Genomic DNA, 124,228 nt, shown 5'->3' with positions numbered 1-124,228 from the left:
TCCTCGGGGACTACCATTCAGTGTGTAGTTCTGGTCTTGCTATAGCATAGTCCTTGGGGACTACCATTTAATGTGAGGTGCTGGTCTTGCTATAGCATAGTCCTTGGGGACTACCATTCAGTGTGTAGTTCTGGTCTTGCTATAGCATAGTCCTTGGGGACTACCATTCAGTGTGTAGTTCTGGTCTTGCTATAGCATAGTCTTTGGGGACTACCATTCAGTGTGTAGTTCTGGTCTTGCTATAGCATAGTCCTTGGGGACTACCATTTAATGTGTAGTGCTGGTCTTGCGACTTTGGGCTAATAAATATTCCAGATAATTGACAGATTATTTACTGGAATAATGAATTGATCAGATGTATTTGATTCATCTGGTTATACTGTTCACATGAATCTGAATGGGGCACCATTAAGGGTTGCCTATAGAGAGACTTTTGAATGAACTCTATCAGTAGTTATCATTCATCGTTACAGTGTTAATCCTATCAACAATATAATCATTTTTACCATGTTCTCATTCTGAACAGTCGTCGAGTGTCTGGAACCTCAAGAACCCAATAGCTTGTAAAGTAACACAATGCCACAAATAATTCATTTAAGGTTTTATTTACTAGACTAAATCAGTTGGAAAATGAGGTAGTTAAAGATACAATATAAAAGCAGGGTATAAGGAGATACAACACAGTTATTGAGGTGAGAATCTCCACAGGTCGATATGAATGAACTTCCATACTCAAGTCAGGCAGTACAACAGAATATTCACAGGATTTTTGAGAATGACTTGATCTTAGTAATTGAAAGAGACAATGTGAAAGGGGTTCACCAACACATTCTTTCACAACCGTGACCTTATAGAGAGCTTCACCAACCAGGAATAGACAATGAACTAGGCAATCAGTTAGCATCCGAATGTGGACAATGCCGGGACAGTATTGATCATGGGCTCGTAAATTTGACCAGCCGTCTTACAATTACTCAATAACTTCCAATATGTCACACACAACGCCAGTTTCAGAGGAGTTTAAGAATGCAATAGGTCCTGTACTTGAATGCCGATGTTGCCTGACCAAGTGGATTCCTCGAGGATGTGATGGAGAAATAAAAGGTCCATTGTCCTCTTCTCTTGACAGTAGTGATATGAGGCCAACAGGCCAAAAATAGCTCACAGCCAAAGGAGTGAGTCCCACTTCTCTCTCTCGCGCAGTCCTCCGTCCTCAGTTCCGGAAGGTAAAGTCTACTAGAGTTGTTTTCATTGTTTCTCTGATCCAGGTCGGGATGTATTGTGATGTCAGTCCGTTGGTCTTGAATGAGAAACAGTGCGTTTCGCAGGATGCCCTCGGGGATGATTGCTTCCGTCTGAGTAGGATACTTTTTCATCGATCAGTATTTGGTTTCCAAGGAGATGGGATCATTCGTCCAATGGGCGTGGCTGCACCTCGCAGAAACCTGGTCTTGTCGTCTGTTAGTAAGTCCTATAATTTATAGGGGTACTCACAGAGTGCTTATGATAGGCATCATGGGACCGCCCTGTGTATTCTAAGGATTCAGCATATCCCTGTTCTCTGTGCCCATAGCATGTTCCTACTGCACAAAACACAGTTCACCAATCTCTAGGATAACTGCATTATTCATGATGGTGGGAGTATTGATAGGGGAGTTCTAGATGCAACATGCCATTGATTACTATGACAAAATGATAAGCATTGTCATGTATTTATTATACCACAGAGCCTGGCCCAGTTGCAACTTCTACTGGCAGATCAAAAATAATATGTTTTATTGTCACATACACCGGATAGGTGCAATGAATGTCTTGTTTTACAGGGTCAACCATAGGAGTAAGGCACCCCTGGACTAAATTAAGTTTAAGTGCCTTGCTCAAGGGCACATCGACAGAGTTTTCACCTTGGGTATTCGAACCAGAGACCTTTCAGTTACTGATGCAACGCACTAACTGCTAGGCTACCTGCCGCCTTCATGGAGGCTGATCAGTCCCTTCACGTTCGTCATTTTTGTCTTCTACTTCGATGACACAGTCCCTAAGGTATCCTGAATTTGTAATATTCCCTCTAAACATAATAAGCAGTTAAACTACAGAGTCTTGAGATGTAGAAACTGATTGAAAATACAATAAGAAATTGATGTCACAATCAACAATACCAGATTACATTCACAGGCTATGTTAGATACACAAGTCAGTGCATTGCTCCAGTTCATGTTGATAGACTAGCTCATACTGAGACTTTCTTTGTAGGAAAACTGTAACATATTAATGATTTTTATTGTGTGTCCCTTTTGGGAAATTTGTCTTGCAAATTTGGAGTTGAAGCCATATCCAGACTGGATCTACAGTGATCTACAGTCAGTGGCGTAGAGAGGAGCAGGCAGGAGGCAGTCGCAGGTTTAGAACTACTGAATTTATTTAAGGACCATAGATCAAAGTGGGACAAAACCCAAACGCTGTTGTGCTCAAAATCTATCTTCATTATCAAAAAGGCACAGGGCGAACCCAAAGTACTCAGGAAATAGTAGGAGAAATTCCTCTCAGGAAAACAAGTAACATTTACAATGACCCACAAAGACAAATGGCAGAGGGTGTATATATACAGTGACAGAGTGGGGATTGGAACCAGGTGTGTGTAATGATGACGAGACAAGTCCAGGGTTGATGAGTGAAGGATGTTTGCCAGCAGTAGGTTTGGCAGAAGCTAGAAGGCCAGCTACGCTGAATGCCTGAGCTGGACAGAAGGGGGAGCCAAAGCGTAGGCTGGTGTGACGACCCCGGAGACACTGTGTGCGTTGGTCAGGACGACGCCTGTGGTAGTCTCGAATGAGAGAACGATCCAGGACGTAATGTGCCGAACCCAGCACCGATCTTCGGGACCGTACCCCTCCCAGTCGACCAGGTACTGGAGAAGCCCTCCAACAGGCTGCGGATGGAGTATGCCGGGGCCCCCTCAACGTGCAAGGGAGGGGAGGTGCGTCGTGGGGTCCAGCACTAGCCAAGGGCCCAGCTGCTACCAGCCTGAGGAGAGATACATGAAATGAGGGTGAGATACGGTAATTGATGGGGAGTAGTACTCTGTACGTCACCTCATTGACTCTCCTCAGGACTTTGAATTTGCCCACAAACCCATGGACTCAGCTTTCGGCAGGGCAGGTGGAGGAGCAGGTCCTTCGTAGAAAGCCAGACCCTGTCACCGGGATGAAAGACCAGGGCCCCACTGCCAGAGGACGACACGCTGGAGACGAGTGTGCGCGGAGTTCCATTCCTCCTCGGCACGCCGGAACCAATTGTCCACCGCAGGAGCCTTGATCTGACTTCAGCGCCAGGGTGCCTGGGCCGGGTGATAGCCTAGAACACACTGAAAGGGTGTGAGGTTAGTGGAAGAGTGACGGAGGGAAGGTACCTACCCAGTTCCTGATTTACCCTTTCCACCTTCCCATTTGATTGGGGATGGTACCCAGAGGTGAGGCTGACCGTTTTGCCCATCTTAATCTTTTCTTTTTATTGGCCAGTCTGAAATATGGCTTTTTTGTTGCAACTCTGCCTCTTTGTTTCTGGCCATTTTGAGCCTGTAATCGAATTCACAAATGCCGATCGCACAACCACAATCGGCTCGCGCAAACAGACGGATGGAATTCTATCTAACCAAAATAAAACAATGCACCAAAATCAAACTCAACATCCACTGACTGCTCAATCGGAGTCCCTCAAGGATCAATTTGTATGTCCTGAAATCAAAATACTGATATATGCTGACGGCATGGTCTTCTATGTCTATGCCAAGACAAAGCAAAAGGCTGCTCGTAAACTTACAGCAGCAATGGATAAAATAGCTGACTGGTTGGACCACTCATGTCTAACATTAAACATAACGAAAACTGTCCGCATGTATTTCTCCATCAGGAACAGTGAGACCCATCAGCCTGACGTAACTGAGGTAATTCTTTCACTCTTTTTCACTCTTTCTTTCTTTCTCTCTCTCGGAGGACCTGAGCACTAGGACCATGCCTCAGGGCTACCTGGCCTGATGACTCCTTGCTGTCCCCAGTCCACCTGGTCGTGCTGCTGCTCCAGTTTCAACTGTTCTGCCTGCGGCTATAGAATCCTGAGCTGTTCACCGGACGTGCTACCTGTCCCAGACCTGCTGTTTTCAACTCTCTAGAGACTGCAGGAGCGGTAGAGATACTCTGAATGATCGGCTATGAAAAGCCAACTGATATTTACTCCTGAGGTGTTAACCTGTTGCACCCTCGACAACCACTGTGATTACTATTACTTTACTTCATCTATGAACATTCGAACATCTTGGCCATGTTCTGTTATAATCTCCACCCGGCACAGCCAGAAGAGGACTGGCCACCCCTCATAGCCTGGTTCCTCTCTAGGTTTCTTCCTAGGTTTTGGCCTTTCTAGGGAGTTTCTAGTTTTTCCTAGCCACTGTGCTTCTACACCTGCATTGCTTGCTGTTTGGGGTTTTAGGCTGGGTTTCTGTACAGCACTTTTTGACATCAGCTGATGACATCAGGGCATTATAAATACATTTGATTTTGATTTAACTGTAAAGGGGTGGAGGATCAAGGAGATGTCACATTTGAAATAGGAATAATTATTGACTGAGCTTTCCTTCAAAAACCTAATAAAACAAATATATGGAACACCAAAATGAAACAATGTGAATTTCAAATTTATCAGAAACCAAATGTCAACAGATGCTGCTAAACTGTACACGCACTTAATTATTTTATCCCATCTCTTGTCCTGTTTTACAACCTGGTCACAAGCTAGTATCACAGCAATGAAACCACTTCAAAAGCTCTATAATTTAACTCTGAAAGTACTGGACAAAAAATCATATACCTATCACCACTGCAATAACATTAAGAAATACAACCTACTGAGCTTTGGCAGCTTCTTATGCCTTGCCAACACTTCTCTGCTGTTTAAGGTCACTCATGACCTATTACAAGGACAATATCAGGAGCTTCAACCAGAGGGGACTGCTCAACTCGGTTTAGGTCCACAAAATGTATCCAGATATCTTTTTCAGTCAGAGCGTCTAGATTATGGAACAACCTGCCAACCAGTGTGAGAGAGTGCAGTACCTTTGCTAGCTTCAAGGCAAAGAAGTGGCTGAAGGCCAGTCGTGTGAACATAAAGACATTCCAACTCTTAAGATGTCACAACTGTAGGACCAAGGGACATTTAAACTCTGACGTAAAATTAGCAATCTATTGTCTACTGTATATTTTGATTATTATATATATATGGATTATTATATATATACAGTACCAGTCAAACGTTTGGACAAACCTACTCATTCAAGTGATTTTTTCCCTCTTTTTTTCCTTTTTTCTTTCTACATTGTAGAATAATAGTGAAGACATCACAACTATGAAATAGCACATATAGTAAGCATGTAGTAAGCAAAAGGGTGTTAAACAAATCAAAATATATTTATATTTGAGATTCTTCAAAAGTAGCCACTTTTGCCTTGATGACAGCTTTGCTCACTCTTGGCATTCTCTCAACCAGCTTCATGAGGTAGTCACCTGGAATGCATTTCAATTAACTGGTGTGCCTTGTTAAAAGTTCATTTGTGGAATTTATTTCCTTCTTAATGAGTTTGAGCCAATCAGTTGTGTTGTGACAAGGTAGGGGTGGAATACAGAAGATAGCCCTTTTTGGGTGTCTATTTGAAGAATCTCAAATATAAAATATATTTTGATTTGATTAACACTTCTTTGGTTACTACATGATTCCATATGTGTTATTTCATAGTTTTGATGTCTTCACTATTATTCTACTATGTAGAAAATAGTAAAAATAAAGAAAAACCCTTGAATGAGTAGGTATGTCCAAACCTTTGAATGGTACAGTACATATTTTAAACACCTAGCAAGTCCAACCCAGTTTACTATGGATGGAAATTAAGCTAAGCCGAGGCTAGTATTTGTCAGACCGGGCTAGTAGAAAATGTGCCAAACTGGCACACTGGCGAGTGACATTTAGGACCTGGTATAGTAGAATTTTATGTCTACTAGCCCGGCTGACCAGTACCAAAAATATTAAAATTCCATCCAATCACAGTTTGTTGTGGTAATTGTGTGTCTTCTACTGTACAGAGGGTAGTGCGTACAGCCCAGCTATCTAGCTAAATCTGGTGAGATTTTTATTTTATTTTTTATTTTTTACCTTTATTTAACCACGCAAGTCAGTTAAGAACACATTCTTATTTTCAATGACAGCCTGGGAACAGTGGGTTAACTGCCTGTTCAGGGGCAGAACGACAGATTTGTACCTTGTCAGCTCGGGGGCTTGAACTCGCAACCTTCCGGTTACTAGTCCAACGCTCTAACCACTAGGCTACGCTGCCGCCCCTTAATGACATGTTGTACATGGTCCCTGACAAAAAATAAATATATATATATTATATAACATTACTAGTGTTTTTCTGATTAAAAGTCAAGTCTGCTTTCAAAGATGCTTTCCTGATCCCTTATCTCATTGGTGTTTGAGGGCCTTCCCCTGCTGCATTTGGAGCTGGCGATTGGACAGAGGTTCCACATGGGAAGCATTGGAGTTTGGAACCCAATCTAGGAGGAGTAGATGGGCTGGTTTGGCATCAAGGAAATCCAGATCTTAAATAGTTACATGTGTAATAATTCCATGTGTCCTGTTACTGTCTAACAATTTGGAAATGTGATTGTTTGTTGGAAATATCTGTGTACAGTTTTATAGGTTTCAGGGATGCTAAATTATTATATAAAAAAAAAAACTTTATTTAACTGGGCAAGTCAGTTAAGAACAAATTCTTATTTTCAATAACGGCCTAGGAACAGTGGGTTAACTGCCTGTTCAGGGGCAGATGGGAATTTGAAATTGCAAACTTTCGGTTACTAGTCCAACGCTCTAACCACTAGGCTAACCTGTCGCCCCAAATAAATTAATAAGCAATCTTCCAAACAAGATTTCTGGAAAACCTGGGAATTTTCTAAATTTACTGGAATTTTACAACCCTAGTTAGTTATACAGTTGTTTTTACCTCCTTTTTCTGCCCAATTTCGTGACATCCAATTGTGATCCAAATAAGATCTTGTCTCATTGCTGCAACTACCCAACAGGCTCGGGAGAGGTGAAAGTTGAGTCATGCTCCCTCTGAAACATGACCCACCAAACCACTCTTAATGCCCGCCTGCTTAACCCAGAAGCCAGATGCAGAAATGTGTCGGAGGACAGCCTCTGTCTCTCGCTCTCTCTCTCTCTTGCTTCTCCTTCATTTGTGAAGATATTACTTTGTTGAAAACTGTTCAAGTATTGTCTTTCTCTCTCTTTGAGTCAACTACTCACCACATTTTATGCACTGTATTGCTAGCTAGCTGTAGCTTATGCTTCCAGTACTAGATTCATTCTCTGATCCTTTGATTGGGTGGACAACATGTCAGTTCATGCTTCAAGAGCAGTTTGGAGGATGTCCTCCGGAAGTTGTCATAATTACAGTGTAAGTCTATGGAAGGGGAGAGAACCAAGAGCCTCCTAGGTTTTGTATTGAAGTAAATGTACCCAGAAGAGGACGGAAGCTAGCTGTCCTCCGACTACACAATGGTGCTACCCTACAGAGTATTGTTGAGGCTACTGTAGACCATTGCAAAACAGTGTCTTTTAATCAATTATTTGGTGACGTGAATACGGTCCTCCCCTTCCTCCTCTGAGGAACCTCCACTGGGTATATTAAACTTGTGCTATTGATCCTACTTAAACTGTGTCAAGGGGTCATCTCTTGCGCAATTCAATATGGGGGAATGTAAGTTTAGATTAAAGCAACAATCTGGAGTTTTACTGAGGAAGATGGTCCTCCCCTTCCTCCTCTGAGGAGCCTTCTCTGCTTTAGACATACCCTTCAAGCTCCTTCAGACTCCAAAACAATCTACCGAATGTTCTCAGCTTTTCTAATATCTGGTGTCCTAGCTGATCGTGGCCTAGCTGGTCTAGTGGTAATGCCGGTGTCAGCATAGGTTTCAATTCTGGCCTTTACTTCTGATGCTGCTGATGGTCTTCCTGGCTTACGTGGTTGTCCAGGCTGAAACTCAACCCACTTACGCTGCATGGAACCCTGACTATGTAAGAGACATTTTGTTGCATGTTGATGCATGTTGTAATATTGCATCACTGCAGGCTGAAGTAGGACAAGATACAGATAACAATACATTATGATATTACTTAATGTTTAATCCAGTCATTTTACATCCAATAAACATGATCAATGCAAACTTCACATATTTTTAGATGAACTGGGTAAAGAAACATCCTCTCCTTTCAATAGGTCCACTTCACCATGGCTGAGTTGCAGCCCTATCCCGCTGGGTGTCTGCTGTGTGATGCTGTCTGCTCTCCCCTGTGTCTCCATCCCTCTAGTGGCCCTCTACAGATTCACCCTCTTCCTGAAGAAACGTGTCATGGACAGAGGCAATCATAACCCCCTTTTAGAATGACACTTAAGTTCGGAGACATCTAGAACAATGAAGAAGAAGAATACTTAATCCATATCAGGCAGAAGTGTGTCTTCTGCAGTACCCAACTCCTCTGATACACACACACTCACACACACACACACACACACACACACACACACACACACACACACACACACACACACACACACACACACACACACACACACACACACACACACACACACACACACACACACACACACACACACACACACATATTCCCAACAGGGTACTTGGTGGTCAATTCAGGGTCATCATTTTGACCTGCACTCTACAGTAAAACAACACTCACTATCTGTCACGCCTTGGTCATTGTATTTTGTGTTTTCGTTATATATGTGGTCAGGCCAGGGTGTGACAGGGGTTTATGTTATTGTTTTTCGTATTGGGGTTTGTAGCATTTGGGATCGCGGCTGAATAGGGGTGTGTCTAGTTAGGCTTGGCTGCCTGAGGCGATTCTCAATCAGAGTCAGGTGATTCTCGTTGCCTCTGATTGGGAACCGTATTTAGGTAGCCTGAGTTTCACTTTGTATCTTGTGGGTGATTGTTCCTGTCTTTGTGTAGAGTGCACCAGATAGGCTGTAATAAGTTTCACGTTCCGTTTGTTGTTTTGTCTTTATAGTTATTTCATGTATCGTTTCGTTTTCTTCATTAAAGTAACATGAGTAACCACCACGCTGCATTTCGGTCCGACTCTCTTTCAACCACAGACGAACGCCGTTACACTATCATAATCTTTCTGTGGAATTATTTATCCCTTTCAGTTTTTAATTACCTTCTCGCTTTTAAAACATAATTACTCATTGCTACATGGTCAGAAGGCCAATGATATTGATCAAATTGATAGGTTCATTTTAAGGAAATAAAACGTATTTAATTGTTATGATTCAACAGTGTTAGATCGCTATTTTTTACTCCCACAGCTTCCTGCTTTTTGCATGGCATGTGTGGCTTGTTATTGGTGAGACTGATGCAAGAGGACCAGTAGGCAGCCAAGTTCATCACTGCACAATTATATCCATGTGGAAAGACAGAGGCCGACTGTATCTACTGTAAATAAAGACACAGAATACGGAAAGCTTCTTACATCCTCTGTTTGATGTGCCAATATTTGTTATAATGAAGATGTGTAATGTGTAATGATCATGCTGTTTTATCAGATTATTGATATGTCACACCTGTCCGGTGGATGGATTATTTTGGTAAAGGAGAAATGCTCACAAAGAGGGATGTAAACACATTTGTGCACAACATTTGAAAGAAATACGATTTTTGGGAGTATGGAACATTTCCGGGATCTTGTAACGGTATTCCTGTGGTGAAGTAGAGGTGGACCAAAATGCAGCGTGGTTTCTTTGATTCATGTTTAATAACAAAAGATAAACACGAACACTACAAAACAATAATACGTGGAAAACCAAAAACAGCCCTATCTGGTGCAAAACACAGAGACAGGAACAATCACCCGCAAACACACAGTGAAACCCAGGCTACCTAAGTATTGTTCCCAATCAGAGACAATGACTAACACCTGCCTCTGATTGAGAACCATATCAGGCCAGACATAGAAATAGACAAACAAGACATCCAACATAGAATGCCCACTCAGATCACACCCTGACCAACCAAAACATAGAAACATACAAAGCAAACTATGGTCAGGGTGTGACAGATCTTTTATTTTAGCTAATGAAACATGGGATAAAGACTTTTACATTTCCTGTTTATATTGTTGTTCCGTATAACTTACATACTGTAAAGGACTTTTGTGTTATTTGTTATGGTTTCATGTTATCACTGGTCTAGTTTTGTCAGAACTCAATTGGTCTCTTGTGTGCGCGTGTGCGTCTGTGTGTGGGTTTTTGTCTGTGTGTGCATGTGTCATACGAGTGACACGGTTATCCTTTCTGTGGTGCGAGGGGACAGAGATATTGTCCCCTCATTGTCACGTGCTTTGGAATACTCTGGCTGCTTTTGTTGTCCCTCGTTCTGCTTTTCTGGCACTTTCATACAATGGTGCATTTTTACACACTGATTCTATCAAGCCTTTTATACTACTATAGCTTGAATTCCAGCTCTCCGGAAAGAGGAGCATCTCCATGTAGGATACATGGCAAAAGACACCTCATCAAGGAGCACCAGCAAGGATTCACTCTAACATCAGAGCCAAGGTGATGTTGGGATTGTTTGAGAAATGTCTTGAGATGTGTCAAGATTTTTTTTTTTTACATGTAGGATTGGAAATGTTGGCTTGGTTTTGCTCTGCAGTTAGTGCACATTGAAGCAGCACATCGATGCACAGTGCTAGAAATGCTCAAATGTATTTGTTTTCAGGGCTTTAAATTGTGTTTAAAATGTGTGTTTAAAATGTGTGTTCCTGTCTTCCTGAGGTAGAGTATGTTATTGCCAGATTTGAGGTAAACAGAATGTGTACCCTGCTGCAGATGATTTGACCTGATGACCTATGGGAGCCATCTTATATGTAGGCCTCAGAATCTGAACTGCAAGTCATGTTCAATAACACTGAAATACTATTTGAAATCATTTCAGACGAGCAAAGCGTAAACAACTTGAGAACAACATTTGCGGTGTGATGTACTTTCTGGTTGACAATATTTTGTCTGAGATACGTTTATCTGAGATGGTCTCTGAGATATAAAGGATAAGGTACAAGATGTGAAGACTGGTGGCACTAAGATAATTAACATGAGGGTTTATGAATCAGAATCCATCCGGTGTCTGTCACTGAACATAATCTGATCTGGTCAAATGCAACCAGATAACAGATGAACATGTTAGACATGGTTGAGTCTTAATAAGATGCCCTTTAACTTCATGTCAACAAACATTTCTTAAATCTGTCATTTAAATGTTGATGTGATGTTAAAAGGAATTGAACTTCTAAAGCAGGGGTGTCAAACTCATTCCATGGAGAGCCTAGAGTCTGCAGATTTTTGGTTTTCCTTTCAAGTAAGACCTAGACAACCAGATGAGGGGAGTTCCTTACTAATTAGTGACCTTAATTCCTCAATCAAGTACAAGGGAGGAGTGAAAACCTGCAGACACTCGGCCCTCCATGGAATGAGTTTGACACGTGTTCTAAAGAATATGTTCAATGAGTTTCGGGTTTTCTATTGCTAGTGAATGCCCTTAGGACTCTGAAATGCACCCACATACCTTTATGAAACAGACTATTGACTTGAGTAGACCCATTAATACTACTAGATCTATTGAGTTGAGTAGACCCATTAATACTACTAGATCTATTGAGTTGAGTAGACCCATTCTTAATAATACTAGTTCTATTGAGTTGTAGTAGACCCATTCTTAATACTACTAGTTCTATTGAGTTGAGTAGACCCATTCTTAATACTACTAGTTCTATTGAGTTGAGTAGACCCATTCTTAATAGTTCTATTGAGTTAGTTCTATACTAGTTCTATTGAGTTGAGACCCATTCTTAATACTACTAGTTCTATTGAGTTGAGTAGACCCATTCTTAATACTACTAGTTCTATTGAGTTGAGTAGACCCATTCTTAATACTACTAGTTCTATTGAGTTGAGTAGACCCATTCTTAATACTACTAGTTCTATTGAGTTGAGTAGACCCATTCTTAATACTACTAGTTCTATTGAGTTGAGTAGACCCATTCTTAATACTACTAGTTCTATTGAGTTGAGTTGAGTAGACCCATTCTTAATACTATTAGTTCTATTGAGTTGAGTAGACCCATTCTTAATACTACTAGTTCTATTGAGTTGAGTAGACCCATTCTTAATACTACTAGTTCTATTGAGTTGAGTAGACCCATTCTTAATACTACTAGTTCTATTGAGTTGAGTTGTTCTAGTAGACCCATTCTTAATACTACTAGTTCTATTGAGTTGAGTAGACCCATTCTTACTAGTTCTATTGAGTTGAGTAGACCCATTCTTAATACTACTAGTTCTATTGAGTTGAGTAGACCCATTCTTAATACTACTAGTTCTATTGAGTTGAGTAGACCCATTCTTAATACTACTAGTTCTATTGAGTTGAGTAGACCCATTCTTACTACTAGTTCTATTGAGTTGAGTAGACCCATTCTTAATTCTATTGAGTTGACTAATACTACTAGTTCTATTGAGTTGAGTAGACCCATTCTTAATACTACTAGTTCTATTGAGTTGAGTAGACCCATTCTTAATACTACTAGTTCTATTGAGTTGAGTAGACCCATTCTTAATACTACTAGTTCTATTGAGTTGAGTAGACCCATTCTAGTAATACTACTAGTTCTATTGAGTTGAGTAGACCCATTCTTAATACTACTAGTTCTATTGAGTTGAGTAGACCCATTCTTAATACTACTAGTTCTATTGAGTTGAGTAGACCCATTCTTAATACTACTAGTTCTATTGAGTTGAGTAGACCCATTCTTAATACTACTAGTTCTATTGAGTTGAGTAGACCCATTCTTAATACTACTAGTTCTATTGAGTTGAGTAGACCCATTCGTAATACTATTAGTTCTATTGAGTTGATCAGACCCATTCTTAATACTACTAGTTCTATTGAGTTGAGTTTCTTAATACTACTAGTTCTATTGAGTTTAGTACCCATTCTTAATACTACTAGTTCTATTGAGTTGAGTAGACCCATTCTTAATACTACTAGTTCTATTGAGTTGAGTAGACCCATTCTTAATACTACTAGTTCTATTGAGTTGAGTAGACCCATTCTTAATACTACTAGTTCTATTGAGTTGAGTAGACCCATTCTTAATACTACTAGTTCTATTGAGTTGAGTAGACCCATTCTTAATACTACTTCTATTGAGTATTGAGTTGAGTAGACCCATTCTTAATACTACTAGTTCTATTGAGTTGAGTAGACCCATTCTTAATACTTGAGTTGATAGACTTCTTAATACTACTAGTTATATTGAGTTGAGTAGACCCATTCTTAATACTACTAGTTCTATTGAGTTGAGTAGACCCATTCTTAATACTACTAGTTCTATTGAGTTGAGTAGACCCATTCTTAATACTACTAGTTCTATTGAGTTGAGTAGACCCATTCTTAATACTACTAGTTATATTGAGTTGAGTAGACCCATAGTTCTATTGAGTTGAGTAGACCCATTCTTAATACTACTAGTTCTATTGAGTTGAGTAGACCCATTCTTAATACTACTAGTTCTATTGAGTTGAGTAGACCCATTCTTAATACTACTAGTTCTATTGAGTTGAGTAGACCCATTCTTAATACTACTAGTTCTATTGAGTTGAGTAGACCCATTCTTAATACTACTAGTTCTATTGATTGTTGAGTAGACCCATTCTTAATACTACTAGTTCTATTGAGTTGAGTAGACCCATTCTTAATACTACTAGTTCTATTGAGTTGAGTAGACCCATTCTTAATACTACTAGTTCTATTGAGTTGAGTAGACCCATTCTTAATACTACTAGTTATATTGAGTTGAGTATACCCATTAATACTACTAGTTCTATTGAGTTGAGTAGACCCATTCTTAATACTACTAGTTCTATTGAGTTGAGTAGACCCATTCTTAATACTACTAGTTCTATTGAGTTGAGTAGACCCATTAATACTACTAGTTCTATTGAGTTGAGTAGACCCATTCTTAATAATACTAGTTCTATTGAGTTGAGTAGACCCATTCTTAATACTACTAGTTATATTGAGTTGAGTAGACCCATTAATACTACTAGTTCTATTGAGTTGAGTAGACCCATTCTTACAACTAGTTCTAGTTGAGTAGACCCATTCTTAATACTACTAGTTCTATTGAGTTGAGTAGACCCATTCTTAATACTACTAGTTCTATTGAGTTGAGTAGACCCATTCTTAATACTACTAGTTCTATTGAGTTTAGTAGACCCATTCTTAATACTACTAGTTCTATTGAGTTGAGTAGACCCATTCTTAATACTACTAGTTCTATTGAGTTGAGTAGACCCATTCTTAATACTACTAGTTCTATTGAGTTTAGTAGACCCATTCTTAATACTACTAGTTCTATTGAGTTGAGTAGACCCATTCTTAATACTACTAGTTCTATTGAGTTGAGTAGACCCATTCTTAATACTACTAGTTCTATTGAGTTGAGTAGACCCATTCTTAATACTACTAGTTATATTGAGTTGAGTATACCCATTAATACTACTAGTTCTATTGAGTTGAGTAGACCCATTCTTAATACTACTAGTTCTATTGAGTTGAGTAGACCCATTCTTAATAACTAGTTATATTGAGTTGAGTAGACCCATTCTTAATACTACTAGTTCTATTGAGTTGAGTAGACCCATTCTTAATACTACTAGTTCTATTGAGTTGAGTAGACCCATTCTTAATACTACTAGTTCTATTGAGTTGAGTAGACCCATTCTTAATACTACTAGTTCTATTGAGTTGAGTAGACCCATTCTTAATACTACTAGTTCTATTGAGTTGAGTAGACCCATTCTTAATACTACTAGTTATATTGAGTTGAGTAGACCCATTCTTAATAATACTAGTTCTATTGAGTTGAGTAGACCCATTCTTAATACTACTAGTTATATTGAGTTGAGTAGACCCATTAATACTACTAGTTCTATTGAGTTGAGTAGACCCATTAATACTACTAGTTCTATTGAGTTGAGTAGACCCATTCTTAATACTACTAGTTCTATTGAGTTGAGTAGACCCATTCTTAATACTACTAGTTCTATTGAGTTGAGTAGACCCATTCTTAATAATACTAGTTCTATTGAGTTGAGTAGACCCATTCTTAATACTACTAGTTCTATTGAGTTGAGTAGACCCATTCTTAATACTACTAGTTATATTGAGTTGAGTAGACCCATTCTTAATACTACTAGTTCTATTGAGTTGAGTAGACCCATTCTTAATACTACTAGTTCTATTGAGTTGAGTAGACCCATTCTTAATACTACTAGTTCTATTGAGTTGAGTAGACCCATTCTTAATACTACTAGTTCTATTGAGTTGAGTAGACCCATTCTTAATACTACTAGTTCTATTGAGTTGAGTAGACCCATTCTTAATACTACTAGTTCTATTGAGTTGAGTAGACCCATTCTTAATACTACTAGTTCTATTGAGTTGAGTAGACCCATTCTTAATACTACTAGTTCTATTGAGTTGAGTAGACCCATTCTTAACCAGAAGGGGGTTATGGTACCCATTTGGGAACGAACCCTCCCACGTTCAGCTGGAACGTGGCGCAATGGAACGCACAAATATTCTTAGAAATATTTAACCTCCACACATTAACAAGTCCAATAGCTCAAATGAAAGATAAACACCTTGTTCATCTACCCAGCAAGTCAGATTTCTAAAATGTTTTACGGCGAAAACATAGCACATATTTATGTCAAACCACCACCAAAGACACAGCTAATTTGAATAGCCAAGTTGAACAAAATATGCAATCAACAAACGCAGGATTAAAAGAAAAATAATTCACTAACCTTTTGAAAATCTTCATCAGATGACAGTAATATAACATGTTACACAGTACATTTATGTTTTTTTCAATAATATGCCATTTATATCCATAAATCTCTGTTTACAATGACGCCATGTTCAGAAAATGCTACTCAAATGTCCGGAGAAATTATGATAGCTCCGACAGATAACGTCAGATAACAAGCAATACACATCATAAACTTTAACTAAATATACATGTTCTACACATAGATAGAAAGATACACTTCTTCTTAATACAACCGCTGTGTTACATTTATTTTGAACGTTACAGAATTCGTTCACTAGGCTATAATATGAGACGGCGCTCAGAAATTAGCATTACGTCTCCTCTATCTTGGAGTCCACAGAAACCCAAATTTACCATAAATATTCCCTTACCTTTGATGTTCTTCCATCAGAAGACCTGGAAGGAGTTATACTTACCAAAAACATCGTTTAGTTTTGAAGTCTGTGTCTAGATTATCAAACGCAACAAATTCCGGTCGAAATGCAGCCAAAATTCTAGTGGATGCGCACCAAAACTTCAAAATTACATATTATATGTCGACTAAACTGGTCAAACTAAGTGCAGAATCAAGCTTTAGCATGTTATAAACATGGAAAACAATCCTTAGCACGAACAGAAACACAGACATCGTTTGGTCAATCCTGGAAGAAAGAGAGCTCTGGAGCCGACGCGCGCATGAAAGTACTTGTTTTTTCGCGTGACCCGAAGGTTTCAGCCCGCCAAAAGTCTCGTGGGCATGCGATAATACTACTAGTTCTATTGAGTTGAGTAGACCCATTCTTAATACTACTAGTTTATTGAGTTGAGTAGACCCATTCTTAATAATACTAGTTACAGTCGGAAGTTTACATACACTTAGGTTGGAGTCATTAAAAGTTGTTTTCAACCACTCCACACATTTCTTATTAACAAACTATAATTTGCATGACAAGTAATTTTTCCAACAATTGTTTACAGACAGATTCTTTCACTTATAATTCACTGTATCACAATTCCAGTGGGTCAGAAGTTTACATACACCAAGTTGACTGTGCCTTTAAACAGCTTGGAAAATTCTAGAAAATTATGTCATGGCTTTAGAAGCTTCTGATAGGCTAATTGACATCATTTGAGTCAATTGGAGGTGTACCTGTGGATGTATTTCAAGGCCTACCTTCAAACTCAGTGCTTCTTTGCCTGACAACATGGTTAAATCAAAAGAAATCAGCCAATACCTCAGAAAAAAATTGTAGACCTTCACAAGTCTGGTTCATCCTTGGGAGAAATGTCCAAATGTCTGAAGGTACCACATTCACCTGTACAAACAATAGTTAGCAAGTATATTACACACCATGGGACCACGCAGCCGTCATACCGCTCAGGAAGGAGACGCGTTCTGTCTCCTAGAGATGAACGTACTTTGGTGCGAAAATCAATCCCAGAACAACAGCAAAGGACCTTGTGAAGACGCTGGAGGAAACAAGTTCAAAAGTATCTATATCCACAGTAAAACGAGTCCTATATTAACAACCTGAAAGGCAGCTCAGCAAGGAAGAAGCCACTGCTCCAAAACTACCATAAAAAAAAGCCAGACTACGGTTTGCAACTGCACATGGGGACAAAGATCATACTTTTTGGAGAATTGTCCTCTGGTCTGATGAAACAAAAATAGAACTGTTTGGCCATAATGACCATCGTTATATTTGGAGGAAAAAGAGGGATGCTTGCAAGCCGAAGAATACCATCCCAACCGTGAAGCACGGGGGTGGCAGTATCATGTTGTGGGGTTGCTTTACTGCAGGAGGGACTGGTGCACTTCACAAAATACATGGCATCACGAGGGAGGAAAATTATGTGGACATGTTGAAGCAACATCTCAAGACCCAAGACAGTCAGGAAGTTAAAGCTTGGTCGCAAATGGGTCTCCCAAATGGACAATGACCTCAAGCATACTTCCAAAGTTGTGGCAAAATGGCTTAAGGACAACAAAGTCAAGGTATTGGAGTGGTCATCACGAAGTCCTGACCTCAATCCTATAGAAATGTGTGGGCAGAACTGAAAAAGCATGTGCAAGCAAGGAGGCCGACAAACCTGACTCAGTTACACCAGCTCTGTCAGGAGGAATGGACCAACATTCACCCAACTTATTGTGGGAAGTTTGTGGAAGGCTACCCGAAACGTTTGATCCAAGTTAAACCTTTATAAGGCAATGCTACCAAATACTAATTGAGTGTATGTAAACTGGGAATGTGATGAAAGAAATAAAAGCTGAAATAAATCTCTACTATTATTCTGACATTTCACATTCTTAAAATAAAGTGGTGATCCTAAATGACCTAAGGAAGGGAATTTTCACTAGGATTAAATGTCAGGAATTGTGAAAGACTGTTTAAATGTATTTGTATGTAAACTTAAACTGTAAATGTAAACTTTCGACTTCAACTGTATGTTCAAGTTCAGTTGAGTTGAGCAGGCCCATTCTTAACTCTACTAGTTCCATTAAGTTGACAAGACCCTTCTGGATTCTTGTACAGTAGTTGTATGACCTCTGACCCCTTACTGGTGACCTGGTTTGGACTCTGTACAGGCAATGTCCCTGCGAGCAGACGCAGCCCAGTGTGGAGGGGTGGTGGTGGAGCTTGAGTCTGATGACATCAGGGAGGCTCGGGCCAGGAAGGCCAGGAGTACATCAGGTCAGCTTGTCTATTGCGGGAGTGGAGAGAGAGAGATGACCATGAGTTTACCCTGACCTCATGACCTGACAATACAACTACACAGCTATTACTTAATGATGATGTAACAACACGTTGTGATTGTCGGAACCACAGTGTTACATTTATATAGGTATTAGAGCAATTCAATATAAAGTGCTAGGTGTAAGAGCAACTTAATGTAAAGTGCTAGATGTATGAGCAACTTAATGTAAAGTGTTAGGTGTATGAGCAACTTAATGTAAAGTGTTAGGTGTTAGAGTAACTTAATGTAAAGTGTTCGGTGTTAAAGTAACTTAATGTAAAGTGTTAGGTGTTAGAGTAACTTAATGTAAAGTGTTAGGTGTATGAGCCACTAAACGTAAAGTGTTAGGTGTTAGAGTAACTTAATGTAAAGTTTTAGGTGTACGAGCTACTTAATGTAAAGTGTTAGTTGTTAGAGTAACTTAATGTAAAGTGTTAGGTGTACGAGCTACTTAATGTAAAGTGTTAGGTGTACGAGCTTAATGTAAAGTGTTAGGTGTAGTAACTTAATGCTACTTAATGTAAAGTGTTAGGTGTTAGAGTAACTTAATGTAAAGTGTTAGGTGTTAAGAGTAACTTAATGTAAAGTGTTAGGTGTTAATGAAAGTAACTTAATGTAAAGTGTTAGGTGTAATGTGTTAAGTATAAGAGCAACTTAATGAGCTACTTAATGTAAAGTGTTAGGTGTTAGAGTAACTTAATGTAAAGTGTTAGGTGTACGAGCTACTTAATGTAAAGTGTTAGGTGTACGATCTACTTAATGTAAAGTGTTAGGTGTTAGAGTAACTTAATGTAAAGTGTTAGGTGTTAGAGTAACTTAATGTATAGTGTTAGGTGTTAGAGTAACTTAATGTAAAGTGTTAGGTATAAGAGCTACTTAATGTAAAGTGTTAGGTATAAGAGCTACTTAATGTAAAGGGTTAGGTATAAGAGCTACTTAATGTAAAGTGTTAGGTATAAGAGCTACTTAATGTAATGTGTTAAGTATAAGAGCAACTTAATGTAACGTGTTACAGTAGGTGTAAGATAACTTAATGTAAAGTGTTAGGCATAAGAGCTACTTAATGTAAAGTGTTAGGTGTATGAGCTACTTAATGTAAAGTGTTAGGTATAAGAGCTACTTAATGTAAAGTGTTAGGTGTACGAGCTACTTAATGTAAAGTGTTAGGTGTTAGAGTAACTTAATGTAAAGTGTTAGGTATAAGAGCTACTTAATGTAAAGTGTTAGGTATAAGAGCTACTTAATGTAAAGTTTTAGGTGTACGATCTACTTAATGTAAAATTTTAGGTATAAGAGCAACTTAATGTAGTGTTTAGTTGTAAGAGCTGCTTAATGTAAAGTGCTAGGCATAAGAGCTACTTAATGTAACGTGTTAAGTATAAGAGCAACTTAATGTAACGTGTTAGGCATAAGAGCTACTTAATGTAAAGTTTAGGTGTATGATCTACTTAATGTAAAATGTTAGGTATAAGAGCTACTTCATGTAAAGTGTTAGGTGTTAGAGTAACTTAATGTAAAGTGTTAGGTATAAGTGTTAGGTGCTTTTGTTTTCTGATCAGAACACATCCTGGTCCTAAATATGTTCAAACATACTCTGATGCCCAGTGCTTAATGTTTTCCAGCTATAGATGCAGAATGTGTCCTGTAGACTCATAATGATGTTATCTCTGGTTATTGTTCATGTTACTGTGTGTCTCTGCTGAACATACTCACCAGGGTCAGCCCTCATCTACCTCAGGGGCCCTAAATTCCTGATCTACGTCAGTGGGGCACTGTCCATGTGGGTAAGAAGCCTTTTCATGTAACAACAATGGGTAAGGGAGCTACAAAGCCATACCGGCTGGACACTATAAGGTTTATGTCATCAACCTGGTAGTGTCTTGCAAATCAATGAAAGATGGACATACTTTACATTTCTCTTTATGCCCTTTACCCCTAGAAAGAGTAAAGAGCTAAAAGCCAAAAGCTGAAAACGTTCTTCTCCGTCATGATGACTATTTGTCTTTCTAATAGGGTGACCGTATGTGGCACTTTGCCATTTCGGTATTCCTGATCGAGCTGTATGGACGTAACCTGCTGCTGACCGCAATATTCGGCTTGGTGGTGGCGGGGTCAGTGCTGCTGTTAGGGGCGTTGATTGGGGACTGGGTTGACCGCAACCCCAGGAACAAAGGTTAGACCGACAATAATTTATATTTACAGCTATAGGGACTGACATCTAGTCCCAAATGGCACCCTAAAGGTACTGCAATATAATAGGGAATAGGATGCTATTTGGGACACAGTCCTAATTGCCTGCCTCTCTGCCTCACATGGGCACTCTGCAGTTCAAACAGTAACAAAGTTGCATCCTACCACTATTTTGGTAAATTGCTGAGGGATTTGGCTGGATAAATGTAACCACTCACAACTTCATAGATAGAGCTATGGATGCAAGTACTGACCATCCATGAGACGAACACTATAATTTTATTAATGTTTTTAAGCTATACAGAGTTAGTTTACAATTACAAAGTAAAACAAGTCTATATTTGGGGATCTAATGGGGTACAACAGATGATCTAAGCTCATGAGTCATTTATAAGTCATATTATTTTAGAATCAATGGCTATATATCATTACTTTAAAAGTCCAAAAATGAATGTACTATGGCAACTGCAGAATGCCCCTTTAAGACCAATGATACATTTCTGGTTCTGTAGAAGTCTTTATGGTTCTCTGAAATGCATTGTCCCAGAATAGAGTCTTAGTTTCTTCTCCCTCCTTGGTTTTAGTGGCGCATGCATCCTTGTTGGTTCAGAACATTTCAGTGACGGTGTGCAGCATTGTGCTGATGTTGGTCTTCTTATATAAACAGTGGATTGAGAGCATTTGGGGTGGCTGGTTAACTGTGAGTATATTTTTCATTTTCTCTCCCATACTGTCTAAACTCTCACGATGTGAACCAACAGTATGTTTTGGAATATGGATTGAAATAGTATTTGTATTCTTTCAAAGACTTTATCTGCACTTGATTGAGTTTGCCTGGTGCAATGGAACCAATGGAAAAGTCCTAAAATGACAAACCCCACCCATCCAGTGCTCCAGGCATGCTCAATCAAACACTCAATGTATTTGAAAGAAAATGAATACTATTTAAACCCAGGTCTGTTGAGAATCAGGCTAGATATATTATTGCAAACTGCTGTTTCACCTGCACTGTTCTGTGTCCATGTTGTTGCTGCTGCTGTTCTGAGCCTCCTGCTGCTCTGTGCTGTCATGCGTAGTAACGTGTTGCATCACAAAACTTACACAAGGTGGTTTGTTATACGGTGGTGATCGTCCTGGCAGATGTGGCTAACCTAGCAAGCACAGCGCTGACCATCGCCATCCAGAGGGACTGGATTGTGGTTATCACTGGATACAACCGGGGGCACCTCGCCGGTGAGACTGGCAGACCTGCCACACGCTATTACATCACCAGGGATTGTTTCTGTTTCAGCTGCTGAACTGGCTGCTGGTTAAAGCGCTTCAAGGTTATCAGACACTCTATGTATTTAGTTTATCGAGGATGTATCACATGCATTACAATAGAGGCAGTTTGATAATGTAGCCATTAGTAAAGCTGGTAACACAGATACCATATCACCACAACCAAACTAAACCCTGTACCTTTTGGTTGATTCTCATCTGAAGGGATGAATGCTACCATGCGGCGCATCGATCAGGTGACCAACATCCTGGCACCGCTGGCGGTGGGACAGGTCATGACCCTGGCCTCCAACGTGATCGGCTGCGGTTTCATCCTGGGCTGGAACCTGGTGTCCCTCATCGTGGAGTTTATCTTCCTGTCCCGGGTCTACCGCATTGTCCCTGCGCTGTCTGTCAAACCACCTGCGCCCGAGGACGGCCAGGCCTCCCTGGAGAGACCAGCAGTGAGGACGGAGGGACTGGTGGAGAGGAGGGGGTCACAAGGTCAGTGTCCTGTTGTCCTGGTCACTGTGTGACTACTTCAGTAGTTGAGTTGGTAAAGTAAAGTATAGTGGATCTTCCAACCTGTTTCATCCAACTTTACAGTGAAGCATAGATTTACTTTACAGTAAAATTGAATGAAATCGGCTGTTTCAAGCTACAATTGTCAGTAGAGTATTGTTAGTAGCATGACTGATGCTTGTCCTCTCAATAGATCATTGTTAGTAGCTTGACTGATGCTTGTCCTCTCAATAGATCATTGTTAGTAGCTTGACTGATGCTTGTCCTCTCAGGAGATCATTGTTAGTAGCTTGACTTATGCTTGTCCTCTCCCTCTCAGTAGAGCAGAGTGAGGTGGTGACATCAGCCCCGGGCCTCAGTGATGACGACATGAGCCTGAACCTCAAGGAGATCACCAACCTGCCTCTGTGTTTTGGACGCTTCCGCTGGCTGCTGAGCACCTGTAAGGACGGCTGGAGGGCCTACTACCGCCAGGATGTCTTCCTGGCTGGGATGGGCCTGGCCTTCCTCTACACAACTGTCCTGGGCTTCGACTGCATCACCACGGGCTACGCCTACACCCAGGGCATCAGTGGCTCCCTGCTCAGTCTGCTGATGGGGGTCTCGGCTATAACAGGCCTCATGGGCACCATCATGTTCACCAAGCTGAGGAAGGCCTACGGTTTAGTCAACACAGGCATCATCTCCAGCTGTCTCCATCTTTGCTGTCTGCTGCTGTGTGTGTGTTCTGTGTTCGCCCCCGGCAGCCCCATGGACCTCCGCCTGCTCAGGCCCTTCCTGGACGCCAACGCCAACTCAACGTTGTCGGCGGCCGGGGGGATGGTGGAGGGCCAGAGGCAGAAACACACCTACCCGATGCGGGGTGGCATTAATCAGCCGCTGCTGCCCGACCGCTCGTCCATCCACTGGACCAACAACACGGTGCTGTTTGAGAATATGCCATCAGGCATGGAGCCAGACTCCTACATTTCTATAATCCTGCTGTTCTTGGGGGTCATCACAGCACGCATCGGTGAGTAAGAGGGACGAGCAGACCCAGGCCCTTCACAATTGGATTGAGTTGCTGATCCACAGCTTAACAGTAACAACTGTATTATGCATGTTTCTAACATAGGCTGTGGGTATTCAGTTCTTTTGAGACTCAACAGTAAATTAGTTCAAATAGTGTTGGAAGATAATCATTTTTGCATTATACCGGAATATTTTTACCAGTTTTGATGACAGAGTGTGGGGGTCTATCTATATAGACTATAGTATAGTGGTCTATCTATATAGACTATAGTTTTTATTTATTTATATTTCACCTTTATTTAACCAGGTAGGCTAGTTGAGAACAAGTTCTCATTTGCAACTGCGACCTGGCCAAGATAAAGCGTAGATATTCGACACATAGAACAACACAGAGTTACACATGGAATAAACAAAACATACAGTCAATAATACAGTAGAATTTTTTTTAACAAAAAGTCTATATACAGTGAGTGCAAATAAGGTAAGTTAAGGAAATAAATAGGCCATGGTGGCGAAGTAATTACAATATAGCAATTAAACACTGGAATGGTAGATCGGCAGAAGATGAATGTGCAGGTAGAGATACTGGGGTGCAAAGGAGCAAAATAAATAAATAAATAAATACCAGTATGGGGATGAGGTAGGTAGATAGATGGGCTGTTTACAGATAGGCTAAGTACAGGTGCAGTGATCTGTAAACTGCTCTGACAGCTGGTGCTTAAAGCGAGAGATTATTGCAATTCGTTCCAGTATAGTATAGTATAGTGGTCAATCTATATAGACCATAGTCTAGTAGTCTATCTGTATAGACTATAGTATAGTTGTCAATCTGTATAGATCATAGTGTAGTAGTCTATCTGTATAGACCATAGTGTAGTAGTCTATCTGTATAGACCAAAGCAACCACTGACCATTGTCTGTGTATCCTGTGTGTTCCAGGTCTGTGGTCCTTTGACCTGACCGTGACCCAGTTGCTTCAGGAGAACATCTGTGAGTCAGAACGTGGTGTGGTCAACGGGGTCCAGAGCTCCATGAACTACTTGATGGACCTTCTCCACTTCATCATGGTCATCTCTGCTCCACAGCCCCAACACTTTGGCATCCTGGTCATCATCTCTGTACTGTTCATCACCACAGGACACACAATGTACTTCCTATACGCACGCAAAGCCAAGAGGAAACCTGCTGGATGCCTGGACACGTAGGGAGGCCGTGCGGCTTTCCGCGACAAAGCATGTGCCCAAAGACTCCACTCTGCCTGCGCCTGCCTGTGAAATGAATGTCTCTTCTCTCTTGTTCCCTCTGCGCTCTCATTGCTAGGCAACAATACAATACCGTAACACTCCTTCCCCACCATCCAGCCATTCATTCATTACAGCACAACACAGCAAGTGTCTGTCGTGTCCTCTCCAACCTGGTTGCTATCTCCCTGCATGGTCAGGTGTAGTACGGCCAAGTGCTAAGGTACAGTAACAAACTAGAACTCAGGTTAACTAAAGTAAGATCCACCTTTTCCCTTCTGTACATAGGTTGAGGTGGTCGCAACAGATGCGGTGTTGGTTCCCTGCCGTGGTAGGTTCTCCCACCTTAGTGTTGGTCCCCTACCGTGGTAGGTTCTCCCACCTTAGTGTTGGTCCCCTACCGTGGTAGGTTCTCCCACCTTAGTGTTGGTTCCCTGCCGTGGTAGGTTCTCCCACCTTAGTGTTGGTCCCATACCGTGGTAGGTTCTCCCACCTTAGTGTTGGTCCCCTACCGTGGTAGGTTCTCCCACCTTAGTGTTGGTTCCCTGCCGTGGTAGGTTCTCCCACCTTAGTGTTGCTCCCCTACCGTGGTAGGTTCTCCCACCTTAGTGTTGGTCCCCTACCGTGGTAGGTTCTCCCACCTTAGTGTTGGTCCCCTACCGTGGTAGGTTCTCCCACCTTAGTGTTGGTCCCCTACCGTGGTAGGTTCTCCCACCTTAGTGTTGGTCCCCTACCGTGGTAGGTTCTCCCACCTTAGTGTTGGTCCCCTACCGTGGTAGGTTCTCCCACCTCAGGAAAAGGGCACAGAGGGCAGGCTGAGGCAGCAGCAGCAGAACACACCTTTCCAGCAATTTTGGATTACTGCAAGAGCTTCATTATGGCAGTCTGTTGACCTACCCAGAGTTTGGATGGGAATTGGATGGATGGATTGATGTATTTTTCTAACCCTCACACAGTAAAGAACTGGGCATGGTGAAGCAGGTGACAGTAAGAAAAAGAAGAAGAAACGAGACTGAACAACTTTAACAAGGCAAACATGTTACTGCTCCGTCCACTTGGAAATCCAGGAAGTCCAAAAGGAAAACTAAAGGGAAGTTGGTGTCAGATTGTGAGATACTGAACATTATAAAGGAGACCCCCTTGATGGACAGAAGAGGAAGGCTGTAGTGTCATCTTCTCCTGGTCTGTTTCTCTGTGGATGAATCAGGCAGACATGTGCCTAGCTTTCAAATCAATCACTAAGACGCATTTCAGTGCCTATTGATTAACACATTATATCATTAAAAAAAAGATATAATTTAAACCGGATCGCAGGAACATATCATCAGAGCATAAAGATAGTAAGAAAAAACAAACATGCATTGAAATCAGAGGAAACCAAAATGACCATAATTGCTTGTGTACTTAGATAACTGAAAATAGCTTCCAAATTGTAAATGCTTTTCCTTCACATAGAAACAGAGTGATATTAATGCAGTTTGACAAATTTATAGCAAACAGATTTTGACTTCCTCTTTCATTTTGTGACCTGTTTTGAGATCAGTGTTTAGTAGATTGATAGGTCTATATGATTCTGGATTAAGGCAGTGTTGTATTACACTAGAACACCTCCTTGTTGTTCTCATGAACTAAAACCTTACCTCAGTACAGTACAAGAAAACCGTGTTTGAAAAACTGACTTGGACATGTCTCTCAGCTATGTACGGCCATCTCCTTTCTGTACAGTGGTAATCCAATCAAAGTTGATCTCGTTGCCATGCAAACAGCACCACATTACAATTTATTTGTTTTTCTATCATATTTTCCTGTGACGTATTGTTCACTTACATCTATAATTTGTTGTCCTTTTCTGTTTCAGACTGTTATTTATGATGACAATAAACACGGATTAAGATGTCTTTGTATTTTGACTTGAAATGTTTTGTTACCAACATTTCCCTCTATTCACCAAAGCTCATTACAAACTTGGATGTCTAAAAGTCATAGTTATGATGAGTCCAGGTTTTCAGTCACGAGTTCCGTAAATTTCCAATAATTCTGAGAGCACATGAATGCAGCGTCATAAACGACAGTCAGTATACAGTTCATGTACTGCACTACGTTTCATCCAGGAAGAGGCTCCAAAACGCCCCTCACTGCCAAGCACCGAACAGGTCTGCCTCTGACCCTACCCAGTCCCAGTTAATCCCCTCCATAAATAAAGAAGAATAGGCTGCCTCATGGCTCTAACAATATTAATAAAGGCACCATTTCAACCTTCCTGAGTTAATGTTCTAGTTGGATCCTTTCCCAGATCATAGGCTGCCTCATGACTCTAACAATATTAATACTGCCTGTCCCTTGTGGATCTTGTGCATATTTAATGGCGACATTTCCCAGATCTTGGCTCCCATACTGGCATAAGGCATTAGAGATTCTGCTGACGGGATCTTACTGAGCATTTTGACCGCTGGAGAGAAGACAGGATGTTCAGAAATAGAACCACAGGTGAAGCCCCATCCCCAATTAATCAGGAAGTAGGAAGTAGGCCTAGTACCACCGCCTAGTGCCATCTCTCACTCTATATCACAGAGCAAGAGAGAGAGAGAGAGAGAGGAGAGAGAGAGAGAGAGATGAAGAGCAAAAATAGAGAGAGATGAAGAGGGAGAGATAGAAAGATAGACAGAGAGAGAGGGGGAGAGAGAGGAAGAGGAAAGAGGAAGAACAGAAGGAGATCAGGCTGTGGCAATTATCTCAACACTCTTTTTTTGTAATATAATTGCCTGAGGCAAATTCACCTGCAATGACTCTCATGGCCAGCAGAGGTCAATGTCACTCTGGGATGTCAAGTACAAAAAATCTCAAAGTAAAGCTGTCAATTGGGATTGCTTCAGGCAGTGTGCAATATACAATATACCCAATTTAATGCTGGAGTGGATCCTCAAAGGTGCTAAACTCTCAGGGGCTGTCACGAGCTGTCAGAGGTGATTATTCTGGTCAGGGATGGATTTATCTTCGGGACACAGACTTACGAGGCCTTGCATGTGGACTATCCAATAGCCTATGTTCTGTTCAGTTTGAGAAGGAGAGTGTGAAGACCATGAGGAGAACCGGAGGTCAACTTTGATAGCTTGCCACTACTATAAATGTTTTGATTAAAAACAATATGTTTCTTACCCATGATGTATTTATCAGAGTTATTGATATCAAAATAAGACAGATTGAGAGGGTATGAGAGGGTATGAGAGGTTATGAGAGGGTATGAGAGGTTATGAGAGGGTATGAGAGGGTATGAGAAGGTGTGAGAGGTTATGAGAGGGTGTGAGAGGGTATGAGAGGGTATGAGAAGGTATGAGAGGGTATGAGAGGGTATGAGAGGGTATGAGAAGGTGTGAGAGGTTATGAGAGGGTGTGAGAGGGTATGAGAGGGTATGAGAAGGTGTGAGAGGGTGTGAGAGGGTACGAGAGGGTATGAGAGGGTATGAGAAGGTGTGAGAGGGTATGAGAGGGTGTGAGAGGGTATGAGAGGGTATGAGAAGGTATGAGAGGGTATGAGAGGGTATGCTATAGGCCTACGTTTTTTTAAAGAAAATGGCAAAATGCACACGCCTCCCCTTTTTTATCTTACGGATACGATTATATAAAGTGATCTATAAGAGCACTTTGATCCGTAATGCTTTATGATAGAAATATGCACGTGACTCCAATGCATTTGGGGACGTCATTGTTTACTTTCTTTGACATTCAGAGGCCGAGCTACAACCTTCTATAACCGAGGAGACAAACAATGGACTTTGCTTTGGAAGTAATCTAATTCTGTTACAATCCTTTTTTTTAGTTATTCACTTTCTGTATGTAAAATAGAAGATGTTTAAACCCAGACAGCTTTTAGAGAAACACTTGGGACCTTCTCTCATTGTGTTAAACCACAGAAGAAGAGTAGCCAGCAGTTAAAGCTTACATTTTTCTGCGTCGGTAGGTTCTACTCTGCCTGGGGTGGAAAGGTAAGCCTAACTTTTGAAAGTACCATGTTCAGATTCCTAATGACTTATCAGATGTAATTATTTGCAAACAGGAACAGTTTCATTGCAAACAAGACACACTGATTTGGCATTGGAGAAATATGACAAGATGAACACACTCTGTCCATTCTTGGCCTGTAATTTGGGTAATGTGTGTGGGCAATCTTCTGGCCCGCAGCCTGGGCACTATCAAAATTCCTGGGCTGCCATGTAATGCTTCCTGGACGAAGAGCAGTTTGTAAAACTGCATATCTAAGACTGGCCTGTCCAAGAAGGGAGGGTAAATGGTGAACATGTTCTCTGCTATCCACTTTATGTTTGGTTTATTATTTTGGATATAGACAAGGGCATCTTGTTTCAAGCGTTCGGGAGGGTTTAGGTCAAATACATTTTTGCTGAAGGGAGGGCCAATCCACTTTCATTTCAGAGAGATCTGACTTTCTCCATGTAACACTTATTCTAAATAACTTCCTTGGAGGAGCATTGAGCTGTTTCAAACCCAGGAGAGACACAACTTTATAGCCAAGTGAACACAGCAGGGTTAGATGATGGTCTTAGACCAATGATGTACTGTAACCAGTGAACACAGCAGGGTTAGATTACGGTCTTAGACCAGTGATGTACTGTAACCAGGGAACACAGCAGGGTTAGATTATGGTCTTAGACCAGTGATGTACTGTAACCAGAGAACACAGCAGGGTTAGATTACGGTCTTAGACCAGTGATGTTCTGTAACCAGGGAACACAGCAGGGTTAGATTACGGTCTTAGACCAGTGATGTACTGTAACCAGGGAACACAGCAGGGTTAGATTACGGTATTAGACCAGTGATGTACTGTAACCAGAGAACACAGCAGGGTTAGATTACGGTCTTAGACCAGTGATGTACTGTAACCAGGGAACTTGAAACTGCACTTGCACACTAGCACTGTTGTACTTTGTGTAGTTTATTTAATGATCTCGAGGATTATGTGCTCCTGATGGTTTCGGTTTCTCTCTCTCTCTCTCCCCTGCCATAGAAACTGTGTCAGTATCAGTATATGAAGTCAGTGGGGACGTTCCAAATGGCACCCTATTCCTTATATAGTAGTGCACTTTATAGGGAATTGGGTGCCGTTTGGGATGCACAGATTGCTGTCCTTGGTGCTTTGTCTCAGGGAGGAAACCTTCACCAGGAGGGATAAGGAAGGGAAGGTGAAGAGAATGGATAAGGAAGTCAGTTTGGTTTTAGATTCCTTTCCCTCTGAGTGACTTCACCAGTCCTGACTAGCCTGCACCCACGTCACATGATCACACTGACATGTCTCCACCTGTTCTATGCTTTTCTGTTTTTAAATCATGAATTATAAACAATCATTTTAAATCATAAATTAGTACTTTCTGGAATCTGGTGTTGGCTCAATATTCATGTCAGAGTACAGCAAGTGTCAGGATAAGTTCAAAGTGGTAAGCTACTGTACAGACAGACAGACTGTAATGCCTTTCGTTCCCGACCCCCAAGTTGGGATGTGCTGCAGAGGGTGAGGACATTCTCTCTCTGTGTCTCCAAATGGCACCCCAGTATAAACGCAATACAACGACTAAACACATGGACCTATGGTCAAAACAAGTGCACTACATAGGGAATAGGGTGCCATTAGATATGTAGTGTCTGTCTCTTTAGATTGTGTTTGTCTCCAGACAGGCCTAAGGAGAAGCTCCACAGGGAGGGAGAGTGTGTCCAGGGAGATACTTCACATGAAGGTCCTGGAGAGACTCAATCCACAGTGAAAAGAGGCGTGCTAGGATGTATGTTCTGTAGCCTGTCACTTTCTGAGCCTGTTTCTACTGTTGAAGTCTTTAAAGATATTCTCCGCTACTTATTTATACTTTTTAGCCAGTAGTTCTGAAAGTAGTGCCCACGAGACAAAAGTCATCGCTGAAAATGGTGTACTACGTCACAAATGTGCAGATATGTGCAGGATGTCATTGTTTCCTCTCTCACTGTGCATCTTGCTAACTGTCACTTAAATGCAGAGGGGCTGGAGCTCAATGGCTGAAACTCAAATTGCTAGGAGGCTGGCTCACATGTGGGTACATGTAGCTAATTGACATGTAGCTAATTGACATGTAGCTAATTGAGCTTAAAACATTAATTTTGCTCATAAATGATGCATGTATGAGCTACAAATTGACACAACCAGCCCAAAGCGGGAGGTTAAAAAAAGACTTACTAGTCGCAACAGCATGTCTTTAATAACTGAAATGTCATTATTCACTGGAGGAAAGATAGAGTCTCACATTCACTCCAATACTAAGTGTTGAGGAATGGCTTGGCGTATCTAGACTCATGCCATTACAGGGATAAACACTTTATGTAAGAATGCTTGGTATGTCATTTTAGGAACATGTATCCAAGATGGATGTTTTACACCCAAAAATGTTCACACAGAAATCTATTTGAACTCCCTAATCTGATGTTGATTCAATCATCCTCACTGCCATTTTAACACACAGTTATGGTATAGACTAAATATACAAAACATTATGAACACCTGCTCTTTCCATGACACAGACTGACCAGGTGAATCCAGGTGAAAGCCATGATCCCTTATTGATGTCACTTGTTAAATCCACTTCAGTCAGTGTAGATGAAGGGGAGGAGACGCGTTAAAGAAGGATTTGTAAGCCTTGAGACAATTGAGATATGGATTGTGTACTGTATGTGTGCCATTCAGAGGGTGAATGGACAAGACTAAATATATAAGTGCCTTTGAACGGGGTATGGTAGCACAGTAGGTGCCAGGTGCACTTGGTTTGTGTCAAGATCTGCAACGCTGCTGGGTTTTTCCACACTCAACAGTTTCCCGTGTGTATCAAGAATCGTCCACCACCCAAAGGACATTCAGCCAACTTGACCCAAATGTAGGAAGCAATGGAGTCAACATGGGCCAGCATCCCCGTGGAACGCTTTCGACACCTTGTAGAGTCCATGCCCCGATGAATTGAGGCTGTTCCGAGGGCACAACTCAATATTAGGAAGGTGTTTTGTTTTGTCCACTAAGTGTACTTTTGGTACATGATTAAGTCAGCACATGGTCTACCACATCTAAGACATATAAGTTAGACTGTGTTAATTAAGAGGGTAGTAATGACATCCTTGTGGCTCTATAGTTAGACTGTGTTAATTAAGAGGGTAGTAATGATATCCTTGTGTCTCTATAGTTAGACTGTGTTAATTAAGAGGGTAGTAATGATATCCTTGTGTCTCTATAGTTAGACTGTGTTAATTAAGAGGGTAGTAATGATATCCTTGTGGCTCTATAGTTAGACTGTGTTAATTAAGAGGGTAGTAATGATATCCTTGTGGCTCTATAGTTAGACGGTGTTACTTAATTAAGAGGTAGTAAATATCCTTGTGGCCCTATAGTTAGACTGGTCAAAATGAGTGCACTACGTAGGGAATAGGGTGCCATTTGAGACAAAGGGCTCTGCATTTGCATGAATACCTGGGGGATATGGCATAGTATTTTCCTCTCCTCCACTGAGTCTGCTCACAGACTACTCCTCCTCCTCCTCCACTGAGTCTGCTCACAGACTACTCCTCCTCCTCCTCCACTGAGTCTGCTCACAGACTACTCCTCCTCATCCTCCACTGAGTCTGCTCACAGACTACTCCTCCTCCTCCTCCACTGAGTCTGCTCACAGACTACCTACAACATTGTAGAACATTGTTCTACTGAGGAAACACTTGATGAGCAAAGTGTTTCCTCAGACAAACTATTGGGTGGGTAGTGTTTCCTCAGACAAACTATTGGGTGGGTAGTGTTTCCTCAGACAAACTATGGGGTGGGTAGTGTTTCCTCAGACAAACTATTGGGTGGGTAGGTGTTTCCTCAGACAAACTATGGGGTGGGTAGTGTTTCCTCAGACAAACTCTGCTCCTCAGACAAACTATGGGTAGTGTTTCCTCAGACAAACTATTGGGTGGGTAGGTGTTTCCTCAGACAAACTATGGGGTGGGTAGTGTTTCCTCAGACAAACTATCGGGTGGGTAGTGTTTCCTCAGACAAACTATTGGGTGGGTAGTGTTTCCTCAGACAAACTATCGGGTGGGTAGTGTTTCCTCAGACAAACTATTGGGTGGGTAGTGTTTCCTCAGACAAACTATTGGGTGGGTAGTGTTTCCTCAGACAAACTATTGGGTGGGTAGTGTTTCCTCAGACAAACTATCGGGTGGGTAGTGTTTCCTCAGACAAACTATTGGGTGGGTAGTGTTTCCTCAGACAAACTATCGGGTGGGTAGTGTTTCCTCAGACAAACTATTGGGTGGGTAGTGTTTCCTCAGACAAACTATCGGGTGGGTAGTGTTTCCTCAGACAAACTATTGGGTGGGTAGTGTTTCCTCAGACAAACTATTGGGTGGGTAGTGTTTCCTCAGACAAACTATTGGGTGGGTAGTGTTTCCTCAGACAAACTATTGGGTGGGTAGTGTTTCCTCAGACAAACTATTGGGTGGGTAGTGTTTCCTCAGACAAACTATTGGGTGGGTAGTGTTTCCTCAGAAAAACTATTGGGTGGGTAGTGTTTCCTCAGACAAACTATTGGGTGGGTAGTGTTTCCTCAGACAAACTATTGGGTGGGTGGTGTTTCCAATAGCACTCGATCTTGCCAAGAGACTCAGAGAGCCCTTAACAGTTTAATTCACATAAACCCACTTGTTTATCTCACAAATAATATGAATTACGTAATAACATAACGCCTTGTCAAAACTGTGGTAAACACACCCTACTTGACTCATAGTGAGACCAGTACACTTAGCATGCATCAGATGTTATCCTCTGCCTTAGTAATGTTGTCATTTTATGGGATTTTAGTAATTTATCTGCTTATGACAATAGCCATTTGTTACTCTCAGCAACCGGCGATGCAGCCAACCTGACACACGTTCACCTTTGGCATAAAGGGCCACAACAGCAAACCAATACCTATGGGGATATAGGAGTTAATGACAGGTGTCTGCTGCTTGAGGATACCTAAACACCCCCATTCCCCTTCCATTCCCCTTGGATACTCTGGCCTGACTGAGGTGACAGCGTATCTGACTTCCCATCTGGAGGAAAATGATGTATCGGATGCATTTGTATTCATTGTGCAGCTGACGTTCCTCCTCAGCCCATAACCGCTGAGGGACAGCCCTTCTAAAGACTAGCTGATCTGTCTGGTTAAGAAGGACACTTTAAACCAAGGCTCTAGTGATGAAGTCTTTGTTTTGTTCCTCCAGTAAAAAGCAGTTAGATGAATGTTTCAAGTTTTTATTTGTCACATGCACCAGTTCAGTGAAATGCTTAACTTGCAAGTCCTGCAGTATTCAATATCAACATAGTATAACTAACAAAACATATACAGTATAAACATTTTAAAAAACACTAGAAATTAGAGAAGAGATGAATGTGCTGTGTAGTCTATCTATGCGTCCCAAATGGCACCCTACTCCAACCCTGATCAAAAGTGTGGTTGCCTTAAGTACTTTACCTGATTCGCTCAGACCCATTACGTTGCTGTTAGCAGAGCTAGGGTGTTTTTTAAAAGTTGTTTGTCATGGTTGAGTTGGTGTCAAGCTTTTAACTGAGTGATCAACATTGTGCTAATATAATATATACCCACCCAACCCTGATCAAAAGTAGTGCACTATATAGGGAATAGGGTACAATTTGAGACGCAATCTATAAATGTAGTAGACATGGTCAGTTATGGATTCTCAAAGAGAAGGATGGGAGGACACCTGCCAATTCCTCGTGGCTTTGGAAGAACAAAAAGGAACATATCCTCATGGAACTCAACTGAAGCTCACATGGTTGAGGATGCAGGGAGGATACCCCTTCCGATACTGGAGACCAGAGAAGAGAAGAGGGGTATTTCTCATTTAGCTTTTGTGTGCATCAGCAGTTTTTTTCCTGTACAGTTGAAGGGCTTTGCTAAGACTCAGTCAACTATCACAGTACAGTTGAAGGGCTTTGCTAAGACTCAGTCACTATCACAGTACAGTTGAAGGGCTTTTCTAAGACTCAGTCAACTATCACAGTATAGTTGAAGGGCTTTGCTAAGACTCAGTCAACTATCACAGTACAGTTGAAGGGCTTTGCTAAGACTCAGTCAACTATCACAGTACAGTTGAAGGGCTTTGCTAAGACTCAGTCAACTATCACAGTACAGTTGAAGGGCTTTGCTAAGACTCAGTCACTATCACAGTACAGTTGAAGGGCTTTGCTAAGACTCAGTCAACTATCACAGTACAGTTGAAGGGTTTTGCTAAGACTCAGTCAACTATCACAGTACAGTTGAAGGGCTTTGCTAAGACTCAGTCAACTATCACAGTACAGTTGAAGGGCTTTGCTAAGACTCAGTCAACTATCACAGTACAGTTGAAGGGTTTTGCTAAGACTCAGTCAACTATCACAGTACAGTTGAAGGGCTTTGCTAAGACTCAGTCAACTATCACAGTACAGTTGAAGGGTTTTGCTAAGACTCAGTCAACTATCACAGTACAGTTGAAGGGCTTTGCTAAGACTCAGTCAACTATCACAGTACAGTTGAAGGGCTTTGCTAAGACTCAGTCAACTATCACAGTACAGTTGAAGGGCTTTGCTAAGACTCAGTCAACTATCACAGTACAGTTGAAGGGCTTTGCTAAGACTCAGTCAAGCAGCACATTGCTGACAGGGTATAAATATATATATTAGAGCGATAGATAAAGCGTTCATACTGAGAATGAATGTCCTTGTGCAGGTGCATTTATACGGAGACTTGATTACACACAGGTGGATTGTATTTATCATCATTAGTCATTTAGGTCAACATTGGATCATTCAGAGATCCTCACTGAACGTCTGGAGAGAGTTTGCTGCACTGAAAGTAAAGGGGCTGAATAATTTTGCACACCCAATTTTTCACTTTTTGATATGTTAAAAAAGTTTGAAATATCCAATAAATGTCGTTCGACTTCATGATTGTGTCCCACTTGTTGTTGATTCTTCACAAAAAAATACAGTTTTATATCTTTATGTTTGAAGCCTGAAATGTGGCAAAAGGTTGCAAAGTTGAAGGGGGCCGAATACTTTCGCAAGGCACTGTATCATACTGAGAATGAATGTCCTTGTTTTAGTCTGCTCTAACACATATCATACTGAGAATGAATGTCCTTGTTTTAGTCTGCTCTGGCACATATCATACTGAGAATGAATGTCCTTGTTTTAGTCTGCTCTGGCACATATCATACTGAGAATGAATGTCCTTGTTTTAGTCTGCTCTGGCACATATCATACTGAGAATGAATGTCCTTGTTTTAGTCTGCTCTGGCACATATCATACTGAGAATGAATGTCCTTGTTTTAGTCTGCTCTGGCACATATCATACTGAGAATGAATGTCCTTGTTTTAGTCTGCTCTGGCACATATCATACTGAGAATGAATGTCCTTGTTTTAGTCTGCTCTGGCAATGAATGTCCTTGTTTTATATCATATCATGAGAATGAATGTCCTTGTTTTAGTCTGCTCTGGCACATACTGAGAATAATCATACTGACACATATCATACTGAGAATGAATGTCCTTGTTTTAGTCTGCTCTGGCACATATCATACTGAGAATGAATGTCCTTGTTTTAGTCTGCTCTGGCACATATCATACTGAGAATGAATGTCCTTGTTTTAGTCTGCTCTGGCACATATCATACTGAGAATGAATGTCCTTGTTTTAGTCTGCTCTGGCACATATCATACTGAGAATGAATGTCCTTGTTTTACTGCTCTGGCATATCATACTGAGAATGAATGTCCTTGTTTTAGTCTGCTCTGGCACATATCATACTGAGAATGAATGTCCTTGTTTTAGTCTGCTCTGGCACATATCATACTGAGAATGAATGTCCTTGTTTTAGTCTGCTCTGGCACATATCATACTGAGAATGAATGTCCTTGTTTTAGTCTGCTCTAGCACATATCATACTGAGAATGAATGTCCTTGTTTTAGTCTGCTCTGGCACATATCATACTGAGAATGAATGTCCTTGTTTTAGTCTGCTCTGGCACATATCATACTGAGAATGAATGTCCTTGTTTTAGTCTGCTCTAACACATATCATACTGAGAATGAATGTCCTTGTTTTAGTCTGCTCTGGCACATATCATACTGAGAATGAATGTCCTTGTTTTAGCTGCTCTGGCACATATCATACTGAGAATGAATGTCCTTGTTTTAGTCTGCTCTGGCAGAGAATGAATGTCCTTGTTTTAGTCTGCTGGCACATATCATACTGAGAATGAATGTCCTTGTTTTAGTCTCTCTGGCACATATCATACTGACAATGAATGTCCTTGTTTTAGTCTGCTCTAACACATATCATACTGAGAATGAATGTCCTTGTTTTAGTCTGCTCTGGAGAATGAATGTCCTTGTTTTATATCATACTGAGAATGAATGTCCTTGTTTTAGTCTGCTCTAGCACATATCATACTGAGAATGAATGTCCTTGTTTTAGTCTGCTCTGGAGAATGAATGTCCTTGTTTTACATATCATACTGAGAATGAATGTCCTTGTTTTAGCTGCTCTGGCACATATCATACTGAGAATGAATGTCCTTGTTTTAGTCTGCTCTAGCACATATCATACTGAGAATGAATGTCCTTGTATAAGTCTGCTCTAGCACATATCATACTGAGAATGAATGTCCTTGTTTTAGTCTGCTCTGGCACATATCATACTGAGAATGAATGTCCTTGTTTTAGTCTGCTCTGGCACATATCATACTGAGAATGAATGTCCTTGTTTTAGTCTGCTCTGGCACATATCATACTGAGAATGAATGTCCTTGTTTTAGCTGCTCTGGCACATATCATACTGAGAATGAATGTCCTTGTTTTAGCTGCTCTAGCACATATTTGCACATCCGTCTATATGTAATTACACAGGGCTCCAGACAAGCTTCATTTGAGCAGTTAAAGTCTGATTTGACACGTCCATGAATCTGAGACTAGGGGCTCTATTCAATCATAAAGCTGAAGGGTTAAGGATTCCGCAATAGAAAACGTTAAAGTCATTTCCTATTGACTATTGAATTTCCGTTTAACCTGAATGCAGCCTCCGCTAAAAAGTGTGAGCGTTGCCTTTCAATTTCAATCACGCCGAATAGCTGCAATTCCGCGATGCGGATTGAATAGAGCCCTATATATTTATAGAATGTCTGGTAATAGGAGCAGTAAGCAAAGACATTCAAATTAAGTTTATTAATAAATGTCACGGTCTTTTAAACGGGAAATATGTCCATATATGCTACCACACTCTATCAAGGAGCACACCTTTCTCTGTTCCCGCTACGATCAAATTATAATTTGTCCTGTCAATTTTGTTTTTCAAATGTCCTATGTAGAGTTAATTCGAAAGTGTTCAGACCCCTTGACTTTTTCCACATGTTGTTACAGCCTTACTCTAAAAGTACTTATTCATCAATCTACATACAATACCCCATAATGACAAAGCGAAAAAACAGGTTTTTAGACATTTTTGCAAATGTATTGAAAGTAAAAAAACAGAAATATCTTATTTACATAAGTATTCAGACCCTTTGCTATGAGACTCGATATTGAACTCAGGTGCATCCTGTTTCCATTGATCATCCCTGAGATGTTTCTACAACTTGAATGGAGTCCACCTGTGATGAATTCAATTGATTGGACATGATTTGGAAAGGCACACACCTATCTATATAAGGTCCCACAGTGGACAGTGCATGTCAGAGCAAAAACAAAAACCATGAGGTCAAAGGAATTTGTCCGTAGAGCTTTAAGACAGGATTGTGTTGAGACACAAATCTGGGCAAGGATACCAAAATATTTCTGCAGGATTGAAGGTTCCCAAGAACACAGTGGCCTCCATCATTGTTAAATGGAAGAAGTTTGAATCACCAAGACTCTTCCTAGAGCTGGCTGCCAGGACAAACTGAGCAATCTGGGGAGAAGGGAATTGGTCAAGGAGGTGACCAAGAACCCGATGGCCACTCTGACAGAGCTCCAGAGTTCCTCTGTGGAGATGGGAGAACTTTCCAGATGGACAACCATCCCTGCAACACTCCACCAATCAGGCCTTTATGGTAGAGAGGCCAAACAGAAGCCACTCCTCAGTAAAAAGCACATGACAGCCCGCTTGGAGTTTGCCAACGGGCACCAAAAAACTCTTAGAACATGAGAATCAAGATTTTCTGGTCTGATGAAAACAAGATTGAACTCTTTGGCCTGAATGCCAAGCACCATGTCTGGAGGAAACCTGGCACCATCCCTACAGTGGTGGCAGCACCATGCTGTGGGGATGTTTTTCAGCGGCAGGGATTGGGAGACTCGTCAGGATCGAGGGAAAGATGAACGGAGCAAAGTACAGAAAGCTCTTTGATGAAAACCTGCTCCAGAGCACTCAGGACCTCAGACTGGGGCGAAGCTTCACCTTCCAACAGGACAACAACCCTAAGCACACAGCCAAGACGAAGCAGGAGTGGCTTCGTGACAAGTCTCTGAATGTCCTTGAGTGGCCCAGGCAGAGCCCGGACTTGAATCCGATCGAACATCTCTGGAGAGACTTGCAGTTCAACACAAGAAAGACCATGACTGTGTCCCAAATGGCACCCTGTTGCTTGTATAGTACATACCCACAAACAGCTGGGATAGGGCCTTGTCAACACCTACATCTTTTGGACTGAGTGGATGGTAGAGAGCAAAGGAGGCTAAAAAGACTCGAGGGGGAACCTCTCTGATGTGGTTCAGGTCTATGCTTTGGTTTGTTCACATTAGGAATGAGAGCACACCTGGCATTGCCCAGGTGACTGGACCCACATCTCCCTTTGTCTTGTACTGTACAGTCAGTGGGTGGTGGTGGTGGGCTATTCAGACCAGGAATAGACTGTGCTGGTACCAGAGAATTGTTTGTTTAATACACACCCTAGGTTGTGTAGCACAGCCAACAGAGGCAGATATATCAATACACTACTGTAGCTCAATGCATGACATCTATAATGTCAAAGCTTGGTTGTTAAGATTCATGACCTCATTGACTTGCTATGTGTTTCCGTTCATCATACAAAATGTATAAGCACATCGTTTGTGACCGGGTTGAGAGGTTTTCTATGATAACAGGAAGAGGGGTAAAATTATATATACTGTAGACCATAGTGGTAAATGCATAATGTACGATAGGTAAAGCCCTGGCTTTCTTCAGGAGAAGAAATGTGTGTTAGAGAATGTCAGACATCAAATGTTTCCATCCCAAATGGCACCCTGTTTCCGATACAGCACACTTCTTTTAACCAGAGCACTATGTGCTCTGGTCAAAAGTAGTGCACTACATAGGAAATAGGGTGCCCTTTGGGACGGAAATATTTTTGATTATTATTATGAAGTGGATTAGAGATTAGAAGGTCACAAAGGTTATTCATCGTATGACTATAATTTCTGCACAGAAAATACATGTTTAATTGGACAAAGTGCATTAAAGAGGAAATGTAATTCTGTAGAAATAGGATTTCCTATTTATTTTTTGCACAGTTTCCTTATCATACATATTACACATAGTAGCAGTACAGATAAAGGATCTTAATTTGAGCCAGTTTGCTACAGCAAGAAAATAATCCTGCAGCAACAGAAAATATGAATTACTATGTGGATTATGATGAATTAACATTTTTGTAAGGGTTGATACATTTTTCGTAAGGGAAATCAAGTGAAATAAGCTTTTTTTTTAACCTCAAATACACTATACGTTTAGTTCTCCTACAACAGAGTGATCAAATCAAAAATTAAGATCCTACATCTGTATGTCATACAGTATGAGTGATATTGTGGGCACTAAAGAAGTGACCCATCTTCTTCGGGTTCGGTGTCCCTTCCACGGGACGGTTGAGCTAACATAGGCTAATGCGATTAGCATGAGGTTGTAAGTATCCAGAACATTTCCCAGGACATAGACATATCTGATATTGGCAGAGAGCTTAAATTCTTGTTAATCGAACTGCAGTGTTCAATTTACATGAGCTATTACAGTGAAAGAACACCATGCTATTGTTTGAGGAGAGTGCTTAATTTTGAACAAGAAAAGCTATTAATCAACTAATTAGGCACATTTGGGCAGTCTTGATAAAAAATGTTGAACAGAAATGCAATGGTTAATTGGATAAGACTAAACATTTGCACGTACACTGCTGCCATCTAGTGGTCAATATCTAAATTGTACCTGGGCTAGAATAATACATTATGGCCTTTTTCTTGCATTTCAAAGATGATGGTACAAAAAAATACAAAAGAACGGTTGGCTTTTTCTTTGTATTATTTTTTTATCAGATCTATTGTGTTATATTCTCCTACATCCCTTTCAAATTTCCACACACTTCAAAGGGGTTTCTTTCAAATGATACCACAAATATACATATCCTTGCTTCAGAGCCTGAGCTACAGGCAGTTAGATTTGGGTGTGTCATTTTAGGCAAAAATTGGAAAAAAAAGTGGCGGATCCTTAAGAGATTTTCTAAGGCAATTAAATAAAAATCAATTTACAAATGAGACCTACTCAGACATCATCACATGCATCCCGGTGGGGTTCTGTAGGAGCTAGGGTGTGCAAAGGACTTTAAATGTCACTCAGACCCAACTCTTCAGTCTGGCCCACCTATTCAATAACAGAAAGTACAGAATGGAGCAAGGACAGGACGAGCACAACGGCAGACCAACCTGTGGCAGACCACCCTGTGACAGACCAACCTGTGACAGACCAACCTGTGACAGACCAACCTGTGACAGACCACCCTGTGACAGACCAACCTGTGACAGACCAACCTGTGACAGACCACCCTGTGACAGACCACCCTGTGACAGAGCACCCTGTGACAGACCAACCTGTGACAGACCAACCTGTGACAGACCACCCTGTGACAGACCACCCTGTGACAGAGCACCCTGTGACAGACCAACCTGTGACAGACCAACCTGTGACAGAGCACCCTGTGACAGAGCACCCTGTGACAGACCAACCTGTGACAGACCACCCTGTGACAGACCACCCTGTGACAGACCACCCTGTGACAGACCAACCTGTGACAGACCAACCTGTGACAGAGCACCCTGTGACAGAGCACCCTGTGACAGACCAACCTGTGACAGACCACCCTGTGACAGACCACCCTGTGACAGAGCACCCTGTGACAGAGCACCCTGTGACAGACCAACCTGTGACAGACCACCCTGTGACAGACCACCCAGTGACAGACCACCCTGTGACAGCAGCACTGAATGTTCTATCAACTAAAATGTCTTGCTCTGTCGGTCATAGTTGGAAAGTGAACCCAGATTCGTCCACTGTGTTTACCTCTGTGTTCTCTCAGGGGGTCCAAAACCCCCCTACCTTCCCCTGTCTACCCCCCACCCCCACCCAGTGTTTACCCACCCAGGCCCAGCCCACCTCAGACAGCATGGACAGGGGGAGGTAGAGATAGTGGAACTTCCTCTGCAGGGGCTGGTCTTGAGTGTTTTTACCAGATGTTTCCTGATCCCCTCTCTCCCCCTTTCTCTCTCGCCCTCCCTCTCTCCATATCTCTCCCCCTCTCTCTCTCCCTCCCTCCCTCTCTTCCTTCCTTCCTTCCCTCCCCTCCCTCTCTCTCTCCCCTCCCTCTCTCCCCTCCCTCCTTCCCCAGCAGTGAAAGGGAAGGGAAGGAGGCAGTAGCAGTCAGTATCTCTCTCCCTCTGGATCTAAGCATATAGAACAGAGGCACCTGGAGTCCTTGCTGTTTCACAGCCCTCTCTATCTCTCTATTTCTGCATCTGCAGGCCAACCAGAGAGCCAACCGGAGCTGTTGTTGATGCTTCTACAGGGATCTGCTTTGGCTCAGTGAGAGGAGGCCGTAACTCACCTGCGCTCACAGACACACACACAGACAAACAGCCAGAGAGACACACACTCAAGGTTTCCTGGCCCATCCCCCTAACACACACCTTTGGAGTGCACTGTGAGAGAGGAGGAGAGGAGTACACCGTGCTGGTTCTACTCTATAGTAATGTCGTGGGACTGTGGCCTGAAGTACATGTTCTCTGTGTCCCCGGCGCTGAAGCCGGGGGGTGTGTGCGCCCTGCACGACAAGGAGGACCTGTCCCATCTAGAGATGGTCCATAGACTGGCCAAGGACGGATGTCGCTTCCTCCAGAATCACAACAACAGCAGCAAGGCCGCCCCAGAGAGGACAGCAGAGGTGAGAGACAACGTCACGCTGCATTCACAGAATATTAACACTGTGACAGAGCTAGAGAAATCATCACACTCTCAAACACTGTGACAGAGTTAGTCTAGAGAAATCATCACACTCTCAAACACTGTGACAGAGTTAGTCTAGAGAAATCATCACACTCTCAAACACTACACTCTTAGAAAAAAGGGTTCCAAAAGGGTTCTTTGCGGAGTGATAGGGTTCTACCAAGAACCGTTTTGATCAGAAGAACCCTTTTGGAAAACCAGTGTTCTTTGTAAGGCAAAGGGTTCTACCTAGAACCTTTAACATCCCAAGAAGCTTTTTTGGAAGAAAGGGTTCTTTGGAAGAAAAGTAGGGTTTTACATAGAACCATATATAATAATTACTATTGCAGGGATATTTTCAGATGTTTGGATGTATTGTAATATCTGTATTTTGCATGTACATTTATTCATTTGGATGAACTTTAAGCTACACAATGATGGATTTATTGCACCGTTACTGAGATGGTTGTTCCAGTTTAGATGATTGAGGTAGACTCAGTATTCAATCTTCCCTAACCTGGCAGTCATTTTGAATACAGGTTGCAGGGGATTGACAATGTTGAATATCCTTACACTGGCTGAATTCCAGTAGGAATTACATATCACTTTGCAAGCCATTATAATGTGACTTACAGGCCTGATTTGGCCTGTAAACCAGGATATTCCTAACACAGCTGTGTTAGGATATAACTCGGCCCTCAAATAAAGGCCCTATGATATATGTTAAAATAAAATTGGCTGGTGTAACCATTTATAGAGGATTCTAGGAAGAACCGTCCACTCTCTCTAGAGCACCACTCCCTCTATAAGCACCACTCCCTATAGAGCACCACTCCCTCTACAGCACCACTAGAGGGAGTGGTACTCTAGAGGGAGTGGTACTCTAGAGGGAGTGGTGCTCTAGAGGGAGTGGTGCTCTAGAGGGAGTGGTACTCTATAGGCAGTGGTGTTTATAGAGGGAGTGGTGCTCTAGAGAGAGTGGTGCTTATAGAGGGAGTGGTGCTTTAGAGGGAGTGGTGCACCATTCCCTCTTGAGTACCACTCCCTCTATAAGCACCACTCCCTCTATAAGCACCACTCCCTCTATAAGCACCACTCCCTCTAGAACACCACTCCCTCTAGAGTACCACTCCCTCTATAAGCACCACTCCCTCTAGAGCACCACTCCCTCTATAAGCACCACTCCCTCTATAAGCACCACTCCCTCTAGAGCACCACTCCCTCTATAAGCACCACTCCCTCTATAAGCACCACTCCCTCTATAAGCACCACTCCCTCTAGAGCACCACTCCCTCTAGAGTACCACTCCCTCTATAAGCACCACTCCCTCTAGAGCACCACTCCCTCTATAAGCACCACTCCCTCTAGAGCACCACTCCCTCTATAAGCACCACTCCCTCTATAAGCACCACTCCCTCTGGAGCACCACTCCCTCTATAAGCACCACTCCCTCTAGAGCACCACTCCCTCTATAAGCACCACTCCCTCTATAAGCACCACTCCCTCTAGAGTACCACTCCCTCTATAAGCACCACTCCCTCTATAAGCACCACTCCCTCTAGAGCACCACTCCCTCTAGAGTACCACTCCCTCTATAAGCACCACTCCCTCTAGAGCACCACTCCCTCTATAAGCACCACTCCCTCTATAAGCACCACTCCCTCTAGAGCACCACTCCCTCTATAAACACCACTCCCTCTATAAGCACCACTCCCTCTAGAGTACCACTCCCTCTATAAGCACCACTCCCTCTATAAGCACCACTCCCTCTAGAGCACCACTCCCTCTAGAGCACCACTCCCTCTATAAGCACCACTCCCTCTATAAGCACCACTCCCTCTAGAGCACCACTCCCTCTATAAGCACCACTCCCTCTATAAGCACCACTCCCTCTATAAGCACCACTCCCTCTAGAGCACCACTCCCTCTAGAGCACCACTCCCTCTATAAGCACCACTCCCTCTAGAGCACCACTCCCTCTATAAGCACCACTCCCTCTATAAGCACCACTCCCTCTAGAGCACCACTCCCTCTATAAGCACCACTCCCTCTAGAGCACCACTCCCTCTATAAGCACCACTCCCTCTAGAGCACCACTCCCTCTATAAGCACCACTCCCTCTATAAGCACCACTCCCTCTAGAGCACCACTCCCTCTATAAGCACCACTCCCTCTAGAGCACCACTCCCTCTATAAGCACCACTCCCTCTATAAGCACCACTCCCTCTAGAGTACCACTCCCTCTATAAGCACCACTCCCTCTATAAGCACCACTCCCTCTAGAGCAGCACTCCCTCTATAAGCACCACTCCATCTAGAGCACCACTCCCTCTAGAGCACCACTCCCTCTATAAGCACCACTCCCTCTATAAGCACCACTCCCTCTAGAGCACCACTTCCTCTATAAGCACCACTCCCTCTATAAGCACCACTCCCTCTAGAGCACCACTCCCTCTAGAGCACCACTCCCTCTAGAGCACCACTCCCTCTATAAGCACCACTCCCTCTAGAGCACCACTCCCTCTATAAGCACCACTCCATCTAGAGCACCACTCCCTCTAGAGCACCACTCCCTCTATAAGCACCACTCCCTCTAGAGCACCACTCCCTCTATAAGCACCACTCCCTCTATAAGCACCACTCCCTCTAGAGTACCACTCCCTCTATAAGCACCACTCCCTCTAGAGTACCACTCCCTCTATAAGCACCACTCCCTCTATAAGCACCACTCCCTCTATAAGCACCACTCCCTCTAGAGTACCACTCCCTCTATAAGCACCACTCCCTCTAGAGTACCACTCCCTCTATAAGCACCACTCCCTCTATAAGCACCACTCCCTCTAGAGTACCACTCCCTCTATAAGCACCACTCCCTCTAGAGCAGCACTCCCTCTATAAGCACCACTCCATCTAGAGCACCACTCCCTCTAGAGCACCACTCCCTCTATAAGCACCACTCCCTCTATAAGCACCACTCCCTCTAGAGCACCACTCCCTCTATAAGCACCACTCCCTCTATAAGCACCACTCCCTCTAGAGCACCACTCCCTCTAGAGCACCACTCCCTCTAGAGCACCACTCCCTCTAGAGCACCACTCCCTCTATAAGCACCACTCCCTCTATAAGCACCACTCCATCTAGAGCACCACTCCCTCTAGAGCACCACTCCCTCTATAAGCACCACTCCCTCTAGAGCACCACTCCCTCTATAAGCACCACTCCCTCTATAAGCACCACTCCCTCTAGAGTACCACTCCCTCTATAAGCACCACTCCCTCTAGAGTACCACTCCCTCTATAAGCACCACTCCCTCTAGAGTACCACTCCCTCTATAAGCACCACTCCCTCTATAAGCACCACTCCCTCTATAAGCACCACTCCCTCTAGAGTACCACTCCCTCTATAAGCACCACTCCCTCTAGAGTACCACTCCCTCTATAAGCACCACTCCCTCTAGAGCACCACTCCCTCTATAAGCACCACTCCCTCTAGAGCACCACTCCCTCTATAAGCACCACTCCCTCTATAAGCACCACTCCCTCTAGAGTACCACTCCCTCTATAAGCACCACTCCCTCTATAAGCACCACTCCCTCTAGAGCACCACTCCCTCTATAAGCACCACTCCATCTAGAGCACCACTCCCTCTATAAGCACCACTCCCTCTAGAGACAACCATTCATCCAAATGATCTTAACTTGTCATCTGGTATTATTGGATGGTTCATATCCGGTAATGCCTCTGCCCGGAGGATCTTTCCAGGTACAGGTTTGGAGTGAAAACCTCCTGGGGGGTATCTCTCCAGGAACAGGGTTGGAGTGGAAACCTCCGGGAGGGCATCTCCAGGAACAGGGTTGGAGAACACTGCCCTAGTGAACCAAGCCTATTGCCTGCCACCTCACTTGTTATTCTGAGAACTAGAAGGATCTAGAGGGGAGTATTATTAAGTCCTACGTAACACTCCATTCAGTTACCTTGGAATACACCTACTGTAAGAGCTATATGGCAAATGATTGACAAACCTCTAGCTAGCTACTGTGACTGCCTTATTAACCTGTTAAAAACAAATGAGATTCATTTTGTTCCTAACTACCGTATACTTAGAACCATCATAATGTCAATACCGTTAGCTGAATCCAGTGTTATTGGGTGGTTAAGAGCGCTCACTCTATTTTGTGTCAAAATCCAACAGCCTATTAGAACACTTGAGAGGAGGTGGTGTCCTGATTGGCTAGCTCGGTGTAGGGTGAAGTTGCCCCTAGATGCTGATCTCAGGAAAATGTAGCATTTTGCCCACTCATGGTTAAGGTTAGGACTGGGGGAGCGAAGCTGATCCTAGGTCTGTACCTAGAACCACCCTGGAGCGCTGAGTCCATGATGGCCTCAGTTCTTCCCTTCCTGCCTGGCCAGCTGTGTTTCTATCTGTGCAGCAGAACGACACAGCAACAATGGCAGGAAGAGCTGACGTAAGGCCCCTGGCTGGCCCCACCGTGGGCCGGCCCCTCAGTCTCCCCACCATGCCAAGACATTGTGTTGGTTTCAGGGTGGATTTCAATGCTGCAGGTCCCTGACCTTTTCTCTAAAACACTGGGGATGAGTCCCTAACTGCACCTGTTTCCCTATATAGTGCACTACGATTGACCAGAGCCCTATGGACCCTGGTCAAAGTACTGTAGGTCACTATATAGGGATCCATTTGGGACACAGCCTGGAGCAGGTTTGGTTACTGTAACCCTGCTTGTCATAATTCACCACAATGAACGCGACTCTACTGTACACCGTAGCATGGCCTTAAATGCCATCTTAGATGTGATAACAACACCTCCTTGTCGTTGTGTGTTCTTTCAGTAAATGTCACCTTCTTATTCAATAGGACTAACTCTTCTACTTCAAGTGGGTGTCTCAAGTAGGGCTGTGCCCTCAAACCTATTTTTATTCTCAACCTTTTTAATATAGCCCACATCAAAAGAAAGGAGAACATGTTTTGTTTTGTTGGTGGGATCTGAGTATGACCAAGAGGCAAAGATCTGAGTTGGGTTTATGTCATTGAAAATAAGAATTTGTTCTTAACTGACTTGCCTAGTTAAATAAAAATAAAAATGTAATGTGATGCTTCTTGAAAACTTTACAGCTTGACTAATTCTTAAAGGAAAATACCACTCAAAAATATGTTTTATTACAGGATCTGTCTTGAATGTGGTCTGAATGCTAAAGCAACATGTTCTGAAATGCAGGTAGAAAAACATTTCCTTCATGAAGAATAATAATGTATTCTACACCTCTTCTAGTCTGTTACCGTTGTCGTTCTATGCCTTGCATTTTCAGGGGCAGCTGTGTACTTATCTCTGTGTGTACTCGTATTGCTACCTCTAACGCCGTTGTAATCTATAGCACCTACATAGAAAATGCACTTGCTGAGCATTTTTCATTCCTAGCCTACCAGGACAAATCCATTTTGAACACAGAGATAACTCTCCACAGTAAAGTACATACAGTATCTTAGCACTAAAGCCAGTGTCCTACATGTTGTTGTGAATGGGTGATTTTTCAAGTCTGCCAGCACAGCATAATGTATGGTACTGTGTTGATATGGAAGGTTATTGCTGCCTGGTCGTAAATATTCCACAAGCTTATGTTTCCCTATGTTAGATAGCTCCTATGTTTCCCTATGTTAGATAGCTCCTATGTTTCCCTATGTTAGATAGCTCCTATGTTTCCCTATGTTAGATAGCTCCTATGTTTCCCTATGTTAGATAGCTCCTATGTTTCCCTATGTTAGATAGCTCCTATGTTTCCCTATGTTAGATAGCTCCTATGTTTCCCTATGTTAGATAGCTCCTATGTTTCCCTATGTTAGATAGCTACTATGTTTCCCTATGTTAGATAGCTCCTATGTTTCCCTATGTTAGATAGCTCCTATGCTTCCCTATGTTAGATAGCTCCTATGTTTCCCTATGTTAGATAGCTCCTATGCTTCCCTATGTTAGATAGCTCCTATGTTTCCCTATGTTAGATTTACATTTACATTTAAGTCATTTAGCAGACGCTCTTATCCAGAGCGACTTACAAATTGGTGCATTCACCTTATGACATCCAGTGGAACAGTAGTGCATCTAAATCTTTTAAGGGGGGTGAGAGGGATTACTTTATCCTATCCTAGGTATTCCTTAAAGAGGTGGGGTTTCAGGTGTCTCCGGAAGGTGGTGATTGACTCCGCTGTCCTGGCGTCGTGAGGGAGTTTGTTCCACCATTGGGGGGCCAGAGCAGCGAACAGTTTTGACTGGGCTGAGCAGGAACTGTACTTCCTCAGTGGTAGGGAGGCGAGCAGGCCAGAGGTGGATGAACGCAGTGCCCTTGTTTGGGTGTAGGGCCTGATCAGAGCCTGGAGGTACTGAGGTGCCGTTCCCCTCACAGCTCCGTAGGCAAGCACCATGGTCTTGTAGCGGATGCGAGCTTCAACTGGAAGCCAGTGGAGAGAGCGGAGGAGCGGGGTGACGTGAGAGAACTTGGGAAGGTTGAACACCAGACGGGCTGCGGCGTTCTGGATGAGTTGTAGGGGTTTAATGGCACAGGCAGGGAGCCCAGCCAACAGCGAGTTGCAGTAATCCAGACGGGAGATGACAAGTGCCTGGATTAGGACCTGCGCCGCTTCCTGTGTGAGGCAGGGTCGTACTCTGCGGATGTTGTAGAGCATGAACCTACAGGAACGGGCCACCGCCTTGATGTTAGTTGAGAACGACAGGGTGTTGTCCAGGATCACGCCAAGGTTCTTAGCGCTCTGGGAGGAGGACACAATGGAGTTGTCAACCGTGATGGCGAGATCATGGAACGGGCAGTCCTTCCCCGGGAGGAAGAGCAGCTCCGTCTTGCCGAGGTTCAGCTTGAGGTGGTGATCCGTCATCCACACTGATATGTCTGCCAGACATGCAGAGATGCGATTCGCCACCTGGTCATCAGAAGGGGGAAAGGAGAAGATTAATTGTGTGTCGTCTGCATAGCAATGATAGGAGAGACCATGTGAGGTTATGACAGAGCCAAGTGACTTGGTGTATAGCGAGAATAGGAGAGGGCCTAGAACAGAGCCCTGGGGGACACCAGTGGTGAGAGCACGTGGTGAGGAGACAGATTCTCGCCACGCCACCTGGTAGGAGCGACCTGTCAGGTAGGACGCAATCCAAGCGTGGGCCGCGCCGGAGATGCCCAACTCGGAGAGGGTGGAGAGGAGGATCTGATGGTTCACAGTATCGAAGGCAGCCGATAGGTCTAGAAGGATGAGAGCAGAGGAGAGAGAGTTAGCTTTAGCAGTGCGGAGCGCCTCCGTGATACAGAGAAGAGCAGTCTCAGTTGAATGACTAGTCTTGAAACCTGACTGATATGGATCAAGAAGGTCATTCTGAGAGAGATAGCGGGAGAGCTGGCCAAGGATGGCACGTTCAAGAGTTTTGGAGAGAAAAGAAAGAAGGGATACTGGTCTGTAGTTGTTGACATCGGAGGGATCGAGTGTAGGTTTTTTCAGAAGGGGTGCAACTCTCGCTCTCTTGAAGACGGAAGGGACGTAGCCAGCGGTCAGGGATGAGTTGATGAACGAGGTGAGGTAAGGGAGAAGGTCTCCGGAAATGGTCTGGAGAAGAGAGGAGGGGATAGGGTCAAGCGGGCAGGTTGTTGGGCGGCCGGCTGTCACAAGACGCGAGATTTCATCTGGAGAGAGAGGGGAGAAAGAGGTCAGAGCACAGGGTAGGGCAGTGTGAGCAGAACCAGCGGTGTCGTTTGACTTAGCAAACGAGGATCGGATGTCGTCGACCTTCTTTTCAAAATGGTTGACGAAGTCATCTGCAGAGAGGGAGGAGGGGGGGGAGGATTCAGGAGGGAGGAGAAGGTGGCAAAGAGCTTCCTAGGGTTAGAGGCAGATGCTTGGAATTTAGAGTGGTAGAAAGTGGCTTTAGCAGCAGAGAGAGAAGAGGAAAATGTAGAGAGGAGGGAGTGAAAGGATGCCAGGTCCGCAGGGAGGCGAGTTTTCCTCCATTTCCGCTCGGCTGCCCGGAGCCCTGTTCTGTGAGCTCGCAATGAGTCGTCGAGCCACGGAGCGGGAGGGGAGGACCGAGCCGGCCTGGAGGATAGGGGACATAGAGAGTCAAAGGATGCAGAAAGGGAGGAGAGGATAGCTCCTATGTTTCCCTATGTTAGATAGCTCCTATGTTTCCCTATGTTAGATAGCTCCTATGTTTCCCTATGTTAGATAGCTCCTATGTTTCCCTATGTTAGATAGCTCCTATGTTTCCCTATGTTAGATAGCTCCTATGTTTCCCTATGTTAGATAGCTCCTATGTTTTCCTAAAGGAACAGTGGATCAATGTTTTGATCATCCAACACAGTCTTCTTTGTTTTCTTGTTAATTGTATATATTTTTTGTCCACTTGCAGAACAGAACAGTTTGAGATAATGTGCATCACAGAGCCAATTCCTAGAGAAGGACTGGAGGTTAACGGCCTAAGCAGGAATTTGAGTAACTCACTTCTGGATAGTAACCCAGGCAGACTTGTGTTACATCACATCAGTAAAAACCACTTATTCTACAGCCCTCTGATGTAAACACTTAATTATATGTGTATCTGTGTTCTATCAAGCCCCTGGAGGTCCTGCTGCCGACTTCATAGCGAACATGTTTGAGCTGCCTCAGCCGTGGTTACACAGAGAATGCCAACACGTCCCTTAAGCCTGCACAGTGCCTCTGAACAGGAAAACAGCGTCTGGACTGTTTCCATTCAGAAAGCTGTTATTACCCTGACTTAAAATGTTAAGTGGTATCAACTTATCAAACATACGTTTTATCAGCTCAACTTGATTTCTTCGGATTTGACATAACTTAACATTTCTAAGCAGTCATTTTTTACATTTGAAATAACTAAACAAGCCAACAGAGGGAGCTTCACTGCTTAGCCAGAGTAGTGGGTTTAGGAGTTCAGCCAAACTGGACGTGACCTATCAGGGTCTAAGTGATGGATAGTGTTTCTCCTCCACAGTGTTTATGTTAGTGGTACTGGAGGTCACCTCCACCACTTCTACAGGAACACTGTGTCCCAGAGAGAGAGAGAGGAGAGAGAGAGTTACACTCTGCCTCATTAAAAGCATCCAGTCTGGAGTGGAGGCCAGAGCCATTGTTTATAAATGGACACTTGTGGTCACAAAGGCCAGCCCATCCACAGAGTAGCACAGCAGCTGCAAAGATGTGATCAATAACTGTTTGGGGGGGGGTCGCCAGGCCTGATGCTGGTTGACTGGTCAGAGGCACTCTCTGATTTCTGATTCTACTCCCGAGTTTGGTTTACTGTTCAAGGTGCCATAGCACGAAATACAGTATCTGTCTTTAAGTTGTTTTTTTTAGAGCAGGGGTTCTCAAACGTTTTGGGGCCAGGGACCCCTTTTGTGATAGCAGATTCTTCAAGAAGCCTGATGTGAACCATGCCTCGAACAAAAGAGACCTCAGAAGACGTAAGATTAAGAATTGTTGACTTGCATGAAGCTGGAAAGGGTTACAAAAGTATCTCTAAAAGCCTTGATGCTCATCAGTCCATCAGTCCACAGTAACGTGACACGTCATGCACTGCCAAGCTGTTGACTCCTGTGGATCAGTGGATAATCTGCTGATGTTAAATACTGTACAACCTATGGTTGGAAATGTACATGAGGTGACATCCCCATGTAGGTTTCAGTTGAAGTGAGCCTTGTCCAAGCCAGAATGCCCCATAGGGACAGGAGCCCCTGTTTCTGTAGCGTGCAGTACCTTGATGTAAACCCCCTGTACAGGGCACTAGTCTGTCACAGCCCCTGTACAGGGCACTAGTCTGTTACAGCCCCTGTACAGGGCACTAGTCTGTCACAGCCCCTGTACAGGGCACTAGTCTGTCACAGCCCCTGTACAGGGCACTAGTCTGTCACAGCCCCTGTACAGGGCACTAGTCTGTCACAGCCCCTGGGGCACTAGTCTGTCACAGCCCCTGTACAGGGCACTAGTCTGTCACAGCCCCTGTACAGGGCACTAGTCTGTCACAGCCCCTGTACAGGGCACTAGTCTGTCACAGCCCCTGTACAGGGCACTAGTCTGTCACAGCCCCTGTACAGGGCACTAGTCTGTCACAGCCCCTGTACAGGGCACTAGTCTGTCACAGCCCCTGTCACAGCCCCTGGGGCACTAGTCTGTCACAGTCTGTCACAGCCCCTGTACAGGGCACTAGTCTGTCACAGCCCCTGTACAGGGCACTAGTCTGTCACAGCCCCTGTACAGGGCACTAGTCTGTCACAGCCCCTGTACAGGGCACTAGTCTGTCACAGCCCCTGTACAGGGCACTAGTCTGTCACAGCCCCTGTACAGGGCACTAGTCTGTCACAGCCCCTGTACAGGGCACTAGTCTGTCACAGCCCCTGTACAGGGCACTAGTCTGTCACAGCCCCTGTACAGGGCACTAGTCTGTCACAGCCCCTGTACAGGGCACTAGTCTGTCACAGCCCCTGTACAGGGCACTAGTCTGTCACAGCCCCTGTACAGGGCACTAGTCTGTCACAGCCCCTGTACAGGGCACTAGTCTGTCACAGCCAGCCCCTGTACAGGGCACTAGTCTGTCACAGCCCCTGTACAGGGCACTAGTCTGTCATAGCCCCTGTACAGGGCACTAGTCTGTCACAGCCCCTGTACAGGGCACTAGTCTGTCACAGCCCCTGTACAGGGCACTAGTCTGTCACAGCCCCTGTACAGGGCACTAGTCTGCCCCTGTACAGGGCACCCAGCCCCTGTACAGGGCACTAGTCTGTCACAGCCCCTGTACAGGGCACTAGTCTGTCACAGCCCCTGTACAGGGCACTAGTCTGTCACAGCCCCTGTACAGGGCACTAGTCTGTCACAGCCCCTGTACAGGGCACTAGTCTGTCACAGCCCCTGTACAGGGCACTAGTCTGTCACAGCCCCACTGTCTGTCACAGCCCTGTACAGGGCACTAGTCTGTCACAGCCCCTGTACAGGGCACTAGTCTGTCACAGCCCCTGTACAGGGCACTAGTCTGTCACAGCCCCTGTACAGGGCACTAGTCTGTCACAGCCCCTGTACAGGGCACTAGTCTGTCACAGCCCCTGTACAGGGCACTAGTCTGTCACAGCCCCTGTACAGGGCACTAGTCTGTCACAGCCCCTGTACAGGGCACTAGTCTGTCACAGCCCCTGTACAGGGCACTAGTCTGTCACAGCCCCTGTACAGGGCACTAGTCTGTCACAGCCCCTGTACAGGGCACTAGTCTGTCACAGCCCCTGTACAGGGCACTAGTCTGTCACAGCCCCTGTACAGGGCACTAGTCTGTCACAGCCCACTGTCTGTCACAGGGGGCACTAGTCTGTCACAGCCCCTGTACAGGGCACTAGTCTGTCACAGCCCCTGTACAGGGCACTAGTCTGTCACAGCCCCCTGTACAGGGCACTAGTCTGTCACAGCCCCTGTACAGGGCACTAGTCTGTCACAGCCCCTGTACAGGGCACTAGTCTGTCACAGCCCCTGTACAGGGCACTAGTCTGTCACAGCCCCTGTACAGGGCACTAGTCTGTCACAGCCCCTGTACAGGGCACTAGTCTGTCACAGCCCCTGTACAGGGCACTAGTCTGTCACAGCCCCTGTACAGGGCACTAGTCTGTCACAGCCCCTGTACAGGGCACTAGTCTGTCACAGCCCCTGTACAGGGCACTAGTCTGTCACAGCCCTGTCACAGCCCCTGTACAGGGCACTAGTCTGTCACAGCCCCTGTACAGGGCACTAGTCTGTCACAGCCCCTGTACAGGGCACTGTCTGTCACAGCCCCTGTACAGGGCACTAGTCCCCCCTGTACAGGGCACTAGTCTGTCACAGCCCCTGTAGGGCACTAGTCTGTCACAGCCCTGTAGGGCACTAGTCTGTCACAGCCCCTGTACAGGGCACTAGTCTGTCACAGCCCCTGTACAGGGCACTAGTCTGTCACAGCCCCTGTACAGGGCACTAGTCTGTCACAGCCCCTGTACAGGGCACTAGTCTGTCACAGCCCCTGTACAGGGCACTAGTCTGTCACAGCCCTGTACAGGGCACTAGTCTGTCACAGCCCCTGTACAGGGCACTAGTCTGTCACAGCCCCTGTACAGGGCACTAGTCTGTCATAGCCCCTGTACAGGGCACTAGTCTGTCACAGCCCCTGTACAGGGCACTAGTCTGTCACAGCCCCTGTACAGGGCACTAGTCTGTCATAGCCCCTGTACAGGGCACTAGTCTGTTACAGCCCCTGTACAGGGCACTAGTCTGTCACAGCCCCTGTACAGGGCACTAGTCTGTCACACCCCTGTACAGGGCACTAGTCTGTCACAGCCCCTGTACAGGGCACTAGTCTGTCACAGCCCCTGTACAGGGCACTAGTCTGTCACAGCCCCTGTACAGGGTTCATAGAAAGCAGCTGTGTTGTTAAGCTTTCATCATGTTGTGAAGCAGGATGCTGAGAAGCACAGCCCTCAGATTCTGGGAAACTGTAATGTTCTGCAAATCCCACCTTGACTCACTGCCTGCATCCCAAATGGCACCATATTCCCTACATAGTGCACTGCTTGTCACCAAAGCCCCTATGGGCCCTGATCAAAAGTATTGCACTATGTAGGGAATAGGGTGCCCTTTGGGACACAGTCACTGTACTGTGTAAGGAACTTCCAATAACATTACCATTAATGGTCTTTTTGGATACGCATGAAAAAGTCCCTCCCTGTAAAATCTGCGTCAGAGACGGCACCTTTTCCCTATACAGTGCACTCCCTTTGACGAGGGGAGATGGGCTGCCATTTGGGAGTCCAGATCTGATTGTGTGTTTTTGTACTGCCTGTGTTGGGGAAAGTGCTCTGCTCATTGATGGACAGCTTTTTACTTATGTGGATGTGCATTAGTTTGTGCATGTGTGTGTGTGTGTGTGGCCATGCTTTGGGATCAGTTGAAATGTGTCAGGAAGTGGTGCTGTGCTGAAGGTCCCTGGATGCCTCAGTGCAATAGTCAATTAGAGCAGAAAACTGCAGCCACTTCCAGCCTGTCTGCCTGCCTAATGGCATGCAGAGGTGTGTGTGTGTGTGTGTGTGTGTGTGTGTGTGTGTGTGTGTGTGTGTGTGTGTGTGTGTGTGTGTGTGTGTGTGTGTGTGTGTGTGTGTGTGTGTGTGTGTGTGTGTAGCATGCAGTAGACTCCTCATTATGTAACACTAAGTACTCCAGTCTAGACCCAGCAGTGTCAATCATTCAACGGGCACCAATTACGCCAGTTACAGACATGATTAGAATGTGCATGGCTACTGTACTTCATCACCTATTAATCTACTGTACTCTACTATCTATTAATCTATTGTACTCTACCACCTATTAATCTACTGTACTTCATCACCTATTAATCTACTGTACTCTACCATCTATTAATCTACTGTACTCTACCACCTATTAATCTACTGTACTCTACTATCTATTAATCTACTGTACTCTACTATCTATTAATCTACTGTACTTCATCACCTATTAATCTACTGTACTCTACTATCTATTAATCTACTGTACTCTACCATCTATTAATCTACTGTACTCCATCACCTATTAATCTACTGTACTCTACCACCTATTAATCTATTGTACTCTACCATCTATTAATCTACTGTACTCTACCATCTATTAATCTACTGTACTCTACCATCTATTAATATATTGTATTCTACCATCTATTAATCTACTGTACTCCATCACCTATTAATCTACTGTACTCTACTATCTATTAATCTACTGTACTCCATCACCTATTAATCTACTGTACTCTACCACCAATTAATCTGCTGTACTCTACCATCTAGTAATCTATTGTATTCTACCATCTATTAATCTACTGTACTCTACTATCTATTAATCTACTGTACTCTACTATCTATTAATCTACTGTACTCTACCATCTATTAATCTACTGTACTCTACTATCTATTAATCTACTGTACTCTACCACCTATTAATCTACTGTACTCTACCATCTATTAATCTACTGTACTCTACCACCTATTAATCTACTGTACTCTACCACCTATTAATCTACTGTACTCTACCATCTATTAATCTACTGTACTCTACCACCTATTAATCTACTGTACTCTACCACCTATACAATCACCATTACAATCACCATTACAGGTCCATTACAATCACCATTACAGGGCCATTACAATCACTATTACAGGTCCATTACAATCACCATTACAGGTCCTTTACAATCACCATTACAGGTCCATTACAATCACCATTACAGGTCCATTACAATCACCTTTACAGGATATTTTGTTGAAGAATACTATGTTTGTGTGTTTATGTATTCGTTTTCCAGTATTCATCCACTCCCTCTACTAATCCCTAATGCTCTCTGAGGTAACTGAATAGTGATTTCCATCTGGTATTTATGCATCCGTTTGTGTTTGTGTTTGTGTTTGTCCAGTTATGACCCAAACAGCTGCACCTATATCCATCACCTATTAATCTACTGTACTCTACCATCTATTAATCTATTGTATTCTACCATCTATTAATCTACTGTACTCCATCACCTATTAATCTACTGTACTCTACTATCTATTAATCTACTGTACTCTACCACCTATTAATCTACTGTACTCTACCACCTATTAATCTACTGTACTCTACCACCTATTAATCTACTGTACTCTACCACCTATTAATCTACTGTACTCTACCATCTATTAATCTACTGTACTCTACTATCTATTAATCTATTGTACTCTACCATCTATTAATCTACTGTACTCTACTATCTATGAATCTACTGTACTCTACTATCTATGAATCTACTGTACTCTACTATCTATGAATCTACTGTACTCTACCATCTATTAATCTACTGTACTCCATCACCTATTAATCAACTGTACTCTACCACCTATTAATCTACTGTACTCCATCACCTATTCATCTACTGTACTCTACCATCTATTAATCTATTGTATTCTACCATCTATTAATCTACTGTACTCCATCACCTATTAATCTACTGTACTCTACTATCTATTAATCTACTGTACTCCATCACCTATTAATCTACTCTACTCTACCACCTATTAATCTGCTGTACTCTACCATCTAGTAATCTATTGTATTCTACCATCTATTAATCTACTGTACTCTACTATCTATTAATCTACTGTACTCTACTATCTATTAATCTACTGTACTCTACCATCTATTAATCTACTGTACTCTACTATCTATTAATCTACTGTACTCTACCATCTATTAATCTACTGTACTCTACCACCTATTAATCTACTGTACTCTACCACCTATTAATCTACTGTACTCTACCATCTATTAATCTACTGTACTCTACTATCTATTAATCTATTGTACTCTACCATCTATTAATCTACTGTACTCTACTATCTATGAATCTACTGTACTCTACTATCTATGAATCTACTGTACTCTACTATCTATGAATCTACTGTACTCTACCATCTATTAATCTACTGTACTCCATCACCTATTAATCTACTGTACTCTACCACCTATTAATCTATTGTACTCTACCATCTATTAATCTACTGTACTCTACCATCTATTAATCTACTGTACTCCATCACCTATTCATCTACTGTACTCTACCATCTATTAATCTACTGTACTCTACCACCTATTAATCTATTGTATTCTACCATCTATTAATCTACTGTACTCCATCACCTATTAATCTACTGTACTCTACCACCTATTAATCTACTGTACTCTACCATCTATTAATCTACTCTACTCCATCACCTATTAATCTACTGTACTCCATCACCTATTAATCTATTGTACTCTACCACCTATTAATCTACTGTACTCTACCACCTATTAATCTACTGTACTCTACCACCTATTAATCTACTGTACTCTACCATCTATTAATCTACTGTACTCTACTATCTATTAATATATTGTATTCTACCATCTATTAATCTACTGTACTCTACCATCTATTAATCTATTGTATTCTACCATCTATTAATCTACTGTACTCTACTACGTATTAATCTACTGTACTCTACTATCTATTAATCTATTGTACTCTACTATCTATTAATCTACTGTACTCTACTCTCTATTAATCTACTGTACTCTACCATCTATTAATCTATTGTATTCTACCATCTATTAATCTACTGTACTCTACTACGTATTAATCTACTGTACTCTACTATCTATTAATCTATTGTACTCTACTACGTATTAATCTACTGTATTCTACCACCTATTAATAATGTGCATCCCAAATGGCACCCTATTCCCATCCCCCCACCCATAGGCCTCTGGTCAAAAGTAGTGCACTGTACAGGGAATAGGGTACTATTCTGTCTCTGTATCTACTGCCTAAATATCACCAACTTTACTGAATGTCAAATGCTTCAACCATTAATTTAATTGGTTTATTATGCAAACTGTATACTTGTCAGAAATCATCATGCATGGCTGCTTGCAAAGCTGACATGTTCAGATATCCGATGAGAGAAATAATGAGATGGAATGGAGGAGAGATATAGAATCACTCTTCCTGGTTCAAACAGTCCATTACAATCACCATTACAGGTCCTTTACAATAACCATTACAGGTCCTTTACAATCACCATTACAGGTCCTTTACAATCACCATTACAGGTCCTTTACAATCACCATTACAGGTCCATTACAATCACCATTACAGGTCCTTTACAATCACCATTACAGGTCCTTTACAATCACCATTACAGGTCCATTACAATCACCATTACAATCACCATTACAGGTCCATTACAATCACCTTTACAGGTCCATTACAATCACCATTACAGGTCCATTACAATCACCATTACAATCACCATTACAGGTCCATTACAATCACCATTACAATCACCATTACAGGTCCATTACAATCACCATTACAGGTCCATTACAATCACCATTACAGGTCCATTACAATCACCATTACAGGTCCTTTACAATCATCATTACAGGTCCTTTACAATCACCATTACAGGTCCTTTACAATCACCATTACAGGTCCATTACAATCACCATTACAGGTCATTTACAATCACCATTACAGGTCCTTTACAATCACCATTACAGGTCCATTACAATCACCATTACAATCACCATTACAGGTCCATTACAATCACATTTACAGGTCCATTACAATCACCATTACAGGTCCATTACAATCACCATTACAGGTCCATTACAATCACCATTACAGGTCCATTACAATCACCATTACAGGTCCATTACAATCACCATTACAGGTCCATTACAATCACCATTACAATCACCATTACAGGTCCATTACAATCACCATTACAATCACCATTAGGGTCCATTAATCAATTAACCATTACAGGTCCATTACAATCACTGTATTACAGGTCCATTACAATCACCATTACAGGTCCTTACAATCACCATTACAGGTCCTTTACAATCACCATTACAGGTCTTACAATCACCATTACAGGTCCATTACAATCACCATTACAGGTCCATTACAATCACCATTACAGGTCTATCAATCACCATTACAGGTCCATTACAATCACCAATCTACTGTACAGGTCCATTACAATCACCATTTACAGGTCCATTACAATCACCATTACAGGTCCATTACAATCACCATTACAGGTCCATTACAATCACCATTACAGGTCCATTACAATCACCATTACAGGTCCATTACAATCACCATTACAGGTCACCATCATTACAGGTCCATTACAATCACCATTACAGGTCCATTACAATCACCATTACAATCACCATTACAGGTCTACTGTAATCACCTATTACAGGTCCATTACAATCACCATTACATTACAGGTCCATTACAATCACCATTACAGGTCTATTACAATCACCTATTACAGGTCCATTACAATCACCATTACAGGTCCATTACAATCACCATTACAATCACCATTACAGGTCCATTACAATCACCATTACAATCACCATTACAGGTCCATTACAATCACCATTACAGGTCCATTACAATCATTATTACAGGTCCATTACAATCACCATTACAGGTCCATTACAATCACCATTACAGGTCCATTACAATCACCATTACAGGTCTATTAATCAATCACCATTACAGGTCCATTACAATCACCATTACAGGTCCATTACAATCACCATTACAATCACCATTACAGGTCCATTACAATCACCATTACAGGTCCATTACAATCACCATTACAGGTCCATTACAATCACCATTACAGGTCCATTACAATCACCATTACAGGTCCTTTACAATCACCATTACAGGTCCATTACAATCACCATTACAGGTCCATTACAATCACCATTACAGGTCCATTACAATCACCATTACAGGTCCATTACAATCACCATTACAGGTCCATTATCACCATTACAGGTCCATTACAATCACCATTACAGGTCCATTACAATCACCATTACAGGTCCATTACAATCACCATTACAGGTCCATTACAATCACCATTACAGGTCCATTACAATCACCATTACAGGTCCATTACAATCACCATTACAGGTCCATTACAATCACCATTACAGGTCCATTACAATCACCTTTACAGGTCCATTACAATCACCATTACAATCACCATTACAGGTCCATTACAATCACAATTACAATCACCATTACAGGTCCATTACAATCACCATTACAGGTCCATTACAATCACCATTACAATCAATCACCATTACAGGTCCATTACAATCACCAGGTCCATTACAATCACCATTACAGGTCCATTACAATCACCATTACAGGTCCATTACAATCACCATTACAGGTCCATTTATAATCACCATTACAGGTCCTTTACAATCACCATTACAGGTCCATTACAATCACCATTACAATCACCATTACAGGTCCATTACAATCACCATTACAGGTCCATTACAATCACCATTACAGGTCCATTACAATCACCATTACAGGTCCATTACAATCACCATTACAGGTCCATTACAATCACCATTACAGGTCCATTACAATCACATTACAATACAGGTCCATTACAATCACCATTACAATCACCATTACAGGTCCATTACAATCACCATTACAGGTCCATTACAATCACCATTACAGGTCCTTTACAATCACCATTACAGGTCCATTACAATCACCATTACAGGTCCTTTACAATCACCATTACAGGTCCTTTACAATCACCATTACAGGTCCATTACAATCACCATTACAGGTCCATTACAATCACCATTACAGGTCCATTACAATCACCATTACAGGTCCATTACAATCACCATTACAGGTCCATTACAATCACCATTACAATCACCATTACAGGTCCATTACAATCACAACAGGTTTACAATCACCATTACAGGTCCATTACAATCACCATTACAGGTCCATTACAATCACCATTACAGGTCCATTACAATCACCATTACAGGTCCTTTACAATCACCATTACAGGTCCATTACAATCACCATTACAGGTCCATTACAATCACCATTACAGGTCCTTTACAATCACCATTACAGGTCCATTACAATCACCATTACAGGTCCATTACAATCACCATTTACAATCACCATTACAGGTCCATTACAATCACCATTACAGGTCCATTACAATCACCATTACAGGTCCATTACAATCACCATTACAGGTCCATTACAATCACCATTACAATCACCATTACAGGTCCATTACAATCACCATTACAGGTCCATTACAATCACCATTACAGGTCACCATTACAATCACCATTACAGGTCCTTACAATCACCATTACAGGTCCTTTACAATCACCATTACAGGTCCATTACAATCACCATTACAATCAATCACATTACAGGTCCATTACAATCACCATTACAGGTCCATTACAATCACCATTACAGGTCCCATTACAATCACATTACAGGTCAGGTCCATTACAATCACCATTACAGGTCCATTACAATCACCATTACAGGTCCATTACAATCACCATTACAGGTCCATTACAATCACCATTACAGGTCCTTTACAATCACCATTACAGGTCCATTACAATCACCATTACAGGTCACCATTACAGGTCCATTACAATCACCATTACAGGTCCATTACAATCACCATTACAGGTCCATTACAATCACCATTACAATCACCATTACAGGTCCATTACAGGTCCCATTACAATCACCATTACAGGTCCATTACAATCACCATTACAGGTCCATTACAATCACCATTACAGGTCCATTACAATCACCATTACAGGTCCATTACAATCACCATTACAGGTCCATTACAATCACCATTACAGGTCCTTTACAATCACCATTACAGGTCCATTACAATCACCATTACAGGTCCATTACAATCACCATTACAGGTCCATTACAATCACCATTACAGGTCCATTACAATCACCATTACAATCACCATTACAGGTCCATTACAATCACCATTACAGGTCCATTACAATCACCATTACAGGTCCATTACAATCACCATTACAGGTCCATTACAATCACCATTACAGGTCCATTACAATCACCATTACAGGTCCATTACAATCACCATTACAGGTCCATTACAATCACCATTACAATCACCTTTACAGGTCCATTACAATCACCATTACAATCACCATTAGAGGTCCATTACAATCACAATTACAATCACCATTACAGGTCCATTACAATCACCATTACAGGTCCATTACAATCACCATTACAGGTCCTTTACAATCACCATTACAGGTCCATTACAATCACCATTACAATCACCATTACAGGTCCATTACAATCACCATTACAGGTCCATTACAATCACAATCACCATTACAGGTCCATTACAATCACCATTACAGGTCCATTACAATCACCATTTACAGGTCCATTACAATCACCATTACAGGTCCATTACAATCACCATTACAGGTCCATTACAATCACCATTACAGGTCCATTACAATCACCTTTACAATCACCATTACAGGTCCATTACAATCACCATTACAGGTCCATTTACAATCCTTTACAATCACCATTACAGGTCCATTACAATCACCATTACAGGTCCATTACAATCACCATTCCAATCACCATTACAGGTCCATTACAATCACCATTACAGGTCCATTACAATCACCATTACAGGTCCATTACAATCACCATTACAGGTCCATTACAATCACCATTACAATCACCATTACAGGTCCATTACAATCACCATTACAATCACCATTACAGGTCCATTACAATCACCATTACAATCACCATTACAGGTCCATTACAATCACCATTACAGGTCCATTACAATCACCATTACAGGTCCATTACAATCACCATTACAGGTCCATTACAATCACCATTACAGGTCCATTACAATCACCATTACAGGTCCATTACAATCACCATTACAGGTCCATTACAATCACCATTACAGGTCCATTACAATCACCATTACAGGTCCATTACAATCACCATTACAATCACCATTACAGGTCCATTACAATCACCATTACAGGTCCATTACAATCACCATTACAGGTCCATTACAATCACCATTACAATCACCATTACAGGGTCCATTACAATCACCATTACAATCACCATTACAGGTCCATTACAATCACCATTACAGGTCCATTACAATCACCATTACAGGTCCATTATAATCACCATTACAGGTCCTTTACAATCACCATTACAGGTCCATTACAATCACCATTACAGGTCCATTACAGGTCCATTACAATCACCATTACAGGTCCATTACAATCACCATTACAGGTCCATTACAATCACCATTACAGGTCCATTACAATCACCATTACAGGTCCATTACAATCACCATTACAGGTCCATTACAATCACCATTACAGGTCCATTACAATCACCATTACAGGTCCATTACAATCACCATTACAGGTCCATTACAATCACCATTACAGGTCCATTTACAATCACCATTACAGGTCCTTTACAATCACCATTACAGGTCCTTTGCAATCACCATTACAGGTCCATTACAATCACCATTACAGGTCCTTTACAATCACCATTACAGGTCCATTACAATCACCATTACAGGTCCATTACAATCACCATTACAGGTCCATTACAATCACCATTACAGGTCCATTACAATCACCATTACAGGTCCATTACAATCACCATTACAATCACCATTACAGGTCCATTACAATCACCATTATTACAATCACCATTACAGGTCCATTACAATCACCATTACAGGTCCATTACAATCACCATTACAGGTCCATTACAATCACCATTACAGGTCCTTTACAATCACCATTACAGGTCCATTACAATCACCATTACAGGTCCATTACAATCACCATTACAGGTCCATTACAATCACCATTACAGGTCCATTACAATCACCATTACAGGTCCATTACAATCACCATTACAATCACCATTACAGGTCCATTACAATCACCATTACAGGTCCATTACAATCACCATTACAGGTCCATTACAATCACCATTACAATCACCATTACAGGTCCATTACAATCACCATTACAATCACCATTACAGGTCCATTACAATCACCATTACAGGTCCATTACAATCACCATTACAGGTCCATTACAATCACCATTACAGGTCCTTTACAATCACCATTACAGGTCCATTTACAATCACCATTACAGGTCCTTTACAATCACCATTACAGGTCCATTACAATCACCATTACAGGTCATTTACAATCACCATTACAGGTCCTTTACAATCACCATTACAGGTCCATTACAATCACCATTACAATCACCATTACAGGTCCATTACAATCACCTTTACAGGTCCATTACAATCACCATTACAATCAATCACCATTACAGGTCCATTACAATCACCATTACAGGTCCTTTACAATCACCATTACAGGTCCTTTACAATCACCATTACAGGTCCTTTACAATCACCATTACAGGTCCTTTACAATCACCATTACAGGTCCTTTACAATCACCATTACAGGTCCATTACAATCACCATTACAGGTCCATTACAATCACCATTACAGGTCCATTACAATCACCATTACAGGTCCATTACAATCACCATTACAATCACCTTTACAGGTCCATTACAATCACCATTACAATCACCATTAGAGGTCCATTACAATCACAATTACAATCACCATTACAGGTCCATTACAATCACCATTACAGGTCCATTACAATCACCATTACAGGTCCATTACAATCACCATTACAGGTCCTTTACAATCACCATTACAGGTCCATTACAATCACCTTTACAGGTCCATTACAATCACCATTACAGGTCCTTTACAATCACCATTACAGGTCCATTACAATCACCTTTACAGGTCCATTACAATCACCTTTACAATCACCATTACAGGTCCATTACAATCACCATTACAGGTCCATTACAATCACCATTACAGGTCCATTACAATCACCATTACAGGTCCATTACAATCACCATTACAGTCACCTTTACAGGTCCATTACAATCACCATTACAATCACCATTACAGGTCCATTACAATCACCATTACAGGTCCATTACAATCACCATTACAGGTCCATTACAATCACCATTACAGGTCCTTTACAATCATCATTACAGGTCCTTTACAATCACCATTACAGGTCCTTTACAATCACCATTACAGGTCCATTACAATCACCATTACAGGTCATTTACAATCACCATTACAGGTCCTTTACAATCACCATTACAGGTCCATTACAATCACCATTACAGGTCCATTACAATCACCATTACAGGTCCATTACAATCACCATTACAGGTCCATTACAATCACCATTACAGGTCCATTACAATCACATTACAATCACCATTACAATCACCATTACAGGTCCATTACAATCACCATTACAGGTCCATTACAATCACCATTACAGGTCCATTACAATCACCATTACAGGTCCATTTCACAATCACCATTACAGGTCCATTACAATCACCATTACAGGTCCATTACAATCACCATTACAGGTCCATTACAATCACCATTACAGGTCCATTACAATCACCAGGCACCTACAGGTCCATTACAATCACCATTACAATCACCATTACAATCCATTACAATCACCATTACAATCCATTACAATCACCATTACAATCACCATTACAGTCCATTACAATCACCATTACAATCACCATTACAATCCATTACAATCACCATTACAGGTCCATTACAATCACCATTACAATCACCATTACAGGTCCATTACAATCACCATTACAGGTCCATTACAATCACATTACAGGTCCATTACAATCACCATTACAGGTCCATTACAATCACCATTACAGGTCCATTACAATCACCATTACAGGTCCATTACAATCACCATTACAGGTCCATTACAATCACCATTACAGGTCCTTTACAATCACCATTACAGGTCCATTACAATCACCATTATCACCATTACAGGTCCATTACAATCACCATTACAGGTCCATTACAATCACCATTACAGGTCCATTACAATCACCATTACAGGTCCATTACAATCACCATTACAGGTCCATTACAATCACCATTACAGGTCCATTACAATCACCATTACAGGTCCATTACAATCACCATTACAATCACCATTACAGGTCCATTACAATCACCATTACAGTCCATTACAATCACCATTACAGGTCACTTACAATCACCATTACAGGTCCATCACCATTACAGGTCCATTACAATCACCATTACAGGTCCATTACAATCACCATTACACCATTACAATCACCATTACAGGTCCATTACAATCACCATTACAGGTCCATTACAATCACCATTACAGGTCCATTACAATCACCATTACAGGTCCTTTACAATCACATTACAGGTCACAATCACCATTACAGGTCCATTACAATCACCATTACAATCACCATTACAGGTCCATTACAATCACCATTACAGGTCCATTACAATCACCATTACAGGTCCATTACAATCACCATTACAGGTCCTTTACAATCACCATTACAGGTCCTTTACAATCACCATTACAGGTCCATTACAATCACCATTACAGGTCCATTACAATCACCATTACAATCACCATTACAGGTCCATTACAATCACCATTACAGGTCCATTACAATCACCATTACAGGTCCATTACAATCACCATTACAGGTCCATTACAATCACCATTACAGGTCCTTTACAATCACCATTACAGGTCCATTACAATCACCATTACAGGTCCATTACAATCACCATTACAGGTCCATTACAGGTCCATTACAATCACCATTACAGGTCCATTACAATCACCATTACAGGTCCATTACAATCACCATTACAGGTCCTTTACAATCACCATTACAGGTCCCATTATTACAATCACCATTACAGGTCCATTACAATCACCATTACAGGTCCATTACAATCACCATTACAATCACCATTACAGGTCCATTACAATCACCATTACAGGTCCATTACAATCACCATTACAGGTCCATTACAATCACCATTACAGGTCCATTACAATCACCATTACAGGTCCTTTACAATCACCATTACAGGTCCATTACAATCAATCACCATTACAATCACCATTACAGGTCCATTACAATCACCATTACAATCACCATTACAGGTCCATTACAATCACCATTACAGGTCCATTACAATCACCATTACAATCACCATTACAGGTCCATTACAATCACCATTACAGGTCCATTACAATCACCATTACAGGTCCATTACAATCAATCACCATTACAATCACCATTACAGGTCCATTACAATCACCATTACAGGTCCATTACAATCACCATTACAATCACCATTACAATCACCATTACAATCACCATTACAATCACCATTACAGGTCCATTACAATCACCATTACAGGTCCATTACAATCACCATTACAATCACCATTACAGGTCCATTACAATCACCATTACAGGTCCATTACAATCACCATTACAGGTCCATTACAATCACCATTACAGGTCCATTACAATCACCATTACAGGTCCATTACAATCACCATTACAGGTCCATTACAATCACCATTACAGGTCCATTACAATCACCATTACAATCACCATTACAGGTCCATTACAATCACCATTACAGGTCCATTACAATCACCATTACAGGTCCATTACAATCACCATTACAGGTCCATTACAATCACCATTACAGGTCCATTACAATCACCATTACAGGTCCATTACAATCACCATTACAGGTCCATTACAATCACCATTACAATCACCATTACAGGTCCATTACAATCACCATTACAATCACCATTACAGGTCCATTACAATCACCATTACAGGTCCATTACAATCACCATTACAGGTCCATTACAATCACCATTACAGGTCCTTTACAATCACCATTACAGGTCCATTACAATCACCATTACAATCACCATTACAGGTCCATTACAATCACCATTACAGGTCCATTACAATCACCATTACAGGTCCATTACAATCACCATTACAGGTCCATTACAATCACCATTACAGGTCCATTACAATCACCATTACAGGTCCATTACAATCACCATTACAGGTCCATTACAATCACCATTACAGGTCCATTACAATCACCATTACAGGTCCTTTACAATCACCATTACAGGTCCTTTACAATCACCATTACAGGTCCATTACAATCACCATTACAGGTCCATTACAATCACCATTACAGGTCCATTACAATCACCATTACAGGTCCATTACAATCACCATTACAGGTCCATTACAATCACCATTACAGGTCCATTACAATCACCATTACAGGTCCATTACAATCACCATTACAGGTCCATTACAATCACCATTACAGGTCCATTACAATCACCATTACAGGTCCATTACAATCACCATTAAATCACCATTACAGGTCCATTACAATCACCATTACAATCACCATTACAGGTCCATTACAATCACCATTACAATCACCATTACAGGTCCATTACAATCACCATTACAGGTCCATTACAATCACCATTACAATCACCATTACAGGTCCATTACAATCACCATTACAGGTCCATTACAATCACCATTACAGGTCCATTACAATCACCATTACAGGTCCATTACAATCACCATTACAATCACCATTACAGGTCCATTACAATCACCATTACAGGTCCATTACAATCACCATTACAGGTCCATTACAATCACCATTACAATCACCATTACAGGTCCATTACAATCACCATTACAGGTCCATTACAATCACCATTACAGGTCCATTACAATCACCATTACAGGTCCATTACAATCACCATTACAGGTCCATTACAATCCCATTACAATCACCATTACAGGTCCATTACAATCACCATTACAGGTCCATTACAATCACCATTACAGGTCCATTACAATCACCATTACAGGTCCTTTACAATCACCATTACAGGTCCTTTACAATCACCATTACAGGTCCATTACAATCACCATTACAGGTCCATTACAATCACCATTACAGGTCCATTACAATCACCATTACAGGTCCATTACAATCACCATTACAATCACCATTACAGGTCCATTACAATCACCATTACAATCACCATTACAGGTCCATTACAATCACCATTACAGGTCCATTACAATCACCATTACAGGTCCATTACAATCACCATTACAGGTCCATTACAATCACCATTACAGGTCCATTACAATCACCATTACAGGTCCTTTACAATCACCATTACAGGTCCATTACAATCACCATTACAGGTCCATTACAATCACCATTACAGGTCCTTTACAATCACCATTACAGGTCCATTACAATCACCATTACAGGTCCATTACAATCACCATTACAATCACCATTACAGGTCCATTACAATCACCATTACAGGTCCATTACAATCACCATTACAGGTCCATTACAATCACCATTACAGGTCCATTACAATCACCATTACAGGTCCATTACAATCCATTACAATCATTACAATCACCATTACAATCAATCCATTACAGGTCCATTACAATCACCATTACAGGTCCATTACAATCACCATTACAGGTCCCTTTACAGGTCCATTACAATCACCATTACAATCACCATTACAGGTCCATTACAATCACCATTACAGGTCCTTTACAATCACCATTACAGGTCCATTACAATCACCATTACAGGTCCTTTACAATCACCATTACAGGTCCATTACAATCACCATTACAGGTCCATTACAATCACCATTACAATCACCATTACAGGTCCATTACAATCACCATTCCATTACAATCACCATTACAGGTCCATTACAATCACCATTACAAATCACCATTACAGGTCCATTACAATCACCATTACAGGTCCATTACAATCACCATTACAGGTCCATTACAATCACCATTACAGGTCCATTACAATCACCATTACAATCCATTACAGGTCCCATTACAATCACCATTACAGGTCCATTACAATCACCATTACAGGTCCATTACAATCACCATTACAGGTCCATTACAATCACCATTACAGGTCCATTACAATCACCATTACAGGTCCATTACAATCACCATTACCATTACAGGTCCATTACAATCACCATTACAGGTCCATTACAATCACCATTACAGGTCCATTACAATCACCATTACAGGTCCATTTACAATCACCATTACAGGTCCATTACAATCACCATTACAGGTCCATTACAATCACCATTACAGGTCCATTACAATCACCATTACAGGTCCCATTACAATCACCATTACAGGTCCATTACAATCACCATTACAATCACCATTACAGGTCCATTACAATCACCATTACAGGTCCATTACAATCACCATTACAGGTCCATTACAATCACCATTACAGGTCCATTACAATCACAACAATCACCATTACAGGTCCCATTACAATCACCATTACAGGTCCATTACAATCACCATTACAATCACCATTACAGGTCCATTACAATCACCATTACAGGTCCATTACAATCACCATTACAGGTCCATTACAATCACCATTACAGGTCCTTTACAATCACCATTACAGGTCCTTTACAATCACCATTACAGGTCCATTACAATCACCATTACAGGTCAGTCCTTTACAATCACCATTACAGGTCCTTTACAATCACCATTACAGGTCCATTACAATCACCATTACAATCAATCACCATTACAGGTCCATTACAATCACCATTACAGGTCCATTACAATCACCATTACAGGTCCATTACAATCACCATTACAGGTCCATTACAATCACCATTACAGGTCCATTACAATCACCATTACAGGTCCATTACAATCACCATTACAGGTCCATTACAATCACCATTACAGGTCCATTACAATCACCATTACAATCACCTTACAGGTCCATTACAATCACCATTACAATCACCATTACAGGTCCATTACAATCACAATTACAATCACCATTACAGGTCCATTACAATCACCATTACAGGTCCATTACAATCAATCACCATTACAGGTCCATTACAATCACCATTACAGGTCCATCACCATTACAGGTCCATTACAATCACCATTACAGGTCCATTACAATCACCATTACAGGTCCTTTACAATCACCATTACAGGTCCATTACAATCACCATTTACAATCACCATTACAATCACATTACAATCACCATTACAGGTCCATTACAATCACCATTACAGGTCCATTACAATCACCATTACAGGTCCATTACAATCACCATTACAGGTCCATTACAATCACCATTACAGGTCCATTACAATCACCATTACAGGTACCCATTACAATCACCATTACAATCACCATTACAGGTCCATTACAATCACCATTACAGGTCCATTACAATCACCATTACAGGTCCATTACAATCACCATTACAGGTCCTTTACAATCACCATTACAGGTCCATTACAATCACCATTACAGGTCCTTTACAATCACCATTACAGGTCCATTACAATCACCATTACAGGTCCATTACAATCACCATTACAGGTCCTTTACAATCACCATTACAGGTCCATTACAATCACCATTACAATCACCATTACAGGTCCATTACAATCACCATTACAGGTCCATTACAATCACCATTACAGGTCCATTACAATCACCATTACAGGTCCATTACAATCACCTTTACAATCACCATTACAGGTCCATTACAATCACCATTACAGGTCCATTTACACACCATTACAGGTCCATTACAATCACCATTACAGGTCCATTACAATCCATTACAATCACCATTACAGGTCCATTACAATCACCATTACAGGTCCATTACAATCACCATTACAGGTCCATTACAATCACCATTACAGGTCCATTACAATCACCATTACAATTACAATCACCATTACAGGTCCATTACAATCACCATTACAGGTCCATTACAATCACCATTACAGGTCCATTTACAATCACCATTACAGGTCCTTTACAATCACCATTACAGGTCCATTACAATCACCATTACAATCACCATTACAGGTCCATTACAATCACCATTACAGGTCCATTACAATCACCATTACAGGTCCATTACAATCACCATTACAATCACCATTACAATCACCATTACAGGTCCATTACAATCACCATTACAGGTCCATTACAATCACCATTACAGGTCCATTACAATCACCATTACAGGTCCATTACAATCACCAGGTCCATTACAATCATTACAATCACCATTACAGGTCCATTACAATCACCATTACAGGTCCATTACAATCACCATTACAATCACCATTACAATCACCATTACAGGTCCATTACAATCACCATTACAGGTCCTTTACAATCACCATTACAGGTCCATTACAATCACCATTACAGGTCCATTACAATCACCATTACAATCACCATTACAGGTCCATTACAATCACCATTACAGGTCCATTACAATCACCATTACAGGTCCATTACAATCACCATTACAGGTCCTTTACAATCACCATTACAGGTCCATTACAATCACCATTTTACAATCACCATTACAGGTCCTTTACAATCACCATTACAGGTCCATTACAATCACCATTACAGGTCCATTACAATCACCATTACAGGTCCATTACAATCACCATTACAGGTCCATTACAATCATACCATTACAATCACCATTACAGGTCCATTACAATCACCATTACAGGTCCATTACAATCACCATTACAGGTCCATTACAATCACAATTACAGGTCCATTACAATCACCATTACAGGTCCATTACAATCACCATTACAGGTCCATTACAATCACCATACAATCACCATTACAGGTCCATTACAATCACCATTACAGGTCCATTACAATCACCATTACAATCACCATTACAGGTCCATTACAATCACCATTACAGGTCCATTACAATCACCATTACAGGTCCATTACAATCACCATTACAGGTCCATTACAATCACCATTACAGGTCCATTACAATCACCATTACAATCACCATTACAGGTCCATTACAATCACCATTACAATCACCATTACAGGTCCATTACAATCACCATTACAGGTCCATTACAATCACCATTACAGGTCCATTACAATCACCATTACAATCACCATTTACAGGTCAATCACCATTACAGGTCCATTACAATCACCATTACAGGTCCATTACAATCACCATTACAGGTCCATTACAATCACCATTACAGGTCCATTACAATCACCATTACAGGTCCATTACAATTACACCATTACAATCACCATTACAGGTCCATTACAATCACCATTACAGGTCCATTACAATCACCATTACAGGTCCATTACAATCACCATTACAGGTCCATTACAATCACCATTACAGGTCCATTACAATCACCATACAATCACCATTACAGGTCCATTACAATCACCATTACAGGTCCTTTACAATCACCATTACAGGTCCATTACAATCACCATTACAATCACCATTACAGGTCCATTACAATCACCATTACAGGTCCATTACAATCACCATTACAATCACCATTACAGGTCCATTACAATCACCATTACAGGTCCATTACAATCACCATTACAATCACCATTACAGGTCCATTACAATCACCATTACAATCACCATTACAGGTCCATTACAATCACCAATCACCATTACAGGTCCATTACAATCACCATTACAGGTCCTTTACAATCACCATTACAGGTCCATTACAATCACCATTACAGGTCCATTACAATCACCATTACAGGTCCATTACAATCACCTTTACAGGTCCATTACAATCACCATTACAGGTCCATTACAATCACCATTACAGGTCCATTACAATCACCATTACAGGTCCTTTACAATCACCATTACAGGTCCATTACAATCACCATTACAGGTCCATTACAATCACCATTACAATCACCATTACAGGTCCATTACAATCACCATTACAGGTCCATTACAATCACCATTACAGGTCCTTTACAATCACCATTACAGGTCCTTTACAATCACCATTACAGGTCCATTACAATCACCATTACAGGTCCATTACAATCACCATTACAGGTCCATTACAATCACCATTACAGGTCCATTACAATCACCATTACAATCACCATTACAGGTCCATTACAATCACCATTACAGGTCCATTACAATCACCATTACAATCACCATTACAGGTCCATTACAATCACCTTTACAGGTCCATTACAATCACCTTTACAATCACCATTACAGGTCCATTACAATCACCATTACAATCACCATTACAGGTCCATTACAATCACCATTACAGGTCCATTACAATCACCATTACAGGTCCATTACAATCACCATTACAGGTCCATTACAATCACCATTACAGGTCCTTTACAATCACCATTACAATCACCATTACAATCACATTACAATCACCATTACAGGTCCATTACAATCACCATTACAGGTCCATTACAATCACCATTACAGGTCCATTACAATCACCATTACAGGTCCATTACAATCACCATTACAGGTCCATTACAATCACCATTACAATCATTACAGGTCCATTACAATCACCATTACAATCACAATTACAATCACCATTACAGGTCCATTACAATCACCATTACAGGTCCATTACAATCACCATTACAGGTCCATTACAATCACCATTACAGGTCCATTACAATCACCATTACAGGTCCATTACAATCACCATTACAGGTCCATTACAATCACCATTACAGGTCCATTTATTAAATCACCATTACAGGTCCATTACAATCACCATTACAGGTCCATTACAATCACCATTACAGGTCCATTACAATCACCATTACAGGTCCATTACAATCACCATTACAATCACCATTAAAGGTCCATTACAATCACCATTACAGGTCCTTTACAATCACCATTACAGGTCCATTACAATCACCATTACAATCACCATTACAGGGCCATTACAATCACCATTACAATCACCATTAAAGGTCCATTACAATCACCATTACAGGTCCATTACAATCACCATTACAGGTCCTTTATAATCACCATTACAGGTCCATTACAATCACCATTAAAGGTCCATTACAATCACCATTACAGGTCCATTACAATCACCATTACAGGTCCATTACAATCACCATTACATGTCCATTACAATCACCATTACAGGTCCTTTACAATCACCATTACAATCACCATTACAGGTCCTTTATAATCACCATTACAGGTCCATTACAATCACCATTAAAGGTCCATTACAATCACCATTACAGGTCCATTACAATCACCATTACAGGTCCATTACAATCACCATTACAGGTCCTTTACAATCACCATTACAGGTCCATTACAATCACCATTACAGGTCCATTACAATCACCATTACAATCACCATTACAGGTCCATTACAATCACCATTACAGGTCCATTACAATCACCATTACAGGTCCATTACAATCACCATTACAGGTCCATTACAATCACCATTACAATCACCATTACAGGTCCATTACAATCACCATTACAGGTCCATTACAATCACCATTACACCATTACAATCACCATTACAGGTCCATTACAATCACCATTACAGGTCCATTACAATCACCATTACAGGTCCATTACAATCACCATTACAGGTCCATTACAATCACCATTACAATCACCTTTACAGGTCCATTACAATCACCATTACAATCACCATTAGAGGTCCATTACAATCACCATTACAATCACCATTACAGGTCCATTACAATCACCATTACAGGTCCATTACAATCACCATTACAATCACCATTACAATCACCATTACAGGTCCATTACAATGACCATTACAATCACCATTACAGGTCCATTACAATCACCATTACAGGTCCATTACAATCACCATTACAGGTCCTTTATAATCACCATTACAGGTCCATTACAATCACCATTACAATCACCATTACAATCACCATTACAATCACCATTACAATCACCATTACAGGTCCATTACAATCACCATTACAGGTCCATTACAATCACCATTACAATCACCATTACAATCACCATTACAGGTCCATTACAATCACCATTACAATCACCATTACAGGTCCATTACAATCACCATTACAGGTCCATTACAATCACCATTACAGGTCCATTACAATCACCTTTACAGGCTATTTTGTTTAAGAATACTATGTTTGTGTGTTTATGTATTCGTTTTCCAGTATTCATCCACTCCCTCTACTAATCCCTAATGCTCTCTGAGGTAACTGAATAGTGATTTCCATCTGGTATTTATGCATCCGTTTGTGTTTGTGTTTGTGTTTGTCCAGTTATGACCCAAACAGCTGCAAATGCTTGAATGTGACTTCCTTTTCCCAGTTCCCACAACTCCCCACTACACTTCTCTTGCACATCATCCCAACCTCGATTCCTAAAAGGGCCTTCATGTGTCCCTCGGTTTCCACTCCAGCCAATATCCCCCGGCCTAATTGGTTCAATTAGTTACTTCCCCTTCGTCTGCATTGGTGCCGGTGTTAAACCCTCTATGCAGATTATAGTGGTGATGTAACTCTCTTTCTGATTTACACACCCTTCAACACATTATTGTCTTATTGAACCAATGGTATTGATACAGATAATGCACTCTTGATTAGGACTTAAGGGGAAAAAAACGACACAGCACACACACACACACACACACACACACACACACACACACACACACACACACACACACACACACACACACACACACTTTCATTGCCTCTTAGTCTCTTAGTCTAATCTAGAGCGACACTAGCAATAACCTCGTAATATTATTTAACACCATTATCTGGGACAGTTACTACTACAATATCCCAATTCAACCCATGGGTATTCCCACAGAGTGAGTGGACTGCATAATCTGACTACTACTGAATATACATGATGTACTGTATAGTAATTGATGTTGCTTCACAACTTATTCTGCTCTACTGCATGTGAGGAACAGTCATAGATTGTAGTTGTTGTTGTGGTAATTGTCTCAGTGGGTTAAACTGCTATCCTTGACCCATGACTACATGAGACTGGGTGGCCAGAGGACAGGCATTCACAGCAGAGGAGTTTGTTGTTCCTGTGTGGGTGGAAAGAGAGGGGGGGTGGCAATGAAGGGGGGGATGGAGTGAGAGAGAGAGAGATGACCAGTTAAGTGTTTTCCCTATGTGCCTGAAGGCTGGGAAAGATTGATAACACTCTGGTGATTAAGTGACATTGCCGTCGCGGTGTGTGTGTGTGTGTGTGAGTGTGTGTGTGTGTGTGTGTGTGTGTGTGTGTGTGTGTGTGTGTGTGTGTGTGTGTGTGTGTGTGTTCCTGTGTGTGAACGTGTCTTCTGCACCAGTCCCTATCTCTCTTCCTTATGAAACCCTCACACAGAGCACACAGGGGTGACATTAGAAAACCCAGAACTGTCTCCTCTGAGGCCAACAGCAAACCCTTCAAAGCCAGTGTTTTTACTCCACACTAAGACCTGCTCCTCACATAAAACACATCCAAAGTGTTACGGAAGGCAGATAGATAAATCATGGTCTAAACAGCATTCATATCCTCTAAAGAACAATTGTTCATTAAAATATGCTTTCGTTTGATTGTAAATACAATTCCTGACTGGGGTTTACTGATAAAAAATGAATGAATGATTATTGTAATCTATGGAGAGGGTCTTTCATTCAGAGGACTGGATGTGACAGGGCTATTGTGATGGAAATCAGTGGGATGTGGTGAGAGGAAAAGAAAAGACAGGGAATCTCCTTAGTGATTATGCTCCTCCCTCCCTCCCCCCTACCTCCCTCCCCCCTCCCACCCTCCCTCCCTCCCTCCCTCCAGGCCCACAGTGACGAGGCAGTCCGTGTATGTCTGCGGGAGCGGGGCCAGGAGGTGCTGGTGCTCCAGAGAGTGTCGTCACAGTGGCCAGCCCCCTCCGCATCGGCCAGGGGAGGGGGGAGACCCGAGGAGGGGGACAGGAGGTAAGCCTCTGTCTCTCCGCTTTCACCCCTCCCTCTCACTCTCTCTCTTTCCTCCCTCCTTCTAGTCATTCTGCTCCTCAGTCTCCACACACACACACACACACACACACTTCTAAACACAGGCGGCGTGTGCTTGCATTGCAGCTCACAGCACACAGATGGATGGAGCTAGCGTGTGTGTGTGAGAGAGAGTGAGTAAGCCAGGAGTGAGCCGTAGCTGGCTGACTGGCTGACTGGCTGTGCAGACACAGGGGAGTGTCACCGTCTCAGGCTGGGTGTGGAGAAGTCTCTCTGGGGTAGGGAGACCACAGGACCAGGGTTCTCCCAGGGCTCTATAGCAGCTGCAGCAGGTGGACAGCTAGCCGGATGGGCCAATGGGTGGCTGAGGGAAGGCATGCAGCAGTAACCACGGCAACAGTGGTACCGGCTGTAAGGGGCACAGGGACATGCTGAGGATGGGCACTCGGCCGCGGCAACCCCCGGACCTGCGGCAGCGGGAGGAGGGCAGGCTGCTGGCAACGGTGGCTCTGGTGGAGCAGGAGGAGGATGAGGAGGAAGACTCAGAGGAAGGCAGCAGTGGAAGCGGGGGCAGTGACAGCGCCAGCCGGGTAGAGGAAGGGGCCAAGGCCACCAAAGTCCCCACCTTCGATGTCCCCTACTTCCGCTACATAGACGAGGAGGAGTCAGATGGAGAGGGGGATGGAGAGGAGGTGTGGAGCAGCAGTCGCTCTCTGTCCTCCATCGAGGACGACTCGTCCAGTGACAGTGTTGTCTCTGACAGGTACGTGGTGGTGTCAGGGACCCCAGAGAAGATCCTAGAACACCTGCTGTCTGTCATGAGGCTGGACAACCACCATGATGACCAGGGGAGCACACAGCAGATCAAGGAGTCAGGTCAGTCACTTACCCCCCCAAATCTATATGTTTGGCCTCTGGCTACTACTTTTAATTTATGTTAAACTATGTTAATCTATGCTAAATTATGTGAATATTTTTAAAGCGGCGTGAGAGAGACAGAGAGACTGTTCATTTTTTATTGTATATTTCACTTTTGTTTATTATCTATTTCACTTGCTTTGGCAATGTAAACATATGTTTCCCATGCCAATAAAGCCTGTTAAATTGAAGAGAGAGAGAGAGAGAGAGAGAGAGAGAGAGAGAGAGAGAGAGAGAGAGAGAGAGAGAGGAGTGTCTCTTACTAAAGATCTTTGACTATGTATGGTGATGAGGAAATAGGGTGATAGAGAAAGAGAGAGAGAGAGAGAATAGATTGAGAGAGATAAAGTGAGAGATGCAGGCTGCTCCTGGGAGAGTGATATATAGAGTGGTGGTAAATGGGAGAAGAGAGGTGGGAGGCTGATATATAGAGCAGTGGGAGATGGGAGATGGGAGGCTGATATATAGAGCAGTGGGAGATGGGAGGCTGATATATAGAGCAGTGGGAGATGGGAGATGGGAGGCTGATATATAGAGCAGTGGGAGATGGGAGATGGGAGGCTGATATATAGAGCAGTGTGAAAAGGGAGGCTGATATGTAGAGCAGTGGGAGATGGGAGATGGGAGGCTGATATATAGAGCAGTGGGAGGTGGGAGGCTGATATGTAGAGCAGTGGGAGATGGGAGGCTGATATATAGAGCAGTGGGAGGTGGGAGGAGAGCAGTGGGAGATGGGAGGCTGATATATAGAGCAGTGGGAGATGGGAGGCTGATATATAGAGCAGTGGGAGGTGGGAGGCTGATATGTAGAGCAGTGGGAGATGGGAGGCTGATATATAGAGCAGTGGGAGGTGGGAGGCTGATATGTAGAGCAGTGGGAGATGGGAGGCTGATATATAGAGCAGTGGGAGAAGGGAGGCTGATATATAGAGCAGTGGGAGAAGGGAGGCTGATATGTAGAGCAGTGAGAGATGGGATGCTGATATGTAGAGCAGTGGGAAATGGGAGGCTGATATACAGAGCAGTGGGAGAAGGGAGGCTGATATGTAGAGCAGTGGGAGATGGGAGGCTGATATATAGAGCAGTGGGAGAAGGGAGGCTGATATATAGAGCAGTGGGAAATGGGAGATGGGAGGCTGATATATAGAGCAGTGGGAGATGGGAGGAGGGAGGCTGATATATAGAGCAGTGGGAGATGGGAGAATGGAGATGGGAAGCTGATATATAGAGCAGTGGGAGATGGGAGAATGGAGATGGGAGGCTGATATATAGAGCAGTGGGAGATGGGAGAATGGAGATGGGAGGCTGATATATAGAGCAGTGGGAGATGGGAGAATGGAGATGGGAGGCTGATATATAGAGCAGTGGGAGATGGGAGAATGGAGATGGGAGGCTGATATATAGAGCAGTGGGAGAAGGGAGAAGGGAGGCTGATATATAGAGCAGTGGGAAATGGGAGATGGGAGGCTGATATATAGAGCAGTGGGAGATGGGAGGAGGGAGGCTGATCTATAGAGCAGTGGGAGATGGGAGAATGGAGATGGGAGGCTGATATATAGAGCAGTGGGAGATGGGAGATGGGAGAAGGGAGGCTGATATATAGAGCAGTTGGAGATGGGAGAATGGAGATGGGAGGCTGATATATAGAGCAGTGGGAGATGGGAGAATGGAGATGGGAGGCTGATATATAGAGCAGTGGGAGATGGGAGAAGGGAGGCTGATATATAGAGCAGTGGGAGATGGGAGAATGGAGATGGGAGGCTGATATATAGAGCAGTGGGAGAAGGGAGAAGGGAGGCTGATATATAGAGCAGTGGGAAATGGGAGATGGGAGGCTGATATATAGAGCAGTGGGAGATGGGAGGAGGGAGGCTGATATATAGAGCAGTGGGAGATGGGAGAATGGAGATGGGAGGCTGACATATAGAGCAGTGGGAGATGGGAGAATGGAGATGGGAGGCTGATATATAGAGCAGTGGGAGATGGGAGAATGGAGATGGGAGGCTGATATATAGAGCAGTGGGAGATGGGAGAATGGAGATGGGAGGATGATATATAGAGCAGTGGGAAATGGGAGATGGGAGAAGGGAGGCTGATATATAGAGCAGTGGGAGAAGGGAGAAGGGAGGCTGATATATAGAGCAGTGGGAAATGGGAGATGGGAGGCTGATATATAGAGCAGTGGGAGATGGGAGGAGGGAGGCTGATCTATAGAGCAGTGGGAGATGGGAGAATGGAGATGGGAGGCTGATATATAGAGCAGTGGGAGATGGGAGATGGGAGAAGGGAGGCTGATATATAGAGCAGTTGGAGATGGGAGAATGGAGATGGGAGGCTGATATATAGAGCAGTGGGAGATGGGAGAATGGAGATGGGAGGCTGATATATAGAGCAGTGGGAGATGGGAGAAGGGAGGCTGATATATAGAGCAGTGGGAGATGGGAGAATGGAGATGGGAGGCTGATATATAGAGCAGTGGGAGAAGGGAGAAGGGAGGCTGATATATAGAGCAGTGGGAAATGGGAGATGGGAGGCTGATATATAGAGCAGTGGGAGATGGGAGGAGGGAGGCTGATATATAGAGCAGTGGGAGATGGGAGAATGGAGATGGGAGGCTGACATATAGAGCAGTGGGAGATGGGAGAATGGAGATGGGAGGCTGATATATAGAGCAGTGGGAGATGGGAGAATGGAGATGGGAGGCTGATATATAGGGCAGTGGGAGATGGGAGAATGGAGATGGGAGGATGATATATAGAGCAGTGGGAAATGGGAGATGGGAGAAGGGAGGCTGATATATAGAGCAGTGGGAGATGGGAGAAGGGAGGCTGATATACAGCGCAGTGGGAGATGGGAGAAGGGAGGCTGATATATAGAGCAGTGGGAGAAGGGAGGCTGATATATAGAGCAGTGGGAGAAGGGAGAAGGGAGGCTGATATATAGAGCAGTTGGAGATGGGAGAAGGGAGATGGGAGGCTGATATATAGAGAGGTGGAAGATGGGAGAAGGGAGGCTGATATGTAGAGCAGTGGGAGATGGGAGAATGGAGGCTGATATATAGAGCAGTGGGAGATGGGAGGCTGATGTATAGAGAGGTGGAAGATGGGAGAAGGGAGGCTGATATGTAGAGCAGTGGGAGATGGGAGAATGGAGGCTGATATATAGAGCAGTGGGAGATGGGAGAAGGGAGACTGATATATAGAGCAGTGGGAGATGGGAGAAGGGAGACTGATATATAGAACAGTGGGAGATGGGAGAAGGGAGACTGATATATAGAGCAGTGGGAGATGGGAGAATGGAGACTGATATATGGAGCAGTGGGAGATGGGAGAAGGGAGACTGATATATAGAGCAGTGGGAGATCGGAGAAGGGAGACTGATATATAGAGCAGTGGGAGATGGGAGACGGGAGACTGATATATAGAGCAGTGGGAGATGGGAGAAGGGATGCTGATATATAGAGCAGTGGGAGATGGGAGAAGGGAGACTGATATATAGAGCAGTTGGAGATGGGAGAAGGGAGACTGATATATAGAGCAGTGGGAGATGGGAGAAGGGATGCTGATATATAGAGCAGTGGGAGATGGCAGAATGGAGACTAATATATAGAGCAGTGGGAGAAGGGAGGCTGATATATAGAGCAGTGGGAGATGGGAGAAGGGAGACTGATATATAGAGCAGTGGGGGATGGGAGAAGGGAGACAGATATATAGAGCAGTGGGAGATGGGAGAATGGAGATGGGAGGCTGATATATAGAGCAGTGGGAGATGGGAGAATGGAGATGTGAGGCTGATATATAGAGCAGTGGGAGATGGGAGAATGGAGATGGGAGGTTGATATATAGAGCAGTGGGAGATGGGAGAATGGAGATGGGAGGCTGATATATAGAGCAGTGGGAGAAGGGAGAAGGGAGAAGGGAGGCTGATATATAGAGCAGTGGGAAATGGGAGAAGGGAGACTGATATATAGAGCAGTGGGAGATGGGAGAAGGGAGACTGATATATAGAGCAGTGGGAGATGGGAGAAGGGAGACTGATATATAGAACAGTGGGAGATGGGAGAAGGGAGACTGATATATAGAGCAGTGGGAGATGGGAGAATGGAGACTGATATATGGAGCAGTGGGAGATGGGAGAAGGGAGACTGATATATAGAGCAGTGGGAGATGGGAGAAGGGAGACTGATATATAGAGCAGTGGGAGATGGGAGAAGGGAGACTGATATATAGAGCAGTGGGAGATGGGAGAAGGGATGCTGATATATAGAGCAGTGGGAGATGGGAGAAGGGAGACTGATATATAGAGCAGTTGGAGATGGGAGAAGGGAGACTGATATATAGAGCAGTGGGAGATGGGAGAAGGGATGCTGATATATAGAGCAGTGGGAGATGGCAGAATGGAGACTAATATATAGAGCAGTGATATATAGAGCATGGGAGAAGGGAGATGGGAGGGAGGCTGATATATAGAGCAGTGGGAGATGGGAGAATGGAGATGGGAGGCTGATATATAGAGCAGTGGGAGATGGGAGAAGGGAGGCTGATATATAGAGCAGTGGATGAGATGGGAGAATGAGAGATGGGAGGGAGGCTGATATATAGAGCAGTGGGAGAAGGGAGAAGGGAGGCTGATATATAGAGCAGTGGGAGATGGGAGAAGATGGAGGCTGATATATAGAGCAGTGGGAGAAGGGAGGCTGATATATAGAGCAGTGGGAGATGGGAGAAGGGAGGCTGATATATAGAGCAGTGGGAGATGGGAGAATGGAGATGGGAGGCTGATATATAGAGCAGTGGGAGATGGGAGAGAGTGGGAGATGGGAGAAGGGAGGCTGATATATAGAGCAGTGGGAGATGGGAGAATGGAGATGGGAGGCTGATATATAGAGCAGTGGGAGATGGGAGAATGGAGATGGGAGGCTGATATATAGAGCAGTGGGAGATGGAGATGGGAGGCTGATATATAGAGCAGTGGGAGATGGGAGAATGGGATGGGAGAAGGGAGGCTGATATATAGAGCAGTGGGAGATGGGAGGGAGATATATGTGTGGGAGATGGGAGAATGGGAGGCTGATATATAGAGCAGTGGGAGATGGGAGAAGGGAGGCTGATATATAGAGCAGTGGGAGATGGGAGAGATGGGAGGCTGATATATAGAGCAGTGGGAGATGGGAGAAGGGAGGCTGATATATAGAGCAGTGGGAGATGGGAGAATGGGAGGGACTGATATATAGAGCAGTGGGAGATGGGAGAATGGAGATATAGAGGCAGTGATATATAGAGCAGTGGGAGATGGGAGAAGGAGACTGATATATAGAGCAGTGGGAGATGGGAGAAGGGAGACTGATATATAGAGCAGTGGGAGATGGGAGAAGGGAGACTGATATATAGAGCAGTGGGAGATGGGAGAATGGAGATGGGAGGCTGATATATAGGAGAGAATGGAGATGGGAGGCTGATAGGGGAGAAGATATATAGAGCAGTGGAGATGGGAGAATGGAGAATGGGAGGCTGATATATAGAGCAGTGGGAGATGGGAGAAGGGAGGCTGATATATAGAGCAGTGGGAGATGGGAGAATGATATATAGAGCAGTGGGAGATGGGAGGAGGGAGAAGCTGATATATAGAGCAGTGGGAGATGGGAGATGGGAGGCTGGAGAGATGGGAGAATGGGAGGCTGATATATAGAGCAGTGGGAGATGGGAGAATGGAGATGAGGCTGATATATAGAGCAGTGGGAGATGGGAGAATGGGAGATGGGAGGCTGATATATAGAGCAGTGGGAGATGGGGAGAAGGGAGGCTGATATATAGAGCAGTGGGAGATGGGAGATGGAGATGGGAGGCTGATATATAGAGCAGTGGGAGATGGGAGAAGGGAGGCTGATATATAGAGCAGTGGGAGATGGGAGAATGGAGGGAGGCTGATATATAGAGCAGTGGGAGATGGGAGAAGGGAGATGGGATAGCTGATATATATAGCAGTGGGGAGATGGGAGATGGGAGAAGGGAGAGGCTGATATAGAGCAGTGGGAGATGGGAGAAGGGAGGCTGATATATAGAGCAGTGGGAGATGGGAGAATGGAGATGGGAGGCTGATATATAGAGCAGTGGGAGATGGGAGAAGGGAGATATATAGGAGGAGAATGGAGATGGGAGGCTGATATATAGAGCAGTGGGAGATGGGAGAAGGGATGGGAGGCTGATATATAGAGCAGTGGGAGATGGGAGAAGGGAGGCTGATATATAGAGCAGTGGAATGGATGGGAGAAGGGAGACTGATATATGAGCATGGGAGAATGGAGACTGATATATAGAGCAGTGGGAGATGGGAGATGGGAGAGCAGTGGGAGATGGGAGAAGCTGATATATAGAGCAGTGGGAGATGGGAGAAGGGAGAGGGAGGCTGATATATAGAGCAGTGGGAGATGGGAGAAGGGAGATGATATATAGAGCAGTGGGAGATGGGAGAAGGGAGACTGATATATAGAGCAGTGGGAGATGGGAGGGAGACTGATATATAGAGCAGTGGGAGATGGGAGAAGGGATGGGAGGATGATATATAGAGCAGTGGGAGATGGGAGAATGGCAGTGGGAGATGGGAGAAGGGAGGCTGATATATAGAGCAGTGGGAGATGGGAGAAGGAGGCTGATATATAGAGCAGTGGGAGATGGGAGAAGGAGAGGCTGATATAGAGCAGTGGGAGATGGGAGAATGGAGGGAGAGGCTGATATATAGAGCAGTGGGAGATGGGATATATAGAGCAGTGGGAGATGGGAGGCTGATATATAGAGCAGTGGGAGATGGGAGAATGGAGATGGGAGGCTGATATATAGAGCAGTGGGAGATGGGAGAAGGGAGGCTGATATATAGAGCAGTGGGAGATGGGAGAAGGGATATAATGGGAGATGGGAGAAGCTGATATATAGAGCAGTGGGAGATGGGAGAAGGGAGGCTGATATATAGAGCAGTGGGAGATGGGAGAAGGGAGGCTGATATATAGAGCAGTGGGAGATGGGAGAATGGGAGATGGGAGGCTGATATATAGAGAGTGGGAGATGGGAGAAGGGGGAGGCTGATATATAGAGCAGTGGGAGATGGGAGAATGGGAGACTGATATATAGAGCAGTGGGAGATGGGAGCAGTGGGAGATGGGAGGGGAGACTGATATATAGAGCAGTGGGAGATGGGAGAAGGGAGATATATAGACAGTGGGAGATGGGAGGGGAGGCTGATATATAGAGCAGTGGGAGATGGGAGAATGGATGGGAGGCTGATATATAGAGCAGTGGGAGATGGGAGAAGGGAGACTGATATATAGAGCAGTGGGAGATGGGAGAAGGGAGACTGATATAGAGCAGTGGGAGATGGGAGAAGGGAGAGATATATAGAGCAGTGGGAGATGGGAGAAGGGAGGCTGATATATAGAGCAGTGGGAGATGGGAGAAGGGAGAAGCTGATATATAGAGCAGTGGGAGATGGGAGAAGGGAGGCTGATATATAGAGCAGTGGGAGATGGGAGAAGTGGGAGATGGGAGAAGGGAGACTGATATATAGAGCAGTGGGAGATGGGAGAAGGGAGACTGATATATAGAGCAGTGGGGGAGATGGGAGAAGGGAGGCTGATATATAGAGCAGTGGGAGATGGGAGAAGGAGACTGATATATAGAGCAGTGGGAGATGGGAGAAGGGAGACTGATATATAGAGCAGTGGGAGATGGGAGGGAGATGGGAGGCTGATATATAGAGCAGTGGGAGATGGGAGGGGAGGCTGATATATAGAGCAGGGAGATGGGAGAATGGGAGAAGGGAGGCTGATATATAGAGCAGTGGGAGATGGGAGAATGGGAGGCTGATATATAGAGCAGTGGGAGATGGGAGAATGAGCAGATGGGAGGCTGATATATAGAGCAGTGGGAGATGGGAGAAGGGAGAGTGGGAGATGGCAGAATGGGAGATATATAGAGAATGGGAGAAGGGAGGCTGATATATAGAGCAGTGGGAGATGGGAGAGAAGGGAGACTGATATATAGAGCAGTGGGAGATGGGAGAAGGGAGACTGATATATAGAGCAGTGGGAGATGGGAGAAGGGAGACTGATATATAGAGCAGTGGGAGATGAAGGAGAATATATAGAGCAGGGAGATGGGAGAAGGAGGCTGATATATAGAGCAGTGGGAGATGGGAGAAGGGAGACTGATATATAGAGCAGTGGGAGATGGGAGAAGGAGACTGATATATAGAGCAGTGGGAGATGGGAGAAGGGACTGATATATAGAGCAGTGGGAGATGGGAGAAGGGAGATATATAGAGGAGATGGCAGAATGAGACTATATATAGAGCAGTGGGAGATGGGGGAGGGGAGACTGATATATAGAGCAGTGGGAGATGGGAGAAGGGAGACTGATATATAGAGCAGTGGGAGATGGGAGAAGGGAGACTGATATATAGAGCAGTGGGAGATGGGAGAAGGGATGCTGATATATAGAGCAGTGGGAGATGGCAGAATGGAGACTAATATATAGAGCAGTGGGAGATGGGAGAAGGGAGAAGGGAGGCTGATATATAGAGCAGTTGGAGATGGGAGAATGGAGATGGGAGGCTGATATATAGAGCAGTGGGAGATGGGAGAAGGAGAGGGAGGCTGATATATAGAGCAGTGGGAGATGGGAGAAGGGAGAGAGCAGTGGGAGATGGGAGGCTGATATATAGAGCAGTGGGAGATGGGAGAAGGGAGGCTGATATATAGAGCAGTGGGAGATGGGAGAATGGAGGGGCTGATATATAGAGCAGTGGGAGATGGGAGAATGGAGAATGGAGATGAGAGCTGATATATAGAGCAGTGGGAGATGGGAGAATGGGAGGCTGATATATAGAGCAGTGGGAGATGGGAGAATGGAGATGAGAGGCTGATATATAGAGCAGTGGGAGATGGGAGAATGGAGAGGGAGGCTGATATATAGAGCAGTGGGAGATGGGAGAATGAAGGGGAGGCTGATATATAGAGCAGTGGGAGATGGGAGGGAGAAGGGAGGCTGATATATAGAGCAGTGGTGGGAGATGGGAGAAGGGAGGGCTGATATATAGAGCAGTGGGAGATGGGAGAAGGAGAGAGGCTGATATATAGAGCAGTGGGAGATGGGAGATGGGAGGGAGATGGGAGAATGGAGAGGAGGCTGATATATAGAGCAGTGGGAGATGGGAGAAGGGGGAGAGCAGTGGGAGATGGGAGAAGGGAGACTGATATATAGAGCAGTGGGAGATGGGAGAATGGAGAGCAGTGGGAGGGGAGAATGATATATAGAGCAGTGGGAGATGGGAGATGGAGAGGGGAGGCTGATATATAGAGCAGTGGGAGATGGGAGAAGATGGGAGAAGGAGGCTGATATATAGAGCAGTGGGAGATGGGAGAAGGGAGGCTGATATATAGAGCAGTGGGAGAAGGGAGATATATAGAGCAGTGGGAGATGGGAGAAGGAGACTGATATATAGAGCAGTGGAGATGGGAGAAGGGAGGCTGATATATAGAGCAGTGGGAGATGGGAGAAGGGAGACTGATATATAGAGCAGTGGGAGATGGGAGAAGGGATGCTGATGATATAGAGCAGTGGGAGATGGGAGAAGGGAGACTGATATATAGAGCAGTGGGAGATGGGAGGGAGACTGAAGCAGTGGGAGATGGGAGAAGGGAGACTGATATATAGAGCAGTGGGAGATGGGAGAAGGGAGACTGATATATAGAGCAGTGGGAGATGGGAGAAGGGAGGCTGATATATAGAGCAGTGGGAGATGGGAGAAGGGAGGCTGATATATAGAGCAGTGGGAGATGGCAGAATGGAGACTAATATATAGAGCAGTGGGAGAAGGGAGGCTGATATATAGAGCAGTGGGAGATGGGAGAAGGGAGGCTGATATATAGAGCAGTGGGAGATGGGAGAAGGAGACTGATATATAGAGCAGTGGGAGATGGGAGAAGGGGAGGCTGATATATAGAGGGGGAGGCTGATATATAGAGCAGTGGGAGATGGGAGAAGGGAGAGGCTGATATATAGAGCAGTGGATGGGAGAATGGAGAGATATATAGGGAGAAATGGAGATGGGAGGCTGATATATAGAGCAGTGGGAGATGGGAGAAGGAGGCTGATGGGAGGGAGATGGGAGACTGATATATAGAGCAGTGGGAGATGGGAGAAGGGAATGAGGCTGATATATAGAGCAGTGGGAGATGGGAGAAGGGAGGCTGGAGAGTGGGAGATGGGAGAAGGGAGGCTGATATATAGAGCAGTGGGAGATGGGAGAATGGGAGATGGGAGGCTGATATATAGAGCAGTGGGAGATGGGAGGAGGCTGGGAGAGTGGGAGATGGGAGGCTGATATATAGAGCAGTGGGAGATGGGAGAAGGAGGCTGATATATAGAGCAGTGATGGGAAATGGAGAAGGGAGATATATAGAGCAGTGGGAGAAGGGAGAAGGGAGGCTGATATATAGAGCAGTGGGAGATGGGAGATGGGAGGCTGATATATAGAGCAGTGGGAGATGGGAGATGGAGCAGTGGGAGAGGGAGGCTGATATATAGAGCAGTGGGAGATGGGAGAAGGAGATGGGAGAATGGAGACTGATATATAGAGCAGTGGGAGATGGGAGAATGGAGATGATATACTGATATATAGAGCAGTGGGAGATGGGAGAAGGGAGACTGATATATAGAGCAGTGGGAGATGGGAGAAGGGAGACTGATATATAGAGCAGTGGGAGATGGGAGAAGGGAGACTGATATATAGAGCAGTGGGAGATGGGAGAAGGAGACTGATATATAGAGCAGTGGGAGAGATGGGAGAAGGGAGACTGATATATAGAGCAGTGGGAGATGGGAGAAGGGAGGCTGATATATAGAGCAGTGGGAGATGGGAGAATGGAGACTAATATATAGAGCAGTGGGAGAGATGGGAGAATGGAGACTGATATATAGAGCAGTGGGAGATGGGAGAAGGGAAGGAGACTGATATATAGAGCAGTGGGAGATGGGAGAAGGGAGACTGATATATAGAGCAGTGGGAGATGGGAGAATGGGAGGCTGATATATAGAGCAGTGGGAGATGGGAGAAGGGAGGCTGATATATAGAGCAGTGGGAGAGAGCAGTGGGAGATGGGAGAAGGGAGACTGATATATAGAGCAGTGGGAGATGGGAGAATGGAGGCTGATATATAGAGCAGTGGGAGATGGGAGAATGGGAGACTGATATATAGAGCAGTGGGAGATGGGAGAATGGAGACTGATATATAGAGCAGTGGGAGATGGGAGAATGGAGAGATGGGAGGCTGATATATAGAGCAGTGGGAGATGGGAGAAGGGAGCTGATATATAGAGCAGTGGGAGATGGGAGAAGGAGGCTGATATAGCAGTAGAGCAGTGGGAGATGGGAGAGAAGGGAGGCTGATATATAGAGCAGTGGGAGATGGGAGAAGGGAGGCTGATATATAGAGCAGTGGGAGATGGGAGAAGGTGGAGATGGGAGAAGGGAGACTGATATATAGAGCAGTGGGAGATGGGAGAAGGGAGAAGCTGATATATAGAGCAGTGGGAGATGGGAGAAGGGATATATAGAGCAGTGGAGATGGGAAATGCTGATATAGAGCAGTGGGAGAGAGCAGTGGGAGATGGGAGAAGGAGACTGATATATAGAGCAGTGAGATGGGAGAAGGGAGGCTGATATATAGAGCAGTGGGAGATGGGAGAAGGGAGGCTGATATATAGAGCAGTGGGAGATGGGAGAAGGGAGGCTGATATATAGAGCAGTGGAGATGGGAGAAGGGAGGCTGATATATAGAGCAGTGGAGATGGGAGAAGGGAGAGATATATAGAGCAGTGGGAGATGGGAGAAGGGAGGCTGATATATAGAGCAGTGGGAGATGGGAGAAGGGAGACTGATATATAGAGCAGTGGGAGATGGGAGAAGGGAGAGATGGGAGAAGGGAGGCTGATATATAGAGCAGTGGGAGATGGGAGAAGGGAGACTGATATATAGAGCAGTGGGAGATGGGAGAAGGGAGGCTGATATATAGAGCAGTGGGAGATGGGAGAAGGGAGACTGATATATAGAGCAGTGGGAGATGGGAGAAGGGAGGCTGATATATAGAGCAGTGGGAGATGGGAGATGGGAGAAGGGAGAAGCAGTGGGAGATGGGAGAAGGGAGGCTGATATATAGAGCAGTGGGAGATGGGAGAAGGGAGACTGATATATAGAGCAGTGGGAGATGGGAGGAGACTGATATATAGAGCAGTGGGAGATGGGAGAAGGGAGACTGATATATAGAGCAGTGGGAGATGGGAGAAGGGAGGCTGATATATAGAGCAGTGGGAGATGGGAGAAGGGAGGCTGATATATAGAGCAGTGGGAGATGGGAGAAGGGAGATGATATATAGAGCAGTGGGAGATGGGAGAATGGGAGAAGGGAGAGATGACTGATATAGAGCAGTGGGAGATGGGAGAAGGGAGGCTGATATATAGAGCAGTGGGAGATGGGAGAATGGAGCAGTGGGAGGGGAGAAGGGAGACTGATATATAGAGCAGTGGGAGATGGGAGAAGGGAGATATATAGAGCAGTGGGAGATGGGAGAAGGGAGGCTGATATATAGAGCAGTGGGAGATGGGAGAAGGGAGGCTGATATATAGAGCAGTGGGAGATGGGAGAATGGAGAGATGGAGGCTGATATATAGAGCAGTGGGAGATGGGAGAGATGGGAGGGGGAGACTGATATATAGAGCAGTGGGAGATGGGAGAAGGGAGGCTGATATATAGAGCAGTGGGAGATGGGAGAATGGGAGATGGGAGGAGACTGATATATAGAGCAGTGGGAGATGGGAGAAGGGAGGCTGATATATAGAGCAGTGGGAGATGGGAGAATGGAGATGGAGAGTGCTGATATATAGAGCAGTGGGAGATGGGAGAGTGGAGATGGAGAATGCTGATATATAGAGCAGTGGGAGATGGGAGAAGGGAGACTGATATATAGAGCAGTGGGAGATGGGAGAATGGGAGATGGGAGAAGGGACTGATATATAGAGCAGTGGGAGATGGGAGAAGGGAGACTGATATATAGAGCAGTGGGAGATGGGAGAAGGGAGACTGATATATAGAGCAGTGGGAGATGGGAGAAGGGAGGCTGATATATAGAGCAGTGGGAGATGGGAGAAGGGAGGCTGATATATAGAGCAGTGGGAGATGGGAGAAGGGAGGCTGATATATAGAGCAGTGGGAGATGGGAGAAGGGAGGCATATATAGTGGGAGATGGGAGAATGGAGATGGAGGCTGATATATAGAGCAGTGGGAGATGGGAGAATGGAGATGGGAGGCTGATATATAGGAGGCTGATATATAGAGCAGTGGGAGATGGGAGAAGGGGGAGGCTGATATATAGAGCAGTGGGAGGGGAGAGGGGAGATGGAGAAGGGAGACTGATATATAGAGCAGTGGGAGATGGGAGAAGGGAGGCTGATATATAGAGCAGTGGGAGATGGGAGAATGGGAGGATGGGAGAAGGAGATGATATATAGAGCAGTGGGAGATGGGAGAAGGGAGGCTGATATATAGGGGAGATGGGAGAAGGGAGACTGATATATAGAGCAGTGGGAGATGGGAGAATGGAGATGGGAGGCTGATATATAGAGCAGTGGGAGATGGGAGAATGGAGATGTGAGGCTGATATATAGAGCAGTGGGAGATGGGAGAATGGAGATGGGAGGCTGATATATAGAGCAGTATGGGAGAGCAGTGGGAGAGATGGAGAAGGGAGTGGGAAGGGAGGGAGGCTGATATATAGCTGATATATAGAGCAGTGGGAAATGGGAGATGGGAGGCTGATATATAGAGCAGTGGGAGATGGGAGGAGGGAGGCTGATATATAGAGCAGTGGGAGATGGGAGAATGGAGATGGGAGGCTGATATATAGAGCAGTAGGAGATGGGAGAAGGGAGGCTGATATATAGAGCAGTTGGAGATGGGAGAAGGGAGGCTGATATGTAGAGCAGTGGGAGATGGGAGAAGGGAGGCTGATATATAGAGCAGTGGGAGAAGGGAGGCTGATATATAGAGCAGTGGGAGATGGGAGAAGGGAGACTGATATATAGAGCAGTGGGAGATGGGAGAAGGGAGATATATAGAGCAGTGGGAGATGGGAGAAGGGATGCTGATATATAGAGCAGTGGGAGATGGCAGAATGGAGACTGATATATAGAGCAGTGGGAGATGGGAGAAGGGATGCTGATATATAGAGCAGTGGGAGATGGGAGAAGGGAGACTGATATATAGAGCAGTTGGAGATGGGAGAAGGGAGACTGATATATAGAGCAGTGGGAGATGGGAGAAGGGAGACTGATATATAGAGCAGTGGGAGATGGGAGAATGGAGACTGATATATAGAGCAGTGGGAGATGGGAGAAGGAGGCTGATATATAGAGCAGTGGGAGATGGGAGAAGGGAGACTGATATATAGAGCAGTGGGAGATGGGAGAAGGGAGGCTGATATATAGAGCAGTGGGAGATGGGAGAGGGAGGCTGATATATAGAGCAGTGGGATGGGAGAAGGGAGCTGATATATAGAGCAGTGGGAGATGGGAGAAGGGAGAGGGAGGGAGGCTGATATATAGAGCAGTGGGAGAAGGGAGGCTGATATATAGAGCAGTGGGAGATGGGAAGGGAGGCTGATATATAGAGCAGTGGGAGATGGGAGAAGGGAGGCTGATATATAGAGCAGTGGGAGATGGGAGAAGGGAGGCTGATATATAGAGCAGTGGGAGATGGGAGAAGGGAGGCTGATATATAGAGCAGTGGGAGATGGGAGATGGGAGAAGGGAGGCTGATATATAGAGCAGTGGGAGATGGGAGAAGGGAGGCTGATATATAGAGCAGTGGGAGATGGGAGAATGGAGATGGGAGGCTGATATATAGAGCAGTGGGAGAATGGAGAAGGGATATATAGAGGCTGATATATAGAGCAGTGGGAGAGAAGGGAGGCTGATATATAGAGAGTGGGAATGGGAGGCTGATATATAGAGCAGTGGGAGATGGGAGAAGGGAGACTGATATATAGAGCAGTGGGAGATGGGAGAAGGGAGGCTGATATATAGAGAGTGGGAGATGGGAGAGAGGGAGGCTGATATATAGAGCAGTGGGAGATGGGAGAATGGAGATGGGAGGCTGATATATAGAGCAGTGGGAGAAGGGAGGCTGATATATAGAGCAGTGGGAGAAGGGAGAAGGGAGCTGATATATAGAGCAGTGGGAGATGGGAGAAGGAGATGGGAGGCTGATATATAGAGCAGTGGGAGATGGGATATATAGAGCAGTGAGAGGGAGATGGGAGAGGAGGCTGATATATAGAGCAGTGGGAGATGGGAAGGGAGGCTGATATATAGAGCAGTGGAGATGGGAGAAGGGGAGGCTGATATATAGAGCAGTGGGAGATGGGAGAAGGGAGGCTGATATATAGAGCAGTGGGAGATGGGAGAAGGAGGCTGATATATAGAGCAGTGGGAGAAGGGAGGCTGATATATAGAGCAGTGGAGATGGGAGAAGGGAGGCTGATATATAGAGCAGTGGGAGAAAGGGAGGCTGATATATAGAGCAGTGGGAGATGGGAGAAGGTAGGCTGATATATAGAGCAGTGGGAGATGGGAGAAGGAGGCTGATATATAGAGCAGTGGGAGAAGGGAGGAGCAGTGGGAGATGGATATATAGAGCAGTGGGAGATGGGAGAAGGGATGCTGATATATAGAGCAGTGGGAGATGGGAGAAGGGAGGCTGATATATAGAGCAGTGGAAGGGAGGCTGATATAGAGCAGGGGAGATGGGAGAAGGGAGAAGAAGGGGAGGCTGATATATAGAGCAGTGGGAAATGGGAGAAGGGAGAAGCTGATATATAGAGCAGTGGGAGATGGGAGAAGCTGATATATAGAGCAGTGGGAGATGGGAGAAGGATGCTGATATATAGAGCAGTGGGAGATGGGAGAAGGGAGGCTGATATATAGAGCAGTGGGAGAAGGGAGGCTGATATATAGAGCAGTGGGAGATGGGAGGCTGATATATAGAGCAGTGGGAGAAGGGAGACTGATATGAGATGGGAGAGGGAGAGGAGGCTGATATATAGAGCAGTGGGAGATGGGAGAAGGGAGGCTGATAGAGTATAGAGTGGGAGAAGGGAGAAGGGAGGCTGATATATAGAGCAGTGGGAGAAGGGAGGCTGATATATAGAGCAGTGGGAGATGGGAGGCTGATATATAGAGCAGTGGGAGATGGGAGAAGGGAGGCTGATATATAGAGCAGTGGGAGAAGGGAGGCTGATATATAGAGCAGTGGGAGAAGGGAGAAGGGAGGCTGATATATAGAGCAGTGGGAGAAGGGAGGCTGATATATAGAGCAGTGGGAGAAGGGAGAAGGGATGCTGATATATAGATCAGTGGGAGATGGGAGAAGGGAGGCTGATATATAGAGCAGTGCGAGAAGGGAGGCTGATATATAGAGCAATTGAAGAAGGGAGGCTGATATATAGAGCAGTGGGAAATGGGAGAAGGGACGCTGATATATAGAGCAGTGGGAGATGGGAGGCTGATATATAGAGCAGTGGGAGATGGGAGAAGGGACGCTGATATATAGAGCAGTGGGAGAAGGGAGAAGGGAGGCTGATATATAGAGCAGTGGGAGAAGGGAGGCTGATATATAGAGCAGTGGGAGAAGGGAGGCTGATATATAGAGCAGTGGGAGAAGGGAGGCTGATATATAGAGCAGTGGGAGAAGGGAGAAGGTAGGCTGATATATAGAGCAGTGGGAGAAGGGAGAAGGGAGGCTGATATATAGAGCAGTGGGAGAAGGGAGGCTGATATATAGAGCAGTGGGAGATGGGAGGCTGATATATAGAGCAGTGGGAGATGGGTGAAGGGAGGCTGATATATAGAGCAGTGGGAGAAGGGAGGCTGATATATAGAGCAGTGGGAGAAGGGAGGCTGATATATAGAGCAGTGGGAGAAGGGAGGCTGATATATAGAGCAGTGGGAGAAGGGAGAAGGGAGGCTGATATATAGAGCAGTGGGAGAAGGGAGAAGGGAGGCTGATATATAGAGCAGTGGGAGAAGGGAGATAGATGCAGCCGGTCCAAGATGAGTTCCCTATCAGGTTACCTGCTCCATACCTTGCTTCTGCCAGACCACATCATTGCTCATTCTGATGAGTAAGTGTGTGTTTGTGGCTTCACTGAACTGATCTGAACACCTAGACCTTTTCTAGAGAGGGTTCTAGAATCACAAGCAAATGCAGGAAACAGTGTAGAGGACTATCAGGAAATTGTGATTTTTTTTTGGTCAATTTGATGTTCAGATTGGGTTTCTATAAGCAGGGGATAGGGACTCAGCTCTGTACGTCCCAATGAGACACTGATCGACCTGTCAAATATCCTTCATACAGTAACTCCAGAGTCCATTCAGTCCTGGCTCCTCTAAACTAGTCATCTCTCTCTCCTCTCCCTCCCTGTTTTCTCCCCCTCCCCTCGCTCTCTCTCTGTTCATTCTGCAACCCTGCTAATGCTACTGTTGGGGCCCTGGGCGCCTCTCACTGCTCCCTCCAGAATAACAAGGGGGGGAGATCATACGGGATAATATGGAATCTCAGCTTCACTAAAAACCATGCAACTTTAAAATATTGTCTCTACTAAACCTGTCACGAGGAGATGGAGATGGTGGTGTTCTGATGAGAAGTCATTAGCTTCAGGCAGGCAGCCGGCCATGAGAAGACTATATATATCTGTGTTCCAAATGGTACCTTGTTCTCTAAGTAGTGCACTACTTGGGGAATAGGGTGCCATTTAGGACGTTGTATTCAATGTGTTGGGGGTTGATGATAAGCAGAGCTAATATAAATCTCCTCATATATAATTGATATCACAATGAAGTGAAAAGAACAATCTTTACAAATATAACATTCAAGCTGCTATAGCTGTTGAGGGTTAGTTCCCAGATACCAAGGCTAACCGAGACATTATAAAGATTGCAGAAGATATCTTTCTGCCAGAGAGCACTTCTTTTAAAGAAAACTACAGGCATGTTTGAGGAAGATGTGATTTTTAAATATTTTTATTTAACTAGGCAAGTCAGTTAAGAACAAATTCTTATTTTCAATGATGGCCTAGGAACAGTGGGTTAACTGCCTGTTCAGGGGCAGAATGACAGATTTGTACCTTGTCAGCTCAGGGATTTGAACTTGCAACCTTCCGGTTATTAGTCCAACATGCTAACCAGTAGGCTACCCTGCCGCCCCATATGCTGATAATATAATGTACAGCTCTACACATCATTGTATTCTACTATATACTATGTTCCAGTGGTATTCAAAGTCGGGGTCATGACCCCTATTGGGGTCACGGGGAAACTACTTTAGGGAACAAAGAAATAAGAGTACAGATTATTACGTTTTTGAGATAATAATGACACATTTAATTTTATTGAGTAAATGTATCTATTGGTTTCTTTTCGTTTTGAAGATTATTTTTTGATGTAAAAACCTAAATGTACCGATTTTAAGGTTGCGTCATTAGATTTGGGGTGGGGTCTCGAAAAGTTATGGGATCCCAGCTGAAACAGTTTGAATACCACTGATCTTGCCTAATGTAGTACACTATGAAGGGAATAGGGTGCCATGTGGGATACACTATAAAGGGAATAGGGTGCATGTGGGATACACTATAAAGGGAATAGGGTGAATGTGGGATACACTATAAAGGGAATAGGGTGAATGTGGGATACACTATAAAGGGAATAGGGTGCCATGTGGGATACACTATAAAGGGAATAGGGTGAATGTGGGATACACTATAAAGGGAATAGGGTGCATGTGGAATACACTATAAAGGGAATAGGGTGCATGTGGGATACACTATAAAGGGAATAGGGTGCATGTGGGATACACTATAAAGGGAATAGGGTACCATGTGGGATACACTATAAAGGGAATAGGATGCATGTGGAATACACTATAAAGGGAATAGGGTACCATGTGGGATACACTATAAAGGAATACATACACTATAAAGGGAATAGGGTGCATGTGGGATACACTATAAAGGAATAGGGTGCATGTGGATATACACTATAAAGGGAATAGGGTGCCATGTGGGATACACTATAAAGGAATAGGGTGCATGTGGGATACACTATAAAGGGAATAGGGTGCCATGTGGGATACACTATAAAGGGAATAGGGTGCATGTGGGATACACTATAAAGGGAATAGGGTATAAAGAATGGGTGAATGGGATACACTATAAAGGAATAGGGAATGAATGGGGATACACTATAAAGGGAATAGGGTGAATGTGGGATACACTATAAAGGGAATAGGGTAGGGATACACATAAAGGGAATGGGATATACACTATAAAGGGAATAGGGTGAATGTGGGATACACTATAAAGGGAATAGGGTGCATGTGGGATACACTATAAAGGGAATAGGGTGAATGTGGGATACACTATAAAGGGAATAGGGTGAATGTGGGATACACTATAAAGGGAATAGGGTGAATGTGGGATACACTATAAAGGGAATAGGGTGCCATGTGGGATACACTATAAAGGGAATAGGGTGAATGTGGGATACACTATAAAGGGAATAGGGTGCCATGTGGGATACACTATAAAGGGAATAGGGTGAATGTGGGATACACTATAAAGGGAATAGGGTGAATGTGGGATACACTATAAAGGGAATAGGGTGAATGTGGGATACACTATAAAGGGAATAGGGTGCATGTGGGATACACTATAAAGGGAATAGGGTGCATGTGGGATACACTATAAAGGGAATAGGGTGCATGTGGGATACACTATAAAGGGAATAGGGTGCATGTGGGATACACTATAAAGGGAATAGGGTGCATGTGGGATACACTATAAAGGGAATAGGGTGCATGTGGGATACACTATAAAGGGAATAGGGTGCATGTGGGATACACTATAAAGGAATAGGGTGCATGTGGGATACACTATAAAGGAATAGGGTGCATATAATAAAGGGAATAGGGTGCATGTGGATACACTATAAAGGGAATAGGGTGCATGTGGGATACACTATAAAGGGAATAGGGTGCATGTGGGATACACTATAAAGGGAATAGGGTGCATGTGGGATACACTATAAAGGGAATAGGGTGCCATGTGGGATACACTATAAAGGGAATAGGGTGAATGTGGGATACACTATAAAGGGAATAGGGTGCATGTGGGATACACTATAAAGGGAATAGGGTGCATGTGGGATACACTATAAAGGGAATAGGGTGAATGTGGGATACACTATAAAGGGAATAGGGTGCATGTGGGATACACTATAAAGGGAATAGGGTGCATGTGGGATACACTATAAAGGGATACACTATAAAGGGAATAGGGTGAATGTGGGATACACTATAAAGTGAATAGGGTGAATGTGGGATACACTATAAAGGGAATAGGGTGCATGTGGGATACACTATAAAGGGAATAGGGTGCATGTGGGATACACTATAAAGGGAATAGGGTGCCATGTGGGATACACTATAAAGGGAATAGGGTGCATGTGGGATACACTATAAAGGGAATAGGGTGCATGTGGGATACACTATAAAGGGAATAGGGTGAATGTGGATACACTATAAAGGGATACACTATAAAGGGAATAGGGTGCATGTGGGATACACTATAAAGGGAATAGGGTGCATGTGGGATACACTATAAAGGGAATAGGGTGCATGTGGGATACACTATAAAGGGAATATACACTATAAAGGGAATAGTGCATGTGGGATACACTATAAAGGGAATAGGGTGCATGTGGGATACACTATAAAGGGAATAGGGTGCATGTGGGATACACTATAAAGGGAATAGGGTGAATGTGGGATACACTATAAAGGGAATAGGGTGCATGTGGGATACACTATAAAGGGAATAGGGTGCATGTGGGATACACTATAAAGGGAATAGGGTGCATGTGGGATACACTATAAAGGGAATAGGGTGAATGTGGGATACACTATAAAGGGAATAGGGTGCACTATAAAGTGTGGATACACTATAAAGGGAATAGGGTGAATGTGGGATACACTATAAAGGGAATAGGGTGCATGTGGGATACACTATAAAGGGAATAGGGTGCATGTGGGATACACTATAAAGGGAATAGGGATACACTATAAAGGGAATAGGGTGAATGTGGGATACACTATAAAGGAATAGGGTGCACTATGTGGGATACACTATAAAGGGAATAGGGTGCCATGTGGGATACACTATAAAGGGAATAGGGTGAATGTGGGATACACTATAAAGGGAATAGGGTGCATGTGGGATACACTATAAAGGGAATAGGGTGAATGTGGGATACACTATAAAGGGAATAGGGTGCATGTGGGATACACTATAAAGGGAATAGGGTGAATGTGGGATACACTATAAAGGGAATAGGGTGAATGTGGGATACACTATAAAGGGAATAGGGTGCCATGTGGGATACACTATAAAGGGAATAGGGTGAATGTGGGATACACTATAAAGGGAATATGTGGGATACACTATAAAGGAATAGGGTGAATGTGGGATACACTATAAAGGGAATAGGGTGCCATGTGGATACACTATAAAGGAATAGGGTGCCATGTAGGGATACACTATAAAGGGAATAGGGTGAATGTGGGATACACTATAAAGGGAATAGGGTGCATGTGGGATACACTATAAAGGGAATAGGGTGGATACACTATAAAGGGAATAGGGTGCATGTGGGATACACTATAAAGGGAATAGGGTGAATGTGGGATACACTATAAAGGGAATAGGGTGCATGTGGGATACACTATAAAGGGAATAGGGTGAATGTGGGATACACTATAAAGGGAATAGGGTGCATGTGGGATACACTATAAAGGGAATAGGGTGCATGTGGGATACACTATAAAGGAATAGGGAATACACTATAAAGGAATAGGGTGAATGTGGGATACACTATAAAGGGAATAGGGTGAATGTGGGATACACTATAAAGGGAATAGGGTGAATACACTATAAAGGGAATAGGGTGCATGTGGGATACACTATAAAGGGAATAGGGTGCATGTGGGATACACTATAAAGGGAATGTGGGATACACTATAAAGGAATAGGGTGGGGATACACTATAAAGGGAATAGGGTGCATGTGGGATACACTATAAAGGGAATAGGGGGAATAGGGTGGGGGATACACTATAAAGGGAATAGGGTGAATGTGGGATACACTATAAAGGGAATAGGGTGAATGTGGGATACACTATAAAGGGAATAGGGTGCATGTGGGATACACTATAAAGGGAATAGGGTGCATGTGGGATACACTATAAAGGGAATAGGGTGCCATGTGGGATACACTATAAAGGGAATAGGGTGCCATGTGGGATACACTATAAAGGGAATAGGGTGAATGTGGGATACACTATAAAGGGAATAGGGTGCATGTGGGATACACTATAAAGGGAATAGGGTGCATGTGGGATACACTATAAAGGGAATAGGGTGCATGTGGGATACACTATAAAGGGAATAGGGTGCATGTGGGATACACTATAAAGGGAATAGGGTGCATGTGGGATACACTATAAAGGGAATAGGTGGTGGGATACACTATAAAGGGAATAGGGTGGATACACTATAAAGGGAATAGGGTGCATGTGGGATACACTATAAAGGGAATAGGGTGCATGTGGGATACACTATAAAGGGAATAGGGTGCCATGTGGGATACACTATAAAGGGAATAGGGTGCATGTGGGATACACTATAAAGGGAATAGGGTGCATGTGGGATACACTATAAAGGGAATAGGGTGCATGTGGGATACACTATAAAGGGAATAGGGTGCATGTGGGATACACTATAAAGGGAATAGGATGCATGTGGGATACACTATAAAGGGAATAGGGTGCACTATAAAGGGAATAGGGTGCATGTGGGATACACTATAAAGGGAATAGGGTGCCATGTGGGATACACTATAAAGGGAATAGGGTGAATGTGGGATACACTATGAAGGGAATAGGGTGAATGTGGGATACACTATAAAGGGAATAGGGTGCCATGTGGGATACACTATAAAGGGAATAGGATGCATGTGGGATACACTATAAAGGGAATAGGGTGCATGTGGGATACACTATAAAGGGAATAGGGTGCCATGTGGGATACACTATAAAGGGAATAGGATGCATGTGGGATACACTATAAAGGGAATAGGGTGCATGTGGGATACACTATAAAGGGAATAGGGTGCATGTGGGATACACTATAAAGGGAATAGGGTGCATGTGGGATACACTATAAAGGGAATAGGGTGCATGTGGGATACACTATAAAGGGAATAGGGTGCATGTGGGATACACTATAAAGGGAATAGGGTGCATGTGGGATGCATCCATCGCTCAGTGTTGGGTAGGGTTCGTACTTGCCTTCTCTCCCTGAGCCAAACCTCTGAGTGCTGCTATTGATTCCCCCTCAGCACAGATTCACTCATTACCAGAAAGTACACGTCACAAAACAAACAAACAAACAAAGTCCAACTGGAACATTGTGTTACCATCTACTTAACGAGAGAAGAGATTGTCAACAAAGAAGATTGATGATTTGGTTTGAGGTCTGTCCTGTTCGCTAACGAGCAGACTGATTCTTAACCCGTAAGGCATTGCAATTCTGCTTCTTTGGAATGTGTCCCAAATGGCACCCTATTCCCTATAGTGCACTACCGTTGACCCAAGCTCTCTTTAAAAGTAATGCACTACAAAGGGAATAGGGGAACATTTTGGACACATACATAGTAGGCCTACATTATTTTTAATGTGTTCTTTTTAATAACCAGACCACTGTGATCGTAAGCCTTCATTATGAATCTATGTAATTGCTCTCTGGTGTATTGTCAGAGATGACTACTGGTACATTGTCAGAGATGACTACTGGTGTATTGTCAGAGATGACTACTGGTACATTGTCGGAGATGACTACTGGTGTATTGTCAGAGATGACTACTGGTATATTGTCAGAGATGACTACTGGTACATTGTCGGAGATGACTACTGGTGTATTGTCAGAGATGACTACTGGTACATTGTCGGAGATGACTACTGGTACATTGTCAGAGATGACTACTGGTATATTGTCAGAGATGACTACTGGTACATTGTCGGAGATGACTACTGGTGTATTGTCAGAGATGACTACTGGTACATTGTCGGAGATGACTACTGGTATATTGTCAGAGATGACTACTGGTATATTGTCAGAGATGACTACTGGTACATTGTCGGAGATGACTACTGGTGTATTGTCAGAGATGACTACTGGTATATTGTCAGAGATGACTACTGGTACATTGTCGGAGATGACTACTGGTATATTGTCAGAGATGACTACTGGTATATTGTCAGAGATGACTACTGGTATATTGTCAGAGATGACTACTGGTATAATGTCAGAGATGACTACTGGTATATTGTCAGAGATGACTATTGGTACATTGTCAGAGATGACTACTGGTATATTGTCAGAGATGACTACTGGTATATTGTCAGAGATGACTATTGGTACATTGTCAGAGATGACTATTGGTACATTGTCAGAGATGACTACTGGTATTATGTCAGAGATGACTACTGGTATAATGTCAGAGATGACTACTGGTATATTGTCAGAGATGACTAGTGGTATAATGTCAGAGATGACTACTGGTACATTGTCAGAGATGACTACTGGTATATTGTCAGAGATGACTACTGGTATATTGTCAGAGATGACTATTGGTACATTGTCAGAGATGACTACTGGTATATTGTCAGAGATGACTACTGGTATATTGTCAGAGATGACTATTGGTACATTGTCAGAGATGACTACTGGTACATTGTCAGAGATGACTACTGGTATATTGTCAGAGATGACTACTGGTATATTGTCAGAGATGACTATTGGTACATTGTCAGAGATGACTACTGGTACATTGTCAGAGATGACTACTGGTATATTGTCAGAGATGACTACTGGTATAATGTCAGAGATGACTACTGGTATATTGTCAGAGATGACTACTGGTACATTGTCAGAGATGACTACTGATATATTGTCAGAGATGACTACTGGTATAATGTCAGAGATGACTACTGGTATATTGTCAGAGATTACTACTGGTACATTGTCAGAGATTACTACTGGTACATTGTCAGAGATGACTACTGGTACATTGTCAGAGATGACTACTGGTGTATTGTCAGAGATGACTACTGGTATATTGTCAGAGATGACTACTAGTATAATTTCAGAGATAAATGCTTATTGAAATGCATAGCTGGGATGCTTGTTGTACAATGGGAAAGTAAATCTGGTTTGACGTGAGTGTTTGGATGAAGTCATGGCCATTGTATGATAGATTTGCATGCACATGCTACAGTAATAATAATAATCGTACACTTACAATTTTACTTACGTATTCATTCCACATTAGCTTTCTCTCCCAAGTAACTTCACTTGTAGGGAGAATATGAATAGATAGCAATGCCCATAGTACATAGAGATATAGATGAATAACATCAACGTACAGTGTCTCATGCAATTTGCATGCAAATCCATTTTTATCTTCTGGAGTGCCTCTTTCTCTCCTTCCCTGATTAAGTGGACGATATGGACTGTGTCCTCAACTAATCTCTCCCTGGTCAAGTTATAGTGGTAGTAACAGGGGCTGTGGGCCTATCTGAGCTGTGTTCAGTGAAGTAAAGGCAGACCAGAGACTGTGTCCCAAATAGCACCCTATTCCCTATGTAGCGTACTACTTCTGACCAAAGCCCTATGGACACTGGTCAGAAGTAATGCACTATAAAGGGAATAGGGTGCCATTTGGGACACAGAGAAATTGACTGATCGTTGGTTAATAGAATAGAGTCCATGTCCCCAGGCCATTCACTGATCCTGCAGACTGCCTCAGCATGAAAACAGTAAGGAGGACGACCTGACCTCTTATTGTAGTTAACTGTGAGTAATATTTATAATGTAAGAGATATTTCCAGCATGGCTAGAATTGCAAAATGATGGTAACTTTCCTAATATTCCCAGGAATTCTGGTTGAAGGATTCTGGACTTCCGGCTTCTGTCCTCCTGAATCCAGAACCTTTCCAACTGGGATTTCAGGAAAACCTGAGAATTTTACAAGCCCAAGCATTGCTCAGCCCATAGCCTATTCTTTCCTTTACTGTGGTCTCCTAAAGCTTCTTAGGGTTAGGCCCCTTTTTTCTCCACTTCCTGTCTGAATGACATGCCCAATGTAAACTGCCTGGAGCTCAGGCCCTGAAGCCAGGATATGCATATAATTGGTACCATTGGGAAGAAAACACTTTGACGTTTGTAGAAATGTTAAAATAATGTAGGAGAATATAACACAATAGATATGGTAGGAGAAAAGTCTATGTTCAAGGTTTAAGGCTTGTAACTTCAAAAACAATTAAGAAATATCAGTTTTAGCAGAAGGACACAGTCTTGGAAATTCGTGTTTGCGTGCACTATAAAGACAATACGCACCTGTTAAAATCAGTTTCCTAATGAACATACTTCTTTCTGTAATAAATATTCTAGTTCGAATATATTTTAGGGTGTCTGAGGAGTAAATAGAAACATATTTTGACTTGTTGAAACAAAGTTCAGGGTGTAGATTTTCGGATTCCTTTCTCTGCATGTTGAACGAGTGGATTACTCAAATCGATGGCGCCAACGAAACACTTTTTGGGATATAAAGAAGGACTTTATCTAACAAAACGATACTAGATGTTATAGCTGGGACCATTTGGATGACAAATCAGAGGAAGATTTTCAATAAGTAAGTGAATATTTAATTGTTATTTGTGAATGTATAAAACCTGTGCCCGCGGAAAAATATTTTGACGTGGGGCGCCGTCCTCAAACAATCGCATGACATGTTTTCGCTGTAGAAGTTACTGTAAATCGGACAGTGCAGTTAGATTAACAAGAATTTAAGCTTTCAGCTGATATAAGACACTTACATGTACATACAGTGGGGAGAACAAGTATTTGATACACTGCCGATTTTGCAGGTTTACCTACTTACAAAGCATGTTGAAGTGTACCTATGATAAAATTACAGACCTCTACATGCTTTGTAAGTAGGAAAACCTGCAAAATCGGCAGTGTTTCAAATACTAGTTCTCCCCACTGTAAATGATTAAAATCCATAACATTTCTGATTATTTATTTGAATTGCGCGCCCTCCAGTTTCACCGCTAGCGGGACTCCTATCTCCAACATTGCAGGATTACAATAGTTATTGCCATTGGACTTCTCCATCCATACAAGTTGGATTTTCTCTTTTTAATGTCATATCTTCTGTACAAGCAGGGAGACTCATTTCAGGATATCATGGTACTATTGTAGCCATCTTCTCATAGAAGATAACCTGCCCTGGATTTAGTGGGAATTAATATTTATTATGGAGACTGCTGGCCCATCCTACAGCTCAGTGGGTAGTAGTGTTTATTATGGAGACTGCTGGCCCATCCTACAGCTCAGTGGGTATTAGTATTTATTATGGAGACTGCTGGCCCATCATACAGCTCAGTGGGTATTAGTGTTTATTATGGATAGAGCTGGCCCATCCTACAGCTCAGTGGGTAGTAGTGTTTATTATGGATAATGCTGGCCCATCCTACAGCTCAGTGGGTATTAGTGTTTATTATGGATACTGCTGGCCCATCCTACAGCTCAGTGGGTATTAGTGTTTATTATGGATACTGCTGGCCCATCCTACAGCTCAGTGGGTAGTAGTGTTTATTATGGATACTGTTGGCCCATCCTACAGCTCAGTGGGTAGTAGTGTTTATTATGGATACTGCTGGCCCATCCTACAGCTCAGTGGGTATTAGTGTTTATTATGGATAATGCTGGCCCATCCTACAGCTCAGCGGGTAGTAGTGTTTATTATGGAGACTGCTGGCCCATCCTACAGCTCAGTGGGTAGTAGTGTTTATTATGGATACTGCTGGCCCATCCTACAGCTCAGTCGGTAGTAGTGTTTATTATGGAGACTGCTGGCCCATCCTACAGCTCAGTGGGTATTAGTGTTTATTGTGGATACTGCTGGCCCATCCTACAGCTCAATGGGGATTAGTGGGCACCCTAGTGGCTCAGCGGTCTAAGGCACTGCATCTCAGTGCTAGAGGTGTCACTCCAGACAACTTGGTTCAAATCCAGGCTTGATCTCAACAGTGATTGGGAGACCCGCAAACGGCGGTGCACAATTTGCCCAGCGTCGTCTGGGTTTCACCAGTGCAGGCAGTCATTGTCAATAAGAATTAGTTCTTAACTGACTTTCCTAGTTAAATAAACGTTACAAAAAAATGCAGTGTTTTTATGGACACTCCTCAGACTGGGGTCAGTTCAGGGTTACCTGGAAAGAACAGACACAAGAGATGTAATGTAGTACCAGCAGCACACGAGGTGTGTGTGTGTATGTTTCTCTTTTTAATGCAATATTAATAAGAGACTCCTTTCAGGATGTCTTGGTACTATTGAACTATATGTGCCACTAGAGCAGAGTGCGTCTTACTGTAGAGAAGTACATGATGGGAAGCAGAACCTGCTAATGAACTAAGCCTCTTGCTGAGTCTAGCCCCATCCCATAATTAAATATTCATTGGCTGGTTTAGGCATCCTATTCCCTATAGTGCACCGCTTTTGGCCAGGTGCCAATTAAGACGCAGTAGTTTTTTTTAACTCATAGAAGACGGCTTGGTCTGCTCAGCGGGTAGTAGTGTTTATTATGGATAATGCTGGCCCATCCTACAGCTCAGCGGGTAGTAGTGTTTATTATGGAGACTGCTGGCCCATCCTACAGCTCAGTGGGTATTAGTGTTTATTATGGATACTGCTGGCCCATCCTACAGCTCAGCGGGTAGTAGTGTTTATTATGGATACAGCTGGCCCATCCTACAGCTCAGCGGGTAGTAGTGTTTATTATGGATAATGCTGGCCCATCCTACAGCTCAGTGGGTAGTAGTGTTTATTATGGATAATGCTGGCCCATCCTACAGCTCAGCGGGTGTTAGTGTTTATTATGGAGACTGCTGGCCCATCCTACAGCTCAGCGGGTAGTAGTGTTTATTATGGATAATGCTGGCCCATCCTACAGCTCAGCGGGTTGTATTGTTTATTATGGATAATGCTGGCCCATCCTACAGCTCAGCGGGTAGTAGTGTTTATTATGGATAATGCTGGCCCATCCTACAGCTCAGTGGTTATTAGTGTTTATTATGGAGACTGCTGGCCCATCCTACAGCTCAGTGGGTAGTAGTGTTTATTATGGATAATGCTGGCCCATCCTACAGCTCAGCGGGTAGTAGTGTTTATTATGGAGACTGCTGGCCCATCCTACAGCTCAGTGGGTAGTAGTGTTTATTATGGATAATGCTGGCCCATCCTACAGCTCAGCGGGTAGTAGTGTTTATTATGGATAATGCTGGCCCATCCTACAGCTCAGTGGGTAGTAGTGTTTATTATGGATACTGCTGGCCCATCCTACAGCTCAGTGGGTAGTAGTGTTTATTATGGATACTGCTGGCCCATCCTACAGCTCAGTGGGTATTAGTGTTTATTATGGATACTGCTGGCCCATCCTACAGCTCAGTAGGTAGTAGTGTTTATTATGGATACTGCTCAGACTGGGGTCAGGTCAGGGTTATCTGGAAAGAACAGACACAAGAGATTTAATTTTAATGTAATTTTAGTCACATCTGCACAAGAGGTGTCTGTGTGTGTGAGTGTGTGTGCATTAGTGTATGCGTGTGTGTGTGTGTTCTTGCACATCATACAAGATGTGTGTCTGGGTCTTGGGAGTTGTCTACTGTAGTAGCCAGTACCAGTATGCAGTGTTTTAGTGTGTGTGTGTTGAACATAGCTCTGTGTGCATGTTTCTCCTCATAAAGAGCTGAGTGACTGATGTGTCTACAGCTGTATGCTGTGCTGTGGATTAACATAATGACGTGAGGGTGGGAGTAGTGTTCTGTGGAGCTGAACGCAGCACACAAAGCCCTGGGAAGTACGTGTGAAATTAAAGGGGAGAATGTACAATACTGGGCTGTGAGGCACACTTACACAGAGCTGGGGAGGGAAGACATTCTGACTAATAGGATTTGAACAGCTTGTCTTTGCTCTGTGGCCTGGCGGCATGGCATCCATTCTGGAAACACACACACACACACTCACAGGCACACACACACACACACACACACACACACACACACACACACACACACACACACACACACACACACACACACACACACACACACACACACACACACACACACACACACACACACACACACTCAAAGCCATGTACAGACACACACACACACACACACTCACAGGCATGTACAGACACACACACACACACACTCACAGGCATGTACAGACACACACACACACTCACAGGCATGCACAGACATACACACATTTGCAGGCATGCACAGACACACACACTCACAGGCATGCACAGACACACACAGACACACACACACTGACAGGCATGCACAGACACACGCACACACACTCACAGGCATGCACAGACACACACAGACACACACACGCTCACAGGCATGCACAGACACACACACACACACGCTCACACTCACAGGCACGGGCACTCTCCTTCCTCTCAATGACGTGCATAACTTGGACGATCAGTTCTGGCCCTGCACGACACAGAATGTCAACCCGCCCCAAGCTTTTGGACTTCCAAATGTCTTCTTCTCCTGTTTCCTACGTAATAATAGTTTCCGGGACACTCAAGACCTAAATATGTAGTTACAAACAAACAACAAACCTATTACAGTTTTTACAATCACCTTGGCACTAATTTCAGAATCTTGTGGTCATTTTTCAAAACTCTAGGCACAAAACTCAAAACGGTCATCACTTGTAACACAGGCTGTCCAATGTTCAAAACATTGCATTGTGCATTCATATCTTTAGAAACCTTGCACTTGCAGAATCATTGGTTCAAATAACTCATTTATCATGAAATACCATCGGAACATTCATTTAGATCCTCCACACACAAGATACTGATAGTTTCACTGTGTAGCTGTTCATAAAATCATTAAATATTGTAGTACAAAATATGTGACACATGTTTCATTGTGCTACTACACATAAATATATCACTGTAAAATGACTAGTAGAGAGAATACTACAGACACAGTGGAATCATTGAACAAAATATGAAATTTATTGATGAAATGCAATAAAATCACAACATAGGTTTCTTTGAATCAAATACAAAATAATTCGCTACAAAAATATATAAAAAATACAGTAAAACGTCAACTGCAGTGTTCCTCACCTGGCTTACTGTAAAACATCACTGCAGTGTTCCTCACCTGGCTTACTGTAAAACATCACTGCAGTGTTCCTCACCTGGCTTACTGTAAAACATCACTGCAGTGTTCCTCACCTGGCTTACTGTAAAACATCACTGCAGTGTTCCTCACCTGGCTTACTGTAAAACATCACTGCAGTGTTCCTCACCTGGCTTACTGTAAAACATCACTGCAGTGTTCCTCACCTGGCTTACTGTAAAACATCACTGCAGTGTTCCTCACCTGGCTTACTGTAAAACATCACTGCAGTGTTCCTCACCTGGCTTACTGTAAAACATCACTGCAGTGTTCCTCACCTGGCTTACTGTAAAACATCACTGCAGTGTTCCTCACCTGGCTTACTGTAAAACATCACTGCCGTGTTCCTCACCTGGCTTACTGTAAAACATCACTGCAGTGTTCCTCACCTGGCTTACTGTAAAACATCACTGCAGTGTTCCTCACCTGGCTTACTGTAAAACATTACTGCCGTGTTCCTCACCTGGCTTACTGTAAAACATCACTGCAGTGTTCCTCACCTGGCTTACTGTAAAACATCACTGCACTGTTCCTCACCTGGCTTACTGTAAAACATCACTGCAGTATTTCTCACCTGGCTTACTGTAAAACATTACTGCCGTGTTCCTCACCTGGCTTACTGTAAAACATCACTGCAGTGTTCCTCACCTGGCTTACTGTAAAAAGCAAAACAAAGGATTGATTCCATCAACTCTGCCTTGTGGATTTGGCCACAGGTTCTCATCCACATCACAATGGATGTTTTCATTAGCCAAACATCTTGGGAAGAATCTTCAGGGCATGGTGATGTCATTGCATGTGTCATCCATGGCCTGGAGAAAGGTGGCTTGTTCGTGAGGGCGCAGAATCATTGGTTCAATGATGGGCGCCTATCATATACCTTCCACCTCCATGTAGAGAAAAAATCCTCAATCGTGTTAAGGAAAGGAGAGTATGGGGGTAAGTACAGGGTGGTAAATTGTGGATGGGCCTGAAACCATGCTTGCACCATTTGAGCATGGTGGAACCTGACATTATCCCACACAGTGACATAGGTCATGACATCAACTCTACAGACCTGATTTAGCTCATCAAGGAAGGTTATATTCGAACAGCGAATCATGTGGCTGCCTGCAACTCAATATGTAGATTATTAGATGTTGTTCGACAGGCAAGATGAGTAATCTAAGCAACTTTGACACACATGGTGATTCCAGCATCTCAGAAACAGCTGCCCTCCTGGGATTTTTATGCACTACATTCTCTAGAGTTGACAGTGAGTGGCATTTCTGTGGGCAAAAACACCTTGTTAATGAGAGAGGTCAGAGGAGAATGTCCAGACTCACTCAAGCTAACAGAAAGGCCAAAAATGCTCAAATAACAGATGTTTAAAACAGTGGTGTGCAGAAGGGCATCTCTTAACGTACAACACCGTGAATAATTCAGGCTGTTGTGGAGGCAAAAGGGGGTCCTACCCAGTACTAGATAGGTGTACCTAATAAAGTGGCCGGTGAGTGTACAGTAATGTCAAGTCTGAAAACATGGTCTGGAAAAGTGGTACATGGGACCATAGAAACAGTGTCTGATAAAGAATGATGATGAAATATTACATCTATAGATAATGTAGTCCAATTGGTTCATGTTCCACGGTAATTGGTGTCAATGGATCTCGTTATCCTGAAACTTTCATGATCTAAACATGGAATGTTGTTAGTCAGTTTCCATAAAACTATGCATTAAGAGTAATGCAAAAGTCACTTATCATTTTGAGCAGTTGTATCAATTGATAGTTAGATCTTTACAATGAAATGAATAGACAGTCATCTCAGATGTAATGTGTGAATTCCATTTTGAAATGGTAATACTTTGATGTTAAGTTGTGTCATTTTGAACAGGTGATTTTAGTTCAATGAACAAATGATCTTATCTTTATGTGTATTTTATCCAAGCAATTGGAAAAAGTGTTAGAGTTTTGACAAATTTGCATTTTGATCATTGGTTGTGAGTTGTGTCTAGAGTTGTGAAAAATGACACCAAGGTCCCGAAATTAGTGCCAAAGTGATTGTAAAAAACTGTAATTCCACTGACAAACACAGCAAATAGTCATTGACTAGTTCTCTGATGAGATCCCTTGAAATTCCTCTCAAATGGAACAGTTTATTTTCACAAAGGTGCACTTTCACCAAAGAAACACACAACAAATGATAAAAACCCCACCATGAATTGATTTTCTAGCTGGGTTGGTATATTCACATTGACCAATCTGTTCATCAGATCACGTTCAGAGACATTGTTTATAATAAAATCAAAGCATATATCTAGGAATGACGTCCTGTAATCTGGAGATGTCTGCACACAAGGACGCAGCAACGTCCATGTTGCTTGTCAACACATTAAAGCAGTGGGTTCAGACTAAGCAAATATCAGATTGCCACAACAGCATTGGAAATATCATTTGATTTAGAGCATCGGCAGTTAGAGAGTCAAACAGCAGGTTGACAATGTATTGCCTTATCTTCCCCGGTACTTCCTGTAGCAGACAGAGAACAGCCCAGTATACAGTAACGTGAGGCTACGGGGAAGGAGAAAGTCATTGGGTGTAGCTTAAGTATCCAGGGAGCAAATGAAAATGCAATAATCATCATTGGAAAGCGTGTGAGTCATTACCTGAGTAATGACTAGGAGGTCAGGACCAGTAGAAAGATCAACTCACACACATTGAGATCTTCTCTCAATCTCTCTCTCTCTCTGTCAACCTGTGTTCCAATCCTGTGTTCATTCATTCCCTAGATGGGCCCTGGTCAACAGTAGAACACTAGGGAATAGGTTGCCATTTGGCACGGTCTCTATATGTGTTCTAGAGTCATTTTCACATTGCACAAGGATCTTTCACTGATTGTTAGGAGTCATTACTTTCACTGGGTGAGACCTGTCACCCTTATCTAATTTTAAAATCCTTTTGCCTTAATGATTTCTTTAAGCCAATGTGCTTTTGCATATTGATATCACAACACTGAGACATTGTGTAGGGGATATATACTGTATATTCATAAATTCTCTGCATGGGGGATGCTTTTCTCAATGATTATATTCATATATTCAAATGTTACTTTTTTCTCCACAATGCATTGGGTTTGCCAGATTGGTTCTTATTTTGTGGCCATCCACAGGTTTGCTAATATGTTTTACACATTGCTCACTGAAGACATTCATTTCAATAGACAATGTAGTGATTGAAAACCTCTGTGGTGTTCTTCCAGGTCAGTACTAAATGAGCTGGACACAGTGTGAACACAGAGAGGCTGTAGGTGGAGCAGAGAGCTGGACACAGTGTGAACACAGAGAGGCTGTAGGTGGAGCAGAGAGCTGGACACAGTGTGAACACAGAGAGGCTGTAGGTGGAGCAGAGAGCTGGACACAGTGTGAACACAGAGAGGCTGTAGGTGGAGCAGAGAGCTGGACACAGTGTGAACACAGAGAGGCTGTAGGTGGAGCAGAGAGCTGGACACAGTGGGAACACAGAGAGGCTGTAGGTGGAGCAGAGAGCTGGACACAGTGTGAACACAGAGAGGCTGTAGGTGGAGCAGAGAACTGGACGGCTGTTGGAGCCAACCGTAACAGGCGGTGGGAGGAGTTTAGAGAAAAACTTTACAAAAGATGTCAGAGGGTGGAATTCACTTTTCACTTTTCATTTTTTAAATTTATGAGCACATTTTTGTATGATCTGCATCTTTGAAGTACACTACTGACACTTGAAGGTAGCTTTAATGATTATACAACAGAGGGAACACCCCCCTATCCACATCGATGGAACAGTAGTGGAGAGGGTAGCAAGTTTTAAGTTCCTCGGCATACACATCACAGACAAACTGAATTGGTCCACTCACACTGACAGCGTCGTGAAGAAGGCGCAGCAGCGCCTCTTCAACCTCAGGAGGCTGAAGAAATTCGGCTTGTCACCAAAAGCACTCACAAACTTCTACAGATGCACAATCGAGAGCATCCTGGCGGGCTGTATCACCGCCTGGTACGGCAACTGCTCCGCCCTCAACCGTAAGGCTCTCCAGAGGGTAGTGAGGTCTGCACAACGCATCACCGGGGGCAAACTACCTGCCCTCCAGGACACCTACACCACCCGATGTTACAGGAAGGCCATAAAGATCATCAAGGACATCAACCACCCGAACCACTGCCTGTTCACCCCGCTATCATCCAGAAGGCGAGGTCAGTACAGGTGCATCAAAGCTGGGACCGAGAGACTGAAAAACAGCTTCTATCTCAAGGCCATCAGACTGTTAAACAGCCACCACTAACATTGAGTGGCTGCTGCCAACACACTGTCATTGACACTGACCCAACTCCAGCCACTTTAATAATGGGAATTGATGGGAAATGATGTAAATATATCACTAGCCACTTTAAACAATGCTACCTTATATAATGTTACTTACCCTATATTATTCATCTCATATGCGTACGTATATACTGTACTCTACATCATCGACTGCATCCTTATGTAATACATGTATCACTAGCCACTTTAACTATGCCACTTTGTTTACTTTGTCTACATACTCATCTCATATGTATATACTGTACTCAATACCATCATTCACTCATTCATATATCCTTATGTACATATTCTTTATCCCCTTACACTGTGTATAAGACAGTAGTTTTGGAATTGTTAGTTAGATTACTTGTTGGTTATCACTGCATTGTCGGAACTAGAAGCACAAGCATTTCGCTACACTCGCATTAACATCTGCTAACCATGTGTATGTGACAAATACAATTTGATTTGATTTGATTTGAATCTTCGTTTGGTCATTCATAATTTAAAATGTTTAATAAATGTATTCAATTTATTAATACATTAATTTATGAATAAATTAAATTCTATCCAATTACATTGGATTTGAATCAGTTTTAGCAGTGGTGTAAAGTACTTAAGTAAAAATACTTTAAAGTGCTACTTTAGTAAGTTCGTTATTTTGAAGTATCTGTAATTTACTTTACTATTGTCACATTCGTTGAATGGAGGAGACCAAGGCGCAGCGTGATATGAATACATGTTACTTTTAATAAAGACGGACACTAAACAAACTACACAAAATAACAAACAGAACGTGAAGCTATAATCTAAATGTACAGGCAACTAGACATAGACAATAACCCACAAATTACCCAAAGAATATGGCTGCCTAAATATGGTTCCCAATCAGAGACAACGATAAACAGCTGCCTCTAATTGAGAACCACTCTAGACAACCATAGAGATACATAACACCTAGACGAGTGAACACCCATAGACATGCAAAACCCCTAGACAGGACCAAAACACATACATCACCCATGTCACACCCTGACCTAACCAAAATAATAAAGAAAACAAAGAATACTAAGGTCAGGGCGTGACAACTATTTATAATTTTGGCAACTTTTACTACACTACATTCATAAACGAAATAATGTACTTTTACTCCATACATTTCCCTGATACACAAAAGTACTCGTTACATTTTGATAGGAAAATGGTCCAATTCACACACTTATCAAGAGAATATCCCTGGTCATTCCTACTGCCTGATCTGGCGGACTCACTAAACACACATGCTTTGTTTGTAAATGATGTCTTGGAGTGTTGAAGTGTTGGAGTGTTGGAGTGTTGGAGTGTTGGATTGTGCCCCTGTCTATGCGGCAATGCAATAAAAAAAAACAAGAAATTGTTCTGTCTGTTTTGCTTAATATAATGAATTTGAAATTATTTATACTTTTACTTTTACTTCTGATACTTAAGTATATTTAAAGCCAAATATTTTTTTACTTTTACACAAGTAATATTTTACTGTGACTTTCACTTTTACTTGAGTCATTTTCTATGAAGTTATCTTTACTTTTACTACAGTATTACTATTGAGTACTTTTTCCACCACTGAGTTTTAGCCAGTTCTATTGGATGCTGTTGTAAATGATGTGTTTCCTGTTTTACAGAGCCTCTCCTGGATGACTTCCTGCTGACATACCTGGTGTTCATGTCAACCAGTGATCTGTGTCAGGCTCTCCTGGGACAATATCCTTTTACTTCAGGCTGTGGTGGTCACCTGTAGAATATAATACACCAGCCTAACCTCTAGACTACAGTACACAACCCTTAACTCTAGACTACAATACACAACCCTTACCTCTAGACTACAGTATACCATCCTTACCTCTAGACTACAGTACCTTACCTCTAGACTACAGTACACAACCCTTACCTCTAGACTACAGTAACTTACCTCTAGACTACAGTACCTTACCTCCAGACTAGAGTACACAACCCTTACCTCTAGACTACAGTATACCATCCTTACCTCTAGACTACAGTACCTTACCTCTAGACTACAGTACACAACCCTTACCTCTAGACTACAGTACCTTACCTCTAGACTACAGTATACCATCCTTACATCTAGACTACAGTACCTCACCTCTAGACTACAGTACCTTACCTCTAGACTACAGTACCTTACCTCTAGACTAAAGTACCTTACCTCTAGACTACAGTACCTTACATCTAGACTACAGTACCTTACCTCTAGACTACAGTATACCACGCTTACATTTAGACAACAGTACCTTACATCTAGACTACAGTACCTCACCTCTAGACTACAGTATACCACCCTTACCTCTAGACTACAGTACCTCACCTCTAGACTACAGTACCTTAACTTACCTCTAGACTACAGTACCTTCGCTCTAGACAACAGTATACCACCCTTACATTTAGACTACAGTACCTTACCTCTAGACAACAGTATACCACCCTTACATTTAGACTACAGTACCTCACCTCTAGATTACAGTACCTTACCTCTAGACTACAGTACACAACCCTTATCTCTAGACTACAGTATACCACCCTTACATCTAGACTACAGTACCTTACCTCTAGACTACAGTACACAACCCTTACCTCTAGACTACAGTATACCACACTTACCTCTAGACTACAGTACCTTACCTCTAGACTATAGTATACCACCCTTACATTTAGACTACAGTACCTTACCTCTAGACTACAGTACCTTACCTCTAGACTATAGTATACCACCCTTACATTTAGACTACAGTACCTTACCTCTAGACTACAGTACCTTACCTCTAGACTACAGTACCTCACCTCTAGACTACAGTACCTTACCTCTAGACTATAGTATACCACCCTTACATTTAGACTACAGTACCTTACCTCTAGACTACAGTACCTCACCTCTAGACTACAGTATACCACCCTTACCTCTAGACTACAGTACCTTACCTCTAGACTACAGTACCTTACCTTACCTCTAGACTACAGTACCTTCCCTCTAGACTACAGTACCTCACCTCTAGACAACAGTATACCACCCTTACATTTAGACTACAGTACCTCACCTCTAGACTACAGTACCTTACCTCTAGACTACAGTACACAACCCTTACCTCTAGACTACAGTACCTTATCTCCAGACTACAGTACACAACCCTTACCTCTAGACTACAGTATACCACCCTTACCTCTAGACTACAGTACCTTACCTCTAGACTACAGTACCTTACATCTAGACTACAGTACCTCACCTCTAGACTATAGTATACCACCCTTACCTCTAGACTACAGTACCTTATCTTACCTCTAGACTACAGTACCTTACATCTAGACTACAGTACCTTACATCTAGACTACAGTAGCTTACCTCTAGACTACAGTATACCACCCTTACCCCTAAAGCTACTGACTGTACTATACACACACACACACACACACACACACACACACACACACACACACACACACACACACACACACACACACACACACTACAGTACCTCACACACACACACTACAGTACCTCACACACACACACACACACACACACACACACCCACACACACACACCTCCAACTTGGAACAATTAAAAATGTTGATCCTGTTGGCCTAGCTAATGTCAATACACACAAAGCCTACTGAGAGTCCTCTCTCCTGCTGTGCTGATGCCTTAACTCACGAAGCCCACCTATTGTTCAAAGAGACACCACCGGGGGAAAGAGGAAGGGAAGGAGGTTCTGGACAGGAAACGTCAGGTCCTGCACCTGGTGACACAGTGGACAACACTGTACAGGGACTTCCTACGAGAAGACGAGCATGTTAAACTCTTCATGAAGGTATGCTGGAGCGAGGGAGGAGAAGAAGAAGGGATATTATAGCCTGTTTCCAGATCTGTTGTGCTTTCTTTCAAACTCCTCTAGTCATTTATAAGGAGTTGGCAAGACAAATGTGGGGCCAGGCTAAGGATATGGGACAGTGAGATGACCCTAAAATAAGTGATATCATGATGATACGGGAGGGTGAAAACAGACATTAGATGTCTTTGTGTTTCAGACATTGTATCGTTTCCTCCTGGATGACCTGTATGAGTATCCAACTCTAGAGAAGGAGCAGAAGGACCTGCAGAAACTCCTGCGGCTGCATCGCAGACAGTGAGTGGCCATAGAAATTGAATAATAGAATAATGTGATGAATTAGTTACACTACATGACCAAAAGTATGTGGACACCTGCTTGTCGAACATCTCATCACAAAATCATGGGCATTAATATGGAGTTGCCCCCCCCCACCCTTTTGCTGCTATAACACCCTCCAGGCTTTCCACTAGATGTCGGAACATAGCTGCGGGGACTTGCTTCCATTCAGCCACACGATCATTAGTGAGGTCGGGCACTGATGCTGAGCGATTAGGCCTGGCTCTGTGCAGGCCAGTCAAGTTCTTCCACACCGATCTCGACAAACCATTTCTGTTTGGACCTCGCTTCGTGCAGGGGGGCATTGTCATGTTGAAACAGGAAAGGGCCTTTCCCAAACTGTTGCCACAAAGTTGGAAGCACAGTATCGTCTAGAATGTCATTGTATAATGTAGCATTAAGATTATCCTTCATTGGAACTAAGTGGCCTAGCCTGAACCATGCAAAACAGCCCCAGACCATTATTCGTCCTTCACCAAACTTTACAGTTGACACTATGCATTCGGGCAGGTAGCTTTCTCCTGGAATCCGCCAAATCCAGATGAGTCTGTCGGACTGCCAGATGGTAAAGCTTGATTCATCGCTCCAGAGTCCAATGGCGGCAAGATTTTCACCACTCCAGCCGATGCTTGGCATTACACATGCAGCTGCTTGGCCATGATAACCCATTTCATGAATCTCCCGACGACCAGTTCTTGTGCTGACATTGCTTCCAGAGGCAGTTCGGGAACTCAGTGGTGAGTGTTGCATTCGAGGACAGACAATTTTTAAGAGCTACTGTCACGGCCATCGAAAGAAGTGGACCAAAGTGCAGCGTGGTGAGCATACATTTTCCTTTTATTTAAAATGCCGCCAACAAACGAAGAAACAACCGTGAAGCTTACAGGCCTATAGTGCCACTAACAAAAGTCAACTTCCCACAATGACAGAAGGGAAAAAGGCTGCCTAAGTATGATTCCCAATCAGAGACAACGATAGACAGCTGTCCCTGATTGAGAACCATACCGGCCAAAACATAAATACAAAAACATAGAAAACAGAACGCAGAATGACCACCCAAATCACACCCTGACCAAACCAAATAGAGACATAAAAAGGCTCTCTAAGGTCAGGGCGTGACAGCTACGCGTTCTGTGAGGTTGTGTGGCCTACCACTTTGCGGCTGAGCCGTTGTTGCTCCTAGATGTTTCCACTTCACAATAACAGCAAGTTATTGCAAGCAAGTCAACAGCAGTTGACCAGGGCAGCTCTATCAGGGCACAAATTTTAACTAACTGACCTGTTAGAATGGTGGCATCCTATGACGGCCCCACGTTGAGCTCTTCAGTAAGGTCATTCTACTGCCAATGTTTGTCTATGGAAATGGCTGTGTGCTCAATTTTATACACTTGTCAGCAACAGGTGTGGCTGAAATAGCTGAATGCACTAATTTCAAGGGGTGTCCACATACTTTTGTATAATAGTGTATTTATGTGTAATGTATGCGTGGATTATTTCTCCTAAGTGTGAATTCCGAACATGTAGCTGGTAAACAGGAAATGTGACTTTGTGTGCATGTCAAATGGCACCCTTTTCCCTGTATAGTGCACTAATTCTGACCAAAGCCCTATAGGCCTATCAACCTACTCCCTATTGGCCTGTAAAGGGGTTGTGTTGTTGTACTGTTTGGGGAGTGTGTTGTTGTACTGTTTGGAGAGTGTGTTGTACTGTTTGGGGCTGCGTTGTTGTACTGTTTGGGGCTGTGTTGTTGTACTGTTTGGGGCTGTGTTGTTGTACTGTTTGGGGCTGTGTGTTGTACTGTTTGGGGCTGCGTTGTTGTACTGTTTGGGGCTGTGTTGTTGTACTGTTTGGGGCTGTGTTGTTGTACTGTTTGGGGCTGCGTTGTTGTACTGTTTGGGGCTGCGTTGTTGTACTGTTTGGGGCTTTGTTGTACTGTTTGGGGCTGCGTTGTTGTACTGTTTGGGGCTGCGTTGTTGCCCTGTTTGGGGCTGCGTTGTTGTACTGTTTGGGGCTGCGTTGTTGTACTGTTTGGGGCTGCGTTGTTGTACTGTTTGGGGCTGCGTTGTTGCCCTGTTTGGGGCTGCGTTGTTGTACTGTTTGGGGCTGCGTTGTTGTACTGTTTGGGGCTGCTTGTTGCCCTGTTTGTTGTTGTACTGTTTGGGGCTGCGTTGTTGTACTGTTTGGGGCTGCGTTGTTGTACTGTTTGGGGCTGTGTTGTTGTACTGTTTGGGGCTGTTGTTGCCCTGTTTGGGGCTGTTTTGGTTTGGGGCTGCGTTGTTGCCCTGTTTGGGGCTGCGTTGTTGTACTGTTTGGGGCTGTGTTGTTGTACTGTTTGGGGCTGCGTTGTTGTACTGTTTGGGGCTGCGTTGTTGTACTGTTTGGGGCTGCGTTGTTGTACTGTTTGGGGCTGCGTTGTTGCCCTGTTTGGGGCTGCGTTGTTGTACTGTTTGGGGCTGCGTTGTTGTACTGTTTGGGGCTGCGTTGTTGTACTGTTTGGGGCTGCGTTGTTGCCCTGTTTGGGGCTGCGTTGTTGCCCTGTTTGGGGCTGCGTTGTTGTACTGTTTGGGGCTGCGTTGTTGTACTGTTTGGGGCTGCGTTGTTGTACTGTTTGGGGCTGCGTTGTTGTACTGTTTGGGGCTGCGTTGTTGTACTGTTTCGGGCTGTGTTGTTGTGCTGTTTCGGGCTGTGTTGTTGTGCTGTTTGGGGCTGTGTTGTTGTGCTGTTTGGGGCTGTGTTGTTGTGCTGTTTGGGGCTGTGTTGTTGTGCTGTTTGGGGCTGCGTTGTTGTACTGTTTGGGGCTGTGTTGTTGTACTGTTTCGGGCTGTGTTGTTGTGCTGTTTGGGGCTGTGTTGTTGTACTGTTTGGAGAGTGTGTTGTCCCTGTTTGGGGCTGCGTTGTTGTACTGTTTGGGGCTGCGTTGTTGCCCTGTTTGGGGCTGCGTTGTTGTACTGTTTGGGGCTGTGTTGTTGTACTGTTTGGGGCTGCGTTGTTGCCCTGTTTGGGGCTGTATTGTTGTACTGTTTGGAAGGTGTGTTGTTGTACTGTTTGGGGCTGCGTTGTTGCCCTGTTTGGGGCTGCGTTGTTGTACTGTTTGGGGCTGTGTTGTTGTACTGTTTGGGGCTGTGTTGTTGTACTGTTTGGGGCTGCGTTGTTGCCCTGTTTGGGGCTGCGTTGTTGCCCTGTTTGGGGCTGCGTTGTTGTACTGTTTGGGGCTGTGTTGTTGTACTGTTTGGGGCTGTGTTGTTGTACTGTTTGGGGCTGTGTTGTTGCCCTGTTTGGGGCTAACACCCTGTTTGGGGCTGCGTTGTTGTACTGTTTGGGGCTGCGTTGTTGTACTGTTTGGGGAGTGTGTTGTTGTACTGTTTGGAGAGTGTGTTGTTGTACTGTTTGGGGCTGTGTTGTTGTACTGTTTGGGGAGTGTGTTGTTGTACTGTTTGGGGCTGCGTTGTTGTACTGTTTGGGGC

The 124,228-nt window shown here is 43.3% G+C and overlaps 2 protein-coding genes across 3 annotated transcripts; both read left to right on the top strand.

Annotated features, from left to right (window-relative positions):
• The first annotated feature begins 18,500 nt into the window (after positions 1-18,500).
• si:ch211-254p10.2 (solute carrier family 40 member 1) lies at positions 18,501-26,862 on the top strand. Of its 2 annotated transcripts, XM_065027501.1 has the most exons (8): positions 18,501-18,698; positions 20,458-20,525; positions 20,755-20,914; positions 21,516-21,631; positions 22,038-22,164; positions 22,417-22,695; positions 23,033-23,725; positions 24,664-26,862. In XM_065027501.1, the coding sequence occupies exons 1-8, from the start codon at positions 18,596-18,598 to the stop codon at positions 24,927-24,929; spliced, it is 1,812 nt and encodes a 603-aa protein (XP_064883573.1). In that variant the 5' UTR covers positions 18,501-18,595; the 3' UTR covers positions 24,930-26,862. The 2 variants fall into 2 exon arrangements, with proteins under 2 accessions (XP_064883573.1, XP_064883572.1); XM_065027500.1 differs by lacking the exons at positions 18,501-18,698; positions 20,458-20,525 and having other exon boundaries at positions 20,757-20,914; positions 23,036-23,725.
• A 15,826-nt stretch (positions 26,863-42,688) lies between these two features.
• Positions 42,689-120,726, top strand: LOC115118866 (rap guanine nucleotide exchange factor 5-like). The gene is made up of 6 exons (XM_065027167.1): positions 42,689-43,225; positions 79,665-79,804; positions 80,586-80,698; positions 118,209-118,287; positions 120,260-120,407; positions 120,625-120,726. Exons 1-6 carry the CDS (start codon positions 43,034-43,036, stop codon positions 120,724-120,726), a joined length of 774 nt encoding a protein of 257 aa, XP_064883239.1. The 5' UTR covers positions 42,689-43,033.
• Positions 120,727-124,228: the final 3,502 nt, after the last annotated feature.

This window comes from Oncorhynchus nerka, linkage group LG14 (genome assembly GCF_034236695.1).
Source record: "Oncorhynchus nerka isolate Pitt River linkage group LG14, Oner_Uvic_2.0, whole genome shotgun sequence".
Taxonomy (NCBI): domain Eukaryota; kingdom Metazoa; phylum Chordata; class Actinopteri; order Salmoniformes; family Salmonidae; genus Oncorhynchus; species Oncorhynchus nerka.
This window is presented reverse-complemented; position numbering and strand designations above follow the sequence as displayed.

Bases quoted from the DNA above. Each gene is read 5' to 3' on its own strand.
- LOC115118866 (XM_065027167.1), top strand. From the start codon at position 43,034: ATGTCGTGGGACTGTGGCCTGAAGTACATGTTCTCTGTGTCCCCGGCG. The intron at 80,699-118,208 runs GTCAGTCACTTA...CCTGTTTTACAG, and splicing joins ACAGCAGATCAAGGAGTCAG to AGCCTCTCCTGGATGACTTC. The intron at 120,408-120,624 runs GTATGCTGGAGC...TTTGTGTTTCAG, and splicing joins ATGTTAAACTCTTCATGAAG to ACATTGTATCGTTTCCTCCT.
- si:ch211-254p10.2 (XM_065027501.1), top strand. From the start codon at position 18,596: ATGTCCCTGCGAGCAGACGCAGCCCAGTGTGGAGGGGTGGTGGTGGAG. The intron at 20,526-20,754 runs GTAAGAAGCCTT...TCTTTCTAATAG, and splicing joins GTGGGGCACTGTCCATGTGG to GGTGACCGTATGTGGCACTT. The intron at 22,165-22,416 runs GTGAGACTGGCA...TCTCATCTGAAG, and splicing joins CAACCGGGGGCACCTCGCCG to GGATGAATGCTACCATGCGG.